The sequence below is a fragment of the Leptodactylus fuscus genome, chromosome 4 (genome assembly GCF_031893055.1).
Source record: "Leptodactylus fuscus isolate aLepFus1 chromosome 4, aLepFus1.hap2, whole genome shotgun sequence".
Classification (NCBI taxonomy): Eukaryota; Metazoa; Chordata; class Amphibia; order Anura; family Leptodactylidae; genus Leptodactylus; species Leptodactylus fuscus.
Window position 1 is genome coordinate 157,271,371 of NC_134268.1, and position 144,179 is coordinate 157,415,549.

Sequence of the window (144,179 nt, forward strand, 5' to 3'; positions counted from 1 at the left end):
GTATGGACTGGCCCTTAGAAGTAAAGACTGTTCTGTGACTGGCATGGTCAACAAATAGCTTTTATTTTAACAACTTAGATAGATAATTAGATAGATGAAAAGAACACAAAAGAAAATGTGGAAAAATAGCTTTACTTCTATAAAAGAAATCTTTCACAGACTCCTGTCCCATAAATGGTGATCATCAGTTTGATTTAGTAAGAGGGAGAAGAGAGGTAGTAATAAATGTAGTGCAGATACGTTGCAGAAAAACAGCTTTCTTTGTTGCAGATTTTGCTGCATTTTTTGAGCTAAAACCAGGAGTGGATTGAGCAGAAGGGAGACATATAAGAGCTTTCTTTATATTTTCTATTCCTTTTGTAGCCATTCTTGGCTTTGGCTCAAAAAATACAAAGTAAGGGCTAGTTCACACGTGGGCAAAGGGGAGGTTTTTGACAGCGGAATTCGCTTCAAAAACCTCTCCTTTAACATGGTGGTCTATGTAGACCACTAGCTTTTTTTTTCCTCCTAGCGTTTTCCGCCTGAAGAAGCGACATGACCTTTCTTCAGGCGGAAAACGCCTGAAGAATTGCATAGAAGTGAATGGGAGGCGAAAACCGCGCAGTAAAAAACCGCGCGGTTTTTTGCACAGAAAACCGCGCGGTTTTTTGCAAAAAACCGCGCGGTTTTCGCCTGCAGTTTCTATAGCACATATAGGAAAAAAAAACCCTAGCGAAAACCGCTAGCGAAAACCGCGTCAAAAACCACGTGGAATGCAAAAAACAGCGTCAAAAAAACTCCCCGAGGTTTTTTACCTCGCACAAATAAGCTAGGCGGTTTTCACGTGTGAACTGACCCTAAAATCTGCAACAATAAAAAAGCTGGGTTTCCACAACCTGGGGCCCTCCAGTGGTACAAAAATTAGTAGTAAAGGACCATGAATGTGTTCAAAAGAAAGGGCAATGCTCAACTCTCTGCGCCTGTTCTGTTACTTTCTGGGTACTTTTCCTGGTCCTTAACACACAGGAAATGCCAGCTTACTCAGTCACTGGCTGAGATGGCTCATTGCTGCGGCACATAAAAGGCCTAGCAGGCATTCCTATATGTACTGATGGGACCAGGAAGTAGAGACCAGCAGTGACACCGTAAGAAATAAATCAGGAGCGGCAGGGTATCATGAGATGAATATATATATATTTTTCCTATTCTCAGCCCCTTGCCGAGGATTTATTACCACTGTACATCTGTTAAGATTACTTGTGAAATATACTGGCTTTGATCATATTTTATTTCACATTAGAATAATGTATTATTTTGTAATGGGTAGGGGGTTGTTAGATGAACATCTTCGTAGTATACTTTATTCACCTATTTTACTTCTTTTCAGTAGAAATGAGGCTCTAAAGTTCTCCTTAGGCTGAGTTCACATGGAGTTTTTTGGTCAGGATTTTGGTCAGGAAAAACCACTTAGTAAAATTCGTGTGGCATTTTTTGGCAGGTTTTTTGAATGTGGCCATGCATTATCTTCTTAAAAACGCCACGCGGTTTTCCGCATCAAATTCTGTGTCCAAAAACAATGAACAACAATTACAAGTGGATTACATAGGACTGTATGGTGAAGCGTATTTTGGAGGAGGATTTTGAGGCAGATTCCACCTCAAAATCCTGACCAAAAAACTCAGTGTGAACTCAGCCTTAGGAACACTACAAGCATTATCAGAGAGATTCCATCATGTATTTGTTGCCCATAAAAACCAAAAGAAGTTTTCATTTAGACAGGTTATAGTGCACCTGTCTTTTCCATCATAACCTGGCCCCATCATGTGCAGTCATGGGGCAGAGAGCAGATTCAGCCTAGTCACTTTCCACTAGTTAACCACAGCCACCTTGGGCGTCAATCCACCCAGGATGCGTGGTCAGTAGAGATGACGAGTACTATTCGAAACGACCGTTTCGAATAGCACGCACCCTGAAGAATGAATGTAAGGCTGCGTACATTCATTCCTATGGGTGCATACTATTCGAAACGGGAGTTTCGAATAGTACTCGCTCATCTCTAGTGGCTAGCAAGTGGATATTGTGTCTAGGATGAAGCTGCTCCTGTCCAGGTTAATTTGTATGTAAATTGTTATACTTCAAAAACATAAATGCAATTTATTTCAACAGAAAGATTACTGCCCCATAACAATCTGCTCCATAATAGTGTATTGCCAGTAAGTTCACATGTAGCAATTGCCAAAGGTGAGGAGGTGTAGCTGTACCTTCAGGTTTATATCACCTCATACAGTGGGTCTGATGTAATACGAAATTGGAGATTCTCAGCTTTATGCTATGCACATGATTTCAGTTCTAGGATAAAAAAAATAAAATAAAAAGAGATCACAGAGTCAGGCAGGAATGTGATTTTTATGCACATCATGAGATGACTATCTTAGCTTTTATATGACACCAGACACTGCTGTACTAGGTGTATAAAACAGTAGCTAAAGCTATCTAAAGAAATTACCCTATTTCTACACATTTAATAACCCATTTAATCCAGTTTTTAGATTGTTGTAAACATGGCACACATTCATTTCTTGCGCCAAAGATGTGCTTACTTCTTTCAGTGCCCTGCTTGTTGCTTTTTACAAAAGAGGGTGGAGCAAAAGGGAGACGAACAAGGACCTCGGCCTGACAAAATTACTACAAATCAGGTCAAAAAAGTGTGTACGTGAAAACCTACGCCAGTAACGACTAGTGCAGATTTCAATTCTGGCACACCAGAGACTCTTATTAATACAGGAGTAGTTACTGCCAGTGGGTGAATGGATTAAAATTGGAGTACAAAAATTCCCCCCACTGTGTGTACATGACTGATTCACACTGGAAACATTGCTAGGTAGAACTTTAGAGCCTTTTCAAAAGGAAACCAAATAGGTTAAGAAAGTCTACTACAAAAATGTTCACCAAACACTACCTTACAAAATAGAAAAAAGTGAAACAATGGGTACACTTTAATGAATATTTTTTTGTTGAGTTCACTGACAGGTAAAGTTGCCTCCAGAAGTCTATAACCAGTTAGCTCTTCTTTTTTGTTGTATCTTCTGTTCTTGAAGAGGACGTGTGAAGCAATACCAATCCACACAGTGTAATTGAAATTCCGACCCACCAAAGCATGGCTCGAGATTCTCCAAACAGAACTTTGCCAAGGACAGCCTGTCAAAAATATTTTAGAGAAACATATCATATTCAATTCATAGGGCCAGATAGAACCCAAATATGGACAACCTCAATATTATTAAATCCCCAAGCTGTAGAGCATAACACAGTCAATTTATTTACCTAATAGTTCTATGCATCTTCCTACACCATTGTACATAAAGTACTGGCAAGTCAGAGCATGTATGTTTATGGGGAAAAATGTTTGGCTACCAGTTAAGGTGGTCATACACTCACCGGCCACTTTATTAGGTACACCATGCTAGTAACGGGTTGGACCCCCTTTTGCCTTCAGAACTGCCTCAATTCTTCGTGGCATAGATTCAACAAGGTGCTGGAAGCATTCCTCAGAGATTTTGGTCCATATTGACATGATGGCATCACACAGTTGCCGCAGATTTGTCGGCTGCACATCCATGATGCGAATCTCCCGTTCCACCACATCCCAAAGATGCTCTATTGGATTGAGATCTGGTGACTGTGGAGGCCATTGGAGTACAGTGAACTCATTGTCATGTTCAAGAAACCAGTCTGAGATGATTCCAGCTTTATGACATGGCGCATTATCCTGCTGAAAGTAGCCATCAGATGTTGGGTACATTGTGGTCATAAAGGGATGGACATGGTCAGCAACAATACTCAGGTAGGCTTTGGTGTTGCAACGATGCTCAATTGGTACCAAGGGGCCCAAAGAGTGCCAAGAAAATATTCCCCACACCATGACACCACCAGCCTGAACCGTTGATACAAGGCAGGATGGATCCATGTTTTCATGTTGTTGACGCCAAATTCTGACCCTACCATCCAAATGTCGCAGCAGAAATCGAGACTCATCAGACCAGGCAACGTTTTTCCAATCTTCAATTGTCCAATTTCGATGAGCTTGTGCAAATTGTAGCCTCAGTTTCCTGTTCTTAGCTGAAAGGAGTGGCACCCGGTGTGGTCTTCTGCTGCTGTAGCCCATCTGCCTCAAAGTTCGACGTACTGTGCGTTCAGAGATGCTCTTCTGGCTACCTTGGTTGTAACGGGTGGCTATTTGAGTCACTGTTGCCTTTCTATCAGCTCGAACCAGTCTGGCCATTCTCCTCTGACCTCTGGCATCAACAACGCATTTCCGCCCACAGAACTGCCGCTCACTGGATGTTTTTTCTTTTTCGGACCATTCTCTGTAAACCCTAGAGATGGTTGTGCGTGAAAATCCCAGTAGATCAGCAGTTTCTGAAATACTCAGACCAGCCCTTCTGGCACCCACAACCATGCCACGTTCAAAGGCACTCAAATCACCTTTCTTCCCCATACTGATGCTGGGTTTGAACTGCAGGAGATTGTCTTGACCATGTCTACATGCTTAAATGCACTGAGTTGCCGCCATGTGATTGGCTGATTAGAAATTAAGTGTTAACGAGCAGTTGGACAGGTGTACCTAATAAAGTGGCCGGTGAGTGTACATGTTAGTATAGACATGATCAAAGTGGACTTTAACCAAATACTCATTCATTAGCTAAAACCTAATGAATGATTATTTTGGCCCATTGAAGTTACCCTAGTTTGACAACACTAAGGGTCCGTTCACATGGAGGAAAATAGTGAGGAATTTGGTGTGGAATTTCAGCGCTGAAAAAAAAAGCCTCCCATTGACTTCGGTGGGTTCCTTTTTCTGCATTTATTTAATGTTTTACCTACAAAATCCTTTTTTTCCCCAATGAAGTTTTGACAGTCTTAATTTAATCTGCACCTTCTGAATACCCCCTTTGGTTGTATCACATAATGACAGCTCACCGGGCAAACATTTGTTTAATGGCTGAACCTACTTCTATCTAATGCAGACCTGGGCAAAGCCCGGCCCCCGGGCCATATCCGGCCCTCTGACTGATTCAGACCGGCCCGCACAGCTTGACTAGGGAGGCGTGTCTAGGGGGCGTGTCTTAGTGCCAGCAGGACGGTACAAGAAGATGGAGACACGTGGTGTGTGTCATAAGGTACTGAGAGATGTAAGGTGAGATGCAGGGGGGAGTGTGTGTGTGTGTGTGTGTGTCTATATGTGTGTGTGTCTATATGTGTCTGTCTGTATGTGTGTGTGTGTGTGTGTGTGTGTGTGTGTGTGTGTGTGTCTCAGTAACCTAGGGGCAGCGATGGAAGGGGAATGTTATACTAGGGAAGAGGAGATGGCAGATGGAGGAGGGACATAAAACTGGGGGAGAGATGGAGGGAGGACATGAAATGGGGCAAATAAAGGGGGATATGAAACTGAGGGAGAAATGGAGGGGGACATGAAACTGGGGGTAGATGAAGAGGACACTTAAACTGGGGGGACATTAAACTGGGAACAACTGGAAGGGACATTAAACCGTGGAGGAATCTGTAGGGGGACCTGTCTGCCTCTAGTTGCCCCCAGTTTAATATCACCCTCCAGCTACCCCTACGGTTCAATATCTGCTTCCAGCTTCCCGATTTTAATGTCCCCCTCTAGTTGCCCCCAGTTTCATGTCCCGCTCCAGCTGTCAATTTATTGCCCCCCTCCAACTACCCCCACTGTTTAATGTCTCCCTCCAGCTGTCCCAGCTTCATGTCCCCTCTAGTTTCCACCAGTTTAAACTGGGGCACCGGGAGAGGGACTTAATACTGTGGGGCAGTTGGAAGGGAACATTATAATGTGGGGACATATAATATACGGGTGACTGTAGGAGGATTATACTGTGTGGGGGCACATGGGAAGATGATTGGGAATGGGCGGAGTCAACATAGAAGTGGGTGGAGCTAAATTTGCCATGGCGCGGCCCTCTAGCATAGTTTCAATTTCTTATGCGGCCCCATGGGAAAATTAATTGCCCACCCTGATCTAATGTGTATGTTCTCCTTTATAATATCTGTACGGCTTAGTGTATAAAGTTTTTATGGCATACCAAATTTGACTGTTAAACTAAAAGAAGCTTTAGCAGGATTCTTTTATATTGTTTAATACTCACTGAAGACACAAAATTTGAAGCTGTGGTTGTTACAGTGGCGGCAGCTGATGATGAAGAATATCTTAAAGCTTTAGCAAAGAATGTCCACATGGCGGCATTACACAGGAACACCAGGCCAGCACAGCCCAGGCGGAGGATGAGGTGGACCTACAACCAGTACAGACAGGTGTTATAACTCATCGCAAGGTTTGCAGAATGGTGAAACATTAAGAAAATAAGGATTGAAAACTAAAATGGCGTTCATATTGTTCCGTTTAACAGTAGAGATGAGCGAGTAATATTCGAAAGTCCAGTTTCGAATAGCACGCACCCATAGGAATGAATGGACGTAGCCGGCAAGCAGGGGGTTAAGCGGCTGGCCGCCGGCAAAGTCTGCGTGCCCGCCGCTTCCATTCATTTCTATGGGTGCGTGCTATTCGAAACTGGACTTTCGAATAGTACTCGCTCATCTCTATTCAACAGTAGTCAACATAGGTGATACCTAAATAATTCATCCTTGGAAAATAAGCTTGAATTTCCCAGCCTATAACATTCCTGAAGAAGAAATGAACGTTTTAGGTCTCTCACACAGCACTTTTTTGAAAAATGTCACATTTTACATGGTGTTTTGCTTCGTAAAATTTGCTGTGGTATGGTACATGAAAGTCTGTGAATTTTTTGAGTTATTGATGACCTACTTTGAAGATGGGTTATCAATATCATAATCGGTGGTGGTCTGACACTAGTACCCTCACTGATCACCTGTTTGCAGAAACAGCAGTGTTTAGATGAGCACTGTGGACCGCACATAACACTGTACAATGTATAGGTTCTGGGGATAATATCACTCTGTAAGGAGAGAGCACCTTTACAGGCATATGGAGACTTACAAAGCCATTTTCACTCCACTGGGGGATTATGGGAAATATGCAATTTGTACAATGTTCTTCGTATCTGATCTGTGAGAGTCCCGACCCACTGCTCTGATATTGATGACCTAGTCCACCAATATGGAAGTCCCAGAAAAACCTTTGATGCAGAGACCACAAGTTGTGGTTTGGGTTGCAGATTTTGCGGTGTTGTTTTTGGAGCCAAAGCCAGAAGAGAAATATAAAGTCTTAATTTTTATTTCCCATCCTTTCTGGAGCCGCTCTTTGTTTTTGCTTAAAATAACACAGCAAAATCTGCAGCTTTTTAAAAAAAAACAAAAAAACCCACAACAGCTTTTCCGTAATATGTGGCCTCAACCTTAAACTGTATGTCCCATTTTATTTATTGATTTATTTTCTATTGTGTTGCTGGTTGCTTGGTGATCATTGTTGTAATATACTTAACCCTTTATGCTCTATTGCTTTGTGCAGCCTATAAGAGAGGCAGTGCTATTTTACAATGAACTGCAGTGCATTGTTTCAAGATCCCTAGCGGGTCTAAAAATGACAGTTATAAAAAGTAAAAAAAAAACCAAACAAACACATATTAAAGTAAATTTTAAAAAAACACATACACATTAGCTATCCCTTTTTTCAAAAAACTCCCAGTCTTCAAACTTCTAAAAATATTTTTCCCTTACAGGGAACATCATAGTGGGAATAAAAAAAAAAAATAAAAAATAAAATGAGCAGAACTGTTGTTTTTTTCACCTCTCATAAAAATTTGAATAAAATGCAATCAAAGCAATAGACATTACCCAGAATGGTATAAACAAACAGTACATCTGGTGCCACAAAAAATAGCCATGTACACAGAAATATAAAAAAGTTATGGGTGTCAGAATATGGTGACTACTTTATATACTTGTATATATAATTTTTAAGGGGTTAAAATGTAAAAAAACCCAAAAACCTATATAAAATTTGGTATTCCTGGAACTGTACCGACCTACAGAATTCAGACATGTCATTTTGACTGCAAAAGTGAACTCTGTAAAACTGAAGATGATAAAATTCCAGAACCAAATTAAATTTTTATCTCCTAAGATTGTGAACTTTGAGCACTATGCGCTCAAAAGATGATAAAATTCCAGCACCAAATGAAACTTTTATATATAACTTTTGTATATTTCGTTCCGGATTATGCTTCATACATGATTATATTATAATTTTCTCGTGTTTTATACCATGAATCCAATAGCGCAGCACACATTCAAAGTATTGCTAGTTTTTTCAGAAATTCATTCATTTCGCCTTCCATAAACATCTACCACATGACCTAACATGTGAAGCAATTCTACTTCCTGTTTATTAGAGATGAGCGAGTAGTACTCGATCGAGTAGGTATTCGATCGAATACTACGGTGTTCGAAATACTCGTACTCGATCAAGTACTACTAGCTGTTCGAAGTTAAGATTCGATGCAGAACCAGCGTTGATTGGCAGAATGCTATACATTACCAATCAACGCTGGTTCTTCTCCTACCTTTAGAAGTCTTCTCCTTGCAGCTTCCCCGCGGCGTCTTCTGGCTTTGCATTTACTCTGCCAGGCATCGGGCCTGGGCAGAGACGACTGCAAATGTCCGCTTGTAGTGCGGACATGTGCAGTCGGCTCTGCCCAGGCCCGATGCCTAGCAGAGTGAATTCAAGGCCGGAAGAGGATGCGGGGACGCTGCGCAGGGAGAAGACTTCTCGGAGGATCCAGCCCGACCCTCACTCATGGACTTGGTAAGTAGAATTTGATCGAATGTTGCCTACCCCTGAAACGAGCATTTCCCCCCATAGACTATAATGGGGTTCGAAACCCGTTCGAAAAGTCGCACAGTGTGCGGCTGTTCGAATCGGATTTCGAACCCCGAACATTTTAGTGTTCGCTCATCTCTACTGTTTATCACAGGAAGTGCTTTCTCTTTAGTTTACACCTGAAGGGATCTAAATGACGCGTACACCAGAAGATAGGGTAAGTGTAATATTATGGAATCTGTTTATGTGAGAACATAGAAATTTGTGGCGCTCTTATTGATATGCAATTCTTGGTTCATTGATTCATGTTCCTTCTTAGTATTTTCGGATTGGTCAGGTTTTATACTCTTTTTAATATGTATATTTGTGTTCTTTCATGTTTTGGTCTTATGATGTGGTATATACACACATGGATATGTATTTTTATTTTTAAATGTAGATTGTGAGCCCCACATAGAGCTCACAATGTACATTTTTCCCTATCAGTACGTCTTTGGAATATGGGATGGAAATCCATGCAAACACGGGAAGCACATACAAACTCCTTGCAGATGGTTTTTTGCCCTTGGCGGGATTTGAACACCAGGACTCCAGTGCTGCAAGGCTAACTACTGAGCCACCGTGTGGCCCCCTCCATGGATATGTATTTGATCATGGTTATTTATGATGTTTTTGTAATGGTTGTTGCTTTTCTTAATACGATATCATATGATAAAAATGGATATAGGGTTTGGTTTTAACTGGTGTGTACTGGAAACTGATCCTTATGAACATTGAAGATTAGATTTTATGAAAAAGGACTTTACATTTGGCGCTGAAATTTTATCATCTTTTGAATTCTTCCGGATTGTGTCTCTGGGTCCGAGGTTTTTGTTCCCAATAACCATTACACTATGGTTTCATTATAACATTGACCTCTTTGGGTGATTTTTCTTTTATTTAGCTGTAACTATGAAGCCGTAAGCAAGTCACGCAAATGCAGTTTTTCCCCCTATTCCACCCCATTCTGATTTTTTTTTTCCCTCCAGCTTCCCAGTACATCGTACAGAATATTAAATGGTACAAAGTACAATTTATCCCGCAAAAATGAAGCACTCATACGGGTCTGTCAACGGAAAAATAATGTAAAAGTTTTTGGAAGGCAGGAGTCAAAAATTAAAATTGAAAAATGGCTGTGTGGTGAAGGAAGGGTTAATGAACCTAACTTTCTATTATTGGAAAACAGGTGCTAAAATTCTCCCTAGCAACCTTCTAATCGACTTGTTACCAGGGAAAAATTCACATTTATGAGCATATAAAAGTAGATAGGTTCATTTATGTTCTTATGTAGATAAGATCATTTTTATGCCTCCCCCTTCTACCTGTATTTGTAGTGCTAGCTTTCTATGCGACTCTATTGTCACCTGTATTGTACATGCTATTTATCAGATGTAATTAGTATATACATATTTATTCACTATGTACCATCCATATACTTTGGTATTATCAGCATTGGCCTTACCGGTCTCATTTCCCCATTATTACATACATGTTTTCTATGTGATTTTAAAAATCATTAATCAATTTGTTTATTTTATTATAAGCGTGAGATTTTTTTTTGCAATCTTTAGTCTCTACGTCCCATACATGGTGATACAGTTGCTGTAGTTACAATATTGCTAGTGGAAACTTTACAGCAGGTTTTCTATCAACCTCTTCTTGCTGAAGACATTTTTTTTTTTTTTTTTTGAGACTCCCTGTCTTCCAATCGCCATAACTTTTTTTTTTATTTTTCCATTCAGAGAGCCATATGAGGGCTTTATTATTCTGTACAATGTACTGGGGTGGATTTAGAGAAAAGTGCCTTTGTGTGACCTTCTTATGAGCTTAATAGTTATGGCATTAGTTGTGCAGCCAAAATGACATGTCGCCTGTGTTCTATATTTTAATATGATTCTGGGGATACCAAATTTATATAGTTTTATTTATATTTAAACCCCTTATAAAAAAAAAATCCAAAACCTTCGCCGTATTCTGACACTCATAACTTTGACGTGTACGGGGATGCAGAATTTCAATAGGTCCGTACAAAAGGACCATATTTTTTCCAGATAAGCATCGAGCCATAGTATCAAGCACCAAAAATCAAGGCAGGTCCCAACTCCATTCCATTGTGACCACACTAAACACTGTAGGACAAGGACAAGCATATAACATATAATACAGGACTGCTGTCTGCAGCAGCTCCATACAGTGGTGAATGAAGAGAAGGAATCTGCGGCCATCCATAAGCCCTAATGCACCTGCTCCTATAGTGAGCGCCATATGTACCCAGAATTCAATTATAGAGGAAAGACATTCCTAGAGGAGTCAGTACATATAATAAGAGGGCGCATTTCAATTAACTTTATTTACAAGAACAAGCCTAGAACGTTTCCTCGGTATACACATTTTAGTATGAAAGCCTCGATGAATGGGGGTCTCTCAGCATTCACAAAGGATAGCACTGGGAGACTCCACGTCAGCTCAGCAGCCACTCACCCAGTCACAGACATCCGCCCGCTCCCCTACTGCAACTTCACAAAGGTTCCGCGTGTAATCCGCACCCAGGGCTAATTTAGCGGAGGAGGCGGACAGCGCCCCCAAGAGCCCGGCCGCCGCGCTACAACCCCAACTAGACCACATTGGAGTATGAAGTAAAACCTGCTTCCTGTTTTACCACGTGATCAAGTGACGGCACCGTACGCGTGCAGTGGATAAGGTATCGGCCATGTTAGGTAAGGGCAGCAGCCCACTTGTCACTGAGCATGAGTATGTGAGCTCATGGACATCACATGGTAGTAGATGGCTGTGACAGCCTCGTGTTGTGTCGGTCATTCCTTTATTATATTAGAAACAGATTTAATAGATGACTAAGGCTGAAACCCCACATTGCAGAAATGCAACTTTTTTTGTTGCAGATTTTGTTGCGTTTTTTGAACCAAAGCCAGGAGTGGATTGAGCAGAAGGGATAAGTGTAAGAACTTCCTGTATATCTTCCATTCCTTTTGTAGCCACTAATGACTTTGGTTTAAAAACACGCAACAAAATCTGCAACAAAAAAAGCTGCATTTCCGCAATGTGGGGCCTCAGCCTAAGGGTCACTTTTCAGTCCCCTCCACTATTCAAAAGCAGAAAGTTTAGCTTTTCAGTTCACCCATAAGAGAGAGAAACTGATATAGCAGTGGTGGTCACAATACCCCTGTTTATAGCCTGTGCCCACAGTATGCCAGCCTCAGCACCCTTAAAGAGGACCTTTCACCACTTTTGGGCACAGGCAGTTCTACATACTGCCAGAAAGCTGACAGTGCGCTGAATTCAGCGCACTGTCGGCTTTCCCGATCTGTGCCCGGTGTGAAGAGCTTACGGCCCGGTACCGTAGCTCTTCTATGGTCAGAAGGGCGTTTCTGACCATTAGCCAGGAACGTCCTTCTGCCTCGCGGCGCCTATCGCGCTGTGCTGTGGAGCGGGGAGGAACTCCCCCCTCCCTCTGCTCACACAGCTTGTCCGTAGACGAGCATTATCAGGAGCGGGAGGGGGCGTTCCTCCCGGCTCCACAGCACAGCGCGATTGGCGCCGCGAGGCAGAAGGACGTTCCTGGCTAATGGTCAGAAACGCCCTTCTGACTGTAAAGCGCTACGGTACCGGGACCGATAGCGCTTTACACCGGGCACAGATCAGGAAAGCCGACAGTGCGCTGAATTCAGCGCACTGTCAGCTTTCTGGCAGTATATAACACTGCCTGTGCCCAGATATGGTGAAAGGTCCTCTTTAAGTACCAACTAAAGCCCTCATACTAGCTTTGGTGTCAATGGGTAGAACATATCTGTTTTGCCCCTACAATTGCCCATTGCAGTGCCCTCATACCAGCTCCAGTAGTTTCCTACCTTCTATTCTGTGATGTTCTGATCACCAGTACTTGAAATTGGACTTCTCTCCTCCTGGGCTGGTGCAGAGCTGAGGGGGAGTGCGGAGTACCTGGTAGTGGTAGTAGTCTTTCTTGCAGGGCAGGTATTAATAGAGGGGATTGGAGTGTCCATTATGCTGGCACAGGAATGAGACTTATGGTTGCAGATAAACAGGACACGTAACTTTACTTGAACCAAAGCTGTAATGCCACCATCACCTTCCAGCAATGTGAGTGTAGGATGAGCTGGCAGATAGTAACTCCAAAACAGCCTGCAACTTATGTCTTCTTCCCCATCATCTAACATTCATCCACTTAAAGAGGACCTTTCACCATATCTGGGCACATGCAGTGTTATATACTGCCGGAAAGCTGACAGTGCGCTGAGTTCAGCACACTGTCGGCTTTCCCGATCTGTGCCCGGTGTGAAGAGCTTACGGTCCGGTACCGTAGCTCTTCTATGGTCAGAAGAGCGTTTCTGACCATTAGCCAGAGACGTCCTTCTGCCTCGCGGCGCCTATCACGCTGTGCTGTGGAGCCGGGAGGAACGCCCCCTCCCTCTCCTGATAATACTCGTCTATAGACGAGCACTACGAGCAGAGGGAGGGGGCGTTCCTCCCCGCTCCACAGCACAGCGTGATAGGCGCCGCGAGGCAGAAGGACGTCTCTGGCTAACTGTCAGAAACGCCCTTCTGACCATAGAAGAGCTACGGTACCGGACCGTAAGCTCTTCACACCGGGCACAGATCGGGAAAGCCGACAGTGCGCTGAATTCAGCGCACTGTCAGCTTTCCGGCAGTATATAACACTGCATGTGCCCAGATATGGTGAAAGGTCCTCTTTAAATAGCAATTACATGTAGAGCCCATAGACTATAATGGGTTCCATCTGGTTTCTGTTGAAAAAGTCCTTGCAGGACTTTTCTCTCCAGCAATTTTAAGTGGAATGTGAAACACAATCTCATATGGAGACTCAAATACTCGTGTGAAACTAATATAAGTCCCATTTAGAATTTACCAGGTGCTCTGCCCATACTATGACTTGGGCACGGTTAATGCTCTGAGGCATTTGTACTAGGAAAATATACATTTATCAACATAAACATTTTGCAGTGTCCAGTTGGATGATGCAACACTATGGCAGAAGTGGCACATATCAATGAGACAAGCCATGTAAAATAAGTAATGAATCTGTGAATAGAGGGAGGGTCTGTCAGTATTATTTACTAGGTAATAATTAGTCTGTCTATTGGAGTTGAAAATCACACAGGATCTGTTACAGAATATACTCCAGTGGCCCCCACATAGTATATCATGCTCCTTTACTTACCTGCACTCCTACGAAGAGCAGCTGGGTGGCCTCCTGTCACCACAGGCAGGCGCTAATGAATGATGTAATTGCGCCTGCGTCAGGGAAGAGGTACAAGCTTCTGTCAGACCCTGTGGACCCGCAGCCTCTGCTGACAACTTTCAGATGTATGTTCATTTGCACATAAGATGCACTGGATCGCTTGCTGGGGAATCTGGAACCGCTTTCCCATTAGAGAGTGATCCAAAAGTCTGGCTGGTGTGATGGCGTGCAACCACAGGAGTATCAGAGTGTAAACTCTGGTACATATAGTATAGGTTCACCACCACGGCACGGAGTACTGCACCAACATCCAGTCGCGGCTAGCCATTTTTTGTACCGGATTCTGAGACGTCAAAATCCAGTCCATAAAACCCCGTGTAAACTTACCCTAAACAGCATAGGTAACGCTAGACTGCTACAAGAGAGGTTTTACAAAACAAAACTGGAGCTTGATCTCAAGTGTAAGTCAATGTGTAACTATGAAACATATACAGAGGCTCATTTCTAACTGCTGCACAAGCGCCACATAAGTCAGTTTAAATTTTTGCACAAAAACTGTGCTAGGTTCTGCTCCCAAATTCCTCTTTCCTTTGTTGTGTTTTTTGGGGTCATTGGTGCAGTCTGCAAATTACAGCAGGCTCTGGGTATGGGGTTTCTTTAATAGGAATAGTAAAGACCACAAAGACACCTTGAGTTAGTAGATGCCCAGGGAATGGGTGAGGTCTCAAGTAAATAATATACTAAGACTCACTGTACACAACAAACAATATTTTTTATGCTCAAGTAAATAAGGTATTATATTCCAAGAAGCTGGCAATAATGCAATGTTTTCTCACACTACAAAGACATTTTGTTAGATTGAAATGTTGCATTGGTGTCTGATACACCCAGATTATAGGAATAGAATACCACATATTTATGAGCAAACATATCCTTTATATCTCCTTATGTATGCAGTAAATTGGAGTATATTAATGGATCAAAAAAAAGCTACAAAATAAACGTTTAAAACAAACAAAAATATGAATTTCATGCTGTTTCTGTAGTCTAAAAACTAACACAAATAAAATAGATTGTGAGGTAAAAGTAATGCCTTGTTCACATCTTCGTTCGGTATTCTGTTTGGGGTGTCCGCATGGGGACCCTCCAAACGCACTGGCAAGCGGTGTGCAGTGAAAGCACACAAAGCCAATATAGCCTATAATGGGGTCCGAGTGGTTTCCGCGCGAGTCCTGTGGACATGAAAGTAGATCATGAAGTACTTTTCTGTCCGCTTGTTCCATGCGGACACCGCACGGAAAGCACATGGACGCCATTATAGTCTATGGGATTTGTGTGCTTTTACGGCACACCTCTTGTCAATGCATTTGGTATTTCATTCCTCCCGAACGGATTACCAAATGCAGATGTGAACGAGGCATAAACATTTAGTTACATAAAGACTATGGACCCCCTGAAGATTTTTTTCATTTAAATGCATGCATTTTAAGGTGGTATGAAGGTGGTGCACACCATTGCAATACCTCTGCCCTGACTGCACTTGGGAGCCTAGCAAGAGCACATTGTTAGTAAAGTTGTGTATCATATATATCCTCATGTTGCAGATCCTACCATGGTCAGTGTTCTGGTAGTTTCTGGACGCTGTAATACAAGATTCCTTAGATGTTTGGTGCTAGCCCATGGTGTGAACCATGTCAGGCATTACCCCAGCTACCCAGGGTTGGCGATGGCTCAGTATTTAAAACACTTTTTGTGATAAGCCTGTTTTAGCGCTTTGATGATCTATTTATTTATTTTCATTGTCATATACCAAGGCCTAGAACGTTTATTATTTTCCAGTCAATGAAACTCTATTAGGGGATGGTTTTGCGGGACAAGTGGTAGTGTTTAATAGTGCTATTTTGGGCTTTAGAAGACCCCCGAGCACTGGAATCGCTACTGAGCTTACAGCTGCCACGTGGCCCATAACCCAGTAACCACAAGGTAACATTCATTACACAAGGGTGAATAACCTTCTTTGATCTCTTTTCTGATTTCCAGGGGCATAACTATAGGGGATACAACAGTAGTAGTCTATAACAGTTCCTGGGGGGGGGCCACAAAGATCCCTCTGCCACATAAATATACCACCTCTTATAATTGGGATAATGTAGGAATGGGGCCGTTACAAATGTTGCACTGGGGCCCAGAAGCTTCAAGTTACGCCTCCGACAGTCTCTCCGGCACATAAAATATGCAGCTCCAATCCGCAGTGATGAATTTCAGCCTGTTAGGAGAAGCTGACCAACCTTGGCTTTTCACTTCTTAAAAACATTACTCACCTGAATGTGCTCATACCAGAAACTCATACTGCTCATACTGTTTGCACAATGTCTCACCATACCAAAAACTAACATATGGTTTTATTCCTGGACATGATGTGTTTTTTTTTCCTCTTCAAGGAAGTGTTAAGAGGAAATCCAGTTTGTGGAACAAATACCAACCATAGATTGATGACGCAAATGACGAAAGATAGAAGTCCAACTTTATTTTGTGTACATGAGTATACTGGTAGATGTAGAAATAATTAAGAATTAAAGTCAAAAGAGAAACGTGATAGCACTTATAGAACAAAAGATAAGGAACAAAAACCTGATTTCTGTCCATATCTTCTCAGTGTGCAGTCTGAGGCAATCTCGGACTACACATTGAAATGTACTAGTCTGATTCAGGAAAATGGATCTGAATAGAACACAATAGAAATACATTTTTTCACAAAAGACAGAGTGTGTATGGGACCCATTAAAAATCAAGGGGTCCATAGACAGTCCAAGTCTAGGCTATCTCTTGGAGTGCACAAATGCCATACTAAGACAACACTTTTTTTTTTTTTTTTTAAATTAACCCAACAGGATACATTACAATTTAACAAAAGGGGCATAAATTGTTAAAAAAAATCTCCAGAACATTACTCATCTCCTAGATCCCCACCACTGCTGTTCTCAAGCTTACTGGGTCCCGGCCAGGCCAGTATTGTATTTCTTGGTGCTGTCTAGATGGACAAAATGCCTGGGAATCACTCATTGAAGCAGACCATCCATACTGCCATTGACTGGCTAAGTGGGCATTTCTTGTGTTTTAAGAAAGGACCCGAGCGGCAGAATGGCTGTGACAGGGAAACAGTGAGACGAGTAAGTTTTATATGGTTTTAACCAATTCTGTCCCTATGCTAAAACTTGTTTCTCTTCTACGAATTACAGAAAAAAAGGAGAAAAAAACAAAACACAGACAAGACAGACTCAGACATACATTACATGTATATTCTACAGAGAAAAAGACAATACATATTTACATTTTCACATTATATCCAATAGAAATGCCATTTTTAATCTTAGGGGGGAAAACTACATTGTAATAGAATTGTACAAAATGTGCAGTAGGAAAATAAGGCAAATATGTTATAATGTTATAAGATTTTTCTAAAGGTTATACAAACTTTTCAATAATATACCTCTGTACAATGTAAAGGGTACCTCCCATTTTATGGTCCTCTCTCAATAGCTGAAGAATTTATCTGTCTTTCATAAGATTTGGTTTGCGACAAAATACGGAGACATGATCCTCTGCTCCCCCATGTAAACCCTAAATAACCACCAATCTATAGTAAGGATTCTGATCCTTGGAGAGCTATATCAGCACCTCAGTGGGAGCCATACCAAGCCGAATTTGGATCAAACTTCCAGAATTCACAATTTATGCTTTTGTAAGAACACAAATTAAGGTAGTTTGCCACCAGAACCCAAGCATATCAACCCAGTCCACAGATTGATTCAGATGACCATGAACTATCCATTTTCCCCTTGAGAACGGATGCCTCCATTGCCAAAATATTGTTATTTTGTCAATTCGCAAATGAGCTTTTTTGGCACAATAGGGGCATTGCCTCTCTGGAGCAACAGCAATATCCTAATTGCTTCAAAGAGATCATTTACACATTGACAAAAACAGCAATATCTCTGTCACGGAGGCTCCAATTCACACAAGGAAAATAGTGTTTGATTCAGGTGCCCCAACCCTATCTATCTTGGTTGATATACTGTGTTCTGGTGGCAGACGTCCTTTAGAGGTTCTATAGCAATATATATATATATATATATATATATATATATATATATATATATATAGTACAAGGTATGCCTTAAAGCACCATACAAAATACAGAACTAATGTCACTTCCAAAGTAGCTATACTGGGCTTGATAAGAATGTGCTTGTGATTTACTGACACTATTAGAAAAATCAGACAGAAATATACATCATACTGGACTATGTAATTATATCTGTTTTTATAGAACTAGATTTCAATTAACTCTACACATTTCACCTAAAATTGCATTTTAATTGTTAGTGGATGTGCTTATCAGACATGCCATGCAAGCCTGGTGTACAGCTACCTAGGGTCACTATAAATGGGAAATGTATAGTATACAGATCCACTTAGCTTAAAGTAAGCCCTACCTCCCTAGGAAAGCCAGAGAAGGGACATTTCTCAGCTGAAATCTCATCTCATAATGATCAGTAATGGAGATCAGTACTATATAGTTTAGAGATGGTTTTGGCCTCTCTGATTAACATTCTTTGTTTAAAAATGTATAGTAGATTTAGAAGAATTCTATATGTCAGCTATAGGTGAACTGTACAAACATTGTGATACGTTACGGCTTGTCAAAAGCAGAGCTGGACAATTTAATGCATTACTGTAGGACCCGACTGGTTAGTATGTAGAAAGCGTCTCTGTCCACCTTTAAGAAATATCTTCTTTCATAAACAATATGAGCTGTTTGCGCTGAGTAAAACATTTTCTGCTCGCAATCGGTTAACTTCCTAAATAGAAAAGAAATAGATAAAATAAATATAAAATATATACACAGAAAAAGATCATAGACTGTAAAGGCTAAACAATGGTAGTTTTCCTGTAGGACAATGCAAGTTGGTAAGAAATGCTTGTACACAAAGTATCTGCTGTGGTACAGGCTTGGATGACAAAATGGCTGCGATAGTGTATAGTCTGTACTTTAGGAGAATTCAGAAAAGTTGCAGGACACCAAAGGAGCAGAGAATTCAGCAGAATGTAACAGCCTCTTTGTTCAAGCAATCGGTGAGGACCTCATCACCAGGACCACAACTATAAAAACTCAACATTTCTATGACAAAAATAAAACTGTTTAATATGGTATTGGACAACATCAATCTATCTAAATATGAAGCATGTTGCTTGACTACAGTGGTCTCGTTGACATCACCAGTATATCTCAGTGGCAGTGACTGGTAGCCCAGCACAGGCATGGAAGAACTAATGCAGAAATTGTGCACCTGAGGAAGCGCTTGTAGAGATCGAAATGCGTTGTGAAGTACATTTTGGTTCAATAAAGGTCATCCATTTTATCCATCATTTTGTCATGTGTAGACCAGAGAGCGCAGATTTCCATTTCCAGGTATCTCTTTCGGAACCCATTAACACTAGGTTTGTACTAGTGTTCAAGTCTCCGTAGGCGACTTCATCCCAGATTCTGCTTAAAGTCGGTGCAGAGAAAAGTCCTGCATGTTGGACTTCTCTCTGCACTGGTTGCAGTATAAACGGCAGAAACCAGGTTTCCAACGTGTAACAGCTTTCTTTTAAGCGGACAGAGTTTCTGTCTTTTAGGTCCCCATGCGGACACCAAGGATGGAAACCCAAACACTAGTGTGAACCTAGCGAAACAATCCTCGTCCATATCCTAGAAATTTTTTCTTCCATGTTTAAATTGATAGTTATGGATTTTTATTCTGCTGTTTATCAATTCTTTTTGTCGATTTTCACCACAGATTTCACCCTTTGGAGTGTATAGGATGAAATCTGCAACAATATTTTCACACTTTGTTGATGCACCTTAAGGGGAAGGCAATGCACTCTTTCTGCAAACTTTTGGCACGAACAGCTGAGTATTACATTTCCACATCCTGATCTGGACTTGCTATTTTGCACATTTTAGACAGTGACTATTATCTCATACCTCCACAAGTTTGTTGTTCTCCTTCTTAAGCTTCACTAGATACTGGATTTTCTGTTGTGGATTCTGGTGTCCAAGCAGCTTCCCATTTTCTTCTACCAGACATGCAATCTGCTTCCTTAACATTTCTGACTCCTGTTTAAAAGAAATTCTCTTAAGAGTCCTATAATGTAGGTTTATAACATTATACATAAATTCATACGGTTTTAGAGTCAGAAAAAAATAGCAGAATGCCATAAAATATCCACAGAGATACACTCCTAGTAAAATACGGTTTCAGCAATACTACATATTTCTCAATACCTTTAAAGGGGCTCTATCAGCAAAATCATGCTGATTGAATAGCCTTTAAAAAGGCTATTCAGGCACCATAAATGTTATATTAAACTACCCCCCTAGTTTTAAAATAAAACCCTAAAAAAGAATGTGATCTACTTACGGATCGTGCACGCTGGGCTGGGCATTCAGGGTGCGCAGTCTTCTCCATCCACGCCTCTTCTTCCTCCGATGTCCTCCGGTCCAGTCTTCCTCCGGCGCTCGCAAACTGACACTGATAAAAAAAAAAAAAATGGCCTGGGCGCCTGCGCAGTAGCTGTAGTAGAAGCCGCATGCTACTGCGCAGGCGCCCAGGCCATTTTTTTTTATATCAGTGTCAGTTCGCGAGCGCCGGAGGAGGATGGGACCCGAGGACATCGGAGGAAGAGGAGGCGTGGATGAAAAAGACGACACACCCTGAATGCCCGCCCGGCGTGCACGATCCGTAAGTAGATCACATTCTTTTTTAGGGTTTTATTTTAAAACGGGGGGTGGGGTAGTTTAATATAACATTTACGGTGCCTGAATAGCCTTTTTAAAGGCTATGCACACATATGTGGGGCTCTAGCAGCATGATTTTGCTGATAGAGCCCCTTTAAAGAAACATCTGAATATAGTGAACTAGATGAATTCTAAAAAAAACCCTGTACATTGTTCCCATTAGGTTGTGGGCATAAATGTCCTTTGAGATGCCCTTTGTAGCCACTTGTATCCTGTAACAAACATTTGCTTAATCCGAGTGTGGGAGAGACTTTCCTGAAGGATCTTTTCCCTTACAACTACATGGTTTATTGGACAATCTGGTCCGACTAATGCTGGATTAAAGAAATTCTCCTTTATATGTGATTTACACAAAATATTCTTGCCAATTACCTGCAACTTTTTCTCGGTCTCTTCATTTTTTGCCTCTAATAACGAACGAATTTCTTCTTTCTCCTGGAAGGCTTTGAACTCTAAAGCTCGTGTCCGTTCTATTTCTCTGTTCAGTTCTGTAATTGACTGTTCTTTATTTTTGAGCAGGATCCTTAGCTCTTCAAACCTATGGAAATATACACGAAAAAAAACCAAAACATTAGAAAAAATAAGCTCTAGTCACATGAACGATGTTCGTGGCCATTTGACAGCTGTCATAGGGCTGCGCTAAAACTTACAAGAATGGGGCTATTCACATGGCCTATTTTTGCATTCATATTTTTGCATATCCAGCCAAGTGTAGAGTTAAAGGGGTTGGCCACTTTCAGTTTACAAATTCATATTAATCTTTAGGCAAACAGAGATCTGTATTTCCAATATATGGGTCACATGGCAGAATCTGACAATGATAAAATAAGTGTCCTGTTCAATCTTGCCATGGATTCAGTTGCTTATTCAGCCATAGAGTCCATGGCTCTAATTCAGCATTCTGCTTCAGGGAACAGAAAATGAAGAGGAATCTGAGGCGGATGTCCACCTTAAATTCCTCTTTATTACCCAAAGTATGGACTACCCATAGAGGTACTATACTATTTGTGTCTATTAGGCTACACCCACATGAACGTGTGGATCTACAGTTCTCTGCGAAAATGTCTAAGATGAACAGAGCTCAAGAGTTTATTATTCATTTCTGAAAAAATAGTTTCGTAACTAGAGATACGCTTTAATAGCTGTTTAGTATGTACTTGTTTCTTCGCTGACAAAACAAATTTATTATTCATTTAAATTTATTATTCATTTCTGAAAAAATAGTTTCGTAACTAGAGATACGCTTTAATAGCTGTTTAGTATGTACTTGTTTCTTCGCTGACAAAACAAAAAATAAAAGCTATACAGTTTCTGCTTCTGCAGAAAAAACCTTTGACTTACTCTTTCTCCATCTTTAGAAGTTGCTCCAGTGTTTTGCCCTATATAAAATAAAAGGAAAAGGGTAGAATTCAAAATGTTTCTAAATGCGCACATACAGGCACAAACTTTGTCACGTTCAGTTATATTACTCATGTGCATGCGCAGTGGCAGAGCAGCGATGCAAACCTACTGTATGTGTAGGTGAGAAAATAACTTTCAATAACATACACTTTTTGAGATTATTCATTAACACAGTCACACTTCTATCACATTGTTATATTTAGGAAAGGTTATTTTTGAGAATTATTACATTAAGGATATCACTGGACATTTCTTATTTGTCACACACCGTGTCAGACTGGGACTTGGGCCCACGAGAAACTTTTGAACTAGGACACTCTGGACTCTGTGAGTAACCAGATGCTGCAAGATGGATTGGTGACTGAGAAGATGGGGCCCAGGGAGGAAGGCTACTACCTGACTCTGCACACAGATGTCATCTCAGCTATCAAGTTCTATCCTTAAAAGGGGTTTTCTGGTTTTATGTTCAGAATGCTAATCGATTATATAAATGAACAGTTGTACATCTTTCTAATACACATCAGGAGATGTTTATTAAACCTGTTAAGCCTCTGGCCCAACAGCGTCAGATATTCCATTCTTATGAAGTTCATAGTAGAATCAGCTTTATAAACCAAGAAGATAGTACAAATACCTTTTCCATCCGTTCAGAAACTTCTTTTTCAATCTCCTTCTTTAGTTCTAGCATGTCAGACTTTTTATCTTCATTGCTAGGGAGGTGAGCAGAAAAGTGTTAGAAATTTATGAAGACTTGATCAGTATAGCAGGCAAGACATTTCCTGCATTTATGCCTGACGTTATCTACATAAATCAACAACAGTCGTAAAAATATAAGCTCACTATCTAGCACAAACAATCTAGCAAGCCACCAATCTGTAGATTATTACAGAGCGGGTAATTAAATAATTAAGGCTGACTATAGAAAAAGATCACAAGGTCCTGCTAGTCTGCCCCTATATTATTATTTCCATTTTATCTAGGGATAGATATGAGTTTCATCTCAGGAATGCTTAAGAAAAAAACAAACAAAAAAAAGCACTATTATTCTTTGTCCATTTTAACAGACACACGTTCCCAACAGAAACCAAATAATCCATTTTTAAAGATATGTAAATCGGATTTACAGCCATTAAAAACTGATCAGTGGGTTGGGTCAAAAAAGAAAGACTAATGAAATTAATCAATTTTTTCATGGCACATTAAAAACGGATGACACTCAGCCATCAAAAACAGAACAATGAAGTAGAAGCAAAATTGCAATCAACGATGGACGTTCATGGCCATTTTTTTGTAGACTTTAGATCTATCAAAAATGGCAATATGTGAATAAGGCTTTAAAGGGTCAGACACTGACATATATAGGGTGGGTACCATCCAATAGAGGGTACTAGAAGCATAGCTAGCATGGCCTTGTTACGTCTACTTTGAACTCTCCATTAGAAGAAAAATTGTCCCCCAGCTCCCCAACAAAGGCGATAAGGAACGCCCCATCTGACAGTAGAAGGCTATGTTGGAGTACTGTCAGGGGGCATTTCTCACAGCGAAGACTCTGGGTTGTGAAAAATACCCTTCTGACAGTAGGGAGATATTTGTGCCGAAATTAACTGCACCGATATCTCCAACACCGGGGCACATACTGGGAAAGCAGACAGAGCGACAAATTCAGCTTCACTGACGGCTTTTCTAGCAGTATATAACACTACACATTCATGAGGACATGAAAAGCCCACTTTAATAAAGAAGTACATTTACATACAAGTGAGGAATCATACTCTACTGCCTCTCTATTCAATCAGATCCTTGTAGCTGAGGTTGGAGACTGGGGTTCAAAAACCTATCCAATGGATAGAGGATGTAGAGGGATTTTACAAGTTTAAAAAAAAAAGAAAAAAAAAAGTTATACACAAAGTACTTACCAAATAGTTTCTCCTGTTTTACTGTTCTCCAGTTGAAACTTTAAATCCTTGCATTGTCCTTGCAAGTTCTGGATTTCAAGGCGCAGATTTTCGGTTTCACATAACTGGGTCTGTATCGAGAATGATTATTATAGTAAGAAAGTAATCCTACTAATATTATAAATGTGAAAGTTTGTGTGTTTGGATGTTTGTGAGTTTGGATGTTTGTTCCTCAATCACGCTAAAACGCCTGGACGGATTTGCGTGCAATTTTCCACAAACATAGTTTTCCCTCAGGATTGAGTTGCAGGCTACTTTTGGTGCCACTAAACAACATGGCTTCCTAGTAGGAGACTCACAAAAGCAGGACTCCTAGCCCCAGCTATAGACTCACACACACTGCCTGGCATTTCCTGCCTCAACCTGCCTGCACACTCCTTACTGTCTCCTCAGGAGTAGCCCTCACTCTACTCACTCACATTTACATATAGCTTTCCACTATACATACACAATACAACACATCACATTGTAATTACATGTATCTCCTATCACTGCTGTATACAGTACCTGATACATATATACTCCTGTACACAGACTGTATATACTATATAATTACATGTATCTCCTATCACTGCTATATACAGTACCTGATACATATATACTCCTGTACACAGACTGTATATACTATATAATTACATGTATCTCCTATCACTGCTGTATACAGTACCTGATACATATATACTCCTGTACACAGACTGTATATACTATATAATTACATGTATCTCCTATCACTGCTGTATACAGTACCTGATACATATATACTCCTGTACACAGGCTGTATATACTATATAATTACATGCATCTCCTATCACTGCTATATACAGTACCTGATACATATACTCCTGTACACAGACTGTATATACTATATAATTACATGTATCTCCTATCACTGCTATATACAGTGCCTGATACATATATACTCCTGTACACAGGCTGTATATACTATATAATTACATGTATCTCCTATCACTGCTATATACAGTACCTGATACATATATACTCCTGTACACAGGCTGTATATACTATATAATTACATGTATCTCCTATCACTGCTATATACAGTACCTGATACATATATACTCCTGTACACAGGCTGTATATACTATATAATTACATGTGTCTCCTATCACTGCTATATACAGTACCTGATACCTATATACCCCTGTACACAGACTGTATATACTATATAATTACATGTATCTCCTATCACTGCTATATACAGTGCCTGATACATATATACTCCTGTACACAGGCTGTACATACTATATATTACATGTATTACCTATCACTGCTATATACAGTACCTGATACATATACTCCTGTACACAGACTGTATATACTATATAATTACATGTATCTCCTATCACTGCTATATACAGTGCCTGATACATATATACTCCTGTACACAGGCTGTATATACTATATAATTACATGTATCTCCTATCACTGCTATATACAGTACCTGATACATATATACTCCTGTACACAGGCTGTATATACTATATAATTACATGTATTACCTATCACTGCTATATACAGTACCTGATACATATATACTCCTGTACACAGTCTGTATATACTATATATTACATGTATCTCCTATCACTGCTATATACAGTACTGATACATATATACTCCTGTACACAGGCTGTATATACTATATATTACATGTATCTCCTATCACTGCTATATACAGTACCTGATACATATATACTCCTGTACACAGGCTGTATATACTATATATTACATGTATCTCCTAGCACTGCTATATACAGTACCTGATACATATATACTCCTGTACACAGGCTGTATATACTATATATTACATGTATCTCCTATCACTGCTATATACAGTACCTGATACATATATACTCCTGTACACAGGCTGTATATACTATATATTACATGTATCTCCTATCACTGCTATATACAGTACCTGATACATATATACTCCTGTACACAGGCTGTATATACTATATATTACATGTATCTCCTATCACTGCTATATACAGTACCTGATACATATATACTCCTGTACACAGGCTGTATAACACATCACATTGTCTGTATTACTACATACACAATATAACACATTTGCTAGCCCACCAAACTTTTTAAAGCACTTTTACAGTTTCACACGTCTGTGTCCGCCCAATTCTGAAATCACCGCAGACGAAGTCGCGGGTAAAAGCTAGTAAAACATAAGTCAGAGAGTAGGTCTGATTGAATGAATAACTGAAAAATAGTCTAATGTTAACCGACATGATTTGTTCACGTCTGTTATTTTGGTTTGGTTATTACAAGGTTATTTGTGAGGTTCCATCCGCAGTTTAGTTTGGACCGAACAAAAACTGCTATTATACTCCTCAGACCCCAGAGTATAATAAGTGGAGGCCTGGGGAGGTAAGTAAACATAAAATATAGTGTTACTCACCTGTCCAGGGTGTCCAGCAGTCTTCTGACTGACATCAGGAAATGTTGAGGCCTGTGATTGGGACTCAGGGGTCAGGTGGGCCACAGGCATTGCAACACTCCCCAATGTGAGGCAGAAGGCCTGAAGAGAAGAGGGAGCCTCACCAGAGCTCAGGAGAAGTAAGTTTGAGTCATATAAAATGCCGAATTAATTCCGATTTTCATTTAGAGCATAATGCCTTGGCCCTATAAGAGAGTATGACTTGCCTTAAGTCTGATTATTTCTTCATTTCTGGTCATTCGCTCCTCATTTAGCTCAGATACAAGTTGTTCCAAGATTGCATTTTTATTTGAAAGATGTGCCAGTTCAGACTCAGATTGGTTTCCCACTGGAGTCTTAGGAGTCTAGGAAGCAAAAAAGACATGATAGGAAGACTTACCAATGTATGGCAAGCAAAAAATTTGTAACATCGTTTTGTTTCATTGTCCGTGGTGTCATTTTACTTTTGTTTCTTTTTTCTGTTTACAGTATGATAAAAATAATTTTAAGGGAGTCTGTACCTGCAGATAGAATAGGTTACGGTCACCTTAAACTTGTGAACCGATGCCTCCGTTGCAGATATTTTGCAGTTTTTATCAATATATACATAAGCTCTTTGTAGCAGCAAGGAGATTGGCACCAATCAATAAAGTAGAGCATAACATACACATCAGACATTACTGTATTTTTTGGACTATAAGAGGCATCTGACTGTAAGATCCTCCCAACATTTTGAAAACAAAACAAAAAAATAGGAAAAAATATTTAAATGTCAATTAAATACTCCCTGGCAAAATTGTCTCACAGACACTAATTATATTACATATTATAATGATAATTTTTTTCTTAATTTTTTTTTAAACATTTTTACTTGATAAAGTTAAAGCAGAGATCCATTAATCACTCTTATATTGCTTCAGAAAAATCGCCTCTGACATGGCCTGACAAGACTGGAGGTCTTCCCAAAGTAATGTATCAGAACCCCCTGATGAGGAGTCACTTTTGTCTGTCAAACATCTTAGGCGGCGTTCACACTACTGTCGGTGTCCTACAGGTAGTGTCCGCTCAAAACCCTACATGTCGGGTTTTTCTGTCCGCTTGAGAAGTCGGACATCTTTACATGCGGACAGGGAAGGAAGGGTTCGGAGTGCAAAAGAACGCACCCGATGCCCATTTAAATAAATGACAGGTGTCACGGACACAGCTAGTGTCCGCTCCTAATGTCCGTGCCAGATTTTGAGCGGACACTACCTGTCGGACACCGACGGTAGTGTGAACACCCCTTAGATGCCAGTGTTGCAATTAATCACGGAATCTAAGGACACCTGCTTCAGTCCTACATACAAAAAGTGTTTTGGGTTTGTTGCACTTTAACAAAATGTATCAGTTTGGATTTAAGGAAACTCCTGAAAAACAAACAGTCATGTGCAATATATTGTAAAGTGAATATCTCCAGAAACTTTTGGAAAAAACCACCACATAAACTCTGTAACACTGGGTTCACACCAGCGCCTGAACTCAGTTTTCAGGTTTCTGTCTTCTGCATGCACCTGCCATGCCAAGTCCGGCCGTGAGCACCGGTGAGCGTTCTATGCGCTCCGTGGCGAAACAGGTTTGTTTTTTTTTTTTTTTTTTTTTTAAACTGAACACAGAGTACTGCATGTCTGACTCTGTGTCCGGTTTAAAAAAAATGGTTTCGCCGCGGGATTGAAACATGCCGGTAGGTTTCCGTCTCCGGCCCCTGTTTTGTGCTGGAACCGGAAACCTGCAGGAGTATGGGCGCAGATGTGAACGAGCCCTTAATTAGACTAGGTCTTCTTAAGAATGTTGTAATTTTTTGGCAATCTTTCGGTGTACAGGTGGATTTACAGATACGTACATAACTTACTAAGGATTCCAGGAACAGAATATGCAAATAAATCTTCCTTGATAAGGAAAAAGGAAAACCTGCTCTAGTGCCACCTTCTGGAAGTTACCTCCCTACAGATCAATACCTGGTTTTCCAGAAACCTAGAAGAAAAGCCTGGTTGTAAAGCCAAGCCAGAACATCATCTCCAAAAACAGAGAGACCCATCCACAAACAGCTATTTTGAGGTTCTTGCCACTCATAAGTACACTGCAGGGTACTGGCTGGCTGGGTAAGAAGTAATAGACATAGGTCAGGAGGAATACTATATCTCCTTAAGTAGAACGCCGTTTCTGGCCACCTTCAGTGTACAAAGGCTTAAGAGACCCTGATACAAGCCCTACTAAGGATTCTGGGAAAAGCATATGCAAATCATTGACAATGTTAATGACACTCAAGAGTGCCCTAATATAAAAGGAGTTTTTCCAGGCCAAATAGATTGTTAGCTTTAAAGGGGATCTATCATTGGGAAAAGTCATTTTTAGATAAGCACATCCTTGCATAGCCGTTAGAAAGGCTGTTCCACACCTACCTTTTGTATGTAAAACGCCTCAGTGGTTTTTGAATGAGACCGTTTTTATTCATATGCTAATTAGCTTCTTGGTGCACACCAGAAGTCTCATCGTGCACCCTCTGCCTATTCTTTCCTATGTATTTATACAGCACAGGCTGCTGCTGATGACTTCCTGCTTGCACACACAGGAGAGAATAGCAGAGACGAGTGCTGCTGGGAACTTCCTGTGCTGGCTGGAAGCTAATATGAATAAAGATGGGCTCATTCAAAAACCACTGAGGCGATTTACATACAAAAGGTAGGTGTCGGATAGCCTTTCTAAAGGCTATGCAAGTATGTACTTAGAGCCCCTTTAATTCCTATAGTATCAATAATAGGCACTAGGTAAAAAAACAAAACTTTGAAATACAAAAAAAAGCTTATTTATGATAAAACAAACAAACAAACAAAAACAAACAAAAGCCATAAATGTGCCTTTGCTTTCTAACACAGGATAATCTAAATCACCAGAATCATTTTTATAAGCTCTAGAAACTTACCTGAAGAAGCCTGGCAGGAGGGCTCTTGATGCTATGGTTTAGTTTAATTTCATCATCCATTCCCATTTCATTGTCTTGTTTTAACTTGAATAAAAATATTAAGAATAGAAAAACAGACAGAATATTGGACTAGGAATATATTAAAAAGGAGCAGTCATGTAAGGAAAAGTTACTCCCTATTCAAACCTATTGATCAGTGAGTGGTCTGACTACTGTGACCCCCTCAATCACGAGGGCTGGGGTGTTTTGTATCCCAGTTTGTATAGAAAAGGTGGTGGGAGATGTGCACCACTGCTCCATTCATTTAAACTGGAACCACCAGAGACAGCCAAGTGTTGGACTTTGGCTATACAGTAGAAATGAATGGAATGGCTGGCTTGATCCTTAGGTCTTCCTGCCATCAAGGTGGTTGTTGTAACACAACCTTTTTTTCAACTATGTTTTTCTTTAGTTGTGAATATAAAAACAGTGGTAACTACAATGACCCACCCAAGTCAAAGGGTAGCTCTTTAGTGTGAGATCTTAAAACTTTGTTTACTTAAAGTGTTCTTCCAGGTAAAAATTCTGTTCCTTAGCTTTAGCTCAATCAATTGACTTAGAAATTTGTTTATCATTTAAACTTCTACTTCTCCATCTGTGCAGCCCAAACCCCCTTCTCCACAGTATGCTGCTTGAGGGGACAACCATTGAACTGCGAACACTGACATTGTCACATTGCTGGTGGTGAAAACAAATAGCCCTGTTGTCAAGCTTATCTGCATTAACATTGGGGGGAACCTTTGGCAAACAATGAAGTTTCACTGAAGGAAGAGAAACCCCGGATAGGTGTATGATGTGACCCATTTTAATCTGTTACCAGATCTCTTTACAACAGAGCTACTTGGGACACTAAACCCATTGTGTTCCATTTGGGTAATTTAGTGTCCCAAATCTACCTGACATGTTCCCTTTTGTGTATCCTTGATGGGACTGGAAGACTACATGTGATAAGGAGATGTGATTTATCTATTTACTTTTAAAAAGCTTAAGTATCATATATTAAAATGTTAGTTAGGGTTTCATCACCTTTCCATCGGCTTCTATTTCCTCACCTTTACACAAAGAACATGGCTTCTGAGATGCATGTAAAACCTCCCCTCCTCCCCATAGTATTATAGGCACATTCTAAGAGTTACCTGGTTAGTTAGTTCAGCAATGATCTGCTCTTTTTTCAGCAGCTCCTCTTTTTGCTCTTTAAGCAAAGCCTCCTGCTTGTTAAGGTCTTCTGTTAACTTGCCAAGCTGTTCAGTTGCATGAATCAAGTCATCGCATAAAAGCTCCCTCTGTTGTTTAAAAGAAAGCCATGAATTTATTATTCTGCCTACAGTTCTATAAAAAGCCCCTAAACTATTGTGTGCCTGCAAAAAGCTTCACAAGCTAGCGGACAAGCAACCACTTTACAATAGAAAATTCTTAAGAAAGATGCACTCCTTTTCACACGGACATACCTCAACGTTATCAGCAGACTGCTTTCTTTCCAAGTCCTCCTTTAGCGTCTCAATTTCTTTTTCTTGCATTTCTAAAATTGCTTTGCTTTCTTCTTTCGCAGATAATGCAGAACTGTATTTGCTCTAAAAAACAAGTTATAACTTTACTTAGACCCACTGATGAGAGTGGGACGCTCTATTAAGACAATAGTTTTTTTTCCTGTAGGCTAAAAGTTTTTTTTTCTCCTTTCATAATATAGGACTAAGCTATAAAACAGTATTTTCAGCAAGATCGTACAAATAAACTGTGTGGTTCCAAAAAAGGAGGAATAAAAAAACAAAAAACAAAGCAGACGTACCTTTAGGTCTTCCAGCTCTTGTGTAAGAACATCTATAGACTCAGTTTTGTGCATAATTGCTGTTCTCAGTCCTTGAATTTGGTTCATAAGGTCTGTCATTATTTCCTAGAATTAAAATAGAAAAATAAAGATTTGCCAACAATATTGTTCCACATATAACAGGAGCCTATCATTTACTATATATGTACCATATAGCAACAACAGTAACCCAGACATTTAAATAAAGCAGGACATGTATTGTTTCAGATTCTACAGCAACAGCATATTAAAAAGATTGTGCAGGACTAGAAAACATGGCTGCTTTCTTCTTCTCTGGAAGGGACCTCATGTCCATTGGTCACATGGCAAAACTACAATTCACTGTCATTGAAATGAAAGGAACCAAGCTGCAGCAAGGCCAAGGGATCAATGGACATGAAGTCGCCTCCTGAGAATAAGAAAAAGCTGCCCTGTTTTCGAAGTCCTGCACAACGCCTTTAAGAGTCATTCAAGTTAATAGGAATTGTTACCAATCTAGTCAATAAACACCGAGTGATGGTGTATGGCCACTGGGGCCGTGCCTCCATTGGTAGACTGCAGCTAGAAGGAGCACTATACACCCTGACACAGTATATGGCATTAAAATAAATAGCTGAATGCTGTGATTTTGCTACAGAATGCATGCCAAAATCTGTGCCAAAAATATCTGCGAACACACCTAGTTCCTATACTTGTCCATCTAGTTTAAAGGAAGAGTAAAATTAACATTACACATTCTCTCAGGACAGAATCCATACATAAACTTATTCTGATATCTAAAAGGACAACTCATGTAAGTCTCTGTTCACACTGTCATAGTGGGGTTTATAACTGTTTAAGTGGTTCCTATAGTTGACTAATTAATTTTGCTGAAGTTGCAAGACTCCTGCTTCATATATGTATACAAAAAATGATGGAAACCCCAAAAGACCCCCCCCCCCATTAAAGGAGTTGTCCCATCTCAAGGATCCTATCTATACTGCTAGCGTGTGTGGATTTAAGAGTTTTCCTAAATACATTGCTTCAGCAAAACTGCTTTGTTTGTCTACTATCAGAGATTATTCACTTAATTGTTTACACCGTGTTTCCATAACCATGGACATGGGATGATCTTATCTCTCCGGCCAGGACAAGTGACGTAGCTCCCTGCTCTCAGGAGGGGAGGGGGAGCGGAGTGCTCATATTTCTGAGCTCTTTATCTCCCTCTTCCAGTTATCAGGTCAGTTAATTGAATTTTGCTGATAAGAGCTGAGCCAGGGAATCTGTTACTTCTGTATGTAACACAGACCTAAAACTGAGTTTATTGCAAGCTGACTCTTGTTCCTGTAGCATGTAAATTTGAGGATTCTCATGACCTATCAAATCCAGCTCTGCTACATCAGCTTCATATTGTGCATCTTTCAGTGATAGTGTGCTAATTTCTTTACAGTATATACTCAAGTATAAGCAGAGTTTTTCAGCACAGTTTTTGTGCTGAAAAAGTGCACCTCGGCTTATACTCGCGTCAATACAGTAATTGAAAAAGTCACATGACTGGTCCGTAGCAAAAGACATCTGTGGGAGGCCGCTGGAGCAGCGCTGCTGCCGATAGGTGAGTGGTGAGGTAGCGCTGTCTCCAGGACTGCCCCAAGATGTTTCCAGAGCATCTTCTCTGCCTTGGAAACATCCTAACACGGCCCTGGAGACAGCACTGCCTCACCACTCACCTATCGGCAGCAGCTGCTCCAGCGGCCTCCCACAGAAGTCTTTCACTGCGGACCAGTTCAATTACTACTCGACCATATGCAGCGGGCCTCCGCTCTAGTCCCGACCCCCTCCCCCGGCTACATCAAACGCTAGGTGACATGCCCACATTAGCTCAGGCGCACACCCGGCGTGTGTCTATGACGTCTTACTGCGTCTCAGCACAGGCAGCGTCATCGCACCCCCTACGCTGAGACGCAGGAGCAGCCACGGGAGAAGATGAGCAGTGGCAGCACAAGGCGAGAAGCGGCGGGAGCAGCAGCGCGAGGTCGGTAAGTATGAGAACTTTATGTTTGTTTGTTTTATAATAGGCTGCTACCTGCTGGAGTATCCCCAGCAGGCAGCGGCCTATTTACCAACCTCCCCGGACCTGCTCACTGCCGCCCCCGCTTCACCTTATACTATAGGCCGCGGAGGCCGGCAGTGAGTAGGCCCAAGCCCCGGCCGCGATCCCACTGACACTATTATTATACTCGGGGGTCTTTTCAGACTCCCAAGCATAATAATTGGAGCCCCAGGAGAGGTGAGAGAAAATAAACAGTTTTACTCACCTCTCCGGGATCCGATGTTAATCCTAGCCGGCTTAAGGCCTATATGGTAATATCCCAGACCTCACGTGGTCTGAGATATTACCATATAGGCCCAAAGCCTGTGGTAGTAGTAATAGCCTGTTACTGCTAGCACAGGCTTTGGGCCTATATGGTAACAGGCTGCTACTGCTACCATAAGGCTTTGGGCCTGTATGATAATGCCCCAGACGGCATTGTGAAACCCTGCCCACCAATTCACTGACAAAACCAGGAAATGATCAGAGCATACAGCATGCAAGTTGGTGAGTAAGCAAGTTGGGAATACCCCTTTAAGTGTAAATACAGCCTAACATATTTTAACAAAAAACTGTACTGCTATAAGATACCTTATCCGAAGAACATTTTTTCTCAAGTTCATGGATAGTCTCTCTGGAAGAGGTTAAATTGAGTTCTAGTGTTTGAAGATCTGCAACCTAAAAATCAGAAACATACTGTATTAGAATTGGATTTGATGTACTAGACAGAAAAAGTTTTTTCAATAGAAATGTGTAAAACATTCAATGCCGATAGAAGAAAGGGGCGAGTCGTACAATACCTGCAGCTCACACTTTGTCAGCAGCTCAGAACACTGCTTCTTCAGCTTGACATTCTCTTCCAGAAACTTCACAAGTTCTCTATAAACAGAATCATTGACAGTTATATTATGGTACATCCAAATACATTACCATAAAAGACTGGATAGAGTATATGGTGGCGGTAGATAAGTATTGTACAGTATCACATACTTTGATTGGTTCTCCTTATCCTCCTCCAGCTGACATTTCAGGTTTTGTCTGTGCTCCTTTTCAGTTTCCAAAAGATCCAGAAGATTCTGTTAAACATATAATACTTTTTTCATGACAGTAGGAATTTTATGCTTTGGCGAGTACTTACATGCATGCAGCTTACTAATATACAGTCATTAGCAATCTCCCCCCCCACACACACACTGTGAGTCCCCCGTGTTTGTAGTCTTCTCCTCAGGCAGCCCTTCCACTTCCGTCCATAAAGTGGTCAGTGATGAGGGGATATGTTTCATGCAATCCCATGGAATGACATTGTGATGCACTAGTTTCCTGGACACCTATGATCCATGCAAGTAGAGATGAAAGCTTGGTTGCAAGAACTTCATTTGCACTTGTGCAGGTCTTGCAAGTCCAGGATACCACCGCAAGTGAAGTATGATTTCTTACAGCATGTGCAGGTCATTCATTGAGATGCATGTTGCACATCTCTTGATCACCGGCTATTTTATGATATTTTCAGGTATTTTCAATTGTACAGACAAGGGGGCATGGCTTGCTTAGAAATCAATGCTGGAGAAATGGTCATATGATGGAGATTTTGATGGAAACGATAATGGAACGATAAAATTTGCAAGCATCGTAGGAGTGTGTTGCATGAAGATGAATATATGGCAAGTGATGTATAAAACCATACGAGTTCAGAGTATACAAGAAACGATCTTACGCTAAGTTCAGCTTTCAGCATTTCATTCTCTCTTTTGCTGTCAGAAAGCTCTTGTTTTAGTTGGTCAGTTTCAAATTTCATCACTTCCTCAAGGTTGTCATAAGCATCTTGGAGGGATCGCTTTTCCTCCAGCAATGTCTCACGTTCCAGCCTAGTGATTTTGGAAACATTCAGTAATCAGTAATATTAAATGCATAAAAATATAAAAGTCTCAAACAACAAGTAAAGGGGATATTCCCATCAACATAATTATTTTTAAATTTGTAGATCGTTAAAAGTTAAGCTTTTTTGCAAATACAAGAAATTAAACATTTTGCAGAGTTTTAAAGATTTTCTCTAAATATCTTGTGGTGACGGTCTGTTGTCTTGATCAGTTGCCAGTGGATACGACCATGAATGCAGGAACTTTCTAAGGTCAGAAAATCAGCCATGATCTACCGTATTTTTAGGACTATAAGACGCACTTTTTTACCCCCAAATTTGGGGGGAAAAGAAGGGTGCGTCTTATAGTCCGAATGTGGCGCCTGGCATCCGCTGTAATAGAGGCGGATGCCGGCAAGGGATAGACGCCGGGGCCTGAGACATTGCTGCGCTTCTCTGCCCTGCATGAAGCCAGCAGCAGGAGGAGTGATGCTATTCCGCTCCTCCGTCCCCCCGCCGCTGGCTTCATGCAGGGCAGAGGAGCGTAGCGATGTCTCAGGCCCCGGCACCTGTGCTGGCGTCTATCCCTCGCCGGCATCTGCCTCTCTAGTACAGCGGATGCCAGGTCAGTATCGGTGGCCCCCTTTTTCCCCGGGGCCGGTCCCCACCGGCCCCAATACCTGTGAAGTTGCAGGCCGGCTCCTGCGCGGCAATATCGCAGGAGCCTAATGAGGCTCCCAGGCCTGTCACTGCTGTATTAGTATTGCGGCTGGGTCTATGACCAGTCGTAATACTAATAGACAGAATGTCCCATAGACGGCAATACAGTTGTATTGCCGTCTATGGGACTTGCAATCAAGTGACCGCAGGTTCAAGCCCCCGGGGGGGGGGGGGGGAATAAAATAGTAAAAAAAAAAAAAAAAAAAAGCTTTAAAAATATATAATAAAAATATGAAATAAATAAAAGTTCTAAATCACCTCCTGTCCCTAGAATATATATAACAGTAGAAAATCATATCATAAACCACCGGGTTTTTTTTCAATACAAGGTGATCTAAGCAATAGATATTCCCCAAAATGGTATAACTAAAAAGTACTTCTGGCCCCGCAAAAAAAAAACACTATGCATCCCCGTACAGCTGCAGGGTCACCTGTCAATGTGGCCTTGCAGCTGTTGCAAAACTACAACTCCCATATATTAAATATTTTACCATTTTTTGCTTCAAATTTTTTTTCCCCTATTTTCCTCCTCTAAAACCTAGGTGCGTCTTATAGTCCGAAAAATACGGTACTTATTGTGGCCGGGATATTTTCTCATACATGTATTGCCCCTACCTAATAAACTCAGACACAATAAAAAAAACCATAAGGCCGGGTTCACACGATGTCTTTTGGCACGTAATGTGCCATGTAGACGCCGTGGGAGCTTTTGCGGGCCGTATACGCTCCCATTGTTTTCAATGGGAGCCGGTACCGTATACGCGGCGCTATTTTGCGGCCGTGATTTTGCGGCGGCCGCAAAATAGCGCCACGTATACGGTATCGGCTCCCATTGATAACAATGGGAGAGTATACGGCCCGCCAAATATCCCGCGGCGTCTACTTACCAAATGACGAGTCGCTGTGAACCCGGCCTAACTGGGTTCCTGAGAAGTCTCGGACCATAGAGAGTTTCTGCATTTGTGGTCGTATCCATGGCATCCGATCAGGGACTATCACCATTAAGATAGTTAGAGAAGATCTTTAAAACTCTGCAGAATGTTTAATTACTTATAGTTGCAAAAATGTTTAACTTAATTATCTTCAAATATAGATATGATTATGTACATGGGAATACCCCTATAAAGGTAAAGCCCCATGTTGTGGAAAAATATTTTATTGGTGCAGATTTTGCTGCAGTTTTTTGAACCAAAGTAAGGAGTGGATTTAGCAGAAGGGAGAAGTAAAAAGGTTCGCTATATATTTTGAATTTCTGTTGAACCACTCTTGGCTTTTGCTCAAATACCTGCAGCAGAGAAAAAAAACAAAAAACATTTTTCTGAAACGTGGGGCCTTAGAGATGCTAGTGGTCTGAATGCCAAAAGCAGTGTTTCAGGGAGCAGTAGGCCCACTTCCAGTGCACCAACAGCTACAATTGCATATGATTTCTCTGTAATTTGCTCTGTAACACAGTGGTGAATATTCTTAAGGGAGGTGAGACTCCCTTCAAGGCATAAAACAGGTCAAACCTTTAAAGAGGATATTTCACCATCTGGGGCATATGCGGTTTAATACACCGCTAGAAAGCCGACAGTGCGCTGAATTCAGCGCACTGTTGGCTTTCCTGTTCTGTGCCACTGGTGAAGAGCTATTGGTGCCGGTATCGTATATACATACATACACACAGACACATACACACACATACTAGCTTCGTATACAAGAATACAGAGAACATCTGGGAAAAAATATGTCTACAATATATTAATATTTAGATATTAATAAACTAAGCCATTGTAGTTTATGTATCTAATCATTTTCTAGATGGGAACATAATTCTTTGTGTATTTCAGTAAAAGATGCAAACATGGTCATAAATATATATTACAATCTTGCTAGATTTTACGTTTGTAGCTGAATAGCCACAGTTAATCTAAGGTCTAGTTTTACTTTCTGCTTGTGTGATACAATCACTGATCAATGACACAATTTGTTGTAAAGACTTCTAATAAAAGTGACAGAGAGGAAGCTCTATAATACCAATTCACAAGACAATACCTGACGTTATCTAGCTGCAGCTGAACATTGATGTGTCGGTCAGACAACTGGCTCATTTCTTTCTCTTGCCTTTCTTTGAACAAACTGTATTCAGTCTTTACTGCTCGAAGCTCACGGTCTGCAGATTGAAGAACCACTCGCAGGTCATGGACCTCGCTCTTTAACACTGTAAAAAAAAAAAAAAAAAAAACTTTACAATTAGAAAATTGAGCATAATAATGTGATATAAATTTAGGATTCATCATCGCTTGGTGGTAAACTTTACTAAGTGTACTGTAAAAATATATGGTGTCCGCAAAGGTGGCCATAGCTGTAGGAGGCAGACAGACTGTGAACACACCTACACAACAACTTACCATCCTCATTGCTCTTGAAGTCTTGTTTTTGTTTTTCAAAAACATGAATTTGCTCGAGATGCTCCTGCTGCTTAATGGTCCAAGTGGCCCTCTCTGACGTGAAGAGCTGTTGGGATATAAAAAATAAATAAATACACCAGATCAACATAACTTAAATAGACGAAAACATACAAGGACCCATGCTGTGGAAACACTGAGGTTTTTTTTTCTTGCATATTTTGCTGCGTTTTTTTTTTGCCAAAGTCAAGAGTGGCAAATGGAATAATGCTCAAAAAACTGCAACAAAATAATGCTGTGTTTCCAGTTTTTTGTTTTACTAAATAAAGCTGTAAGATCTGATCACTCAAATCCACCACCCCTTCTCCCTTGTATTTATTGTACTCTGACACGCTTATTGGTCTAGGTTTGTCTACTGATGCCTTTTTTTCCCTCACTGCTGCTGTAGGATGTATTGCGTCATCTTGTTCTGATCTTCATAAGCTTCAGAACATAAACTTCCCCACTAGTTATGGTGGAAAATCTATTTGGTTGGTGTGCATAGTTCCACATTCTCCTGTGCTTGCACCATACAAATAGGGCCACACTTGAATCAAATGGTGTATGGGGAGGGAGGTGGTGTGAGGGAGGGAGGGGGTGGGAAGTGAGGTGGGATGGAGCTAGTGTGGAAGCTACATACTAGGAAGCTGCACCAAGTAAACAAATGCAGAAGATGCCAGGAGCTTCCAGAAATCACTCAAAACAAAAGGTATTTGGGTGCATTTATTAAGCCATTAATAATACCAAGAAAGAGACATGGTCTATCAAGGAAGGGTGCTGTCTAAGTCACATCACCATACACCAAAACTTTTAAAGTCAGCTAATAAGTTGAGTAATGTTAGACTATAACATCCAACAATACATAAAATATACCACTATCCTAACTGGCACAGGATAGTTTAGGGACCCTACTACAGATTATGCATTGGGGCAAGGACCCTCAAGTTATACCCCATGCTTGTGTAATTTTCATATTTAGATTGCAAAAGATTCGTATGCGACATTCCACATGTGTAAGCATACAAAACAATTTGTCAAATTATACAACAGCAATGACATGTAAAACTAAGCCTACACTCTACCTCTTGCATTTGTGCTGAATGATGTTCTATCTTATCTAGCTGTTGCTGAAGCTTCAGGTTTTTACTCTCCTCTTCATCCAGCTTGGCTTGTAAATTTGTAACTTGCTCCTGAAAAACAGAGAAAAATTCTGCAATGATTAAGAGAAGCAAGAAGTGCTTGTGGACCAATCCTAGACAAAAACAAGCTTAGCAGTCTACAATAGTCATGAGTTGGCCAATCTCCTTATCTGACACCCACTTCTCCCCATCTTTAGGCCTCATTCACATTAGTGTTTTGCATCAGAGTCTGTGAACCAAATCCAAAGACTGGTAACTACATATAGATAAGGTAAAACAAAGATTAGAACCTGCTCTGTGTTTCTGACCCATTCACAGATTTGGTTTACAAACACTGCTGAAAATCACTGACCCAAACATGGCGTAAAGTCTTAGCAATAGCAGACCCTGTCTTATTTACTGAAAGGGCATAACCACTGTTCTAATGGTGACGGTCTATCATTAATATATGTCATCAATTTTAGATCTGCGGGGGTCCGACAACCGTGGGTCTGCAGATCAACCATTAAAACTTTTATTTAGAAATCTGTACTCTGCATACCTGCACCATCCTTAGCTCTTCTGCAATAGCTTCATAGGCTTGCTCGCTCATCTCTGGAGGGATGGGTTCATTAATAATATTGTCCAGATCATCCCTTGACTTGGGTGTATCCAGTAAGTCAGACTGCAAGACATCTGGGCTGAGACGTGGCACAAGTCGAGACCTCAGGTTGTAAGCCCTGGTGGGAGTCGTCATGTTCTGATAGACGATAATAAAACAAAAACATTATTTAAGAAATTGGACTAAGTGCCAGCCACACAAGTGTAACAAAGTGACTTGGATGGCAAACTGGGCCCTGGGCTGGGGACTTTTTGTAATCTATTCACCCTAGTAGGGCGTATGAAATGGGGCGGCCTAAAGCAGGCATTACTCTCTAGCTTCTCCAAGTACCTAAATAAGAAATTGTGCTAACAGTGGTAAAAGCCTCCAACGGGCAAGGTGGCCACTGGCTCTATGCTTAGAGGACGATCTTGTTAGATGAAGCTGTAAATCCCTTTGCCTATAAAATAAACCACAGATAAATTCTCACAGATCGCACAAAGGGAATCAATTTACTGAAAATCACAAAAAAGATCATACCCTTGGAAACTACTGAATAAGACGGATTGTGTTTTGCACCAATAAGGTGCTGGGCAAAGCATTGATACCCAGTTCCCACCCCCATCATCACAGAGCTCAAGTGCACTGCATTGCATAGATAAGGCTAGGGCTAAACTGCAACTTTCAAAGCTGCTGATGTTAATTGTTCGGTGACAGCTGCAGTCCAAAAGCTTTGCATGTCATTTAATGCATTTCATTATAAGCACCCCAAGTGTCCTGTGGATAGGGGTAACTCATGACCAGAATAACCCATAAAATAATTTTAGACTCCGTTCACACTACCCTGTGATTTGTCAGTGTACTAGCCATGTTTTTCACGGATAGTACATGGACCCATTTATTTCTATGGCTGCACATACACTTCTGTGTATGCGGTTGTGAGCCTGAGGCAAAACTTAGGACCAATCCTATACTTGACCATTTTATGACATGGGCTGACAGCACTGAATGGGGATGTGGAAGCACACGGATGTCATCAGTGCAACAGTATAAATTTATCATAGCAGATGCAGGTTTAGAATATGAAGGTGGGGGATTCAAGACGAAAGCTGTAAAGAAACTAAATTTCCATTTTCAAATGATCACTTTTACCTTTATTGTCTCTACATGCATTTTGTTCAGCTGGGACACTTCATTCCTCTTATGAGCCTGGAAGGCTTCCAAAATATTTTCAAGATGGCTGTTGGTTTTGTATAGAGACTGACGTTCTGCCTCTAGCTCAACTTCCTTCTTCCTACATAGAAACACAATTGGTTATGGTTATGTATTCGATCAAGTAGGTATTCGATCAAATACTACGGTATTCGAAATACTTGGAAAAAAAACTGAATACAGTCATTGGCTGGCTAAATCAGCATCAATAATAATAATAATAATAATGATACTGGGACTTAGGCGTGTTAGATGCCCCCAGACATGCTTCCCCTGCTCTCCCAATTGCATTTCAGAGGTGTTGGCATCATTTCCTGAGGTGTCATTGTGGATTGGTGACTACAATTCGTCGAATTTTGGTTTCCCTGAAACGAGCATGTTTTTCCCATAGACTATACTGGGATTCGATAGTCGAACGAATAGTCGAATATTGAGAGTCTACTCGAATCGAATTTCGAATATTTCACTACTTGCTCATCTCTAGTTATATTAATTGCACAGGAATGTAATGTGTTAATTTAGCTTTGGACTTTATAATAATATTAAAACTAAATCTATAAACATCAGGTAACTCACTAAAGCTACCAGGTCCCTGAAATGTCCCTTCCGGTTGGCATACTAAAGTTACCTCTACATAGATTAAAGCTTGGTATTTGTAAGCCCAAACCAGTGGGTCAAAAACACAGAATAGGTGCAAAGCATTCCATTATACCCAAGATCAGTGACTAAAGAACTGCCATGAGAATTAGGTCTTAACAACAGAATTAACAAAACTAAGATCCCCTCAGCATTTTAACTAACTTTGTCAGCTCCTTGAATTCCTCATATTCTTGTTTGGCAGTGGCCAGCTCACTTTGGAGTTGCAATACTTTCTCCTTTAACTTTTCTGTAGAAGCCAAATTATTGTCTGATGCGATTGGTGTGGAGTGCATTGGTCGGACTGGTGGAGGAAAGAAACAAATGTAATGTTGATGATAGTAGAAAATTGGAATGAGCATCTAGAAAAATACTAACACAATCTCCTTTGACTGCCAAAATTACGAATTCTTTTGTAAACAGCGAGTCTGTTTGGATAGTTGACTAGCACATGACATCCTAGGACATGTAGTACAGATAGATAATGCTGATACACAGTACGAGCGTAGCTGAATTATTTCATTTTTAAATGAGAACTGACCATAAAAAAAAAGCATAAAGCATAAAAAAACCCTGGAAGGCATCTTTGTCTCCTTTCATTTGCAAGTAAAGTCTTGCCCATGCATACTGTATACAGAGGCCCTGGTCAAAGGTTACAGTACTGGAGAGTATTTATGGGATGTTTATACTGATGACTTCTCCTTAAGTCTGACTGTTGTCCCTCTCACCCATCAGAATGGGTCGTGCCACTATGGAACAAGAACAGCTCTACATATTGTGTAATGGCGGTGAATAGTATGGCAGCTCTTTCCCATTGACTTGAATGAAAGAGATACTGTATACCATTTACAACCACTACACAATGTATGGAGCAGTGCCTTTTCAACAGAGTCAATAGCACCTTCAAATCAATGTACCAGGAGTCAAACTCCCGTTAATGTGATAATAGCTCATAGGAAAAGTGTCCTGGAAATGTATGAAAACAAAACTGCTAGCATATAGGAGTCTGTGCATATTTTCTATGAACTGAAAGGTATTTTTACCTCCAGTGTTCTTGACATCTGAAGACGCCTCCAAGAAAGCTCTCTCAAGATCTGCAATCATCTGACTGTTAATTTCTTGAGCTCGTTTTACAGACTGTAGACAGCGCAGACTTTTTATCTCCTCCCTGAGGCCATGATTCTCCAGTGCGTACTTTGCTACGCGGGGGTGGTGCTCAATCTGAAGTTTTGCACAGAACAAGGACAAATACAAAGATCAGAGAATTTTCAGCAAATTCGAAAAGAAAAAACAAGCCATGAAATGTTTCAGATTTGACTGTACCCAAAATAATTATGGCATGACCAGCCATCCATCTAACAGCAGGGACCTAACTCCTGCATGCTGGCAAAAATGTTATCTTCTGGCGGAAGTTCCTGCCACACATGACCGCAGAGGCCAATCAGCAGCCTCACCACCTGTGATGTCCTGTGTCTCTTCCTGGGGCTTCAAATGAGCCTCCACGGTCACGTAACTTCTGGGGCCAATCAGCATCTTCAGGATCTGGGATATCATAGCTTCAATTTGAGAAGACGCCAGAGGCATGATGGACTGTTGTCTTCATCCAACCTCATCCAATCTACTATGTAGCAGTGCCAGGCCGCTCTGGGAGGACCCCGGAAACAGGAGAGTTTCATTTTATTATTTTATTTTTTTCACATCCCCCTGCCTATTTTAAAAATAATTGTTTTTCCTAGACAACCTTTTTAAAGGAGACAAGCGGCGGTTTATTTCCCTCTCCCATTAAAACATTTTGGAAGCTAAAGACAGAACCACCAATACCTGTTCCTTTAAAACAAGGATTTCTTCCTTTATTTCTGCTATAATGTCCTCTTGTTCATTATTTGAAAACGAATTTCGGCCTTCCTTGTGAGCCTTCTCAAGTCGCGCAATATGATCTTCTCTGAATTTGACAATCATTTTGTTGGACTGGATAAACTTCTCTTTTTTATTACAGAGATCTTCAAGCTGAGCCACTTTTTGTAACAGAGCCTATAGATCAATTTATAAAAGAATAAAAAAAAAAAAAAAAAGTTTTTTCTTACGTCAAACAACATTTTGTAACATGCTTGAAGATATACAGATTTAGCAAGATAAGAGATACTAGCGACAGCACAATTCCTGAAATCATAAATTTGCTGTTTTTTTTCTGTAGTTTTACTGCACCCAACTTATAATCGATCCCTATGGCAGCACACCTGAACGATGCCTTAGGCTATAGCCTTCGTTCTTTACCACAGCAATAATGTACTTCACATATCTATGTTTAGTGAGCTAATTGACTTTAAGGCTAAGGCCTCCACCCCATGTGACGTCCTGCAGCAAAAAATAAAAGTGCTACGAGAAACCCCCCGGCGGCAACGCATCACTGTTCCTCCCACAGTGCTTAACACAGAAAGTTCGCAGAGGTTTCCGCAGATCGTGGTGCCCCGGGCCTAAAGGTCTACTTGAGACACTTCGTGGTTGAAATTAAAAAACTACAACTTTATTTTTACTCAGCTCTTGTGCAATAGTTCACTGAAGCAGAGGTGTATTTCCCTTGTTTCAGTGCAGAGCTACGCAAACTCCAGTAGCATCAGAGAGTTGTCCAGTGGGAATTTCTAGGTAAGTATTGCAACCATGGAATCCATAAGGACTTGTGGAGAGATTGTGCAATTGCTATATACACAGTGCTAGTGCCCCCCTTTAGGCCGGGTTTACACGGGGTATTTTGGACCGGAATTTGATGCGGAGGCCATCTCAGATTCCGGTCCAAAATACAAGTAGCCGTGACTAAATGCCAGTGCAGTGCACCGGCATCCAGTCACGGCACTCCGCTCCGAATTAGGCCCAAATGAACAGGCTTAAACGGCCTGAAATGAAGCGACATGCTCATTCTTTTTCCGGGAGCCGGAACAAACCGCTCCTGCAAAAGAGAACTGAACGGCTCCCACTGATTTCAATGGGAGACGTTTTTTGGTCAGGATTTTGAGACAGATTCCTCCTCAAAATCCTGACCAAAATACCCCGTGTGAACTCAGCCTTATAGTAATTGAAACGACCAAAACAACAACTGTCTTGCTATGAACAGGGACAATGTAATGGGCAATAAAATGTAATACCTCCTTTTTCATGGGCACAATCATGTGACCAAGCAAAGAGCTTTTTTCAAAAACTTTTATTTGAAACAAAATTTTCTTAATACCCGAAAAACACATATAAATGCCCCTGCTAAATAGGCTAGAAATACATAATGGTCAATCTCACCTTCTTTTCAGTGTCTGATTTCTCCAGAAGCATCATTGCTTCTAAAAAGTTATTCATATAAGCTGCAGAATTTTCATCAACCGACGGTGCTAGATAGAAGATATTTAATGTAAAGTGATTTATTAGTTTCATGTCTACACATAGCCAGAAACACAATTGCTGATCAGCAGGGGCGCTGGGAGCTTAACCCCTACTAATCATTAGGAAAACTCCTTTAACAAGTAAGTGTCTTAAATGTTTTTTTTATTGCATATTAATTATCTCAGCTGAATACAAAAAAAAAAAAAAAAAAAAAAAAAAAACAACCCCCTCCCCACACACATTTTGTAATAAATGATACGGCCAGGGCCTAAAGTAGGGTAAACGTGGCATTTTTTACTGCGCCATTGTACAGTTCCTGCAGAGTGGATGCGAGTCTGGCTAATCCCATCTACCAATTGCAGAAAAATATCTGCAGCAGATATGATGCGATTCCAAAAAACGTTGAGTTTTGTTGTAAATCGCAGTATGTCATTTATACCTAAATGCTGGCATTTTCCGTATAAGTATAATTTAAGCAGAAAATCAACAGAGGAAAACTAAATATATGAAAAAAGTGATTTAAAATACAATTAATATTATAAACATATTTAAATTCTACATCATCTTTCAATAGAAACCTATGTATTAAAAGTGCTCAGCTACTCCTGCTCTACAACAAGATGCCTGCAGATTGCGCTACCTTGTCCTGGAGAGAGCTTGCCTTTAAGATTAGACCACCATTGATTTCTTAGTAAGCTTCAGCCTTCTCAACAGAGCAGTGCAGCAGGAATGCTGAACAGACATTACATGTGGCAGGAGGTCTGCATGGATGAATATAACCAGCAACATTTCACGTCAACACCCAATGTTACACTTTTATAGATTTCTCTTCTGTTCATGCACTTAAAGAGGACCTTTCACCACCTGGGGCACATGCGGTGTATACACCGCTAGAAAGCAGACAGTGCGCTGAATTCGGCTTTCGCGTTGTGCGCCCCCACTGAAGAGCTATCGGTGCCAGTCCCATAGCTCCTCACTGTCAGAAGGGCGTTTCCAACAGTCAGTCAGGAACGCCCTTCCTCACAGCAGTGTCTATAGCACTGTACTGTCAGAGGGGGCATGGCTTACCACCCAGCGATGCGTACCTCCCCGCTCTCACAGTACAGCACTATAGACACTGCTGTGAGGAAGGTTGTTCCTGACTAACTGTCAGAAACACCCTTCTGACAGTAAAGAGCTATGGTACTGGCATCGATAGGTCTTCAGCGGGGGCACAGAACGTGAAAGCCGATAGTGCGCTAAATTCAGCACGCTGTCAGCTTTCTAGTGGTGTATTACACCGCATGTGCCACAGGAGGTGAAAGGTCCTCTTTAATATTAATTGACCAAAAAAAAAAAAAAAGTTTTATTAATTTCAGAATTCTTACTTTGCAGCATTTTTCCTCACACATGCCTATAACAGGTAGATTAAAAGTATGCTTCTGTGTCTGGTGTAGCAGAGTTTTGTACACCTCTGTTAACAACACATGCAGTTCTTCATGTACAGTGCGTGTGCAGTGAATCAAGATGTGGTATACTTCACCAAGCTCAATGTCAATGCATCCTAAGCCATAGTAATCACATTGCTGCATACACACCAAATGGAACAAAATTGTGGACAACGGAACAAGAGAAGGACTTGGGAATTCTGATTGCAAGCACGTTACGCAGCAGTACTCTGTGTCACAGTTAATACGCCTATAAAGCTTTTGTAAAATATTATCTAGAATAGGGAATTCAGTTTTGGGCTCTATATTCCGATAAGCATGTAGGAGAGCTTGAGGTGTTTCAAAGGAGGGCGGAAGAGGCTACAACGAACAGCTTGGAGAAGAGGACATCAATATATATATACAGCATCAGTAGAAAGAACTGGCACATAACTGATTCTGACCAATGTGTATACAAAGGACCAGGGGATGTTCTTTACTGGTGGAGGAAAGGAGGTTTAAGCATTTATATAGGAAGGGGTTCTTTATAGTTAGAGAATTAAAACTAAAAGGTAGTAATGGCAGATACCATATTGTCCTTTTATATAAGAAAAAAAAGAAAGAAAAAAAAGCTTGATAGTTTTTTTTAATGAAAATCTAAAATTGAGGGTTATAATTAATCCAACTGCAAATTACATGAAATCGATTTCTAGAGACGAGAGATTACTCCAGGGATTTATTCCGATGGCTAAATTTAGAGTTGAGAATGACAAATCCCCTAATGTGGTTTAATTGGGGCTTTGTCTTCCCCTGGATCGAAGCTGTATATAGGTTGAACTTTATGGATCTGCGTCTTTACTCAACCTTATTAAATTGGTTTTCTGGGCTAAAAAGATTGATGACCTATTTAAACAAATAGGACACTAATATCATGATTGGTAAGGTCTAACGCACGTGCCCCCCAATTAGCTTGTTCCCATCAGCTGACAACAGAGCAGGAAGCAGACAGCTCTGCTGTTTGTAGTGGCAGAACTGAGTCACTGCAGCTTAGGTCCCATTACAATGAACAGGAGCTGATCTGCAGTACCTGGAGTGGCCACTACACAGAAAAGAACCGTTTCCAGCTTCATTCTGTGTCTATCAGCTGATCAGAGTGTCAGACCCACAATGATCTAGTATTGATAAACTATCCTTAGAATAGATCAAAAAAAAAATTTTCCCTAGAAAACCCATGCAGCTATAAATACTGGGAGTCATGAGAAATGGGACCAAACAAAGCTAAGACTAGAGCTCCACTATCTCTGGAAGTGAATGGGGCAGATGTGTGCATGCATGACCTCTGGGCCAAACCAATGGGTTAGGGTTACTGTGATTTACAACCCCCTTACGCTGATCCGGAACGTTGTAGCAAGTTAAATTGCTCAATATGCTCCTAGTCAGATAAAAAGTTTTAAGTTACTGAATAAGTTTGAAAAATCATTAAAAAAAACTATATAATAAAAAATTGACTTAATTAAAAAGTCAAATAAAAATGTCAGTTCCTGGGAATCTGACATTTACCGCCGTGACAAATTATTTATGTAGTGACAGCTAGAAGCCATCATTACCATGCCAAGCACAATGTGAAGGTGAAGGAGTTAAGCAGGTAATAGGAAATGCTTTTGATTTCTCATCTCACCCCTGGCAATTGAAATATCCTGTGGCATCTGTCCGGAAAGGAGCTGAGAAAGCTGTTCCTTCAGCTTCTTCACCTCTGCTTGCAGCTGACTCACATTCCCCTGGGTGTCTTCATTAACTACAGCCTGGAGGTGGTAAATGACATGAAATTAGAATTAACTCTAGAAAAGAGCTGGACACAAATCTGGTGGAGGACGGACTAGCATTGCAGGCTACAACTAAACAAGGTTTGGGGTCTTTGAACTCGGCATGCCCTGGATGTTATTTGGGTCATATCAATTTGTCATATGTATCAACATATCAGAACTCACAAGGGTCCATTAAATTGTTGTAGGAGACATTTCTGCCAGGTTCTCAGCTGTGACACCCTAAACACCTTTATTTAGCCATTACAGACAACACAGTGACATTGATTTTTTTGACTTTTTAAATATAGCGATGGTATTATCAAGGTCCGATACACCAGAATAGACTGTTTGTTGAGATTTGTCCCGCAATGGCTGTTTCTAAGCAACCGTCAAAATGGATTAGTTCAATAATTCACATTAAAAAAAGAAACCGCCAAAATATTTTACAATCGTGATATGTTTCCCAGTGCGTAAACACAATGGGAAACTCAGAGTTGCTCTTTAACCATCCTGAGACATACAGATTACGGTATTATTATGCTAATGCCAATAACACCTTCCCGGTGGCAAAACACATTTGAAGGGAGTCAGAACCCAAACCCACAAAAAGTTAGGTTACAGTTGTTGAGATATCTTCTGTCAATATGCAAATGAGCTCTTTGGAGGAATGAGAGCAGTGTCATTGCGCCAAAAAGGAAATTGGCAACACCTTCATTGTTCCATAGGGCTCATTAGCATATTGACAAAAAAACAACAACAACAAAAAAAAAAAAACAAGATCTTGGCAATAGGGACACCAAAAGGGAAAACACTAATTCAGGTGACCATAATGTATACATGAGGGAGCTGGGATCTGGTGACAAACCTAGTATACTTTTAACACACACTCGCAATATCTCAACATGAAGTAAGTGAATTAGTTATTAAAATCATTATTTGCTCTATGCTGTAATAGTGTTACAAGGGGCTGTGTTGCTTACTTAAGTCTGCTTTGTTATTTACCAGACACAGTGCCACACTTTTGGTAGTGGCCATGTCTGGTATTGCAGCTTAGTTCCATTTTTTTGAGGAGATTGCACTGCAGTACCAAGTACAGCCAATATGGAGCTGACATAGCTGTTGGATGTAGGGTCGAGGTGCCCAGATTTGGACTTCTACAGATCTTATATAGCCAATGTAAACTGAATAATTTATTTAAAATGGTGGAATGTCTGGAAAACATAACTTTCTCTATTGTCTGATTATTTCTTTACTAATCCCCTTAACCCACTGGTGACATCTGCCATACATATATAAAAGAGGTGGGAGGGGGCAATATTGAGTGGTCTCAATATTAGTGAGCTCATTATTGTTCAATGGGTGCACATAGTGTTCTACTAATGCATTCGCCATTAGCAGCCACAGTTCAGATCACAGATTTTTAACCATTTAGATGCACTAGTCAATAGCAACCATGAAAAATTACATGGGGGAACGGTCTTACAATGGACCAACACCCCTGCAACATCATAACACTGTGGCGGATTAGTGTCATGGCAGCCAGGAGTCTACTGAAAACCCAGAGTCATGCCATGGTAGTAACATATTTTGCATCATGTACATTCCAAAAAAAGTTTAAGCTATTAAAAATAATTATTAAAAATAATTATAAAAATAAAAGTTTTGCATGTACAGTAAACGCTATAAAAAGCAAAACAATTATGACAATAGTCATTATGACATGAATTGTACAGACCCACAGATAGCAAGTTATTTTATTACACTGTAAAAACTAAAAAAAAAATCAAAAAAAAAAATCGCAAATTGCTTTTCAAAACCCCATTCAACCCCACAAATATTTTTTTTACGGATTTGCAATATATTGTATAAAAAAACTTTATGGTGCTATTAGAGAATACAAAAACGGACCTAGTGCCTACAAGGGTAAATCAACAAAATAACTTTATTGTACAAGGATACCTAATAAGTGTTCTCTACTGTACACAGCATTTATTTATTTTTAAAGAACTGCTATATTAATGACATATGAGCGCCACTTCCTATTACAACAGTGATATTGTGTCCATTGGTCACATGGCCATGTTGCAGCACAGTCCTAACTAAATGAATCAAGCAAAGCCTGAATTCAATGCATGGTGCTGTGCTTGGTAAGTAGTGACAGCACAGAGCAATTATTATCACAGTCCTGGACAATCCCTTTAAAAGAAGAAATGGCAGTATTATAACACAATTTTCAGATGAACATAACAGCAATGTCAAACACAAGTCACAAACTAAATGAATCTTTTGTTGAAATCAAAGTTGAAAAATAATAGAAGCTGAAACACTTTTTAAAGCTGAATGTGTTGGGTTAAAGGTATTGCATGCTTGGTCCTATACACCTGTGCAATGTGCTGCGTTACTGTTACCTTGTTCTTAATGAGCTTTGCCCTCTGGGCGAATTGAAGTGTCGATAAAGTTTCCCCAAAACTTTTGGATCCAGGATGAACATTTGCGATAATAAATGTTTTTGCATTCCCTCCAAGTGAGTCCTGTCAAATAAAAATTAGAATAAAAATATCTGCATATTTAATATACCGGTAGTTGTAAATGTTTTTTTTTTTTTTTTTTGGGGGGGGGGGGGGGGGGGAGTGTTGTAAACGGTCACCATTTTGAGCACTAGAAACTCTAGAGTTTTTTAGAAATTCATAGGCGATTAAACTATATGAGGTTGACTAAATAAAAAAAATTTAAGAGTCTTGTTAACACTCTGTGTCACAGAGTTCTTAAGCTTTATCTTTATATATAATATACACTCACCGACCACTTTATTAGGTACACCTGTCCAACTGCTCGTTAATACTTAATTTCTAATCAGCCAATCACATGGCGGCAACTCAGTGCATTTAGGCATGTAGACATGGTCAAGACAATCTCCTGCAGTTCAAACCGAGCATCAGTATGGGGAAGAAAGGTGATTTGAGTGCCTTTGAACGTGGCATGGTTGTTGGTGCCAGAAGGGCTGGTCTGAGTATTTCAGAAACTGCTGATCTACTGGGATTTTCACGCACAACCATCTCTAGGGTTTACAGAGAATGGTCCGAAAAAGAAAAAACATCCAGTGAGCGGCAGGTCTGTGGGCGGAAATGCGTTGTTGATGCCAGAGGTCAGAGGAGAATGGCCAGACTGGTTCGAGCTGATAGAAAGGCAACAGTGACTCAAATAGCCACCCGTTACAACCAAGGTAGCCAGAAGAGCATCTCTGAACGCACAGTACCTCGAACTTTGAGGCAGATGGGCTACAGCAGCAGAAGACCACACCGGGTGCCACTCCTTTCAGCTAAGAACAGGAAACGGAGGCTACAATTTGCACAAGCTCATCGAAATTGGACAATTGAAGATTGGAAATACGTTGCCTGGTCTGATGAGTCTCGATTTCTGCTGCGACATTCGGATGGTAGGGTCAGAATTTGGCGTCAACAACATGAAAGCATGGATCCATCCTGCCTTGTATCAACTGTTCAGGCTGGTGGTGGTGGTGTCATGGTGTGGGGAATATTTTCTTGGCACTCTTTGGGCCCCTTGGTACCAATTGAGCATCGTTGCAATGCCAAAGCCTACCTGAGTATTGTTGCTGACCATGTCCATCCCTTTATGACCACAATGTACCCAACATCTGATGGCTACTTTCAGCAGGATAATGCGCCATGTCATAAAGCTGGAATCATCTCAGACTGGTTTCTGTAACATGACAATGAGTTCACTGTACTCCAATGGCCTCCACAGTCACCAGATCTCAATCCAATAGAGCATCTTTGGGATGTGGTGGAACGGGAGATTCGCATCATGGATGTGCAGCCGACAAATCTGCGGCAACTGTGTGATGCCATCATGTCAATATGGACCAAAATCTCTGAGGAATGCTTCCAGCACCTTGTTGAATCTATGCCACGAAGAATTGAGGCAGTTCTGAAGGCAAAAGGGGTCCAACCCATTACTAGCATGGTGTACCTAATAAAGTGGCCGGTGAGTGTATATACATATATATATATAAATTATTATAGTAGGCTAGTTTGCATTAAGCCAGTAAATACTTACCCGCAGCAAGAATGTAAGCTTAGAGTCTCTGTAGCAGATATGCCTTTGTCTACCATTAGCCACGTCCACCAGAGCGGTTATCACTTGTCCCAGGCAGCTCAATGATCTGTTTATGCTGCCGGCTTCCTATGCAAAAAAATATACACATATAAAGTCAGTTAAAAGGATCCTGTCATTCACACACTATTTTTTCTAGGTACCATGTCGGAATAGTCTTAAGAAAGGCTATTTGTCTCCTACTTTTCGTTGTCTTCTGCACGCCGCCGTTCACCTACAGCTGCACATACAGCTGATAGAAGCAATCACTCACTAACTAGGAATCCTGTACTGGATTCCCCATTAATGAGAGAACAGGGTGACGGCGTGCAGCCTACAGAGATTGCTCTGAGTGCCTTCTCTGGCACGCGTGCCAAAGGTTCACCAACACGAGGCTATGATGTCCACGTAAGCAGATAGGTTTTCCGTCTTTCGGGTCCCCAAGCGGATGCTAATTTGAATCTAGTGTTAAATGTAATGTGAACAGAGACACACTCAGTTGCCTTTATTTTGGTCAGACAACAAAACCAAGAAGAAATCCAGCAGTCCAGGAGTGTCCCAACTATGTGGTTAAACTTAGTTTTTATTGTAGCCTGTACGATGGATTTTTCTGATTGATGGCTGTTTGTATACCACCTTCTTTTTTTTTAACGAAAACAATAAAAGCTAAGTTGTAACTGAATAGTTGGGACACTCCTGGGTGTCTTCTTGGTTCTGTTGTCTCTGTGATTTTGCCCTTAGCCAAGGGGTGCAGACCCGTACATCAGAGTCAAAATCCTGGACTTTTGATTTCATCATTAATGTGTGTTGGGCGGTGTCCATACATACCTACTTATTTTGGTTAGTAAACTGTTCTGTGAAGTAAAAAACTTTTGCCAACCTTAAGTCTGACTCCTTCTGTATGCGTGTCTTTCTGTCTCTCCGATCCTGCTAGATCTACAAGATTCAGTTGTGAAGATCTAATGTTAACAATCTCATTGATCTTTTCCATCGATTCAATAGTAACTGTGAATACAGCATGCGATCGAGAGGACTCCCTGTTCATTGAGGTTGAGGCTACACGTCTGTTTCTCCAACCGGTAGATAGAACCTAAAAAACATTGACTTTGTGTCATTAATAAGTACAATGTCATGTCATATAAAGCAGAGAACACACAGAACATAATCATGTTTCCTATGTAATCTACAAGAAAATTTATGAAGGGATATTTTTCTTTCATAGTCTTTATCAAAAGATTAGCTGATAGGTCATGTTACAATATCATGCGTTCAGTGAAAGAATTAGTAGTATGCATATTAGTTTACCATTTCTACTATCTGTATTTAAGAGTAAATTTATAAAGTTATCATTATTCCATTTTTTTTTCTTTTTATGACTTGGTAAAATTTTTGCAAACCTAAATTCCATTTTACAAACATATACAAAATGTCCTTCTTGACTGGATGTGATGACTTCACATTCATTCATGGCCGATGTGACTGTCTCGGCCTGAATGCAATGTGACCACTGAGCCATGAACATGTCGTCTTCACTTCGGTCAGGACTGGTGGAGCTGCCTGAGGGGCATTTGGCAAAGTGAGTTATAGTTATTGCTTTACCTTTTTAACAGCTCCCTGACAAGTTTCTAAAACTATTGGAAAACCCCTTTAGGCCAGGGCCTCATGGGACGTAAATGCTGCGATTTGCCCGCAGTGGAGACGCTGCGGGAAAAAATGCGGCGTTGTACAGTGCAGGCAAAGTGGATGGGATTCATGGGAACCCCATCCCCACTTTGCGGAAAAGATCACAGCGCGGACACGCTGCGATTTGCAAAGCCGTTGCGGCTTTGCAAATCACAGCATGTCAATTATATCTACGGAAATGCCGGCGGCTTTTCCGTAGATATAATGAGAAGAGAAAGTCTGCGGAGGAAAACTCCATGAACTTTCTGTTCAAAGCGCTGCGGAAAGAACTGCAATGCGATCACGCAGCGGTTCTTTCATCAGCGCTTTAGCGGTGCGATTACGGCCCGTGGGGCCTTAGCCTTAAGGTTAAGGCCTCACATTGCAGCCTTACTATGAGTGCGATCTTAGGTTCCACCAATTTCAAGTATAAAAGTTTTGTGTTTCACAACAAATTCATCCATTCACACTTTTTGCTTGCTATTCATTTAAGTTTGAAATCCCATTTAAATTCCATCCCATTTGTCTAAAACTGATCAATAAAACGTTGTTATAAACTAGAGCCTTTCAATTCACCATCACTAAAGTCTAGAATATAAATCAGCAACCTAACAGATTGCTACAGGCACCTGCTCAAAGTTTGTCGTAATTTTTTTTTTTTTTTAATCCCAAGTAAAACGTGCCTCTCTCACCTTCTAAACATACCTGATAAGCCTCTGCTGCTGAGGTCACAACCTGTTCTACAGCTCCCACAACAAAGACCCCCTTCTTGATATGTTCCCGGAGACAAAGGCCTGCCGATGCAGAGTCCAGCAAGTCAAATATCTGCTCATTGTAGATTTCAATAAAAGAGCATTTACACAAAAAGCTTTTTCCATCGCCAGCCTAAAAATATAATAAAACTTTTATAATACATTGTTTTTTACAGCATTTCTTGTAAGTCAAGCATATAAAATATCATCTTTGTTATTAAATAGACACACAATACTAATATTACACATAGAGACACAATATTAAGATTCTCCCCCCATCTCCCCCCCCCCTATTTTTTCCTGTTCCCCCTTTGGTGTCTGCATGCTTCTCTGTGTCTTTTTGTCTCCCCCTTCCCCCTCTTTTCTTTCTTTCGTCTGTTCTATTCTTCCTTACTTGTTTTGGAATTATGTGTTCATTTGCACAAATGTTATTACTTCTTTGTTTGCATTCTGTATTGTGCCTTTATTTTGTTTTATCATGAAAATTCAATAAAATCTATTAGACTTAATATTCTCTCTCATTTGGCCTATTAGGGCCTCTGCATGTCAGTGTAAGGATGGCCACTGGGGACCCCTTCTCAGATCCAAAGCAGAAATCCACTCTGTAAGAGGAGGCTTCAGTTGGAGCAGATCAAGTGGTTATCGTATAACATGGGTGGTGACTAATCTATGTCAGTATCTTCCCCGGATAGAAACATATAGTATCATAGTATACATGCCTTTTCTTTTTCCCGATTGATTAGAAAAAACAAATATTCAAAACTTCGAGGAATGACCCCTCTGAGGTTATGAGTAAAATTGTCCGAGTCAGATGGTCCTAAAAGAGAAAGACATACCTTTATTAATGAAAAAATAAAATAAAAATAAACCAGAGTGGAGTAGAGAGAAACACATCTGCGTAAAAGGATGCCACGGTTTAAAGGGGTGGCCGAGGACTTCACAATTAATGATCTATCCCTCCAAATGCTATTAATTTATGTAAAGATTATTGTAAAGTTAGTGCTCCTTAAAAAATGTTTTATTTCCCACAAAATAATTTCATAAAATAGTATGAACATTGACAACCATTATAGTTACAAAACTACTATATGGATTACGCACAAGGCACAACAACATGATGTTCTTACCTAGCATTGTAAATGTCTTCCCTGATCCAGTCTGACCACTAAAAGAGAAAAACACCACCACTTTGATGAATGTATTAGTAATGACAATTTTGGGCAACTTGACAAAAAATTAAGTAATCTCTAAAATAACTGTATACTACTAACTTTTCCTTATACCCTAGGTTCAATTGACATGACAGAGTCAGTGCACACAGCGCCTCCTGCTGTAGCAGTAGATTCTGTATGCGCCACCTTCTGGTGCATCCAATGTAGCACACTGCATTTTTTCTGGTACATTACTTGCTCAGTTTGTAATATATTACAGGTCATTGCAAATTGATTGAAAGTTATCTACTTTGTAATATTTTCTGAAGTCTATTAGAAAGCGCTCACGTACGGTGAGCGAGCAGCAGGACTCCTGGTATATAAACATTACTAGGAGCTGCGATGACCCCAAACAGTTGAATATAACAAAGTGAAAAACATCTTTAAGAATATCAATATATACAGAGAGAAGACTGTTGAATTTAAAACAAGCTTTTTCATGGCAAAATCCTTAAGTTTAAACCAGGTTAAAGAGATTTCCCAAGTCTTGGATACTAATGAGCTATCAAATGCGTAGCGGCTGTTTCAGACTAACCAAGTACATCCAACACAGAGAGAGGTCCACTTTCAACTTGACACGTTATCAATATGAAAAACCTAGAACCCCCCCCCCCCCTTTTAAATGGCCAACTGACATAGAAGACAGATTTCTAAGAGGGCATTCCAATTTTATCAAGTCATGGTATATAGCTAGAAAATGTGAGAAGCTAATGATAGGTTGGGATCTGCTGCTTGGAATGTCACTATGCAGGAAAAACTTAGGAGAAACCTTGCTAAGGCTAAAGCCTCACATTGCGGAAACGCAGCTTTTTTGTTGCAGATTTTGCTGCGATTTTTTGAACCAAAGCCAGAAGAGGATTGAGCTAAAGGTAGAAGTATAAGAGCTTCCTATATATTCCCCATTACTTCTGTAGCCATTCTTGGTATTGGCTCAAAAAAACGCAACAAAATCTGCAACAAAAAAAGCTGTGTTTCTCTCAGACAGCATGCTTTGCGAGAAGGGAACATCCTTTATTTATACAGACACGGTCAGGCTCACATCTCTGACATGTTGGAGGAAACCCCCGCAAACACAAGGAGATTACAGATGTCATCCTTGGTCAGATTCAAACCCAGAACAACAGTGCTGCAAGGCTACAGCACTAACCACTGAACCGAGCTGTCCATAACTTAGGACTATGTCAATAAATTGCTGTGGAATATGATAGCACTATATAAATAAAGTATAATAAATAACATGCTATACGAGTTGTACTATTGAAAAATGTAAAGGAAAACAAAATGATATCACCCCAGAAAAGCACAATTGAAGACTCTGGATTAAAAAGATGCAAGTATGATCACAAAACTAACATATGCCACAATGTCCAAAATCAGCAGCAGATTTTGTCCAGATTCTGCCTCCCATTGTATTCAATAAAAGGCAGTGATCACAGTAGGATGGGGAAAAAGGAAACTTCCTGCTTGTTCTTGCGCAGATTCTGCAAATTCACAAAGAAAGTCACAGTGGAATAGCCACTGCTCTGCTTTAGCATTCCACCCCGAGGCGGAAAATGATGGGGAATCTGAGGCAGATGACCACCTCAAATTCCTCTTTAATTTCCATAGTATAAACAAGCCCTTACTCATACTTGCATTGTGCAGAGGTACAACAATACTTGGTGTACTGTGCCTGTAACAAAATGAAAAACTGGTAACATCAAAGTGGTGTAGTACATTTGTGAGATTGTAACTTACTAAGCAAAGATGGTCCCATTGTAGCCATTCATACAGGACTCTACAATGTTCTTTCCCACACTTGAGAACACAGATTCCTGAAAGATGACAAACATTGACATTAAATGTCCAGTACTCCAGTGACTTTGGTATTGTAGCTTGAGGAATATTTACTGTCATATGAATAGAAAATATTGAATAAGAGGAACTTTGCAGCTTCTGTTTGACCATTTATAAAGAAGTTGGACTGTAGAGAAAAAGAGTCAGAGTTGGTGTTTTGGCTGTAAGGGTATGTTCACACGGCAGAATATGCATCCCGTTGCAGCATTCTGCTCCAAATTAGGCCTGAAGAATGGGCCTAATTGGGAGGAAGCCACGCCCTGCGGAAGAGTGAGCCACGGAATCCGCGGCAAGACAAGGCATCTTGCTTCTTTTTTCCGCTACTAGCTAGCAGAAAAAAAAGGCAAGCAGCTCCCATTGAAATCAATGGGAGCTGTTTCTGGAGGCGGATTCTGTGTCAAAATCCACTCCTAAAAACTCTGGGTGAACATACCCTAAGGCTCCACAGTCCTGGAGATTAACAGAAAGGTGCCTGTTTTTTTTTTTACTAGCATAACGTAAGCCTACATGAGAAGGTGCTGGAATAGGCTTCAGCAAAACCCTTAGTGCTCAGTTATCCTTATGAATTTCTATTATCTAGTTCCAATAGATACACTCAGCAACAGGTAACATGTTCCTGCTCCTTGAATTGAGGGCAATTTTCTGTGTGATATACCTTTAACAGAGCAAAACAATGAGAAGTAAGGATTGGTATGACCCATGACTTAAGAACATCCTGGGGAGGATAAAGTCTCTTCCTCTCTGTGTTAGTAGATCATAGTTGCTCTCTCCCTTAGGGAGCATTCACACTGCCGCTATTTTCCGCCCCAGGGTATTCGCTGTAAACGCCGGGGAAACTGGATAGCAGATGACTTGCGAGTGGTCGGCTTTAAAATCCATTCTTTTGAAAGTCCTACATGCAGAACTGTGTCCGCTGAAAAAAAAACGGTTTCCAGGCAGAGAGGCTGAAAACGCTCACAGGTGGTCACCTTTTAAAACCCATTCATTCCATTCCATTAAAGCCGACTGTTCGCAAGCCTTCTGCTGTCCGGTTTCCCTGGGGTTTACCATGGACGCCCCAGGGCAGACAGCAGTGTGAACGCCCCCTTACAGTAAGAGATAATGGTTAGGAGTCTGAGCTAGGATCTCTTGTTAGGCTTCCCAAGCAGGAAAAAGCCAGTCATCATGGTGTTGTTTAGTAAAATCCCTACCAATTTTGTGGATGTTGTGTGCAAGAAGAGACTATGAGACTGTTAGGGTATGCTCACACAGCAGAAAATGAAGAAGAATTTCTCTTCATTTTACACCGTTTGCATTTTCGTCGCGGCATCCCACTCGTGATTAAGCCCGAATGAATAGGCCTAGTCAGGAGGGAGTCTCGAGCAGCGGACCCAGAGGATGATTCAGCCGCGGAATCTGCAGCAAGAATGAGCAGGACGTTTCTTTTTCCGTCTCCTGCTGCAATCTCTGCTGCGCACTGAAAACAATGAGAGGCAGATTCCGGGGCAAAATACGGTACCAGTGATCTGTATATAAAGAGAATGCAGAAAAAACCCAGATCACAACCTCTCCGCACTTTGACATTTTTCATGACATCATGACGTTCCCTAGCAGCTGCCTGAGTGCATGACAAGTATTGCATCCTGAAGCTTATAGTGACGGGGAACTGATGATAAGTCAACACCACAAGAACTCAATAAGACCTTTTGTTATAGTGCTGTGGTGTAAACTATAAACTAAGACCATGACACAGATGTGGTCAGAGCCTAAGAATGCTATCCAGGACCCTCACCACACATGTTTAGAAGTACATCAACCACTAAATGCATTAACACTAGACTCTGTACTGACCTGAGTTGCATCCATATTTGCCACATGATCAAAAGTAAAAATTTTCGGCTCAGGTTTAGAATGTAGACGGATTGTTTTCGGAGTCAACACAGAGAGGCATAGTCCCTGATCCCCATCACCTCCAACCAGACTTCCATCCACAGGAGGCCGAATCCTCAGAAATACTTTGATGGCATCACCCTCAGGGCTGTTCAGTGAAGAAAAAAAAAAAAGTTGTGGTTACTGTTGGCATTGCTTTCCAGTATTTTTGCAGAGAAAGTAGTGGGCAGATAACTGCACCAGGGTTTCATGCGCGTCGTCAGATTGCCGATGTTGATCCTAAGAGGGCTAAATATTGAAATGTTAAGGCTACGTTTACACCTGTGTCTGAGGTTTTGTTAGGAGTTTCCATTGAAGATTTCATTACATTTGGTGAATAGAATAGTGAGGCATGCCTCACTCTTTTTGTCATAATAGCAGATCTCAGACCAGACCCTCAATGAACAGTATAATAAATCAAGGGGGCCTATTACGGGACAGCTTTAGCACTGCAATGAATGCTGTTTCCATTAATAATAAAAAGCATAAAAATACAAAAAGTTGTAACTAAATTTTTGCAAATTACACAATGGTATAGTTCAATATCATCAAGTTACCTTGGTAAAGACACAGTTACATCAAGTGGGTCACCTAAAAAAAATAAATAAATAATAATTATAAAAACATTTGGAACCAACTTTTTTTTTTAAATTATTTTTGCGTTAAAGAATTTCCATTTTCAAAATGCTCTTACCATGCTTTGCAAGTATTGTGAGAATTCAGTATCACACAGTAACTGTATATGTATCTACCTTTACATGTATGAACAGTGGAATTCAGTATACCTGTACCTATATAAGTAATGGGGGAATTTATCAAGACTGGCGTTCTATACACAAGTCCTAATCCATTTCTACTGAAGGCAGCCTATAATAGACGCAAATAGATTTTTACAATATACTGCAATATATCAGTATTGTAGTATATACCATAGTACTGGTGATCAGACCCCAAATGGAGACTAAATACAAAAGTGAAGAAAAAAAAAATAATAAAAGCATAACATTTCAAATCTCCCCCATTTCTCTAGATCACAAATAAAATAGACAAAAAACAAACAAATTAGGAATTCCACCTCTGAAAATGTCCAGAGTATAAACATGGCAATATTTATCCCATATGATGAACACTTCAGCAGGGGAGAAAAAAAAAAAAAAAAAAAACAACAATATGACCGAACTGCTATTCTTTCACCATTTGGTGACTTATTTATTTATTTTTTTTACATTTTTCAGTATTTTGGATTTCTATAAGCATATCACATTGTAACAATCTGGTATAGCTGTAATCATACTGACCTGCAGAATATAGGTAACACTTCATTTTGCTGCACAATGAATGCCATAAAAATAACACCCATAAGAAAACGGTGCAAATGAAGTTTTTTTTACCCCATTCTGTTTTCTGCCAGCTTTCTAATACATTGTAGATTCCTGACCTCAACAGTCCAGGCTGGAGACAACAGCGCAGAGGTGAACTTTACCTTACCACATCTGCCTAAATGTCTTGCATATCACTGTGCATTATTACATGTATGGCTCAGTAAATGTGTACCCATATATAACATGCATTATTACATGTATGGCTCAGTATATGTGTACCCATATATAACATATATTATTACATGCATGGCTCAGTATATGTGTACACATATATAACATACATTATTACATGTATGGCTCAGTATATGTGTACCCACACATGACATATATTATTACATACATGGCTCAGTATATGTGTACACATATATAACATGCATTATTACATGTATGGCTCAGTATATGTGTAGCCAATATATAACATTCATTATTACATGTATGGCTCAGTATATGTGTACTCATATATAACATTCATTATTACATGTATGGCTCAGTATATGTGTACTCATATATAACATTCATTATTACATGTATGGCTCAGTATATGTGTACTCATATATAACATTCATTATTACATGTATGGCTCAGTATATGTGTACCCATATATGACATACATTATTACATGTATGGCTCACTATATGTGTACCCATATATAACATACATTATTACATGTATGGCTCAGTATGTGTACCAATATATGACAGACATTATTTTATGTATGGCTAAGTATAGGTGTAAAGGTACCCATATATAACATACATTATTACATGTATGGCTTAGTGTATTTGTAACCATATATAACATACATTATTACATGCATGGCTCAGTATATGTGTATCCATATATGACATGCATTATTACATGTATAGCTCAGTATATGTGTACCCATATATAACATACATTATTACATGTATGGCTCAGTATGTGTACCAATATATGACAGACATTATTTTATGTATGGCTCAGTATAGGTGTAAAGGTACCCATATATAACATACATTATTACATGTATGGCTTAGTGTATGTGTACCCATATATAACATACATTATTACATGTATGGCTTAGTGTATGTGTACCCATATATAACATACATTATTACATGTATGGCTTAGTGTATGTGTACCCATATATAACATACATTACTACATGTATGGCTCAGTATATGTGTATCCATATATTACATGCATTATTACATGTATAGCTCAGTATATGTGTACCCATATATAACATACATTATTACATGTATGGCTCAGTATATGTGTACCCATATATAACATATATTACTACATGCATGGCTCAGTATATGTGTACACATATATAACATGCATTATTACATGTATGGCTCAGTATATGTGTAACCAATATATAACATTCATTATTACATGTATGGCTCAGTATATGTGTACTCATATACAGTATAACATTCATTATTACATGTATGGCTCAGTATATGTGTACCCATATATAACATATATTATTACATGCATGGCTCAGTATATGTGTACCCATATATAACATACATTATTACATGTATGGCTCAGTATGTGTACCAATATATGACAGACATTATTTTATGTATGGCTCGGTATAGGTGTAAAGGTACCCATATATAACATACATTATTACATGTATGGCTTAGTGTATGTGTAACCATATATAACATACATTATTACATGCATGGCTCAGTATATGTGTACCCAATATATGACATACATTATTACATGTATGGCTCAGTATATGTGTACCCATATATAACATACATTGTTACATGTATGACTCAGTATATGTGTATTACATGTGTAGACAGTAGAACCTAATATATATGTATTACATGTACAGACACTAGAGCTCGGCATGATCTGCTGTGTAAATACAAGGACTTCATATGCCCTCTCCATACAGGCAGTGACTGATCAGCAGACAGACAATGATAACATTACTGTCCATACCCTTGGTCCCCGGCGCCATCCTCTATATCCTCTTCCTTCTCTCCCGACTCTCTGTTATATGGTGATTCGCTCTTTTACTTCTTGTAGGTAAGAAAAAGATAATAAAACAAAATGGCGGAAACTTCAAATTTGGCGCTTTAAACTACGAAACCTTGGATAGCTATCACTAAGTCCCGCCTACTTGCGGAAACGTCCCATAGCCTGTGAGGCTCCGTCGGCCATGTTTGTGTAGCCCTCATACAATCCCGTGGACAGATAGTCAGTAGGTGGATTGTTCCTCCTGAGCCGCCGTCTGCTAGAGGTCGCTTGTTTAGAAACAGCGCAGTGAATTGTGGGAAGTCGCAGGAGAGGTATGTGAGTGTGTGCTGCGGGTGTCTACAGTCGTGTTGGAGGCTCATGGAGACGTCTTGTGTACAGGGGATTGTGCTCACTATGACAGGCTCCTTATAGCTGTAGTATTACATGCTGTGTAACCTACACGTGTGTGTGACGTGAGTGACTGGACATAGATTGGTGTAAATGGCTGATAATGTGGCGCATCTTTGTACCACAGCTGCACCACATACCCCGTTCTGCTCCTCCAGAGACCAGGGCAGGGGCGCCTCAGCCCCACATACTTAGTTTAGCTCACACTGGCATTGGTAAAACCAGAAATGCATGCCAGCTCATGACATAGATTTCTATTCTGGCACATGGGCGTGTCTCATGTATTAAGAGGCGGAGCTTCTTTATCATTCAGGCGCCCCTTCTGCTGGTCAAGGCCTTTTTTAAGACTGGCATACAAACTGACAGTTTTGGTACCTCAGGCAGCGAACACTACACCCCCTCCCCCGACACCTATGATATCAGTGACCATTGTCTTATATTGAATGCTTCCTCTGACTTTTGCTTTGGGGTATCCTGAGGTGTTTACCAGACCACAAGGGATATCGCCCATTCCTGATTGACTTGTAATGGGCTTCATTGGTTCTCATCACTTTGATGGGAAACATAAGGCCACAAGTAGCCCTGTCCTTCATCTGTTGTGCTGAAATGGCACCTTTACCACTTCCTCAAATGAAGGGATTGAGCTAAGGGTAGGTTCACACCTGTGCCGTTCTCCTTTCAGGGAGTCTGCCACCCACTCCGCTTGAGAAATGCAGGGAGATGGGGCAAGACGGTGGCTCAGTGGTTAGCACTGGAGTCCTGGGTTCGAATCCCGCAAGGAACAATATCTGCAAGGAGTTTGTATGTTCTCCCTGTGTTTGCATGGATTTCCTCCCATTCTACAAAAAGACATACTGATAGGAAAAAAAAATGTACATTGTGATCCCTATATGGGGCTCATAATCTACATTAAAAGAAAAAAAAAATGCGGGGAGAAAAGACCACATTTTTCAGACAGAAACTGGGTGGACCCCATTATTATAATCTATAGCGGATTGGTTTTTTGTGGATCCCGAAGAATGGAAAACCGAACACAGGTGTTAACCTAGCGTATTTCTGCACAGCGACTTTAGCTGCAAAGCCAGAAATCACAGTGTCATGCTGCGTTTGTTACAGCTAGTAGAGAATCTGAACTTATGACCCAAATATTGCTGCAACAATGTAGTTGTCAGAAATCTAAACCTGCTGTATTTATTCCACACTAAAGCCTGGTTCATATCTGCAGTCAGTATTCCGTTCAGGGAGTCCATACAGGGAACGCATTGACTAGTGGTGAGCTTATGAAAGCACATGGACAGACCCATAGACTGTCATGGGGTCCGTGTGTTTTCGGCGCGGTCTCCACAGGGGTCACTACTTTATTAACTACTTTCCTCTCCGCATGACTCATGCGGAAAATACTGATTATAGTCTATGGAGTCCGTGTGCTTTCATTGCTCACCGCTTGTCAGTGCGTTTGGTATTCCATTTGGGGGGGTCACCATGCGGACTCCTCGAACGGAATACCAAACGCAGATGTGAACCAGGCTTAAATATGACTACATTCATGTTTATAAAAGGAGTCTGTCAGCAGGGCGACACATATTAAAGCAACAAAACATCAAGATCACGATCTATTTCAGTGTGGAACATAGTACTTTTGATGAAAGGAGTGCTCCAGACTGCTCATTTGGACACATGGAGTGATCACAGCTAACTGTTATGGCCCTACCACAAGTAACCCACTGTCACCTACAATAGCCTCATAGTGGATGAGATGTTAACAGATCCATCCACATGCTGCAACTGGAATCCACAACACAAAAAAACCTGCTTCATGGGCTTTGAACAGTAGTCCCTGCTGGTGAGCTTCTGGAAAATCACCAGGTTTTTGCCTTGGTAATTTTCGTAGCAACATGGTGAATTTTTCTGAAAGAAATCCAGCGGGATACCCATAGTGTGTAGGCTCTATTTTAGATTGGTTTTACACATAAAGCTTTTTAATGCCATGGTTTTTAATGTGTGGGATGGGATGTTTGCAAAATAGAGTTGGTATGAAATCGATTTACATGCACTGTAACTTTATACTGCACAATTCTGCAAAATCTTCATGCCTTACAAGAGAATTTGTAGCAGATTTAGTGCAGAATTGCAGACTGTATGTGCTGTACATTATGAAGCAAACTGTGGATTTTACAATAAAGTATAGAGCAGAAATATAAATTAATTTGGGCCAATAATTCACACTGTGGTGTCGGTGGAATCCCATATACAGGTAGTCCTCAACTTACGACGTTGATCCGTTCTTACACGGTGTCGTAACCGAATTTCGACGTAAGTCGGAAACATACCATACAACGACGTGTAGGAACGGATCAACGTGATTTAGTGTGCAGCGGCTCGGAACCGAGGAAGACTTTACTATATACAGTACAGTCTTCCTCGGTGCACACTAAATCACGTACTGTACAGGGAGAGCTGGCAGCTTGCGTTTATGCAGGATTTTACTTTTTCTCATAGGAATGCATTGACCAGCGTTGATTGGCCAGTGTACAGCATTCGGCCAATCACTGCTGGCCAGGAGGCAGAGTCTAATATTGGACCACAATGGAGACTGCTGTGGTCCGATCTTAGACTTCACCTCCTCACAGACGAGCCTCCGGCAGAACCATCGTTGATTGGCCGAATGTTGTACACTGGCCAATCAACGCTGGTCAATTCATTCCTATGAGAAAAAGTAAGCTCCCTTGTAACAGCAAGCTGCCAGCTGTCCCGACTAGCAAGGATGAGCCTGCTGCAGAACCAGCGTTGATTTGCCGCAGGCTCGTTCTTGCTAGTCGGGAGTGCTGGCAGCTTTCTGTTACGAGGGAGCTTTACTTTTTAGCTCATCTCTAGTCGTAACCACAAAACGTTGTAACCTGAGGTCTACCTGTATACTCAAAAACTATGCCAATAGGCAAATTCCATGACAATTATACATAAAAATATATAATTTTATTGAAAAAAGTTATCTAAAAACTGTTACATACATAAAAGAGGGAACAGTATATCCACAATAATTACAATTTGATACATGCAGGAAATGTTTAGTAAAATCCAGTTTCTTAGGAGGTCAGGTAACATATCTGAATAAAGGTATAAAGGAACACATACCACTGCACCAACAATTTATAATACAGAATAATAGTAACCCGATAAGAGTATCAGTGAGACAATATAGAATAGGAAGGTGCAGGGAAAGGTTCACAAAAAAACCCTATGTAACATGATCATATTAAACCCAAACATGCACAGATGTCCTATAGAAAACACCTTACCATGTGTGGACACGCGTTTCGCCAATGTGTCAGGGGGTGTGACACATATAGCTGGCCTTGTGGGGACAATGCACATATTTGTTGTTCTAATTTAACACTACATCATGATGAAATGCCTTTCAGCCATGAGTAAAAGAAACCAAGTATCCTATGTGAAGCCAACAGAGCCGTCTTTCCTGAAAAAGTTTAAGAAGGATGTTGGCTACAAAGAAGGTCCAACCGTGGACACCAAGGTATGCATTTTTCCTCTACAATGGCACCAGCACGAGGATTTCCAAGCTGCCAGGGACAGGAATCATCACGTGAAGTCTTAAAAATGTCTATCCTCTACCATTACTCCAGTTGTTGCCAAATCTAAAGCACCATGGAATTAATGGTGCTATATAAATAAATAATAATAATAATACACATATGGAAGTCTTCCTGCCAGTGCGCAGCGGTATCTGTACAGCCTGCTCTCTTCCTAGCACCCTAGTCTGTAGTCATGCCTCACCTGCTCATTCAGCATAAGCCCACATCCCTGCAGCTATTACTCTAAGGTTAGATTTATGCTACTGGCACAATGGGGGGATTTATTATTATTGTTAATCACTCCTTGGTGTAAGATAGTTGCATATCAGTGAATTGCAACTTAAATAGTCACAAGTGATGGTTTTCACTGACCTCACCACTTTTGTCCCATGATAAGATCGGACCTGGGGGGCACTGGAGCATCTTGGAACGGTGAGTGATTTCCCCCCCCCCCACACACTGCCCCTGGCCTATTTAAAACCTGAATGGGTTGTCCACTTTTTCTGGACACCCTCTCTTTAAAGTTTTCCTTATTAACAGATACAAATAGATGTACTCTTTTTCTTTAATGTTTAAGGTCCCTTTCTTTCTGCATACCACTGTTTTTAGATAGTTACAGACTGCGGTCTTATTTTTTTTCTGTCTAAATATAAAGAACAAAAAACAGACAGATGGGATTTTACATATTTTAATTTCTAGAATGTGAATAATTACAGATGCAAATTTGAAGTTCTCTGTTTGTATGTGGCGATAAGGAAAGCTTTATTTGTCCATCGTTCTTCTTGTCAGATTTATCTCAGTGACTGATACTGGATATTAAATCTGGTGTAACTTTTCGGTTCACACGTCTGAAAATGAAGAGAAATTTGAGGCGGACATGAAATGCATTACTGTATAAAGTATTGATAAGCTTTAGGTTAGGACTACACAGCGATTTTGACGGTCACTCCCATAGTGTGACCAAATATCGCCAGGTCAACATGTGACCCCTTCACTGAAGTTAGTGAATGGAGTTGCATTGCTATTGAAAGGAAGCTGCGACTTCTACTTGCAAAAAGGCAAAGATTGTGTACCATGTTTAGAGATGGTTATAGGATCCTCAGGGTGGCAGTGTAACTCCATTCACTAACATTAATTAAGGAGTTGGAGGGTGAACCAGTGATCTTTGGTTGTATATCAGGAGTTCCAGCCAAAATTACCATGTAGCCATAGCCTAAGGCTTATTATTACATTATACAGTATCGCTGTAAATGGTACAATTACAAAATACAAATTATCCTGCAAAAAAAAACAAAAAAAAACAAGTCCTCATATGGCTACATTGACTGAAATTTAAAAAAGTTATGGCCCTTGGAATCTCAGTAAGCCCGGTCACTAGTTCCTTAAACTTAAAGTGCTTGTCCAGTATCTGCCTTTTAATGTCTTAGAAGAGAATGCCCATGTCTCTGGAAGCCTCTGGTGGTTGGGAATATCAGAAACAGGCATGTGTGGCTATGCTTAGCTTCCAGAGGGAAATGGCAGTACAGCACACTAAGCTATAGCTTCCACTGTTACAGAAACAGAGTAACATAGATGTGTTCTGCTGGCTGGGACTTGACCAACTGAGATGGGACTACTCCTTTAAATATACATATAATTAAAGCACAATTGTTTTGTTTCTTACATGATATAAGCTTTATTTCTTAGAAAAAGGTGTCAGAAAAAGGAAAGTAAATATTTAGTGTACTCTAATGTTATATACTGTTTCACCCCCTGCAGCGACAGAATGTTCCAGTAATGGCAGATGACAGTGACGGTAGTGATAAGGAGGATGAACTGCCCCAGGTTGTGGTACTTAAGAAGGGCGATCTGTCCGAAGAGGAGGTTATGAACATTAAACAGCAAATCAAAAGCTCAAAAGGTTTGTAAATGATCTCTTTTGCTTGGAGAAGTGCAATTGTGTAAACTAGGTGAAATTTACCATGGTGACTAACCCCCAGATGGGTGCATTTCAGACATCTCTAGTTTTAGACCAATTTTTCTCTGACTAGCAGGACAAGGCTTAAAGAGGTATTCCCATCTCAAGGATCCTATCGATACTGTTAGCTTACATAAATTCGAAAGGTTTCCTAGTTACATTGCTTTAGCAATGCTGCTTTGCTTGCCTGCATTGTTAGTTTATTCTTCCTGTTGTTTACAAATTGTTTCCTTGGTGCACTGCCTGTATCTGACAAGAGGGGATGATTAGTCAGTGCTCTAAGACAAGAGGGGATGATTAGTCAGTGCTCTCTGGAGGCGGAGGTTCTCTTCCTGCTCTGCAGTCAGGACAATCAGGTCAGCTAATGTAAGATAAGCTTATCTCTTACAAAGATACCGCTGAGTTAATTTTCTGCAGAAGCATGGTAAGTGTTCTGTACAAACCTGTGTAATATAATATACACTTACTGTGCACAGTATTTGATCTGCATTTATATTAGATTTCTAGTAATCAGAATTAATAATTAGAGATGAGCGAGTACTGTTCGGATCAGCCGATCCGAACAGCACACTCGCATAGAAATGAATGGACATAGCCGACACGCGGGGGGTTAAGCGGCCGGCCGCCGTCAAAGCGGAAGTACCAGGTGCATCCATTCATTTCTATGGAGCGTGCTGTTCGGATCAGCTGATCCGAACAGTACTCGCTCATCTCTATTAATAATCTCTCATAGCAAATTCTATATTTATTATAATACCGTATTTTACGGACTATAAGGCACACTGGACTATAAGCCGCATTGCCCATGAGCGCCTTATAGTCCGTCTCGGTTCATATATAAAGCGCACCGGACTATAAGCCGCAGTCCGGTGCGCATTATATGTTATTGAAAGCGGCGGCAGGCAGACTTTGCCAGCGGCCGCTTAACCCCCCGCGTGCCAGCCGCTTCTATTGGAAGTGCTCGGCAGGCGAGGAGGGGCTCTATCAGCAAAATCATGCTGATAGAGCCCAACCGTAATGTTGTGAAACTTACCGAGCGGTGCAGGGTGGGCGGGCATTCAGGCCTCCTCTTCCTCCGATGTTCCGTCCTCTTCCTCCGCCGCTCGCTGATAATGGCCTGGGCGCATGCGCAGTAGTAGAAGCATTATGATATTGCGCATGCGCACAGGCCATTAGTTCGCGAGCGCCGGAGGAAGTGGTCAGGACATCGGAGGAAGAGGAGGCCTGAATGCCCGCCCGCCCTGCACCACTCGGTAAGTTTCACGTTCTGTTTCAGCGTGACAGCAGGGCTGCCGGACACTTCCCATTCATTTCTATGGGAGCCGGCATGCGAGCGCTCCCCATAGAAATGAGTGGACTGCTTTTTTCCATTCATTTCTATGGGGAGCGCTCGCATGCCGGCTCCCATAGAAATGAATGGGAAGTGTCTGTCCATTCATTTCTGTGGGGAGCGCTCGCATGCCGGCTCCCATAGAAATGAATAGGAAGTGTCCGGCAGCCCTGCTGTAACGCCGGCGTGTACGGCTGTGATACATGCCGGCGTTCCGTAGTGTGAATGCACCCTTACGGTGCCTTTTATGTATGTATGGAAGCGGCACGCAGACTTTGCCGCCGCTTCCATCCATATATAAGGCGCACCGGACTATAAGCCGCACTTACGATTTCTGAGGAAATCGTAGGTTTTTATGTGCGCCTTATAGTCCGGAAAATACGGTAGTTCATATTGTTCTGTTCATCAAACAGTCAAAACCTATCCCACAGCTTATTGAAGAATACAGAACATAGAAGAAGAGTCGGCAGGCAAAGCTGCCGAGACAGGGAGATGGGAAAACCCCCTTTAATGGCATTGTTTAGGATTAATAAAGTACATACAGTCAGGAGTAGACAGCTTTAAAATAAATATGCATTTATACTTTCTTGCATTCTCCCCTATGTTTCTGAACTGAGCTGGCTGTCAGCTTTGTATACAGAGTGGCAACATTGACGTCACATTGACAAGACCGCTGCAGCCAAACATCGCTCTTAGTAGTATACAACTGAAAGCGTTGTTTGGCTGCAGTGGTCTCAATGATGTAAGTCCCAATGGGAGCTTTCTAAAATATAAATTTTATAAAGCTGGATAATAACCCCATTAAGACTAGTTCACACGGGGGCATGGAGGCGGATTTTGACAGCGGATTTCGCCTCAAAATTCACCTCCATACAATGGTGGTCTATGGAGACCACTGGCGTTCTTTTTTCCGCTATCGGCATGTTTCTGCCCATTCATTTGAGCTGACTCCGGAGGGGGAAACCGCGACGGTCGTGGCAGGCGGGTTTTGACCCGAGAGTGTCGCGGCTCCCCGCGCCACTCCTGGTGCCAAAATCCCGCCACCTGCCCCCGTGTGAACTAGCCCTTAACCTACAGATAAGGTATCATAAACATAAAGTTCCACATATGCTACAACTGGAGTGAAAGGAAAGAGGGAAACATAATGGATGTAAGAAGGCACTGAGTTCACTATGACTTATTTCCGTAACAGTGGTGCCACCAGCCACCCATTGTACAGAATTCTGCAGTAGTTTTTGTAGCAGTGATTTTGCAGTGGAAATGCTGATGATTTTCCCTGCAGACATTCAACAGCATTTTTGCTGTGTGTAGCCTTACCCGGTGACAATGATCGGCTTGTGCATATGCCCTATAGCATATTCTAGCAGTATACTTTCACTTCTGAAGTATCAAAATTGGTTTGCAGTAAAGCACAGAACTGTATCATGGATGGATAATAATCCTCCTAGAGTTAGTACGTTGTTGTTTTTTTATGCTTTAGTGTCACTGTAAAATCTTTTTCAGTTGTTATGTATTTTAGCATGAGCTTCATTATTTCTACAGATGAGGAACCAGCCCCTCTGGACGGAAAAATTTTGTTTAAAAAGCCAGCAAAACGTTCCACTGGTGACAAGTTCACAGGTATAAATGCATCCTCCAGCAAGAAAAACAAGCATGAAGAAAGCAAAGAGTCAACGTCTGTTAAATCTAGCCAAAAACAAGTGCGGAATACCAGTTTACTGTCTTTTGATGAGGAGGATGAAGATTAGCTCATAAATGAAAGATCACTGGACATTTCGATGTTATTTAAGAACAGTTTTGAAAATAGTGTCAGAGATTTATGAAAACGTTCTTTAAAACTAACAGTTTGCAGCCAACAGCGCAGCTTTTATATTTTTAAGGGTGTCTCTAGTCACCAGCATATCGACCCGGCCCAATGAGGACGATGTTGTTCAAAGGCCTGACTTGCATATTGATAAAGACAGCGCTATCTCTGCAACAGGGGCATCGATTCATAAGGAGAAAATCACCATTTGATTCGTATGACCCTAACTTTTTTATCTGCAGAGCTTCATTGATTTGCTGGATTTTGGTGCCAAAATGCCTCAAATACTATACTATAAAAATGAAACCTCATCTGCTCTCGGCAACAAAGACTTTAGTTTTAATTTCATAAATCTACTGAATTGTTCGAACAATTATGTATTGAACTATATTTTCCTGACTTTATCATTATTTTTTTTATATTGAATGATACCATTTCCTTTCCTCCATGGTTAATAGTGTGCTTTGTATATAAAACTGGGTGTTGTCCCACTTAAGGTGTAAGTAGAATAAAAATACTTTTAAAATTAATTTATGTATTGGTAACAAGGAAGAAAAACCTCTTATTTCAAATGCAATGTATGTATTGCTGTACTAGATTAAATATAAATATAAAACTGATGCTTTACCAATTCTGAAACATGAATAAACCCTAATATTTATAGGGGTTCTCATCTTGTAAAGTGACAGTATAAAACTTGTGTTGCGTCATTTAAGTGATGGCATGTCCTAAAAATGCCCCATCATTTTACAAGTTTACAAGATAGATTTAACCGCAATAACCATAGTATCTGATGTAACTCCCATCCTTTATATAAACACCATAAGAATCATGGGTGTCAGGCTCCCTTCAATATAGGGTAGTTGGCCCATGATGCCCAAACTGTCCGTTTGGGCACCATGGGCCACCTACCCTATATTGAGGGGACTTTAATCACACTTCTACGGTCTATTCCGTCCAGTGTATCTAGATATGGGTTTGTCTACCTAAATCTGGCACAACCATTTACCCTTAGAACTGCCTACCACCTCCACCTATCAAATTTACTGGATTGGGAGGGTTAATTTGCTTAAAATAACCTTATTACCAAAAATCCTCAAAGATCTTATTAATTTCAGGCCCTCCTACTCAAAGTTCTAGGACATATCCTGCGGATGTTACAGACCACGTCACTTCGCCGTGCACACTCCACCTTCTATAGACACAAATTGAAAGGAAGCCTTGGAGTCCCCAGTGGCATAAAATATTGTCAAGCAGCCCAAACTGCTCAATTATCCCTCTTCCATTTAATGGAAGACCCCACCACCCTATCTAGCTTACCTTGGAAGCTATTGACATAGCCTCATTGTCAATAGATTGCCTTCTATGGCTTCCCCTGAAATGTCTGAAATCCTATGCCAGACATTCTTTCAGATTTGGGACTCTGTAAAATATTCAGAACAACTTATTTACCCTCTCTTATCTCTACTATCCCTCACAAAAAACCCTATGTTTTTTGAAATGAGGCCTATCTGGTTTCCACCATTAAAGGCCTGACTAACACATGCCATCTCCTTTTATTTTCGGCTGTTTCTTCTTTCATGACTCTACAAACTCTCTATAACCTTCCCACATTAAAACAATATGACGCCCTACCATTAGGCTCACTAGTTTTTGCATTTGGTACCATCATGGTAGGAGAGTGATTTAACAAATATATTCCAAACTTGTGCTATTGTGCCCAACTGTCCTATGTTCCTATATGGGAAGCAGACTCCACCCTATCTGACGAACAGATTTGAGAGGTGTCATGCCAGAGTACCCAAAACACACTCCTGTTAGAAACCTTGAGGGCTAGTATACACGGGCACAGAGAGGTCGGATTATGGCGCGGAATCCTCGGCATAATCCGCCCCCTCACATTGGTGGTCTATGCCCACCTCGCGGCAGTATCCTCCAAAGTCGGCCCATTCATTTGAGCCTACTCCAGAGGGGGAAACCGTGACAGTCGTGGAAGGTGTATTTTGGTACGAGAGTGACGCGGCTCCCCGCGCCATTCTCGATGCCAAAATCCACCCTTCCGCTCCCCATGTGAACAGGTCCTAAAGGTACTATTCTAGTGGTATCTTATACCCAGCAGAATAGCCCATATAGTTCTTACCTATCCATGTAATTGTGGAAATATATATATATAGGGGGAGCCCCTCCACAGGCAATGTGCTCCATAGATGGCGGTTCTAACCTAAAGTAAAAAAAAGACTGGTTAACAGTTTACCATCATTTTACTGGGATTAACATACGCTAAGACTTGAATAAATGCATTGAAGACGAGCTTCAAGAGTCACTCAACTGATCTCATACTTAATAACACCTAAGCAAACCATAGTCTGTGATTGAAAGAAGTCCTCTGTAGACTTTGCTGAAGTGAAGGAAACACTGGATTGGTATATGATAGTGGTACTGGTTGGGCAGCACACCTGTGGGGGATGGGTGCAGGTTCTGTGTACGGCTAACCACCTCCTTACTATTACATAAAGGAAATAGTTGAACAGCCCTCCAAACTAGTATGCTTCTAAAGGATTTATACAGACCACACCGGTTTCATGCACATAATTCATGCAGATGCTTTCAATGCAACATTTAAGGTTTACTTAAACCCTTCATCAGGCATTAATTGTCTTCAATAAGGAGTGAGATAATCTAACTAAGCAGTCCAATTTATCATATGGAATAGACGGGTATCGTGTAGGGTTGCTTTCAGACAGCCCTTCAGTAGGGTGGTCTTCCCTGTGTCTGTCACACAGAGAAAACCATCCTAGCTTGTGGAGTGACCCACTGCTAAGACTGCTGGTATGATGATCTGAGGAGCAATCCCATATGTCAGTCAGTCACCCTTAGTAGTGATGCGAAGTACACTTACAGGGCAGTAATATGTACAGGACATTCTGTGGCCACGTGTTACCGCTCGTTTTTTGTTTTTTTATTAATTAGGATAATGCTCACAGCAAGGGTTTTCCAGAAATGTTTCCGTCAGATTGCAACACTTTTTTTTTACCTGCTCGCTTGCCAGATTAAGTGTTTATAGGACTAGCTGCAATAACAGCTTTGACGTTCTATGAGTTTCTGCAGGTCCAGCTATGGGCAAATGTCCCATATGAATAACATACAGAATCTGATTATAGAGGTGGTCCCGCAGGGTATTAGCAGTGGTCTAATAAGACACTTATAGGCACTAGTGCAATCTTCTATGCAAGAGGTTCATACACTAAACTAGCTGTTGATTGGCTATATAGCTGGCTGACGCAGAAGCTTTACAAAGGGCTCATTCCTGTAGCCCTGCTCCATCCTGCAACTATACGGTGGGTGGCCGGGTGCAGGATAGCTGTTTGGCAAAAAAAAAACAAAACAGCAGCCACATGTTATCTGTGCTGGAACCGGTATTTACACAATGTGGGAGAACATATGGAGACAAATAAGCAAAACAACAAACTAATTTTCTTTTCCTGAATTTTTTATCTGAGAATTGAGGCTGGTGTATCAGTTAGGCTAGGGCTACACAAGGACTTTGACAATGACTTCAATGACATGACCAAACCTCACTGTGTGGCCCTCCAACTTACAACTCCGAGTTGCGATTTAACCTAAAGGATTTTGCAACTTATACTAGGTGCACACCTACATTTGGGTTTTCCATTCATTGGATATGCTTGGTGACCCTACAAACAAAACCTAATCCACTTAAAAAAGCAGTTACCTGTGGTCACCATAAACTATAATGGGGTCTGTGGGGTTTCCTGCTTATAGGACTTTTCTCTCCACATTTTTTAGGCAAATGCGAGTGTGGAAACCCTGAATGTAGATCAGGCGCAGGAGTGAACCTACCCTGAGGCTTCTAGTTGCGACTAGTAGTTGTGGTTTGCAGCATACATTGGGTGAATTATTGTGATTCCTTTCACTTACATTAGTGAAGGAGTTGTAGGGTGACATGGTGATCTTTGACTGTACTGCTGGAGTCGTAGCCATGTAGCTTATAGTGGAAGTCACATACTTGGACTTTTATATACAGTAGGTGCTGAAGTGACAGAGGTTGATCATCATCATGCTCTTTATAAGGAATTGTTTGGACTGGGATGGATATGAGAGACAATGATGGGTTGCTATTGACCATCTTGATAAACGTTATTTATACTGGAAATAGTGGCTGCAAATACAGTATAACTGTGCTGTGTGGCACTCTTAGGGTGCATGCACACTGAGTAACGCCGGGCGTGTATGAGAGCCGTACACGCCGGCATTACAGCAGACTGCCGAACACTTCCCATTCACTTCAATGGGAGCGCTCGTAACAGCAGCGTTTACGAGCGCTCCCATTGAAGTGAATGGGAAGTGTTCGGCAGCCCTGCTGTAACGCCGGCGTGTACGGCTCTCATACACGCCCGGCGTTACGTAGTGTGCATGCACCCTTAGGGTATGTTCTCACAGAGTTTTTTTGCAGGTGGATTTTGTCGTAAAATGGCTCCTATTGACGTCAATGGGAGCCACTCGCTTTTTTCCCACTAGCTAGTAGTGTAAACAAGAAGCAAGATGGCCTATCTTGCCACGGTTTCTGCGGCTGATTCAGCCACAACGTCCGTGGCTCGAGACACGCTCCTGTTTAGGCTCATTCATTCAGGCCTAATCAGGAGCTAGATGCTGCGACGGAATGCTGATGTTGCGTTGGCATCCCGTCGCAGCTAGCCGTGCGGAATGTTCACAAGGTGGAAAAGGTTTCCGCGATCTTTTCCTCCGTGTGAACATGCCCTTACATGCTGCTGGGATTTGTGTAGTAATATGGATATCTTTTCCATTATATTACTGGACGTTGTGGATTTAGATCAATTACTCTTAGGTAGGATTCACACTACTGTTGGTGTCCACACAGAAGGAGTACGTTAAAAAAAAAATAAAACGGACACCTATCATAACAGACACAAACGGGCAGTAACTGATTGCTATTAGCTACTGTCCGTTGCCCATAGACCTCAATGTTAAAAAAAACAAAACAGACACTTGCTGTCCGTTTTTTCAAACAGACAGAAAAGTTCTGCATGTAGAATTTTTTTGTCCGCTTGAAAAAACAGACATGGTTGCAAATGGACACTAAAGGACATCAGATAAAATCCCATTGAAATGAATGGAAATTGTAACGGCTAGTGTCCGTAGCTAAAATCTTGGAACGGACCGTAGCTACGGACACTGCTGTCGGACACCAACGGTAGTGTGAACATAGTGTGTAATAGCTGCTGCAGGATAACTGTCCTTAGTGACATCTCCTTATCAGTCCCCATGTAATAGTGACTACACAAGTCAGGAGATTTAACCCTTTTACTGAATTCTTGTAGAAGACACTTTCCAAATCAACTGCAAAGGCAGTGAAAAGGTTAATCCAGCTAACGTGTCTGGATGTCATTATAAGGAGTGACAAGAGTGGAAGAAATCGACAATCTCCTTGCACCCAGACCTGTTTTATCTGACGCCTGACACAAAGCTGCTCCTGTAGTCAAAGCCTGAACGTGGGAGGAGCCTGCTGGCAGCATCTTCTCTGATAACTCTGGAAAGGAAGAAAAAACTTTCTCCTCCCTCCATTTCCCCCCAAGGCATCACTAGCAAAGCCCCAGAGGAAGACAAGATTAATCAATCAACCCTTGGAGGCATATCTGTTCTCCTGTCTGTAGCTGCTAGTAATGATATAAGGTGCTCTGTGACCAGTGACTGACAGCGGTATAGAGCACGCCAACTACAGACAGAAGTGCTGCTACTGCTGGGCTCATGGTGGTGGCAGCATGGGCGCCTTCCACCTCTGGACTCGGTCATGGCAGCAGCCTCTGCAACCACAATCCTTACTCCGTTATTACTTGAGCCTACTTTCAATTGAACAATTTTTCTTGATACACTTTGCCTTTCACTTACATATATCATCATTACATTTAACACACAGAACGTTTTATTCGATTCCGACAATTGGTCAGTTATTTGTTTTTTTTTGTCAATGAATGTATATACTTATAGTCGCTTAGATTATATAGATAGAACTGCCCCCAGCTGGTAGATCTAGTACAGTCATCATCTGCCCATGTGATCCTATGCTGATGCTTCGTAGGATTCATAGCAGAGCAAAGAGAGGATGCCATAATAATAATGTCTAATCAGATGCTGAGAACAAGCTGGATCGGAGGGATATGAGGACAATATATAGGAAAGAAGCATCGAGACTGACATCTAATCAGGTGAGGGGCGCAGGGGTGGAAAAAAAGGGATTTTCGTGGGGTGCGTCTAAGTTTTTGGACCACTCAACGTGCATATTTCGAACATGCAGTCAACAAACACCTAACTAGTCCGATTATTTGATCTGTGTTATCTTCAGCATACCTTATGCACCAAGTAAAGCCCTTGATTGTCAGCATCATGTGTGTGTGAGACCTGCTTTTAAAAAAAATCATACAGTACCACGGTTCTCCGGTGCCTCTCAGTGCGGTTTTATTTTTTTTTTCACCTCCCCCCAGCTTATAAAAAAATAATAATAGCCTGGACAATCTCTTTAAGCCCCAACTTTTTTGCAATTGTACATGGAGTTTGCTAAACTTAAAATATCTACAGTCGGCACAGTAGAGATACAGTATATCAATCTTTTCTGTATACTTTTCCTTTATCTTAATTTCACTCCTTCAACTGAAAAAACTGACTCAAAAACTAAATGTGAGCCCATAAATTCCACCAAAGCAAGAGCGTTCTTTGCAGCTCCCCTTCTGGCCAGCAGAGTAGGATTAGGTTGCCTAATACTGTATATGGAGAGGCGTTGTCTAGACCATAGTATCAAGCTTAATGTGTATGCATGAGTGATGCTACATATGCATTTCTCATCTTATTTGACATTGAGCATATCATTGACCAGTTTCCACTAGTCTCGGTGGAATCAAACACAAAGTTTGAAATGCAAAAGTAGAGTAAATTGGGTCAAGACAAATGGGATTAAATAAGATTTATTTTAGATCTGTGGTGGTTACGTTCCCTTGCACTAAACATTTGACTTAAATTTTTCAATATGATGGAGGTGCATATTATATAGTATGAGAGAAACCTCAATCCCTTGAGTGTCTATAGAATGAGATGTACAGCATTTCAACTAAATAACTAATATTTCTTTGACTAAATATTCTTACACCGCTATTAATAGATTTGCCTTCTTTCCCTATTGTATTGTGTAGGAGAAGATCTAGCTTCTTTATAATTAATGATACAAAGAAAATGAGATTGTAAGGTCTATCGGGGCAACGAATAATGTGCATGGACTTACTTTAGAGAAATATATATAAAGGGATAATATTACCAATGGAGATTTTGGTTTTCACTTGATCATTGTCTCTCATCGTTTTCTTCTGTGGACGGCCTTTGTTGCAAACAAAAAAATGAAAGCTGATAGTAGGGGTGCACCTTGATGTCATAGGAGCCCCGATAGGTTTCTGGCCACACACTAGGACATTAGGAATCTCCCCTTGCCCCTGTAGGCATAGACTTACAAGGAACCATTCATGATACTGATGATCTAGGTTTATGGTTTTGGTTAGGATTGGTGGAGGTAAATAGGAGCACAGCTGGTAGAGCCAATGTACAATGAACTGAGAATTCTGCTTCTGGCTCTGTCCCCTGTGTAGGCGCAGACAGCGGAAGCTGCTGGGAACAACTATCCAGTACGGGGGTCCTGGTGTCAACCCCCCATTGATCTGATACAGATGACCTAACCTTAGGATAGGTCATCTGTATTAACAGTCCCCATCTAGGATAAAAAAATTGAGTATTGGTGGTTGTTAAGGTGGTTTAAGGCCTAGTCTATGAACCTGATATTAGTATTGTCACACTATGTAATGTTCATTGCATATAGTTAATATAATAATATTAATTAATGCATATAATTAATGTAATATTTTAGATTATTTGATTTAATTAAAATCTGTTTCTTAAAAAAAAACAAAAAACCCTGCTTTTCAAGCTATCAAGGAGTTGAATTTCCCATATGACACGTTGTATGCCTGTCACACTATTTTGCTGTGTTTTTTATTTTACATCATCTCATCTGGGGCTTTTAGGTTGAAATTAGCAGTAGGCAATCTAATCTATATTGCCTATTTTCCTTCTCCATTCAGAAGGCTTCTTTTCCTGCTGTTTGTCTGGTCCTGCTCTTTTGTTCCTGTTGATAGCTTAGTCTTGCTTCCCCCTCTTCACGTTTCCCTGCATGCTGAGCTTATTTTTACACTCCACAGTTTAGCAGCTTTGTAATTGGAACATTCTCCAAATAATACCATATGATCGATAGGAAAGCAGCGGGGTGGAGGACCACGAGTGTCTGTATTGCATCCTACACTGTCATGTGATGGCAAGCACAAACCTCTCCTCTCTGTTAAGGGGGCAGCAGGGTAGAGGCATAAAGTGTTTTTTTTATGGATATAATTCACAAAGATTTTTCAGATATTTAATCCTTCTTTTTGAATATGGTTATGCTAACAATTTATGATGTTTGGTAATGGTAACATGACCTTATTGTGAAAATCTACAGTCGCTGCTGTGAACACTGAGTTACAGAGGACATGATTACTATGAAAGCTAACGCCTCTATTTTAATGTAGGAAGCAGGTAATTCAGGATCACGCAGAAGGAGTTTTTATCAGCTCACCTCTTCCCAATCCCTGTACAATTACCTCTGCACATGACACAGAGCATGCCCACAACACTCATTGTTTTGCCTATTTAGTGACTGCGCCCATAATTATTAGGTACAAGGTTGTCTATTTATCTACCGTACAACAAAAGTCAATGCCTGTTTATCTGTATGATGGGACTTTTATATGCCGTTGTATGCTCGTAATGAAATATTTAACACGATTAATTCATTATATTGCTACACCACAATGTAGCAAGCCTGTACTCATTCATATGATAAAGGATAAGCTATGGTTAACCCAGATCGGATGATCTCACAACAATAGATCCCATCTTAGTAAGCCATGCTATTAACATAAGCAATATATACACAAATCAATTTTTATGGATCATGTACTAGTTGATTGATCCTTATGAAAGGATGAATAATCAACTTGTTGTTGATAGTTATTGATCTTTTTTTTTGCTATTATTGTTATAGAATTGGCGACCCAAACAATTACCACAATTACTGTTTGCTACTAGCTATACTTTACATCAAGAAAATGGTTGTATTGATAGAATAAATATATGGTGCTGCTGTTAAACAGATACCACATTTTAGACGTTGATAAGGCATTTGTCAGACATTGTGGAGTCTGCCAGTGATGTCAGAAACTAGGCATGATTTCCAGAATCAAGTATTATTGGTCATTTTTTTTTTCTTAAAAAAGATATTCTGGTCAAAAGCGTTTATCACCCATTAACGGAATAGGTGATAGATGTTACACTGGTGGGAGTCCAAAGGAAGATTCAATGGAGCGATGGGTGAACGAGCACAATGCTACTCTATTCAAAGTCTATGACAATAACAGAAAAAAACAAGCCCAGGCCCGGTTCACATCTGCGTTTGGTATTCAGTTTGGGGAGTCCGCTTGGAAACTCCCCGAACGGAATACCAAACACATTAGAAAGCAGTGAGCAATGAAACCACACAGACCCTATAGACTACAATGGATCTGTGTGTTTTCCACGCGATGTCCGCACGAATCATATGGAGAGAAAAGTGCTGCTTGAAGTACTTTTCTCTCCACATGATTCGTGCGGAAAACACACAGACCCCATTATAGCCTATGGAATCCCTGTGGTTTCATTGCTCACCAATTTTTAATGTGTTTGATATTCCGTTCGGGGGTCCCCAAGCGGACTCTCTGAACGGAATACTGAACACAGATGTGAACCAGGCCTAAGTGCTTGGCAGTTTTCATTAGCACCTTATAGACTTTGAACACAGTATACATGCTCAACTGCTGCAACACTTGAACTCTTTCTAGCCATAATTTTGGGACTGTGTCCTCTGTAAGGGCAGGTTCACATGGGGGAAACCTTTTCCGCCGTGTGATTTCATCGCATCCCGTCGCGGCATTCCGCTCCTGATTAGACCCGAATTAATGGGCCTAATCGGGAGTGAGTCTGCTTCGCGGACGCTGCAGCTGAGTTAGCCACGGAATCCGCAGGAAGATAGAACATATCACTTCTTTTTTCAGCTAGCTGAAAAAAATTGCTAGTGTGGAAATAAAGCGAGTGGCTCCCATTGAAATGAATGCGAGCCTTTTTTGCAGACGGATTTTGAGGCGGATTCCCCATTAAAATCCGCCTGCAAAAAACTCAGTGTGAGCAGTCCCTTATAGGTCCCAGTGGGACCCCACCAATCTATCATTTATAATCTATGTAGTAAATAGGTGATACATTCTTCTCCTTTAAATTAAATAGAACTGTAGGAAAGTCCACAGGTTAATGTTCCTTATGATAACTTATAAATGGTAATGGCTGCAAACAATGGATATAGTTAAAAAGGAGCCACAGACAAACCAACAAGTCTAGAATTGGACCAAAGCACAGAAAGTATAACAGTGTAATTGTAGGAAAAAAATCTTATTATTTTTAATTAGGTTAAAAAACCGCCCATTGATTTCAACTTGTTACGCGCGTTAAACAGAACCACTTGAAGTCAATGGGATTCTGTTTTGCAGCGCTGATTCTTACACCAGTTATCGTGCCAGAATCAGAGCCGCGTTACTCTGTGTGAATACCCCCTTACATTTAACTTTTCACTCTACTAGCTTCTCTCAATATTTTGAGCATATTTAATCTGCAACATGACAATGAACTGAGATAGATAGTCAATTCCTTCATCATCAGCAAAAAAAGGAGCTAGAAGATCTCTATTTATGTCAGAATGAACATAGGGGTGGACTTATGGGACTATGAGAGGGAGTCTGAAATCAAGACAGTGGTGTAGTATTCAGAATTAAAGGGAACCTGTCACATAGAAAGTGCCATGCAATCTGTAGACATCATGGAGGCGATCAGGCACATAGTCTTATCAGTGATTGACTGCTGGCCCTTTATTATTGTGCAGAGATATCTGTAAATCACTGATAGGACCGCCTACTTGACTTTTCAGTATAGACAAAGCAAAGATTTCAATGGATAAATGACAGGTAATACTGAATCTTTTCCTACAAACCTATATATCAATCTGCTGTTTTTCTCCTGCTCTATAACTTGCACACTGAAGACTGGATTGCAGTTTCCATGTAGCAGGTTCTTCTTAAAGAAAACTAGTAAGTTTTATTATATTACATTTGGCGAACAAACACAATCTATTTATAAAATCTATTTATCCTGCAAGCAGCACTTTTCTCTCCGCATGTTTCGTGCGGAAACCGAGCAGAAACCACACAGACCCCATAAAAGTCTATGGGGTCCACGGATTTCCTTAGGTAAACTCTTTTTTATGCATTGTGGGGAACCACTCAGGTAGATGCTTGTAGCAGTGCAGGAAACAGAGACACAGACACTGGATGGCACACAGGTTCAGGCTTTATTCACATGTAACGCATACACTGCTTTTGCAAAGCCACAGGATAAACAAAACAAAATCCTTTTCGGCTGAGAAAACTAACTTAAACGTAGGAAACTTTTCCCTGACTGTACAGGAGACTGGCTACCAGTCTCCCACCTTGGCAATAACAATGGGTGGCACAGTACCTGCTTTGGAGGTCCGGTCTGGACAGTTCAACTCTGTCAGTGTGGTGGCACCCTGCTAGTCTTCACACTCAGACTATGTCAGGCCTTGATTACCCAGCTGACCTTCCTGGTGTGAATCTTTACCATACACCCTTTACCTGCCTGGCTGGGACATACCCTGTTTCCCTGAAAATAAGACACCCCCCCTTCACCTTCTGGATCACATACAACCGGCAGTCATGCCGGCACTCCACTAATTGTTCCCCACTTTGTTTGCCGAATGTTCCCCGCTCCAGCCGCTGCATAAAACATCCCCCGAAAATAAGAAAGGTCATATATTTCGTTAGATAATTAATTATAAGAACATTTCTTATTTTCGGGGAAACAGGGTACCTGTCTTCCCAGACCACACCTTTCACTCTCTCACAGCATATAGATGTGAATCGGGCCTAAATAGAAAGAAGCAAATATATATATATATATATATATATATATATATATATATATATATATATATATTTTTTTTTAAAGTCCCTGGATAACTCTTTAAGAAGTAAAGGATGATGTTTTATCTAGTGTTGAGTCAGTGCTGTCATATAGTTTTCTTCACTGCTGAAGATTTTGCAATTGGTCGTGTTTCACTGTACATTACTACTACATTTTTGGACTAAGACCTGGGTGGTGTAGTGAGTTTCTTTCTATAAAGTTAGGCCTGCATATCTTTAGAGTAGAAGTGACTGCCATCCTGGAGCAGTTCTTGAATGGGACCAAGCTACAAATAGGCCATATGATATGATGCTATGGGCCTGCTGTGACAGCTGTGGCTCCTCTGATCAGCAGGGTTACATATTACATTTAAAGAGCTATAGTGCTGTACTGAAACAATATTGCAGTATTTTTGTTGCCTTGTAACAATATTGCAATATTGCTTTGTATGACGTTCATATTACAGTAGCCTGCACTTTACAAGCTACTGTATATGAAAAGCTCATTTTGATGGGCGCCATGGGCCAACTGGAAAAAAAAAATATATAAACTTTTCAGTATCCATAATTTATTCAAAGGTATGTTCCGGGTAGTGTTTCAGGAGAAATGTGTTGTATTTTTGTATAAACTGAGTGTTACTCTGGGATTTAATGTCTTACAGTTTTTGAGGTACAAATCTAATTCCTAATGAAGGATCACATACGGCTAAATCTAGTAGCTATTGAAATGAACACTAATAAAGTATAGACAGATATTATTAGGAAAATTAGATTCTGTGGTGATGTAAATGTGCTACAGTATAACACAGTGGTAGGTCTAGTTCAGGCCTAAATATGGAATCTAAAAAGCATTAGTGTTACCGCTATATGAAGCCAACGATAATTTCCCCAGAATTTATTGTAAATAATGGATGTAAAAGATATCCTGTGATATTTCTTGTGTTCAGTCCATGTTTGGTCCCATTCTGCCCAGTAGATAAGTGTGTATGTGCTGTAAATAGAAGCAAAATCAGGTGCCAAGTATAGGCTTTCATTTGCCCGTATATATCAGTCTAGTTTATAGACAGAATGGAGCACTCCTGTCAGCAGTTCATTTTATGATATATATATTATGGTGTATTTTTACATTTCTCTAGGAACAGATCAATTCACAAGTGAGCCTGAAGGAGGCAGTAGGGGACCGTTGAAAAACCGCCCATAAGGCCTGAAACTGATTAGCTATAAAATAAGAGTTTCTTGCTGCAGACGTCACTGCAGCAGGGGAAATATGACTGTCTGTATTTGTTTTTAAATGGATTATATCTTACTTTTCTTTATGAAGGATGCTAACATCTGGTATTCAAAGAAAATAATCACTCCGGACTATCGGCTTGGGCACCGACTCGCATTAAATTTATCTTGCCTGCAAAATACCTTACCTCTCCTCTTTCTCTCTGCCTCCTCCCATCCCCACTCTCTCTTTTCTGACCTTTTATCTCAGCAGGGGGCCTGACTAGAAAGAAGCTTCTGGTAACTCAGTGTGTTTTTCATTAGATTTTTAAAGCCGAGAGTTGCATGCGGCATTTTTTTTCCTTCTACATATCTATACCAGCACCTGCTGCTTAGGTTTTATTTAATTTGAAATGCACAAAGCTCTGGAAAGAAATATCTGCAGATTTTCTTAACCGTTTCCATCCCTTGTCCTAGCAATAATGGGATTCCAAAAAGTTTCTTGTGTTTATGTTTCAACCTATTCTTTTTACATGTAGGCTGTCAGGCTCTATCCCCAAATGTCATAATGTAATTTTGTGGCTGGAATCAGCAGCTGGTGCATGTTCCCTCCTACTAACCCAATTAACCGGTCCCATTTGGTGTGTCGGCGGAAAGCTATTCCAGGACAAATTTGACTGTAAGAAATTAATACAAGACCAAAAGACTTTAGTGATTTGAGCTATAGGCCCACAGAATATATTTTGGAACGATACTGTGTTTGCACATTTGTGACGCTTCCCCAGTTATAAAACAGATGTTCTTTTATTTCCGTGCTCTCACTTTTGGAGAAGAACCTGCTGTTCTGTACCCTGATTGCAAGTATCATTATACGTTTCCGTCAGATCTTTCAGCTTAGCCATCAGTACATTGAAAAACAAATTCTATCAACACCATCTAAGCCAGCAACATAGGATACCTTGTCCTTTACACCAGCAAATTTCACATTGCATGAAATGCTGACCTCTTATTTTTTTAACAATAAGATTTATATATATATATATATATATATATATATATATATATATATATATATATATATATATATTGTATTGTGTGTATATACAGCAGAAAAATATAATGAAATATACTGTATATGTGTATAGGACCACATATAGATGTGTAAGCGCTTCCTGAAGGACACTGTTATGTTATTATTTCTCCATTACATTGGTAAGGTGATTATAGACATAATTTTCTATAAAGATTGAAATAATTTTCCATTGCAAGGAATGGACACTTGAAAGCCTTAACAAAAGAAATAGCCTGTAAAAATTATATATACTGTACATCTTCACTATTACATCTCCACCTACAGTATATTGTTATTTCTCAATATATGGCTTTTAAGTGGTTTACTGACCAGGACAAGGCCATGACGACCTATTGTTCTCTTTCTTAAAAAGAAGAATGGCTGCCATTATTAAAGGATTGAATGTCTGTTATTATGGTGCAAGGTGCACACATCTCATGGAAATACACATTTGTCTGTTGTCATTGTGTATCCTATTTGCTGTCCTTTGTAAATGTACATATACATTAAATGATGATACCATAAAATATTAAGCTTGAATGGTAGACTCACCTCTGCTGTATCTGTATAGTGGCAAATACTGCATATTTAGATTTGGACGTATTACTGTTTCATGTATTAGGTGCAAGCCAGTATACAGACAGTATATGGAGGAATTCACTTTGTCACCACACACATTTGCTACTGTAGTAAAAGGTGTATATGTATAATGGATTTCATTTTAATATCACTGGTTAAGTTTCAGTATTCAGATTGCAATGTGTGCATTTGAAATATCAGAAACTTCCATCCTGAATTATATGTTTAGACAATTCTTTGTGTCTTTGGGAGTAAATAATCATAGAAGTGTGAATACACTATAAGGCCGGGGCCCCACGTGCCGGAACGCCACAGGAAAAATCACGGCGTTTTACAGTATCTGCAAAGTGGATGGGATTCATGCGAATCCCATGACCACCTTGCGTTTCAAACCGCAGCGCAGACATGCTGCGAATTCCAAAACCATCACGGTTTTGGAAATCGCAGCATGTCAATTATATCTACGGAAACACCGGCGGCTTTCCTCTAGATATAATGGTAACAGAAAGTCCTCGGAGGAAAACTCCGTGAACTTTCTGTTCAAAGCGCTGTGGGAAGAACTGTGATGCGTTCCCACCACGTTTTTTTCCGCAGAGCTGTAGCGCTGTATATCGTCCCATGAGGCATTAGCCTAACAGTCTATAGGAAGACCATTCTCCAGAGACCCTGGAGTGGAAAAGGATATACACAGAAAGTATTACATATGACCTTCAACAGAATGGCAGAGATTTCATTTTATCCTTTGCCCTCTGCTGACCTTGTCCCAGTCTACACAGCAAAGCTGACAAGTAAGCTGTAGAAAACATTAAAGGAAACCTGTCAGCCCCATTTAACCATTGAAACTGCTATTATTAATTCACAGGTTGCCTCATGATGTCTTCTAGGCTGCTTTTATAATGCCGCTCTGATACCACAATCCATATAAAAAGAACTTTTATTCAATATGCTAATGAGTTCTTATTGGATCAAGGGACGGGAGCTAACAGCAGAAGTCAAGCTCTCCATGCCCCTATCCTGGCTCATCTGCTCTGCCTGTTTGCTGGGTAGAGGTGGTAATAAAAATAGGCATAACAACATCTTTTAGAGCGGAGGGGCTGGAGTCAGGGCATGACGATCTTAACTTTTGGCATTAGCCCTTCACTCGCTCAATCCAAAAGAATGAATTAGTATAGTTAACAACATTTATTTTTATATCAATTTCTGCATTAGAATAGAGTTATAGAGACAGCACAGGGGATCTCATCAGACAACTTGTAAGGTAAAAATTTCAGTCTGAATGGCAAAATGGAGCTGACAGGTTCCCTTTAAATGGAGGCCTATTATAACTGCTCTAGTGGGTAAACAATATATTTATAGTAAAAACCTTATTTAAATGTTATTTCCTAATGATATATTCATTTTAATGAGATGGTAGTAGATCAGTCTCAACGTAGGAGGTTATTATGTCAGGCTCCATCACTTCATATACGGTAGACTAACAGGTTATAGTATAACGCAATACATTGAATGAATACGCATAATCTGTCTCATAGTTTATTATATATTTCTATTAATAGTAATATCATATTGTGATATACTGTGTTTCCACTGCCTGGTAAACAACATGTACTGTACTGCAGTTTTCTACATTTGGAAAAAATAAGATGTAATTGGTGTCCATGAGGAGGGCTCATGACCATGTTATAGCTTTGTAAAACTCCTTGACATGTACAGAATTAATATAGAGATAAAAATCTAAAAATGGAAAGCACCTTATGGGGTGATATGGATGAAAAGAAGAAGACTGATTCTGGATAGCAACTGCTTGGCTGTTCACCTTGCAGGGTTGTATGAACCTACAACAAAATTAACATGTCAGGATCAGTACTGAATACTCCAAGGTATTGCCTTCTGGTATTGACGGAATACATTTCAGCAAAGAGGCAGAGAAGAGAAGAAAAAGTACCTGGAAATTGCTCCCTTTCAATGAATTTGACTTATGTAGTCAAAGAACACTTATTAGATTTTTTTTTATCTCAAATGTAACACGTATTGGGATGTAATACCCTTTTTTTTAAAACCAGGGAAGTTTATTATTATTATTATTATTATTATTATTATTGTTTATTTATATAGCACCATTAATTCCATGGTGCTTTATATTTGGGGGTTACATACAGTACACAAAATATACAGGTAGATATAATACTAACAATGACCGAGTGGCACAGTGGGTTAGAAGGCCCTGCCCGTGAGGGCTTACAGTCTATGAGGGAAGAGGGATAGAGACAGAAGGAGAGGGGGAGACTGTACAGATGGCGGTGCGGTGATAGCGTTATTGGAGGTTGTAGACCTTCCTGAATAGGTGAGTCTTCAGGGCCTTCCTGAAGCTTGTGATTGTGGGGGTCAGTCTTATGTGTCTTGGTAAGGAGTTCCAGAGTATGGGAGATGCACGGGATAAATCTTGGAGACGGTTGTGTGAGGAACAGATGAGAGCGGAGCGGAGTAGGAGGTCATTGAAGGATCTGAGGTTATGTGTGGGCAGGTAGCGGGAGATTAGTTCGGAGATATATGGAAGGGACAGGTTGTGGATCGCTTTGTATGTTAACGTTGTACAAGTTTATAAAGTAAGTTCATAAAGAACGTATGAATATTGCACATATTTATAATTGCAATGCCTCTGGGCATTGCCAGTAAAAAAAAACATTATGGGTTAAAGGTTAAATTAATAATCGACATAAATCTAAAATAATATAAACGTAGAATCATTTAAGATATCTAGAAAACATAAGGGTATGGTCACACGGCGGAAAATTAAGAAGAATTCCTCTTCATTTTCTGTCGCCGGCATTTACGCCGCAGTCTAGCCATGTCGGGATTCCGTTGCAGTGCATGGGTATTCCGTTGCGGCATTCTGCCACTGATTAGATCTGGATGAATGGGTCTAATCAACAGAGAGTCTCGAGCTGTGGACATTGTGGTGGAATCCACGGCAAGATCAAGCAGGACACTTCTCTTTTCCTTGTCCTGCTGCAATATCTGTCTCTCATTGAAAACAATGGAAGGCGGATTCCAGAAGGAATCTGTTCTGGATTTGGGGGCAAAATCTACGCCCAAATCCATGGCAATTTCTTCTGTTTGAACACAGCCTAAAAAATGATAAAAGATGAAAAATAATGTTATTGTAAAAATAGTGAGTTATGTATATTAATCTCATATGCAGCCACTGCTTCTGAGAAATGGCAGCTTAGTACCTGCAATAATATGGGAAACAGTCTAACTGCAACGATATAGAGAAAAACTGAATGTTATACTTCAAGGATAAAGGTCAGAGATATGCAAACATATAGCAAAACAAAAACATCCATATATCTGTAAACTTAGGTAAGAAATTTCTAATAAAATATTAAAATGAAACGCATAAATCTATGTGCTGGTCAGATGTTTTCCAGTGCTTTGTGCCAATGCCTGTATCTCATGATGCCGTACATTTAATAATAATAATACATAATAGTTTTATATAGCGCCAACATACTGTATTCTGCAGCACTGTAAAATCTTACAGTTCATGTACAGACAAAATTAGAAAATTGATGTATTTCAGAGCAATACATCAATTCACTCAATAGGAGTGAATACCTGGCTTGTGAGAGTTTACAATCTGTGAGGTGGAAGGTGTGAGACGACAGGTAGAAATACTTGTTAAAAAAACTAGTTTTCTTATTACATATAGATTGGGTGAATGCTACTCTGCATAAGGAGTAGGAGCATGCTGCCTGTCCATAACCAATCCAGACTATGTGAGTGGTATTGTTCCGCTGTTTGGTTTTTGAACAGACATTGGCAGGAGCTGCCCGCTTGTCTTTATGCCACTCAACTACTGTCAACGAGTGAGTGTTTTTTCCTGACATCCCCATACTTTTTTTCTTTTAACTGGTCAGAATGTCTTATGATTGTTGGGGTATTCTCAGCCTGTGCGTCCTCATTCACTTACCCAACCCTAACCGCTCTCCACTCCTCTCCCACCACACTATGGGCACAAAGATTACACTTAGATGGAGGGATAATGTATGGGTGGCAGAAGTTAAATAGAGAAGGGTTAGTATGGAGTGTCTAAGTGCAGAAGTGTTAGACTAGGAAATGTTATAGACCTGCCTGAAGAGATGTGCTTTTAGGAAGGTTTGAAGATGTGAAACTTGGGTGTTAATCCAAGGGATTGTCTAGGATACATCTCTTTTATTATAGCTTAACAGATCTGTCAAGTGATGGCTAGATATTTGTTCTGAGAAGTAATTCAACTCACAATTGTGGGTTAAAGCAATCTATGAACTGGCATAGATTTAGCCAAGGTATACAGGCTACTGAATGATGTGCACCTACTTCATAATGAAGCATGCAAAAACTAGACCTGGTAATATACCCCCCCCCATTGGGTTTAACAAAACCAGAGTCATATTATGGCCCATGAAGTCAATGAGATCCTATAATACTTGTTTAGCACTGGCTTTATATAGAACTTTTTAATGTATTCCATTCCAGTTCTTGAAGTTAGTGTATTGGAAGTAGAAAAAATGGGCAAACATCTATGTAACTATGACAAACGGTCAAATTGTGATGACTAGTCAATGTGGATCAGAACCTCTCCAATATGTCAGTTGTTGTGAAGTGTTCCTAGTATTCATTGGTTAGTAGCTAATAGAAGTGGTCAAAGTCAGCACAACCTGGCAACGGGGTCATGCACTCCCAAGGCTCACTGATCTGTGTGTGGGGAGCAAAGATAACCTCAAAGAAGATAAAAAAGTTAATCAAAAGCTACCAGTACAGAATCTTGCAGCTTGCTAGATATGGGGCTGTATAGTTACAGACAGGCCAGAATTCCAATGCTGATCTCTACCCACCATAGAATAGAAACTACCTACATGAACTGAATCACATTTGTTACACCACATGATCAGCTTTGTGTGTATATGCTCACGTTCATGGCTTATCTCGAGCAGAGAGGGTACTAGCATGCACTATAAGGCAAGGCAAGTCAAGGAAGACGGTGTGGTGTTCTGGGAGATGCTCTGCTTTTAAACTTTGGATCGTGGGATACATGTAGATATTGCTTTGACACGTACCACTTTCCTAAGCATTGCTACAGACGAAGTACACCCCTCTATGGTAATGGTATTCTATAATGTCAGAAGCCTTTTTCAGTAGGATGATGTGTTCTGCCATTCTGCAAAAATAATGTTTGGGAATGGTTTGAGGAGCATGACATAGAGTTCAAGGTGTTGACTTCTTGGCCTCTCAATTTCCTGAAACTGATTAATCATTTGTGGGATATTGTGGATAAACAAACCAGATAACACAAGACACCTTTGAAGACCTTGCATAGTCCATGCTTTGTCCATGAGGTGCGTCAAAGCTGTTATTGTGATACAAGGGGGTACTTACTCAATATTGGGCATGTGGTTTAATGTTATAGATAATTGATTTAAGTCAGTATAACTTGAAATAAACTGCTATTTTCTATTTGAATTTCTACAATGAAAACATTGTATTTATTTTGTAAGGTTTATTGATAGATATAGATATCAGTAGTGTCCCTCCATATTGTATCAACTTACCACTTGCTCTTAATTTGTTTTCTGTGTCTGGAATATCTTGTCTTCTTTTCTTCCCTTTCTTACACTTTAAGCAAAGCAGTATGAAGATTTGACAGAAACCTCAACTAATGGGTAAGGTGGATACAAGTTTTTCTGTTCAGAATAAATGTACTTAGAAGAAAAGCCACTGGAAAGGTGCTGTCAGTCAACTGCAATCTATGGAGTATAATGAAACCCTTCCTCAGATTTCAAAGGATTCTTGTTCGTCATGTTTGCAGCTGTATTCTTCTAGTCAAAATTAAAAAATGGTCATTTTTGAGTCTTAAGACATTCAGATATATTTTGAAACCTTAAAAATTCACACATTGACATTTAAGATTTGGGGTTTACCCTCATTTTCATTGATAGGTTGCTTAAATACATACAGTACTGTACAAAAGATTAAGGAAGAAGTGGAAGAAATGCTGCAGAGTAAGAATGTTTTCAAAAACAGAAGTGTTAATAGTTTATTTTTTTTAATTAACAACATTCTGTGAATGAACAAAAGAGAAATCTAAATCACATCAGTATTTGGTGTGACCACCCTTTGCCTTCAAAGCAGCATCAATTCTTCTAGGTGCACTTGAGTTTTGAACAAACTTTGTACTGTCTAAAAGTATGAATACCATTCATAGTTTTAGACTTATTGATAAATCTGTTATAGAGACTATCCCATTTCTATATAGACTATTGTCATCCAGCCCCATAGCACAGGTAATTAATTACCTGTGAGCTCAGAGACGGGGAGGGGTAGTGACCCAGGAGGCTGAAAGTCGCTTTGTCAATTCTTGCGACTTGGCTGAAACCCCTAGGTTCATCAACTCCAATAACCCAGAACAGTTAAGTAAATTACCAATCCCTCAGCCAACCCTTTTAATGGAATGAAATTAGATGGACATCCAGTGATATACAACTGACCTTTCTGCACAGCATAAATAACCCAAAAATGAACCCTGGAAACCTGCAACATAAAAAGCTGCATTTCTGCAACACGGGGCCTTAGCCTTGATAAGATTTTGAGACAGAAAAAGCCTCAAAATCGTCCCCCCAAAATATCATGTGAACATACCCTTAACCCTTTCATTGCCAAGGATCTCTGGAAAGTTTGCACCTCCGGGAGCCGGAGTTTTTTTTCACAGGTTTGAGATGGACAAATCAAACCTAAATTGCAACATTAAAAAATCAACCCCCCCCCATGCCTATCTATTTTTTTATTTTTTTCAAGTAGACACCTGCAGCATTGTCAGAATGTCACTTGGTACTGTATACGTACAGGCACCTTTCATCCAATATTGATTTAAAGTGAATGTTTTATTTTAAAAAAATGCAAATAAATGTATACAGTTGGTAAAAGTGGAACCCAAACAATAAATTAAATGCACCAAACCTCCTAAAAATAAGAGTTCAACATGTGCAGAGTTTATACATATCACTAAAGCCTAAACCGCAAGCACGTATCTTCAGAAAATTAGCAGAACTGGAAGGATTAAAAATCTACTTTGAAGCTGGAAATGTTAAAAAAGTATCATCTTATAAAATGTAGGGATTATACATTGTAGAAAGCAAGTGAACCCCTAAACCATATATATTTTTTGAAAATAAACAACCTGAAGATTACATATGTCTCAATGGGTTATCAATAGCCACATCCACCTTCATGCAACTCTGTGACAAACACAAATATTTTTTTGAAATGCACTAAAACACATATTTGCACCTAAACCTCATGTTAAATCTCACATTCATAATAAAAATACATTTAAAATAATAGCTTAAGGTGTAGACAATGTATATATACACTATATGTACCGCAAACATCAACTACAACAAGACCTCGGACTCCCCAAAAAACTGATACAAAAGATACTGCACCTAGCAAACTGTGACTGTGACACCAAAAACTAACTTTTTGGAGATTGCACAGTATACTGTATATAAAAACTAGAGATGAGCGAACAGTAAAATGTTCGAGGTTCGATATTCGTTTCGAGTAGCCCCTCAATATTCGACTACTCGAATCGAATATCGAACCCTATTATAGTCTATGGGGTTAAAATGCTCGTTTCAGGGGTAGGCAACATTCGATCAAATTATACTTACCAAGTCCACGAGTGAGGGTCGGGCTGGATCCTCCGAAAAGTCTTCTCCTTGCAGCGTCCCTGCGGCATCTTCCGGCTCTTCATTCACTCTGCCAGGCATTAGGCCTGGGCAGAGCCGACTGCGCATGCCCGCACTATAAGCGATGCCTGGCAGAGTGAATTCAGAGCCGGAAGACGCCGTGGGAAAGCTGCACGGAGAAGACTTCTAAAGTTAGGAGAAGAACCAGCGTTGATTGGCCGACTGTATCGAACTTTTACATTCGAATAGCGAGTGGTACTCGATCAAGTACGAGTATTTCGAATACCATAGTATTCGATCGAATACCTACTTGATCGAGTACTACTCGCCCATCTCTAATAAAAACACAATTTAATAATTCATATATACAACCACCTTCATGTAACTTTTCAGCAAACAGAGATTGCAAGCAAAAACTGCACAAAAATTCTAATTCGCGACTAAAGTGCGGCTCAAGCAATCCCTTTCTGCAAACAAAATGTACCAAAATGTTCCAAAAAACTGCAATATGTGAGGAGTTCATACATATGAAACATATATATATTTCCAGGGGCGGGTATTAAAGAAACGACAAAATCGCAGAAATGCGCCAACCCATTTTGTGCATGCAAATTAAATAGTTACATAAAATATTATTTTCTATCCCCCATAAAAATTTTTGAGACCTATGCGTTCATCTCTAGTGATAATTGTTATTACTATTATTATAGCGTGTAACTGATATAGCTAGAGGCGTATTTTACTGTAGAAAGCTCAGGAATAGACAGTACAGGGACTAGGTGAAATGTAAACTTTATTTGTGACTTTATGTATGTGATGTGTAAGTGTTTGGTGCAACTTTTTTTGGCGCTGTGACCTGGACAATGGTAAATGTCTGGGTGACAGGGCCAATAAACTTCCTGGTTATGTTCAGAGGGTATTACATAAGAAAACCCCTCTAGTAAAGCTCAGGGGGAAATTACATTACCTGTTTGTGACAATCAGAGCGCAAATGTATAGTATGCGCTCTGATTGATAGGAGAGGAGGTAATAGGGACAGAAAGGGTACCCTTTTTGTCTCTAACTACAAATTTATAGGTACCACTAACCCAGTGTGTCTGAGTGGGGGTAATAGGGACAGAAATCCCTGCTACCCCGCCCCTCGTGGGGTCACAGACAGGTTATGCACAGAGATGACACAGAGCTGTCTGTAGGGGTCCTCCTCCCCCCTCCCCTTCCTATTACAGTTCACAAGATGTTCCCCAAGACAGGAGGGGGGGACAATTTAGAGTCCTGTATCTGAGGACTCATTTGGGCGATGAGGATAATTTTAGATTCATTTTAAAGATGAGAATCTCATATTTAAAATGATGCCATAATAGCCCTTACAGATACGGTGCGAATCACTGTTAAAAACACTGTTGGGAACTGAGATCTTCAATGGGATCTCAATGACGAATAGCATTTTCAACAGCGAATCGCTTCGGCACTGTAAGGGTTACCATGAAGACCTTGGTATTATTTTAAAAATGAGATTCTCATCTTTAAAATTAATCTAAAATTATCATCATAGCCCAAACGAGTCCAGAGATATCAGCATTAGAAGTAAGGGTATAATAGCTATGTCCTTGGCTAGAGAAGTGTCACTCTGGGAGGATGTAGAGCTACATCCTTGACAAGGAAATGGTTAAAGGGGACAGGGCTGATAGCTGCAATTTTTTGGCAGGCACACAATTTAAGGATTACAGTTTATGTCAGTAACACAGCTTAATGGTTACGTTTTCTGGCAGGTACACAGCTTAATGGTACAGCCTCTTAATGGACTTGGCAGTTGCAGTTCTGTGGAGGACACACAGTTAAGTAGCAACATTCCATGGTGAATACACAGCTTAATGGTTATAGTGTATATTTGGCTCATAACTTAATGTTTGCAATCTTTTGGTTTTAAAGGGAAACTTCAAATCAAAGAAAGAAAGAAGGATTTATTAGTACAAGTTGATGACCCGGTTCAACACACTCCAAGAGGGGTTGAATCTGTCACATGGTTTTATGACCTTTTACAGGAATCATCACTGATCAAAAGCAGCCATGAAAGACCACTCTTTGAGATGATAAGGACCTTGTGAACTGATTAATTGTTTCTATTCCGACTTGTAGTATAACATAGAGGGATCTGCAACACTTGTTCAATAAATTTTAAAATCCAATGATTTTATTCATGTCTTCTTCTTTAAAAAATCCACAATAAACACTCCATAAAGATAGGAAAAAACATACACCAAGGATAGTTGGACAGGACAATGTAAAAACCGCTGTCAGTAACGCATAACTGTAGCTGACGTGTTTCGGAACCAACTTGGTTCCTTAATCATAGCTCTTGTACGTGTTTGCTGGATGAGCGGTTTTTACATTGTCCTGTCCAACTATCCTTGGTGTATGTTTTTTCCTATCTTTATGGAGTGTTTATTGTGGATTTTTTAAAGAAGAGGACATGAATAAAATCATTGGATTTTAAAATTTATTGAACAAGTGTTGCAGATCCCTCTATGTTATACTACAAGTCGGAATAGAAATCACCTTGGTCCTCAGTCCCGGAGGCATTGGATGGTGCACCTTGTTCATTTGGAAAGGGTGAGCAATATTGGACTTTTCTTTTTTGTTATTGAAATTGATTAATTGTTTACTTGTATGTACCAATGACCATCCACCCACCTAACATTCTATTCTTATGTGCCTCTTTGTACATAAATATGCATCCATCAGAATTTGTTTTTATACTATACTTGAGGAAAGGGTCAGAGTTATCCCAAAAGCTTGTAATCTATCATCTTTATTAGTTAGCCATTAAAAAAGGTATCAACTACTGAAGACGCTCAAGTTTTTTGTTTTTTATATATGAAGGTGTTTAGGGATAATAGCTATAAGATTGCATGGAAGGTGGAAATTAATCAATGGAATATATAGTAAATAACCATTTGTATGTACATGACATCTATAGGTCATGTGATTTTACTAATATCTAAAGAACTTTAATTAGTGGGAAAAGCCCTTTAAGTGGTAAACAGACAGGCACAGTACTTAACAGAATCTTCTACTTAGGCAAAAATATAATGGTTAGAAACAGGTTAAGCCCCAACCCCCAACAATGCCATTTTTTGTTTATGCATTTTCCTTTTTTTTTTTTTTATCCCCGCCTTCCAAAATTCATAATTCATTTTTTAAAATGTACATTGATGGAGCTGCACAAGGACTTATTTTTTGTGAGACAAATCACACTTCCTAATAGTAACATTTAATAGTCTCTTTCGATGTACTGAGAACCTGGAAAAAAATTCAGAATGTGTTGTAAATAGAATAAACATTTTCTTATGGATTTTGTTTTTACAGCATTCAGTGTACGGTAAAATTGACATGTTACCTATATTCAGTAGTAGGTCGGTACAATCCTAGTGATGCCAATTTTTTTTTAGTTTTTGTTATGTTTTAATACTCAAAACTGAAAAACACAAAAATGTATTTGAGTTGTCATATTTTGACATCCGCAACTTTTTTTTTTATAGAGTATTTCTGTTTTTGGAGCTGTCTAGGGCATCTTTATTTTTTCAGAGCAAGTTGTTTTTATCCCATTTTGTTGAATGTCTTACGTTTCGATCGATTTTTTTTTTCTGCTAGTGTTCATCATATGGAATAATTATATTTCTATTTTAATAAATTGAGGATTTACAGACATAAAGATTACTAATGTGTTAATGATTGTAAGCAGGAGCTAACAATCACATGTGGGGAAGAGATTAAATATTAAGAAATTCTCAGCCATAAGCTGTTCATAAGTGGAAGACACTTGGATATTGGATGCAATGGCCAGGTAAGTGCTTGGCATTCCATCTGGTTTAGGAAACCCATATTCAAATTAACAATTACAAAATTGTAACTTAGGGTAGGTTCACACCTGTGCCAGTCTCCACTTTACCCAATCCAGTGGGTTTCCATCTTCTGCCCCAAGAAACTGGACAGGGGACGGAAACCTGGCAGTCAGTTTTCAAACCCTTTCACTTGAATGGGTATGCAAAGTGAAAGGCCGTGTGCGTCTTCTGCCTCTCTGCGGCAAAACTGTTTTTTTTTTACCGGACATTCAAGTCTCAATAACAGACACAAGTCTCAATGATGAACCATTACAAAGAGTGTCTCTGACTGCAGAAAACCCATCCTATCTATGCATTACACGGATCTGCAGTAGCACTGCAGTGGAAATCGACACTTGATTCTCCCCACAGATTATACAGCTAATCACTGTTAATGACCATATTCATCCTGTATACAATACATTGTTAAGTATACAACACATTTTGGAAAAAAAGGTGAAGTTTTGTAGAAACCGAAGCACATCCAACAGTAACATATTTTCCTTTATCCACAAGATATAGAGTGAGAGTAATTATTATGACATTTCAACATGATAAATGAGTCTTCTATGTGGTTCAATATTTTATTGCCTACATCCCATGATGTTTCTGAATGTGAGTAAAGGAAGGCAGTGAAATGATTCAGGATGAAGTAAAATACATTTCTTTTCCAGATAAAACATATGGCATATAATAAAAATAATATATTATTGAGCCTTTACCTTATAGGGCTTAACATTCTGGTAGAATTAGATAAGATAGCTTTAGATGTTTCCAAGAAGCTTAATTAATAGTGGAATAGACTAAACTGACATCATATATACATAGCAGGTATAACTTCAAACATTTCCTTATCATAGCGATTTATAGAAAAAGATTCTAACAAATCCAAGCTTTATGACTACTGTCACCATTTTATTGTGCTTGAAAAAGGGATTTAATCCTATATGCAGAAAAAAGCTGAACAAAGTCTTGTCTTGTCACACAAGTGGGACTTGGTTAGGGACAGTTTAAAGACAACTAGTGTTCTGTCATATGCCACGCAAGGGGGCAAATTTATTAATACATTCAGAAATTAGGAGACCATAAACCTAGACAAGGCATGCAGAAGATGTGCCAATTTTATCACAGTACTACAACATACTACACCTTTCTTTTACTCACTCCAATCCTTGGTTTACTTAGTTCAGACCTGTTTTGGCGCCAAATATTTTCAGTTCAGAAAATGTAGTTGTGGCAGGAGACAGTCACTGTCCCAAATACTGCTGTAACAAATTGCTTAGTATTCTGTAATGGCCTAACCCTAGAGTAGTCATCCTAAATGGTGACCACCCCAACTAGGACTTGTCCCTAGAGTACTTGACCTTAATCTGTCTCTTAGGCTAAGGCCTACATAGCGAAAACCAGCTAAAAAATGCTGAGGAAATAAAACACTGTAGAAATGCATTGCGTTTTTTTCAACAACGTTTTTCATTGTGTTTTTGATTAATGTTATCTATGAATTTCCTTCCCTTATTAAATCTATACCACCCATGCAGAAAATTAAATTGTTCAGGGGCCTTAAAGGGATTCTATCATTGGAATACTCTTTTTAAACTAAATACACATAGGAATAGCCTTAATTTCTTAAGGCTAGTCTTCTCTTACCTTTATTATTCTGATCCGCACTGCCATTCCTGAGAAATATCTTCTTTATTAGAGATGAGCGAACAGTGTTCTATCGAACTCATGTTCGATCGGATATTAGGCTGTTCGGCATGTTCGAATCGAATCGAACACCGCGTGGTAAAGTGCGCCATTACTCGATTCCCCTCCCACCTTCCCTGGCGCCTTTTTTGCTCCAATAACAGCGCAGGGTAGGTGGGACAGGAACTACGACACCGGTGACGTTGAAAAAAGTAGGCAAAACCCATTGGCTGCCGAAAACATGTGACCTCTAATTTAAAAGAACAGCGACGCCCAGCTTCGCGTCATTCTGAGCTTGCAATTCACCGAGGACGGAGGTTTCCGTCCAGCTAGCTAGGGCTTAGATTCTGGGTAGGCAGGGACAGGCTAGGATACGAAGGAGAAGACAACCAACAGCTCTTGTAAGAGCTAAATTCCAGGGAGAAGCTTGTCAGTGTAACGTGGCACTGACGGGCTCAATCGCCGCAACCCAGCTTTCCCAGGATCCTGAATGGAATACACTGTCAGTGTATTCCCGTATACCCGATATATACCCCGATACCCGTTCCAACGGTGTGCCCCCCCACCTTCACCCCAGAAATACCCTGCAAGTCCCCTAGCAATAGAATTGGGGCTATATACACCCACAATTTTTACTACTGGTATACAGTGCCATTGTCTGACTGGGAATTCAAAGAATATATTGGGAATACAAATACCCTCATTTCTTGCTACTGCCATATAGTGCCAGTGTCTGACTGGGAATTCAAAGAATATATTGGGGTTACGTGCACCCACAATTTTTACTACTGGTATACAGTGCCATTGTCTGACTGGGAATTCAAAGAATATATTGGGAATACAAATACCCTCATTTCTTGCTACTGCCATATAGTGCCAGTTTCTGACTGGTAATTCAAAGAATATATTGGGGTTACGTGCACCCACAATTTTTACTACTGGTATACAGTGCCATTGTCTGACTGGGAATTCAAAGAATATATTGGGAATACAAATACCCTCATTTCTTGCTACTGCCATATAGTGCCAGTGTCTGACTGGGAATTCAAAGAATATATTGGGGTTACGTGCACCCACAATTTTTACTACTGGTATACAGTGCCATTGTCTGACTGGGAATTCAAAGAATATATTGGGAATACAAATACCCTCATTTCTTGCTACTGCCATATAGTGCCAGTGTCTGACTGGGAATTCAAAGAATATATTGGGGTTACGTGCACCCACAATTTTTACTACTGGTATACAGTGCCATTGTCTGACTGGGAATTCAAAGAATATATTGGGAATACAAATACCCTCATTTCTTGCTACTGCCATATAGTGCCAGTGTCTGACTGGTAATTCAAAGAATATATTGGGGTTACGTGCACCCACAATTTTTACTACTGGTATACAGTGCCATTGTCTGACTGGGAATTCAAAGAATATATTGGGAATACAAATACCCTCATTTCTTGCTACTGCCATATAGTGCCAGTGTCTGACTGGGAATTCAAAGAATATATTGGGGTTACGTGCACCCACAATTTTTACTACTGGTATACAGTGCCATTGTCTGACTGGGAATTCAAAGAATATATTGGGGTTATAAATACCCTCATTTCTTGCTACTGCCATATAGTGCCAGTTTCTGACTGGTAATTCAAAGAATATATTGGGGTTACGTGCACCCACAATTTTTACTACTGGTATACAGTGCCATTGTCTGACTGGGAATTCAAAGAGTATATTGGGAATACAAATACCCTCATTTCTTGCTACTGCCATATAGTGCCAGTTTCTGACTGGTAATTCAAAGAATATATTGGGGTTACGTGCACCCACAATTTTTACTACTGGTATACAGTGCCATTGTCTGACTGGGAATTCAAAGAATATATTGGGGTTATAAATACCCTCATTTCTTGCTACTGCCATATAGTGCCAGTTTCTGACTGGTAATTCAAAGAATATATTGGGGTTACGTGCACCCACAATTTTTACTACTGGTATACAGTGCCATTGTTTGACTGGGAATTCAAAGAGTATATTGGGAATACAAATACCCTCATTTCTTGCTACTGCCATATAGTGCCAGTTTCTGACTGGGAATTCAAAGAATATATTGGGGTTACGTGCACCCACAATTTTTACTACTGGTATACAGTGCCATTGTCTGACTGGGAATTCAAAGAATATATTGGGGTTATAAATACCCTCATTTCTTGCTACTGCCATATAGTGCCAGTTTCTGACTGGTAATTCAAAGAATATATTGGGGTTACGTGCACCCACAATTTTTACTACTGGTATACAGTGCCATTGTCTGACTGGGAATTCAAAGAGTATATTGGGAATACAAATACCCTCATTTCTTGCTACTGCCATATAGTGCCAGTTTCTGACTGGGAATTCAAAGAATATATTGGGGTTACGTGCACCCACAATTTTTACTACTGGTATACAGTGCCATTGTCTGACTGGGAATTCAAAGAATATATTGGGGTTATAAATACCCTCATTTCTTGCTACTGCCATATAGTGCCAGTTTCTGACTGGTAATTCAAAGAATATATTGGGGTTACGTGCACCCACAATTTTTACTACTGGTATACAGTGCCATTGTCTGACTGGGAATTCAAAGAGTATATTGGGAATACAAATACCCTCATTTCTTGCTACTGCCATATAGTGCCAGTTTCTGACTGGGAATTCAAAGAATATATTGGGGTTACGTGCACCCACAATTTTTACTACTGGTATACAGTGCCATTGTCTGACTGGGAATTCAAAGAATATATTGGGGTTATAAATACCCTCATTTCTTGCTACTGCCATATAGTGCCAGTTTCTGACTGGTAATTCAAAGAATATATTGGGGTTACGTGCACCCACAATTTTTACTACTGGTATACAGTGCCATTGTCTGACTGGGAATTCAAAGAGTATATTGGGAATACAAATACCCTCATTTCTTGCTACTGCCATATAGTGCCAGTTTCTGACTGGGAATTCAAAGAATATATTGGGGTTACGTGCACCCACAATTTTTACTACTGGTATACAGTGCCATTGTCTGACTGGGAATTCAAAGAGTATATTGGGAATACAAATACCCTCCTTTCTTGCTACTGCCATATAGTGCCAGTGTCTGACTGGGAATTCAAAGAATATATTGGGGTTACGTGCACCCACAATTTTTACTACTGGTATACAGTGCCAATTTCTAACTAGGAATTCAAAATGCGCAAGGCTCCCGGAAAGGGATGTGGACGAGGCCGTGGGCGAGGTCGGGGGAATGGTTCTGGGGAGCAAGGTAGCAGTGAAGCCACAGGGCGTCCCGTGCCTACTCCTGTGGGGCAGCAAGCATTGCGCCACTCCACAGTGCCAGGGTTGCTTGCCACATTAACTAAACTGCAGGGTACAAACCTTAGTAGGCCCGAGAACCAGGAACAGGTCTTGCAATGGCTGTCAGAGAACGCTTACAGCACATTGTCCAGCAGCCAGTCAGACTCTGCCTCCTCTCCTCCTATTACCCAACAGTCTTGTCTTCCTTCCTCCCAAAATTCCGAAGCTTTACAGAACAATAACCCAAACTGTCCCTGCTCCCCAGAGCTGTTCTCCGCTCCTTTCATTGTCCCTCAACCTGCCTCTCCACGTCACGATTCCACGAACCTAACAGAGGAGCATCTGTGTCCAGATGCTCAAACACTAGAGTCTCCTCCATCTCCGTTCGATTTGGTGGTGGATGACCAGCAACCCACCCTCATCGACGATGATGTGACGCAGTTGCCGTCAGGGCATCCAGTTGACCGGCGCATTGTGCGGGAGGAGGAGATGAGACAGGAGTTGGAAGAGGAAGTGGTGGATGATGAGGACACTGACCCGACCTGGACAGGGGGGATGTCAAGCGGGGAAAGTAGTGTGGATGTTGAGGCAGGTGCAGCACCAAAAAGGGTAGCTAGAGGCAGAGGCAGAGGTCAGCAGCTTAGGCGAAGCCAGGCCACACCCGGAATCTCCCAAGATGTTCCAGTTCGTACCCAGCCCCGAAAAACTCCCACCTCGAGGGCACGTTTCTCGAAGGTGTGGAGTTTTTTCAAGGAATGCGCCGAGGACAGATATAGTGTTGTCTGCACAATTTGCCTCTCGAAATTGATTAGGGGCTCTGAGAAGAGCAACCTGTCCACCACTTCAATGCGCCGTCATTTGGAATCCAAGCACTGGAATCAGTGGCAGGCAGCAATGGCAGGACAAAGGCCGCCTGCCGTTCACGCCACTGCCACTGCCTCTGCCACTGCCTCTGCCACTGCCACTGCTGACTGTGCTGGCGATGCACTCCAGAGGACGAGCCAGGACACCACTTCATCTGCCTCCGCCACTTTGTTGACTTCTACCTCATCCTCCCCTGGTCCTGTCTTATCTCCTTCTCCTGCACCATCAAAGGCACCATCAGGCGTTTCTTTACAACAACCCACCATCTCTCAGACATTGGAGCGGCGGCAGAAATACACTGCTAACCACCCACACGCGCAAGCCTTGAACGCCAACATCGCTAAACTGCTGGCCCAGGAGATGTTGGCGTTCCGGCTTGTTGAAACTCCCGCCTTCCTGGACCTGATGGCAACTGCGGCACCTCGCTATGCCGTCCCTAGCCATCACTACTTCTCCCGGTGTGCCGTCCCCGCCTTGCACCAGCACGTGTCACTCAACATCAGGCGGGCCCTTAGTTCCGCGCTTTGCACAAAGGTCCACTTGACCACCGACGCGTGGACAAGTGCATGCGGACAGGGACGCTACATTTCACTGACGGCACACTGGGTGAATGTAGTTGAGGCTGGGACTGCTTCCCAAACTGGCCCGGTGTACCTCGTCTCCCCGCCTAACATTCCTGGCAGGGACACGAGAAGAACACCCCCCTCCTCCTCCTCCTCTACCGCCTCCTCCTCCGCCACCGCCTCCTCCTCCGCCACCGCCTCCTCCTCCGCTGTTAGATTGACCCCAGCTACGAGTTGGAAACGTTGCAGCACTGGCGTTGGTAGACGTCAGCAGGCTGTGCTGAAGCTGATCAGCTTGGGGGACAGACAGCACACTGCCTCCGAGGTGAGGGATGCCCTCCTCGATGAGACGGCAATATGGTTTGAGCCGCTGCACCTGGGCCCAGGCATGGTCGTTTGTGATAACGGCCGGAACCTGGTAGCAGCTCTGGAGCTTGCCGGACTCCAACATGTTCCATGCCTGGCCCACGTCTTCAACCTAGTGGTGCAACGTTTCCTAAAGAGCTACCCCAATGTTCCAGAGCTACTGGTGAAAGTGCGGCGCATGTGCGCCCACTTTCGCAAGTCGACAGTAGCCGCTGCTAGCTTAAAATCTCTCCAGCAACGCCTGCATGTGCCACAACACCGGCTTTTGTGCGACGTCCCCACACGCTGAAACTCAACGTTTCAGATGTTGAATAGAGTGGTTGAGCAGCAGAGACCTTTGATGGAATACCAGCTACAAAACCCTAGGGTGCCACAAAGTCAGCTGCCTCAGTTTCACATCCATGAGTGGCCATGGATGAGAGACCTTTGTGACATCCTACGGGTCTTTGAGGAGTCCACAAGGAGGGTGAGCTCTGAGGATGCGATGGTGAGCCTTACAATCCCGCTCTTGTGTGTTCTGAGAGAATCCCTGATTGACATCAGGGATAACTCAGATCACACAGAGGAGTTAGGGATAGCATCCGATCCGTCACAGCTGGAGAGTAGGTCCACACATCTGTCCGCTTCACTGCGTTTAATGGAGGAGGAGGAGGAGGAGGAGGAGGAAGAAGAGTTGTCCGATGATGTGATGGTGATACAGGAGGCTTCCGGACAACTTCGAATCGTCCCATTGTTGCAGCGCGGATGGGTAGACATGGAGGATGAGGAGGAAATGGAGATTGAACTTTCCGGTGGGGCCAGAGGAGTCATGCCAACTAACACTGTGGCAGACATGGCTGAGTTCATGTTGGGGTGCTTTACAACCGACAAGCGTATTGTCAAAATCATGGAGGACAACCAGTACTGGATCTTTGCTATCCTTGACCCCCGGTATAAAAACAACATCTCGTCTTTTATTCCGGTAGAGGGGAGGGCCAATCGCATCAATGCTTGCCACAGGCAATTGGTGCAGAATATGATGGAGATGTTTCCAGCATGTGACGTTGGCGGCAGGGAGGGCAGTTCCTCCAGTAGGCAACCAAGTTCTCACCGGTCCACACAAACGAGGGGCACACTGTCTAAGGTCTGGGACACCTTGATGGCACCCCCTCGCCAAAGTGCCGCCACGGAGGGTCCTAGTGTCACCAGGCGTGAGAAGTATAGGCGCATGTTGCGGGAATACCTTTCCGACCACAGCCCTGTCCTCTCCGACCCCTCTGCGCCCTACACGTATTGGGTGTCGAAGTTGGACCTGTGGCTTGAACTTGCCCTATATGCCTTGGAGGTGCTGTCCTGTCCTGCCGCCAGCGTCCTATCTGAGAGGGTGTTCAGTGCAGCCGGTGGCATCATCACTGACAAGCGCACCCGTCTGTCAGCTGAGAGTGCCGACCGGCTCACTTTGATAAAAATGAACCACCACTGGATAGAGCCTTCATTTTTGTGCCCACCTGTGTAAAGCACCCCAACATGAAACTCCATGTCTGTACTCAACCTCTCCAATTCCTCCGCATCCTCATACTCATCCACCATAAGCGTTGCACAATTCTGCTAATACTAGGCTCCCTCCAACATGATTTCCCCCAACTCTGCTGGTTAGAGGCTCCCTCCACCCTGATTTCCACCAACTCTGCTGGTTAGAGGCTCCCTCCACCCTGCTTTCCCACAACTCTGCTGGTTAGAGGCTCCTTCCACCATGAATTTGCCCAAACTGGGCTGGTTAGAGGCTCCCTCCACCATGAATTGGTCCAAACTGGGCTGGTTAGAGGCTCCCTCCACCATTAATTGGTCCAAACTGGGCTGGTTAGAGGCTCCCTCCACCATGAATTTGCCCAAACTGGGCTGTTTAGAGGCTCCCTCCACCATGAATTTGCCCAAACTGGGCTGTTTAGAGGCTCCCTCCACCATGAATTGGTCCAAACTGGGTTTTTTAGAGGCTCCCTCCACCATGAATTGGTCCAAACTGGGCTGGTTAGAGGCTCCCTCCACCATGAATTTGCCCAAACTGGGCTGTTTAGAGGCTCCCTCCACCATGAATTTGCCCAAACTGGGCTGGTTAGAGGCTCCCTCCACCATGAATTGGTCCAAACGGGTTTTTAGAGGCTCCCTTCACCATGAATTGGTCCAAACTTGGCTGTTTAGAGGCTCCCTCCACCATGAATTGGTCCAAACTGGGGTGGTTAGAGGCTCCCTCCACCATTAATTGGTCCAAACTGGGCTGGTTAGAGGCTCCCTCCACCATTAATTGGTCCAAACTGGGCTGGTTAGAGGCTCCCTCCACCATTAATTGGTCCAAACTGGGCTGGTTAGAGGCTCCCTCCACCATGAATTTGCCCAAACTGGGCTGTTTAGAGGCTCCCTCCACCATGAATTTGCCCAAACTGGGCTGGTTAGAGGCTCCCTCCACCATGAATTGGTCCAAACTGGGGTTTTTAGAGGCTCCCTCCACCATGAATTGGTCCAAACTGGGGTGGTTAGAGGCTCCCTCCACCATTAATTGGTCCAAACTGGGCTGGTTAGAGGCTCCCTCCACCATTAATTGGTCCAAACTGGGCTGGTTAGAGGCTCCCTCCACCATGAATTTCCCAAAACATGGCTGTTTAGAGGCTCCCTCCACCATTAATTGGTCCAAACTGGGCTGGTTAGAGGCTCCCTCCACCATTAATTGGTCCAAACTGGGCTGGTTAGAGGCTCCCTCCACCATGAATTTGCCCAAACTGGGCTGTTTAGAGGCTCCCTCCACCATGAATTTGCCCAAACTGGGCTGGTTAGAGGCTCCCTCCACCATGAATTGGTCCAAACTGGGGTTTTTAGAGGCTCCCTCCACCATGAATTGGTCCAAACTTGGCTGTTTAGAGGCTCCCTCCACCATGAATTGGTCCAAACTGGGGTGGTTAGAGGCTCCCTCCACCATTAATTGGTCCAAACTGGGCTGGTTAGAGGCTCCCTCCACCATTAATTGGTCCAAACTGGGCTGGTTAGAGGCTCCCTCCACCATTAATTGGTCCAAACTGGGCTGGTTAGAGGCTCCCTCCACCATTAATTGGTCCAAACTGGGCTGGTTAGAGGCTCCCTCCACCATTAATTGGTCCAAACTGGGCTGGTTAGAGGCTCCCTCCACCATGAATTTGCCCAAACTGGGCTGTTTAGAGGCTCCCTCCACCATGAATTTGCCCAAACTGGGCTGGTTAGAGGCTCCCTCCACCATGAATTGGTCCAAACGGGTTTTTAGAGGCTCCCTTCACCATGAATTGGTCCAAACTTGGCTGTTTAGAGGCTCCCTCCACCATGAATTGGTCCAAACTGGGTTTTTTAGAGGCTCCCTCCACCATGAATTTGCCCAAACTGGGCTGTTTAGAGGCTCCCTCCACCATGAATTTGCCCAAACTGGGCTGGTTAGAGGCTCCCTCCACCATGAATTGGTCCAAACTGGGGTTTTTAGAGGCTCCCTCCACCATGAATTGGTCCAAACTTGGCTGTTTAGAGGCTCCCTCCACCATGAATTGGTCCAAACTGGGGAGGTTAGAGGCTCCCTCCACCATTAATTGGTCCAAACTGGGCTGGTTAGAGGCTCCCTCCACCATTAATTGGTCCAAACTGGGCTGGTTAGAGGCTCCCTCCACCATGAATTGGTCCAAACTGGGTTTTTTAGAGGCTCCCTCCACCATGAATTTGCCCAAACTGGGCTGTTTAGAGGCTCCCTCCACCATGAATTGGTCCAAACTGGGCTGGTTAGAGGCTCCCTCCACCATGAATTTCCCAAAACTTGGCTGTTTAGAGGCTCCCTCCACCATTAATTGGTCCAAACTGGGCTGATTAGAGGCTCCCTCCACCATGAATTGGTCCAAACTGGGGTTTTTAGAGGCTCCCTCCACCATGAATTGGTCCAAACTTGGCTGTTTAGAGGCTCCCTCCACCATGAATTGGTCCAAACTGGGGTGGTTAGAGGCTCCCTCCACCATTAATTGGTCCAAACTGGGCTGGTTAGAGGCTCCCTCCACCATTAATTGGTCCAAACTGGGCTGGTTAGAGGCTCCCTCCACCATGAATTTGCCCAAACTGGGCTGTTTAGAGGCTCCCTCCACCATGAATTTGCCCAAACTGGGCTGGTTAGAGGCTCCCTCCACCATGAATTGGTCCAAACGGGTTTTTAGAGGCTCCCTTCACCATGAATTGGTCCAAACTTGGCTGTTTAGAGGCTCCCTCCACCATGAATTGGTCCAAACTGGGGTGGTTAGAGGCTCCCTCCACCATTAATTGGTCCAAACTGGGCTGGTTAGAGGCTCCCTCCACCATTAATTGGTCCAAACTGGGCTGGTTAGAGGCTCCCTCCACCATGAATTGGTCCAAACTGGGGTTTTTAGAGGCTCCCTCCACCATGAATTGGTCCAAACTTGGCTGTTTAGAGGCTCCCTCCACCATTAATTGGTCCAAACTGGGCTGGTTAGAGGCTCCCTCCACCATGAATTGGTCCAAACTGGGTTTTTTAGAGGCTCCCTCCACCATGAATTTGCCCAAACTGGGCTGTTTAGAGGCTCCCTCCACCATGAATTGGTCCAAACTGGGTTTTTTAGAGGCTCCCTCCACCATGAATTGGTCCAAACTGGGCTGGTTAGAGGCTCCCTCCACCATGAATTGGTCCAAACTGGGGTGGTTAGAGGCTCCCTCCACCATTAATTGGTCCAAACTGGGCTGGTTAGAGGCTCCCTCCACCATTAATTGGTCCAAACTGGGCTGGTTAGAGGCTCCCTCCACCATTAATTGGTCCAAACTGGGCTGGTTAGAGGCTCCCTCCACCATGAATTTGCCCAAACTGGGCTGTTTAGAGGCTCCCTCCACCATGAATTTGCCCAAACTGGGCTGGTTAGAGGCTCCCTCCACCATGAATTGGTCCAAACTGGGGTTTTTAGAGGCTCCCTCCACCATGAATTGGTCCAAACTTGGCTGTTTAGAGGCTCCCTCCACCATTAATTGGTCCAAACTGGGCTGGTTAGAGGCTCCCTCCACCATGAATTGGTCCAAACTGGGTTTTTTAGAGGCTCCCTCCACCATGAATTTGCCCAAACTGGGCTGTTTAGAGGCTCCCTCCACCATGAATTGGTCCAAACTGGGGTGGTTAGAGGCTCCCTCCACCATTAATTGGTCCAAACTGGGCTGGTTAGAGGCTCCCTCCACCATTAATTGGTCCAAACTGGGCTGGTTAGAGGCTCCCTCCACCATGAATTTGCCCAAACTGGGCTGGTTAGAGGCTCCCTCCACCATGAATTGGTCCAAACTGGGTTTTTTAGAGGCTCCCTCCACCATGAATTTGCCCAAACTGGGCTGGTTAGAGGCTCCCTCCACCATGAATTGGTCCAAACTGGGGTTTTTAGAGGCTCCCTCCACCATGAATTTGCCCAAACTCTGCTGGTTAGAGGCTCAATCCACCCTGATTTTCAAAACAAATGTTGGTGCCAACCTCAACTTACTACAAGGGCCAAATTCACTGCTGGTGACAAGCTCTCCTCACTGCAAGTGCCAAATACACATGTTTCAAGGTGTTTTCCTACTGTCAGAGAGGTGGTATTGAGTGTGTAAAGTGTGTAGTTGTTAGGCTGTGATGTTGGGGTAATAGAGGGTCTTTGGTGTGTTAGATGCCCCCAGACATGCTTCCCCTGCTGTCCCAGTGTCATTCCAGAGGTGTTGGCATCATTTCCTGGGGTGTCATAGTGGACTTGGTGACCCTCCAGACACGGATTTGGGTTTCCCCCTTAACGAGTATCTGTTCCCCATAGACTATAATGGGGTTCGAAACCCGTTCGAACACACGAACATTGAGCGGCTGTTCGAATCGAATTTCGAACCTCGAACATTTTAGTGTTCGCTCATCTCTATTCTTTATTACTTATGTAAATGAATTTTCTAGCAGGACTGGGGGCATCCCCTGCACTTAAACAGCACTGGGGATGTCTCCAGTGCTGCTTGAAAACTCCTCCAGCAACGATCTCTGTCTTCTTCTCCGCTTCTGCCTCTTTTCTTGCGCGCCTCTTCTTTTCATGTGCGGACTGCACATGCAGAACAGGAGAAGCCACAGGAAAATGGCTGACTGCGCCAACTATGCCTTTCTTAAGGATATTCCTAGGTGTATTTAGTTTAAAAAGGGATTCTAATGATAAAATCCCTATTATACCTGCAACCAGTGCAATCACTGATTGCGAGCATTAGTGCCAGGTACCCACTTTAAAATATCCACTTAAAATATCCACTTTAAAATACAGAGAAGAGCTGCCAGCTATGGAACTGAACATCCCCTATATTTAAATACCACTGCATGCACTGTATTATTACAATAGATATCAGGAATAGGTTATTGTAATTTAGTTTGTGCTTATTCACTGGATAGCTTTGATAATGTTAGAAACTGAAACACAAAGATTTTTCATTCTGTACATTTTAGAGTTTCAACTTTCTGGCATAACAGTTGCACAATTTGGAACAAAATAATTTTTGCCGGATTTTATTCATTTGTGCCCCTTACTTCACGTGTCCAGAAAGTGAGCATGTTGAGGGGATATTGGCATGGTCCCACAATTTAACAAATTTCCTATAATTTATGCCATAAACTGGTTTAAATTATACCTTAACTCCAACTCCTTACCCAGGCGCAGAGGAAATCAAGATTGATGTAAGGAAAGTCTTCCCCAAAGTATACTAAAGAGCTGTATATATGTCAATTTTCAATTATTATACATTGATTACAATTAGAAACATGCATTCAGAATACCCTTTTAATATATTGTTTAATGTATGGATGAGTTCTATGTTAACGTTTAACCCCTTAAGGACCAGGCCATTTTTTGGTTTCGCATTTTCGTTTTTCCCTCCTCACATTTCAAGAGCCATAACTTTTTCATTTTTCAGTTCACAGAGTCACATGATAGCTTATTGTTTGCGGGACAAATTGTACTTTGTAATGGCACCATTCAATATGCTGTGCAATGTACTGGGAAGCTGGAAAAAAATTCAGAATGAGGCGCAATTGGAGAAAAAATGCATTTGCGCCATTTTCTTATGGGTTTAATTTTTACAGCATTCACTGTTTGGTACAAATGTCATGTTACCTGTGTTCTACGTGTCAGTACAAACGCGGTGATACCAAATTTATATAGTATTTGAAATTTTTTGATACTTTTAAAAAAAATGATAAACTTTGCAAAATAGAAAAAAAAATTTGTGTCATCATGTTCTAACACCTGTAACTTTTTCATATTTCCATGTATGGAGCTGGTTGTGGTGTCTTTTTATGCGGGACAAGATGACTTTTCTATTGATACCATTTGGGGAAAGATCCGATGGTTTGATCACTTTTTATTCAATTTTTTATAGGAGGCAAAGTGTTGAAAAAAACACTTTTTGGCTGTTTTTATTTTTTTTGCCGCTACGCCGTTTGCAGTACGGGATAAATGTTTTAATATTCTAATAGTTCAGGCATTTTGGAGCGCAGGGATACCTAATATGTTTATGTTTAATGTTCTTTAATTACTTTTATAGCTGATCTAGGGAAAGGGGGGTGATTTGAACTTTTATATTTTTTTTATTTTTTTAATACTTTTAAAAACTTTTTTTTTCTTCTTTTACATTTATGATCAGACCCCTTAGGTACCTTGAAACCTAGGGAGTCTGATCGCTCATACTATTCACTGCAATACTACAGTATTGCAGTGAATAGGAAAATCGCAGCACTTCTATTAGACGATGCCTCTGGCATCGTCTAATAGATCTAGTGCAGAGACAAGCCTGGAAGCCTTCAATAGGCTTCCGGCTGTCATAGCAACCGATCACCGCCCTCTTGTGACGTTCAGGAGGGCGGCGATCGGCAAAACATGGCGGCGCCCATGCCGCTGGCGCCGTTTACACACTGCGGTCACGTTTGACCGCAGTGTGTAAAGGGTTAACAGCAGCGATCGGCTCGGGCACTGACCGCTGCTGTTAGTGGCAGGTCCTGGCTGTATTATACAGCCGGCATCTGCCGTGTATGGAGCGAGCTCAGCGTGTGAGCTCGCTCCATACATCCCCATGCGACCCATGACGTACAGTTACGTCAAGGGTCGCTAAGGGGTTAATATATAGTTGGATACAACATTGAAAACCAGAAGCATTTCTTCCTAAGCCCTTATTTAAATTTACGTATGATGATACATTCCTTTAGGAAAAAAAAAAAAAACAAAAAAAAACTTTATTCTCAGCACTGGCTGCTTTGTAATGAGCAAAGTCAATGACAAGAATCAGTGTTAGGGCAAGGAGATTGCCAATAAAATATAGCATCATTTAAGTCTTTTAAAAAACAATAAAATCTATGAGGCAAATGAAAAACTAATGTGCAGTCTTGAAAAATACTGGCTGGCCATGCCTTGAATGAAGAGTAGAAAATTTTATCCTCAAAGGCGATTCTTTGTGACACTATAGAGAGATTCAATAGGCAGAGATTTAGGAATGTGCATGTGGCGTATGATATCATTTAACCCCTTCATGACCATACCAAACACACTGACCACCCGACGGCTGTAAATCTGCAGTTGTAAATTGAGTTTCACGAAACAGATGACACAACTTGCTGTATGACAGTCTTCACATGACAGTTCCAATAAATATTACAGCACAAATCTACAAATTTACAACTAATAGCATCAAATTTATCTTTTTACAATTTGAAATTATCATTATTAGTATTGCATATATGTCATATTGAATGATATCACTACTTAGAGTGTGGTAATTGAATATAATTAAGATATATGTATTGTGCATAATAATTCTTTATTCTTTATTCACATTGTTATGTTACTTCCATAGTACTAAAAGAATACTTGGGCAGAATTGTGTCATCCACAAAAGCTTCAGGGTTCTTGTACTTTTGATTTTTTTCAGTAAGGACAAAAGTGTCCTGTGGGTTAGGGCCCCTTCACACGGATTTTACGCTCCATGTATTCTGTACATTTTACATGTGTAAAAATACACGTGTAAAATGTAGTTAGCCATTGAGTTCAATGGCATGTTTGTATAATGCGCGTCTTTTTGCGTGCATGCAAAAAGACGCCCATTATACGAACATGCCATTGAACTCAATGGCTAACTACATTTTACATGTGTATTTTTACACGTGTAAAATGAAAAAAATGATCGGAGCGTCTACAGAATATACGGAGCGTAAACTCCGTGTGAAGGGGCCCTTAGAGTTGTCCAAGTTAGTACAATTTGAGTCTGCAAAGATATGGTGAAAGGCAGATAGGAGGAGTATACTATAAAAGAAAGAAAATGTCTTTCTCTTACTTTAAGGCTAGAAAACCCACTTTCCATCCACCATGGAAGGTTGTGAGTAATTCTAGTGTTACATGAAGGATGTAGGATTTCTAGGAATTGTCACCAAAGCTATAAAACTTTTCACACTTCGTACTCAATGTGGACTTTTTGGTAATTCAGTCCTATTGTCTATTTTGTTTTATGATATAAATTTATTTCTCTAGCAATGTAAGTATTAGAGCTGCTGACTAAGCTAGTTTGAAGCCTAACGAGACCTAAAGGCCCCTCAGCAAAAGAAGATTGCAAAGGACACATGATAAACGGAGAACCTATCACTGTTTGCATTGAAGCCTAGGGCCTTCGAGATACGCCACTTAACAGAAGGTCCAACTATGCCCCTACTTAGAGTTGCTTTAAGAACCTGTTCTGTTCATTGTAAAAAAGATCTGAAAATTTATTTGATCCGTCTCTTCAGTCTTGTCATATCAACTCAGGAATGATGAAAAAGCATGGACTGTTCCACACAAGTTCTCCACAGGATAGGACACAAATTGTTACTGTTACTGTCGGTGATTATATAGTGCCTATTACAGTTATAAATAACAGTGCAGCCTCCCTGCTTACATAGGAGAATATATAGAGAAAGATGATCACAACTACCTTCTAGCAGGCAGATATGGTACTGGTTCTAGCTGCCCACGTGATGCAGTATTGAGACATCATGGGATTGATAGCAGAGCACAGAAAAGATAAATCTGAAAATCATATGGGGTCTCATTAAAAGCAGACAGGATGCTGAACTGCAATGAAATGGTCCAGAATCTCAGTTTAGCTACTGTTGCTTTAAAGTTATTATGCTGACCTGGACTTCTGAAGTATTCAGAGTTTTCTTAGGCTTACCCAATTAGAAATTGAGGAGGTATATTTAAACCCACTTCTTTCTCAGCCATGTGGCTGGAATTTATTTGTAACTAGTGAGTTTGATCATGTGTAACTACCTAATAACTATCTACTTAAGTAACTAACAAACTAATAACTGGGAATCCTCTTGTCTTCTTACTTTAGCTCCAATATTACCTCTTGGAACTGACTTTTATTTAAACCAGCTTACTATGTAAGCGGCCACAAGAAAATGGCCGCGGGCATGCGCAGTCGGCTCTGCCCAAGGCCCGATGGAAGAGCCGACTGCGCATGCCTAGAAGTTTGAAACTCAAGATGGAAGAAGACGCAGAAAGAGGCATTCTAGACGAAGATAAAGGCATCGCTGGACATTTCTCTCTCAGCATTGGAAATGCCCCCAGTGCTGTTTGAGCACTGTGGACCGCCCCCAGTGCTATCAGAGAACTCATTTGCATACAGAAGAAAACCAGGATTTCTACTGAACAGCAGTGTGGAGAAGACATCTAAAGGTAGGAGAAGAATATCCTTTCTTAAGGCTATTCCTACGTGTTAGGAATAAAATGGGATACCAATGATTGGATCCCTTTAACCTCTTGCTCCCATAGACTTTATACATCAGAGGGTGGTCCCTCTCTTGTTCTGAAAGGATGTACTGGCAAGTCCTTGCAATTTTAAGCAGCTGCAAAAGGGGACATGGGGACACAATGTAAAAAATGACAAAAAAATAAATGAAAGAAATAGAAAAGTAAGCAATAAAAATTAAAGTAAAATGATTTTTAAAAAGTTACAAAAAACACACACCCACATCACACATACCCATCCACAATACAAGATAAGAATTTCTGTAATGGAGTAATTTGAATCTATACCTGAAAAGCGTATAATAGCGATTTATTCAACCAATATGTAAGGATATATAAACTAGTTAGTAATGTCTTCAAGAGCCTCATTGTGTTCTATCGGAGCAAGAGTGTCTAGTCTATACATCCAATACATTTCCCTTTCTGAGAAGTTTGAATTGATTATTAACATCTAAATAGATTTGATCAATTGGGGTAATAGTAAAACCCTTAAAATTACTGCCGTATGTCTTGAAATGCTATGCTTCTGATAACTATTGTTTAATTGGTGTTTGTTTTGTCTTTGACGCAAATGGTTGTACGAGCCACGCGCTATAGTCCGCCTGCAAATTCTAATATGTAAATAATAAAGGATAAAGAGCAATCTAAACGCCTTTTGATTGGAAATATTTCTCCTGTGGCCCGATTTTTAACATTAGTAATGTGGTGTTTTATGCTAAGACAACATTTACATCTATTATGACCACATCTAAAACTGCCCCTAAGGGTATTTGAGGTTTTTCTCAATAGACTACTTTTTAACACTTTCTTCTGTTTTTTTTGTTGTTTACTTTTGTAGTATAAGAAAGAGGACTTGTCTGAAAAGCAGAAAGCATGACGGAAGATAGCTGCCATCATGGTTTTTTTTGGGTTTTTTTTTACATGGGAGTGAATACAGATAGGCCCCAGATGAAGGCGACTCCATCTGCATCTGTCATTTAAAGTGTGTTGCCCTCATCCTGTCATGGGTAAGAGCAATGCAAATTAAATTATAGTAGTGTGACCATTGACAGTCTTGACACAGTATATAAAAATAACTCTATTGTTTCTGTAAAAGAAATTGGGGATACCACATAGATAGATAGATAAATAGATAGATAGTTGGCCAAAAGTATTGGCACCCCTGCAATTCTGTCAGAAAATGATAGCAAGCATAAACTCTTTGGTATTAATATCTTCATTTATTTTGCTTGCAATGAAAAAACACAAAAGAGAATGAAAAAAAAGTCAAATCATTGATCATTTTACACAAAACTCCAAAAATGGGCCGGACAAAAGTATTGGCACCCTCAGCCTAATACTTGGTAGCACAACCTTTAGACAAAATAACTGCGAACAACCGCTTCCGGTAACCATCAATGAGTTTCTTACAATGCTCTGCTGGAATTTTAGACCATTCTTCTTTGGCAAACTGCTCCAGGTCCCTGAGATGTGAAGGGGGCCTTCTCCAAACTGCCATTTTGAGATCTCTCCCCCACATTTGTTCTATGGGATTCAGGTCTGGACTCATTGCTGGCCACTTTAGAAGTCTCCAGTGCTTTCTCTCAAACCATTTTCTAGTGCTTTTTGAAGTGTGTTTTGGGTCATTGTCCTGCTGGAAGACCCAGGACCTCTGAGGGAGACCCAGCTTTCTCACACTGGGCCCTACATTATGCTGCAAAATTTGTTGGTAGTTTTCAGACTTCATAATGCCATGCACACGGTCAAGCAGTCCAGTGCCAGAGGCAGCAAAGCAACCCCAAAACATCAGGGAACCTCCGCCATGTTTGACTGTAGGGACCGTGTTCTTTTCTTTGAAGGCCTCTTTTTTTTTTTCTGTAAACTCTATGTTGATGGCTTTTCCCAAAAAGCTCTACTTTTCTCTCATCTGACCAGAGAACATTCTTCTCAAACGTTTTTGGCTTTCTCAGGTAGCTTTTGGCAAACTCCAGCCTGGCTTTTTTATGTCTCTGGGTAAGAAGTGGGGTCTTCCTGGGTATCCTACCATACAGTCCCTTTTCATTCAGACGCCGATGGATAGTACAGGTTGACACTGTTGTACCCTCGGACTGCAGGGCAGCTTGAACTTGTTTGGATGTTAGTCGAGGTTCTTTATCCACCATCCGCACAATCTTGCGTTTAAATCTCTCATCAATTTTTCTTTTCCGTCCACATCTAGGGAGGTTAGTCACAGTGCCATGGGCTTTAAACTTCTTGATGACACTGCGCACGGTAGACACAGGAATATGCAGATCTTTGGAGATGGACTTATAGCCTTGAGATTGCTCATGCTTCCTCAGAATTTTGCTTCTCTAGTCCTCAGACAGTTCTTTGGTCTTCTTTCTTTTCTCCATGCTCAATGTGGTACACACAAGGACACAAGACAGAGGTTGAGTCAACTTTAATCCATTTCAACTGGCTGCAAGTGTGATTTAGTTATTGTCACCACCTGTTAGGTGCCTCAGGTAAGTAACAGGTGCTGTTAATTACACAAATTAGAGAAGCATCACATGATTTTTCAAACAGTGCCAATACTTTTGTCCACCCCCTTTTTTATGTTTGGTGTGGAATTATATCCAATATGGCTTTTTGACAATTCTTTTTGTGGTTTTTCATTGAAGACAAATTAGATGAAGATAATAATACCAAAGAATATGTGATTGCAATCATTTTCTGGAAGAATATTAGTATTATCTGACAGAATTGCAGGGGTGACAATACTTTTGGCCAACACTGTAGATACTAAGATAAACATTCCTGTTTTGCAGTTCTATTCCTTTTGAATTTATGTACTGCTAATAATAGGGAGCTGTTATACTATAATTTTATATTGTCATAAAAATAGACTACTTACATCAGCGGTTCCATACTCTGCCAGTCTCACTACATTACTGCCAACTATGTCATAAGTGTTAGCATTTAAAAAATTATAAGCATCTTTCCCAAGTACAAACTGACAACAGATTTTTTATGTACTGCACCTTCATCCCTAAAGTATTATTTTTCGCTGTAAGTGGAAATTATTATCACAAAAATGTTGTAGTCATATTTATTAACACAGTATTAGGTAACATCTTGAAATGTCTATCTGATATCATTCCCAAAATGTACAGATTTGCTCATTTTGCATAATAATTAATGTCATTTAAAGAGATTTCCACGTTATGGATATTGATGACCTATATTCAGGATAGCTGATATGGAATCCAGGCACTCAATTTAGAAATTTTATTATGATGCAATCCAAAAAAGTCATATGATAATGCTTTCGGTCCTTAGAGGACCTTCATCAGACCAGATTGCTGTTGAAATAGTAGATTAGGAAGGATGGAGAAAATGGAAGAAAGCAGTAATCCTGTTAAGAAAATTATGTCAATCCATGATGGATTCATTCAGTTGTATGCAAGGGGGTAACAGAGAGAATGAAGCTGGAAGCACAACTCTATTCTCTGTGTAGTGGCTAAGCTGGGTTGTTGGAGCTTAGCTCCCGTTCAAGTGAATAGCAGGTGGACCAGAGTAACTAAGTGTGGCCATAGTTAAACAGCAAGTGGACTCCCACTGATCCGATAAAGGTGACCTATCCTGAAAAAGGGCCATCAATATTCACTGGTCCAGTGGCAGAGCCTTAAATTCCTTTGGAGAGAGGAAGCTTTCATAAACTTCTCAGGCCCAAATTCTCTAGTACGACAACTTTGTCCAGCAGGAGACATGGGAAGAATATGCAAATCTGTCTCCCAAGATGTAAACAGGGAGACAGTGCCTCTGTTTGCTGCCCTCTATAGCAAGCAACCCTGAACAACATGCCCGACTTCCCAGAAGCCTTTGCTGCATGATGCGAGGTTATAACCAAATCAGTTTCTCAGCTACGGACGGCACCATTTCTGTTTCTTTGGACGTCATCAGTGCAGCATAGAGAGAACTGATTTGGTTTAAGAGAGAGGCTGTGAGACCAGATTGTGGGGATAACGTCACTCCTTAGGGAGAGACCACCTGCTATAGAGGGCAGCAAACAGAGGCACTGTCTCCCTGTCTCAAAAATAAATAGATGAATAAATAATAAATAAATAGATGAATTAAATAGATTGATGAATCCAAACAAATGCAGAGATAATTTAGTAAAATGTACACTGTATAGGATTCAGCCAATCAACGCTGGTTCTGCAGGAGGGTTGCTGCAATACTATGCTGCGGGTCTATCATTCTCCCCGCACCATGTCCTACTCCTTCCACTTTGCTTTTAGGGCCGGTTCTCCTTAGCGCTTGCCTCCTGTCCAGAAGGAGTCTGCAGGAGAACCCCCCCCCCAAATGGAATATCAGCGCAACTACAAGCGCTGGACAGTTAAGCACACGGACCCCATAGCATATAATGGGCTCTGTGTGCTTGCTGCGCACTGCCCGCATGAATCATTCGCGGCAAGTACACGGAGCCCATTATATGCTATGGGGTCCGCGTGCTTAACTGTCCAGTGCTTGCAGTCGGAGTCTAAGATCGGACCACAATGAAGACTGCTGAGGTCCGATCTTAGACTCTGCCTCGTCACAGACGAGCCTCTAGCAGAGCCAGCGTTGATTGGCCGAATGCTGTACACTGTATATTGGCATTCGGCCAATCAACGCTGGTCAATGCATTCCTATGAGAAAAAGTCAGCTATCGCATAACCTCAAGCTGCCATCTCTCCGGACTAGCTCATTTAATAGAGCATGTGATTTTGGACACAAATGCCCTTTATTTAACAATGTTGTAGTTTTATGCCTGAAAATCTCTATAAGTTTCCTGCCACTAGGTGTCTCCCTTGGAGTTAATTTGCTGTTCACTTCCTGTTACTAGGGAACTTCCATTCATAAAAATATATAGGGTGAGGGAGAGGGAAAAACACAGCCCACTTACATCGGGTAATGAAGTGATATTAAACACTCACATCCTTCCTGTAGAAAAAGTGGTGCACGGATGGAGCTCCTTGGTCTGGAGCGCTTACACAGCAAGGATACTTGAAGATAGAAATCCAGCAACCAGCAGCTTCATAAAATCTTGTTTTTATTGATTAATCCAATTTAAAAATTACTAATGAATCCAAAACTTCCATTCATAGTTCAAACTGTGAAACAAGATGTGTTCACAATGAGTGGAAAAGTCGATTCTCTCTTCACACAGTGAATGAAGAATGGAGGGGCTAATTTTCCTCCACACATATCTGCAACAGTTCTCCCTGCTTGCACATTGGACTGAGAGCATCTTACAGCTTACAAATGTAGGAAAGTTCTACTGTGTACTTGTATCTACTTCTGACTACTTCTAGACAGCAAACAATTTTCCTGATTTCTTATTCTCTGTCAGGATTCTATTTAGCTGCATGATGCCCTGTATGCGCAGTTCCCAATGTCCCTGAATCACCTATGTTTTGAAGACTTTGGCGTTTCTCATGTATTTATTTCCTATTTTATAGTTACTTATGGCAGGATTACATGTAAAACCAGTAGCGATAGTAGTAATACATAGTGGCAAGTGAAGAACGCAGTTAGGATTCATTAATAGGCAAACAGTCAAGGATTCCAGTTAGTACAACAGGACTGCTAGAAATGTATCCTCCCTGTCCAGACAGTGTTTTGTAATTTTAACATGATATAGAAGAATAAAAGTTGTGTTTTATTCACTCTTGCGTTGGCTGGATCCACTTCTCACTTTGGTATTTTGTTAGGATGACATACTGTATTTTGGATATATTGACAATTTGCTTGAATATATACAACTTGTTATTACTATTTTTGTTATTATGTGCACATTTTTATGTTTTGATATGCTTTATACTTAGTAGCGTCTGAAGAACGCCACTCTGGCTGAAAACATTTACATATCTCTACTCTTTTTTGATGTATTGTTTGACATATCCTTTCCTTTGCACTGAATTGGTGATAAGTAAAGGAACTATTATTTAATTTAAAATTGGAGTTTTGAAGTCTCTATTATTACTACATTGATGGGTTGGGACCCTACTTCATCTCCCTTGAAGATTTGTTGTATCTTAAGTGCTGAACCCCAACACCTACCAAAGCATCCTAGATGGCTCCTCGCCAACTTCATTGGGCAGCGACAATTGTACCAAGTTGCTGCTCTGCAGTTAGAACAAAGAACATATTGTCCCTGTATGGCACTTTTCCATAATCTGGTGGTTTGCCGCTTTATTAAGCTGTATAGTCACTTAAAAGAGATGCTTCTCATGGCTGGAAAGGTCTCTGTGCATTTTAGCCATTCTTATGTCACAAAAACACTTCGCTCACTTTGCAGCTACAAAATAGTCTGCCTTTTCACTGTAACATGCCGACTCGGTGGAACTCCATCTTAAATATGCTGGAGTATCTGTGTGAGCAACAGAAGGTGGTAAACGATTACTACATGTAGCAAACCACTTGGACACTGTGTTATTTCTAGATATGTAATTGAAATATCCTGAGGGAAGTGTGTTGGCTTCTCAAGCCCTTTGAAGAGGCCACCAAATTTGTCACCAGGAAAACTGAAGCATCAGTGATGAGATCACTCTATTGTATATCTTAAAGGAAATATTTACATTTAAGCAAGGCAGAAAGGAAAAGGAGAAACAGTTTCCATCTCTTCATCGACGACATTGCCTTGGGTTGATGTAGGAGGAAAATGGTCAGGGTTATTATGGTGGAGGTACACCATAAACAAGAAGAGGAGGGGAGAAACTCTCACTTGAGTGTAGAGGGAGCCCTTATTATGTCACACACTCAGCCAGGGCAGGAGGCTGACCTAGTTATTCCAAGATGATGATGAGTTATTCCAAGAGGATGCACAATTTTCTTTGAAAAAGCAGTTTTTATGCAAATTCGGCAATGGATTCATGTTAGAGCCAAGAAACCTAAGGCACATGTGCAGGAATGTGCAAGGAATAGGCTATCAATCAAGTATAAAGTTTCAAACCTGGAGACAGGGACTCCACAGTACTTCATCCTCAATTTCATATTTCTAAATACTGCTTTTTCAAGGAAATGGTCCATCTATTGAACCATCTAAAGGCATGATGGTGCTCAGTATATTCTCCCTTAGAGTGCACTAGGACTAGTTTAAAAACTAAGTTTCCTGGTGACAGGGATCGCTCCATGCTATGCAAGTATAACTTTGATGTATGACACTATGCTAGGTACACATCCATCATTTACATGTTACATAGTTACATAGTTGATGAGGTTGGATAAAGACCTTAGTCCATCAAGTCCAACCTATAACCCTACAATCCCTACAGTGTTGATCCGGGGAAAGGCAAAATAGGTGACTGCACATTATAATATAGTATTAGGAATATGAATAATATAGGCTATAAATGTTAATTGATGGAAGAGCTACAGTATATGTAACATAGAGAAAAAGTAGAATATAGAAGTTTTTTAATGGTATAAAAACAAAGACATTTCCAGGGGCAAAGAATACATTTCTAAAACTAGTGTTTCCCCTAGAGTTAGCTTCTATGGAGCATCTACACCGAGAATCATAACTGATCTATGGACAGCTGTTTGAAAATATCAGGACTACTCAATACTAGCCATTTTATGTACTACACCATACTGGAGAATTCAAAGGATTATTATAAGAGTGCAAAGACTTCTTGTGCACTAAGTATTCATGCCAGTGTCCCTTGGCGATGCATCACAGACTGATTGATAGCTGCCCTCACTTAAGGCTTCACAGCGACATTTTCCATATTTACACTCGCCACATTTATTTCTTTAGGGTGTGTACAAAAAATAAAAATAGAGCAAATATAAAGACAACAATTCAAATACTGTGCATAGAGGAATACAAGGCACAAGAAAGCCTACAATACAGCCTAGTGGAAAGACCTCTGTGTTCACAGGCATCTGTTTAAGTGCTGATTGACAGATTAATCTCTTCTGTAGAGAAAGACTTTTTCAGCCGGTCTCACCTTCTGCTGAAGCCTTTGCCTCCTTGACAAACGCACACACAAAATTTTGTGGAGAGCTTTATTGCTAGTCTAACAAGAAAAGACAGTTGAGATTCATTCACTGAACCATGGTAAAAGCATTGAAGGGAAAGAGTGACTATGCCCTAAAATGATACCACATTTTAGGAGATGAGACAATTAACGCCCTTGAAAGTTTCTATGTGTTAACGCTGATGCCTAATCCAATAAAATATATCAAAGTGTTAGAATAATCTGTTTCTTTCCCTTAGGCAATACTACTTGAAACCATCACCTTATCTTTCTTTTGTTAAATATCTCGTGTCTATGGGAAAAAATACATAAACAGAATCTAAGACCTCCTTAATTTTTTATGTATTGAGCTGATATAATTTCACTTTTAATGTATTTCTTCCATGCGCAAGCACTCTTCATTTTGTCCGGTGAGCACGACAAGCTTTAATCGGTTAACAGAGCCATTGCATTATATATTGTGGCTCTATTGGCAGAGCTGTGTACATGTTATTAGACAGCAGCCTTATCTCTGAATGCATGCTTTCAGCACAATACATCCTCTTGTCAGTGGGTTTAATCCTAGATTGCTACTTCATAGCATGCGCCATCTCTTACTGCAGACAAATATATTCAGATAGCTGCCATGATTACATTATACAACACCACATATTTGATGTGTTACCTTATGTGACTTATTGGTTATAATATTACACAAGACTAGGGTTCATATAATTAGGCCACGTGGGCATACATGACCAGAAATGAACTTGGTCCATGTAAACCAACACGTGCTATTGAACAATGTAACAGAACAGATAGAGAATAATCTTGAATGTAAGTTTCAGGAACTTTGTAGAAGGATCCAGATGTCTTACAAAGTAGAATTTACATAATTTCCTTGCTATCCTCTTAGCATTTGGAAGCGGTATATCTTCAATTACAAAATTACAAGTCTTTCCTACTAAGTTTTTAAGCTCACTACAATTCCGTGCCCAGATTTCATTTGGCATCAAGCATTCTGGCAAAGGCAGTTTAGTAGCACACAGATTCTGTATTAGCAATGAACACTATGTGGCTCTATGGTGACAAAAGCATCACTTGCCAATGGAAATATGTTCAGCTGAAAATGTATCAGCATACTTTAGAAATGTTCTTGTAGACTACTGCAGGTATTCAATCTTATTGAATTTTTCCAATGATAATACATTATTTTCCATATGATGTGTCTAAGTTATAAAAGTGGAGGATATAATAATGAATATTTTTTGTTTTGCTGCATGGTGGACATGAAAGTTGTGCACTTGTACCGGAGCCCAGTATTATCTGCTATCACCTTAATACTCCCCCATCACTAATATGCCTTAACTTTGGGAGAGGATTTATGAAAATGGTGTCAAGGTGCTGGTGCCAGTGTCTTTGATCAGAGACAGTTCTGATCATGACAATTACGTCTCAGATGATGTAGTTGTATCTGAAAGACTGTTTTACTTTCACTTTCGGTTTTCAGGACTGATTTGGTTGCCATGGTAGCTGGCAGTCTTCTGAAGACTCCCAGACTTGCCAGTGCTATGGCACCTTAGAGCAATTAATATAGCCGAGTCTCCATAGACTGCAATATAGTATTACAATTTATAGTATGAAATTAACCCATAAGAAAATGGCTCAACTTCTGTTTTTTCAGTTCCATTCGATTTTTCTCTAGTTTCCCTATACATCACGCAAAATATTAAATGATACTATTGTGAAATACAGTTTGTCCTGAAAAAAATCAAACCTCCAAATATGCATTTTGGAAGATGCAGAGTAAGGTTAAAAAACATTAAAGACAAAAATTGCCTTGGTCTTGAAAGTGTTGAAGGGTTTGGACACTTTCAGACCAATATTGAGAAACGAATGTTATTGTTTGTATAATAAAAAGCTATAAAATTTTCTTATATACTTTCTATATCAATTCCTCATGATTTTCTAGATTTTTTTTTTTTTATTGAATGTAGATTGTGAGCTGTGTATGTCTTTGTAGAATGGGAGGAAATCCACACAAACACGGGGAGAACATACAAACTCCTTGTAGATGTTGTTCCTGACAGGATATGAACCCAGGGCTCCAGCGCTGTCAGGCTGCAGTGCTAACCACCGAGCCACCGTGTGGCCCCTCATTTCACTAGATCTTTGCTTGTTGCATTCATTCTGTCACTTCTAATGGGTACAGTTCTGACCATTAGGTGGAGAAGTTAGCTTGCTTAAATCTCTATACATCAATTTTTTATATTTGACTTTTAAATATTACAGAAATTGAAGTCACAAAAATTATCACAATCTCACCCCTGTGAGTGGATGGCATAGAAAGTGGAATAACCTCTCAGGACAGCAAAACTGACTTTAAAAATAACCCCTATCATAAATCTGCTTCTCTGTTCTTTTTGTGATTATTACTCTTTAAATCTGATATTATTATTATTATTATTATTATTATTATTTGTCAGTTATTCACACAATATAAAATGAAGTAATGGGAAAAGAAACAGCTTAAAAATTGATAAGACAGGTGGCAAATGTACAAAATTCACCACAGTGATAGACACCGTGTGATAGATTTGATGCTTTTTGATAGACATGTTACCCCTCGTTCTCTCACATCTGCGTTCGGTAATCCGTTAAGGGAGTCTGCATGGGGAACCCCCGAACGGACTATCGAACACATTTGCAAGCGCTGTGCAGTGAAAGCACACGGACTCCATAGACTGTAATGGGGTCTGTGTGCTTGCCACGAGATCTCCACATGAATCATGTGGAGAGGAAAGTAGATTGTGAACTACTTTCCTGTCCACATGTTCTGTGCGGAGATCTCGCAGCAAGCACATGGACCCCATTACAGTCTATGGGGTATGTATGCTTTCACTGTAACACCGCTTGCCAGTGCGTTTGCTATTCTGTTCGGGGGGGGGGGGGGGGGGGGTCCACATGCAGACTCTCTCGAACGGAATGCCAAAGCAGATGTGAATGAGGGGTTAGACACTTTTCTATTCTTTCCACTATCTTGGATAACTTTTGCAAATCTCTACAAACCCCAACTCTTTACATCGTTCAATAAGTGCTGCTCCATTGATCCTAGTTCAGTTGGAATTTTTTCCTCTAGCCCCTATCATTATTGCTGAAACTAGAGAAAAGGATGTATACTAATTCTTTTTTTGCAAATTGAGTACAAATTCTGACAAACTCAGCTTAGTAAATCTCTCCCTTTCTGTTTGTATGAATGCATAACTAAATGGTGTACATTGTTCAATCATTTGAGAAAGTATGGCTCCACATTTCTAATAGTCACAGGTTAAAATACAAGTCCACCTTTACTGAGATTTGCAAAATGTTTAAAGGGATCCTATCACTCAGACACAATTTTTTCTAAGTACCATGTCGGAATAGCCTTAAGAAAGGCTATTCGTCTCCTACCTTTAATCGTCTTCTCTGCGCCGCTGTTTGCCTACAATCCCGTTTTTTTCTCGGTATGCAAATTAGCTCTCTCACAGCACTGGGGGCGGGCCCCAGCACTCAAACAGCACTGGGGGCGTCCCCAATGCTGTGAGAGAACTTTCTCCAGAGCCGCCTCCATCTTCGTCAGCAGCGTTCTCTTCAGCCTCTTCTTCCGGCAATGGCTTGTAATTTCTAGGCCCCAGACATTAGGCAGAGCAGACTGCCCATGCCCACATACCACAAGAACATGGCCGCTTGCACATTATTGTAAGCGGCCATTTTCTTGTGGCCTGTGGGCATGCGCAGTCTGCTCTGCCCAAGGCCCGAGGCCTAGAAGTTACAAGCCACCGCCGGAAGAAGAGGCTGAAGAGGACGTTGCTGACAAAGATGGAGGCGGCACTGGAGAAATTTTTGTAATAATATTTTATATGTAAATGTTACGCTCCACAAAATGGCAAAAACTGAAAACTTTAGCTCTTCCCACAAAAACTAAGATCTCACACAATTCAGTTAATTAAGTTATAAGTCTGGGAAAGTGGTGATGCAAAAAAAATTATCACAAAAAGGGTTTTACTTTACAAAAGTAGTAAAACAAAAAATAATATACTAGTCAATAATAATATTGTATAATGATATTGAACAAGCAACTAGATTTATCAGGTTAAGCTGTAATGTGGTTGGTGCAACATTTATAGAATAAAAAGACAAAATTGAAGATTTTTGTTTTTTTATTTCTTCTCTGAAATAGTTAATACAAGTTAGCCTTCATACAGTTACGTTGATGGGAAAATAAAAGCATTAAAGCTCTTTGGTATGTTGATGTAAGAATGCAAGAAATGGTTTGGTCACTAAAACCCAAAAGAGGCTAGTCACTAAAATGCACAGTATTCATTCTATATGTAAATGGACTATAAAAATGTTGTTAAAGGAGTTTTCTCATTAAGGCTGGGTTCACACGAGGGTTTTTGGGCCGGATTTTGACGCGGAATCAGCTTCCAATTGAATTCAATGGCTCCCTTTTTCCACGAGTAGTTTGTTCCCGCTCATGATAAAAAAGAAGCGACATGCCCGTTCATGCCCATTCATCCGGGCAGTGTGCAGCAAGCACACGGAGCCCATTATAGTCTATGGGGTCCGTGTGCTTTGATAGCACATCGCTTGCAATTGCGATTTTATTCCGTCCGGAGGTGCCCATGCAGACTCCTACCAGACAGAATACGAGCGCTAGTGTAACGCAACCCCTAGCTTCCTCTAGTACTAACAATTAATCATTGGGGGGGGGGGGGGTGTTAGATTCCATACCCATGATGATCAGCTGACTGACTGTCAGGATGGCTCCATTTCTAAAAGAAGTTGACATTATAAAAAAACCCTCTTTATATGATTAAATGGTTTGCTTTCCATTGCCCAATAACTGGAAATTGGTCGCCATCATACTTGGCCATATTCCAAGCTTCTCTTTGCCTTGAAGAGCTCCTTCTGACACATTCTGTATAACTTTCATATTGAATTTCATTAAAGAGAAAACAAAACTGAAATCATTTCCTACAAATTAGCAGAAGAAAATAAAAATAGCAACAGTATACCAACTAACCCCCCCCCCAAAAAAAAAATTGTCTTTGTTTTCCAAATGAATACAGATATTTTGATAAAATAAACATATTGTGTAATTGACCTACTAAACTGCAATTTTTTTTTTGTCTTTTATAGAAGCTCCAAGGAAACAAGCAAATGATACAAATAATAAAATAGCTGTTACCATAGAAATTATATGTATTTCTCTCTTAATTGGACTATAAGCACAATTTCATGAAGAACTAACATATAAAGAGAATATTTGGTAAAAAAAATAATAGACATGGGGGAAATCTATGAAACTGTCTAGCAGAAAAACTCTCATTATTGCCCATTGCAACCAATCACAGAACACCTTTCATTTCTTATAATGTTCTTAGAAAATTGGAGCTGAACTGTGATATACTGCAATGGACAACAAGGCAGTTTTTATTTTTGACAGTTTTCTATATCTCCCCTATTGTTTTTATAGCACAGAATAAATATGAACATTGTTCGGAGAATATCTAAGGACTGTATTTTTAACTAACTAGTTAGTGACCTGAGCTGTGCTAATAACGGTTTAAAAGGGACTTTTTATGTATTCAGATTAAATTGGCACATGGACTTAGAACCTTATATTAGCCATTTTTTTCTTTAAAAAGTGGTTTTGTCTGAAATAATATTTCAATCTTTTTGGCATGAACCATTTGCTTTGTGCCATGCAGCAAGTTTTTGGATTCTATTCAAGACTTTGACATTGTCTTTTGTAAACATTCTACTTATTCAACACAATGCTGGAAGTTTATTGCACATTGAATTCACTGGCTCATGAAAGGCAGCACAAAATAATGGCACCTAAGCTATACCACGGACATGAATCTTTCAGCTCCATGGAAATGACCTAATAGCAGAATGATGTCGTAAAGGTAACCTATTGCTAGAAAATTACCTATTGTTTGAGGTCTGTATGCTAACATTTTTGATATTTTTTCAATTGTCCAAATTATTATGTATTGATAAAATCCTAAAATATTCCACTTTTTACACTGCATCTATCTATCTATCTATCTATCTATCTATCTATCTATCTATCTATCCATCTATTATCTATCCATCTATCTATCCATCCATCTATTATCAATCTATCTATCTATCTATCTATCTATCTATCTATCTATCTATCTATCTATCTATCTATCTATCTATCTATCCATCCATCCATCCATCTATCTATCTATCAATCTATCTATCTATCTATCTATCTATCTATCTATCTATCTATCTATCTATCTATCCATCTATTAATCTGTTTATTTGATCTATCTATCTATATCTATCTCCTATCTATCTATCTATCTATCTATCTATCTATCTTTCCATCCATCCATCCATCCATCCATTATCTATCTATCTATCTATCTATCTATCTATGAGCTCTAAGTATATAACACAGGTTTCACCAGAGACAATTGGTGATGCCCACAGCTATCTTATGCTTTGCATAGTGATCATTGCACTGATGCAGAGCATGCCCACAAAATTCTGTAGAAATCATTGAATGCTTTTCTGATGAAGCTTTTAAAGTTAAAGCATTGTCGGTTTAGGTGTGCCTAAGACTTACCATTACAAAGAATTCTGAGAGCCTACTGTATATCTACATGTAAATATTACCTGACCTTTGGCCCACAGTTGTCCTTGTCTCAGACCGTTTCTGCTGTGGGGGTTCTGGCAGTAGTCTGCTAGCTGGTCCATGCCTTCAGCTAGGACCCTTTTAAGGGTATATTCACACTGAGTTTTTTGTAGGTGGATTTTGACGCCGAATCCACCTGCAAAAAAGGCTCCCATTCATTTTAATGGGAACCCCTTGCTTTTTTTCCCGCTCGCGTCTTTTTTCAGTTAGCCCTATCTTGCCATGGATTCCGTGGCTGAGTCAGCTGCGGCATCCGCAGCTTGAGACTCACTCCCGATTAGTTGACAGAGAAAATGCAAACAGCGGCACCACTTTTTTTTAGGAAAAATTGACCAGAAGTATGCGGCAATCTCAATAGCAAATAAACGCCTTTCTCAACCCAAACACATTATGGGGAGTAACACTGGGTAAAAAACGCTCCAGTGACTACATGGCTGGGTGCTCTCTGTTATATAATAGAAGAAAGTCCAAAAGTATGCAAAAACGTAGAAAGAAAGCAGGGCACTCACCAACCAGCAGATAAAACTTGACAAAATTTTATTTCATTCCTTTAAAAAACAATGTGGCACTCACATACGGGATTAGATATAGATGAAACAAGGTATAGCAGAAGCGACGATCGTTCGTGCATATTGCACTTCATCAGGCTCCTGATTAGGCCCATTCATTTGAGCCTATTCAGGAGTAAGATGCTGCACTGCATCGACATGTCGTCATAGCTAGCCATGCCGAGAATTCACACGGCGGAAAAGGTTTCCGCCGTGTGAACACACCTTAACTCTGTATGCTAGGATGCATGCTCACACTGCAGCAAACCTCAGGCAGCAGAAAGAAACTGCAAGATGACTGGTGATTGGGTCTTCTCATTGGCATTGAAAAGACAGGGCCCAGGATGTCTTGATGTTTCAGCCACACAATGATGCTGCATAAAAAAAAACACTGGGTATATTGTTAAATAGTATCTATTTTATTACAGTATTTGCAACATAGGCTGAAAGAGATTCTGTATACTGGTTATCTGTATGTATTAGCCAAATAAAAAATGTAATCCAACAGTGTTGATTAAATGGCCTACTTTTATTAAAGTCAGTGTTTTTATTAAAAAAAAATACAAAAGGTTTTATGGCTACAACTCACCAACAATACTTTGGAGGCTTCAGGGTGCACGATCCAACTTTGGGACTAATCAAAGCCATATGGGTATGCAAATGAAGTAGAAAGGATCCATGCCTTCCTGGCTCCATAAAATGTAACTTTATTCCAAAATCATCGTAAAAAAGAGAGTGATTACAAAAGTGGAAAGGTAAGAAAAAAACATAACAAAAGAATAGTGATTAAAACCAACGACTGACACATTTCGGGACTATAAGTCCCTTTATCATAGCATCTTATGCGGTATTCTGTGAACACCGCATAAGATGCTATGATTAAGGGACTTATAGTCCCGAAATGCGTCAGTCGTTGGTTTTAATCACTATTCTTTTGTTATGTTTTTTTCTTACCTTTCCACTTTTGTAATCACTCTCTTTTTTACAATGATTTTGGAATAAAAGTTAAATTTTATGGAGCCAGGAAGTCATGGATCCTTTCTACTCAGTGTTTTTATGCCTCCAACTCTCCACTCTTTTTATGGGCAGCATATAATATCCTCCTTTACTGAGCTGTTAGTCCACCTTGTTATACCAGACAGAAATGATGCTACTTCCTGAGACAATGAAAGCATTCATGTTTTTGAGTCCTGCAAAACCCCTTTAAATCAGCATTTGCCATTTGAAATTATATCTGTAACTTCAGAATACAGGTAAAATTGAATACTCTCAAAGGATACTCAAATTGAATCTCTTGAAGACTGAACTACTGCTGTTTCCACCATCTAATAGATCTGTCCCTGATATCTTCATTGCAGTCTCTGGCCTTACCATAACTCTTAGGCAGCATGCCCACTTCCTCAGGTTTAGGTTTGACTCAGACCTTTCCTTCACCCCCCATATCAAATCACTCAAATGCTCATGTCACCTCCATCTCAAAAACATCTCCAGAATACGCCCTTTCCTTACCAGAGATCCATTAAAGACACTTATTGTCGCTCTGATTCACTCTCGCCTTGAATACTGTAACTCCTTACTAATCAGTCTTCCCCTTACTAAACTATTTACTTATTACTAAACTAAACTACTTACTAAACTAAACACAATCTATTATGAATACAGTGGCCAGGCTCATGTATCAGTCTATTGCTTCAGCAATGCCTCCGGTCTGTGTCAGTCACTACATTGGCTGCCTATTCATTACAGAATAAAATATAAACTTATCACCCTCATCCGCTCCATAATGCTGCACCTCCCTACAGTTCCTCCCTCATCTCTGTCTTCCGCCCAACCCGTGCTCTTCATTCACTCAATGAGCTAAGACTAACATCCTCTATTATCAGAACCTCCCACGCTTGTATACAAGACTTCTCCCGAGTTGCACCACTTCTCTGGAATGCTCTATCCCGGTCAATCAGATTAACTCCCAATTTCTACAGCTTCATATGCAAACTAAAGACACATCTTTTTAGACAGGCCTATCACAAATCCTAATGTAAACCCTTCTGTACTGTAATTAGAATCCCTACAATGAACCCTCCTCTGTCCCAGCTCCCACATTACCCCACAGTATAGGATTCCATTTCAGACTAACTTTATATGTCCAGGCGCCATATGCACATTAAAGGACATGGCTCATACAGCTTTATTATGTGTAATGAGAGTAATCTCTATTACAAAATTGTCTAACCTCTGCATAAGCAATGCCGCCCCTGCTACCTCTTGTGTCACCCCCTCTACCTCATAGATTGTAAGCTCTTGCGAGCAGGGCCCTCAGTCCCATTGTGTGAAGTGACTATTTCTTTGTAATGTATCTTTTTTGTCTCTACTTGAACCCTACAATTTGTACAGTGCTGTGGAATATGTTGGCGCTATAAAAAATAAAATATAGTATTATTATTAATAATAATAATGATGATACTTATAATAAAAATATATATTGGAAGTAAACAGATTCTCTAATGCTATGTATGAAATGTCAGACACCAATAAATCTTTGAACTAGACTTATGGGGGGGAATTGTAGCTGTAAAGGACAACATTCTGACTGTGATATACGTCATTGTGGCTGTTATGGAAGTCATTTTGCTGGTGGATAGTTCTAGTTGTAATGGGGGCATTGTGACTCCTGTATTCTCATTGTGACTTCTATATACTGATTGTGACTGCTGTATGCTTTATTACTGGCTGCAATAAGGGACACTGAAAGCAACAGGGTGAACTGTATGTGATGTAAAAGTTTGGAGTCAATGATGCCTGGGTGTAAAATTCTGCAGAGACACATCATATCTTCAAGAAGCCTTCATGCTCTGTACAGGTGTTAAAAAAAGGTAAAATTAACATTTACAATTTGAGAAGAAATCTGTGTCATTGATTTTAATTGTTTGTTCTCAAGACTGAGATTACCCATTTGCTGATGCTAGGTTCACACTAGCGTTTGGCCTTCCATTTTTCAGGCCGCTTTGGGGACCGGAATCCTAATCCACTTAAAAAGCAGTTACCAGCAGAAACTGGACTATGATGAAGTCGGCCGAGTTTCTGCCTGGTTTCCGCACCGAAAAATGCGGAGAGAAAAGTCTTGCTTGCAGGACTTTTCTCTCCTCATTTTTCAAGCAGATTCGGGGTTGGAATCCCCAGATGGAGGTCTAACGCTGGTGTGAATCCAACACATATTTTTTTATATTTGTGAGATATATTTTCACCATGACACAACCATATCTCTGTAGCCTTAGCACCATTTCCAGCAAACTGTTATGGTATGATCATAGTCTAGCAATGACTTTATTTAGCAGTTTCTTCCTACAGCCTAGACCCTGGTAACTATTCATTATTAGAGATGAGCGAACAGTAAAATGTTCGAGATTCGATATTTGTTTCGAGTAGCCCCTCAATATTCGACTACTCGAATCGACTATCGAACCCCATTATAGTCTATGGGGGGAAAATGCTCGTTTCAGGGGTAGGCAACGTTCGATGAAATTATACTTACCAAGTCCACAAGTGAGGGTCAGGCTGGATCCTCTGAGAAGTCTTCTCCGTGCAGCGTTCCCGTGGCGTCTTCCAGCTCTGAATTCACTCTGCCAGGCATCGGGCCTGGGCAGAGCCGACTGCGCATGTCCACACTACAAGCGGGCATGCGCAGTTGGCTCTGCCCAGGCCCGATGCCTGGCAGAGTGAATTCAGAGCCGAAAGACGCCGCGGGGAAGCTGCACGGAGAAGACTTCTAAAGGTAGGAGCATTCGGCCAATCAATGCTGGTTCTGCATCAAACTTTTCCATTCAAATAGCGAGTGGTACTCGATCGAGTACGAGTATTTCGAATACCGTAGTATTTGATCGAATATCTACTCGATCGAGTACTACTCGCTCATCTCTATTCATTATCTAAGTATTGTACTTGTTGGGTAGTATTCACTAAGCTTCCACTATTGCATTGCAAACTCGTAACAGGAACCCAATAGAATTTTAATTCTTGAATACTACAATATAAGAGAAGCAAAGTGTGCAAAGTTTTCTTTTAGATCTTGTTCTTATGAAATACTATAGAGGAATCTTATTTGTATAATCTTCTATAGTATCTCGTTTAAATATAAAGATATGTCTTCTTCACTTTGCAATGTGCCATGGTCAGAAATAAGAGCAAATTATTATTCAAGCTGTTTGTCTAAAAATGCGTATTCTGCAATCTATAATCGTACTGTGTATATAGACCTTCATGTTATCAGTTTTTCATCGTTTGTAGCACGGAGGTGAATGTGAACAATACACAACACTTCCTTACAGCTATGACCTAAGATCTTGGGGGGGGGGGGGGGGAGGGAAACCACATAAACATATATTATTTAAAACCTAATATAAAAATGATAAAACATAAAGTATAGAGTCCCTTTAAAGTTTATGACATTGTATTTATTGCTAGATAGTATCATTAATATTTAGATGTAAAACACTTAGTATTCTCATGTGCTAATGAATAGAGATGAGCGAACACTAAAATGTTCGAGGTTCGAAATTCGATTCGAACAGCCGCTCAATGTTCGTGTGTTCGAACGGGTTTCGAACCCCATTATAGTCTATGGGGAACAGATACTCGTTAAGGGGGAAACCCAAATTCGTGTCTGGAGGGTCACCAAGTCCACTATGACACCCCAGGAAATGATACCAACACCCTGGAATGACACTGGGACAGCAGGGGAAGCATGTCTGGGGGCATAAAAGTCACTTTATTTCATGGAAATCCCTGTCAGTTTGCGATTTTCGCAAGCTAACTTTTCCCCATAGAAATGCATTGGCCAGTGCTGATTGGCCAGAGTACGGAACTCGACCAATCAGCGCTGGCTCTGCTGGAGGAGGCGGAGTCTAAGATAGCTCCACACCAGTCTCCATTCAGGTCCGACCTTAGACTCCGCCTCCTCCGGCAGAGCCAGCGCTGATTGGCCGAAGGCTGGCCAATGCATTCCTATGCGAATGCAGACTTAGCAGTGCTGAGTCAGTTTTGCTCAACTACACATCTGATGCACACTCGGCACTGCTACATCAGATGTAGCAATCTGATGTAGCAGAGCCGAGGGTGCACTAGAACCCCTGTGCAAACTCAGTTCACGCTAATAGAATGCATTGGCCAGAGCTGATTGGCCAATGCATTCTATTAGCCCGATGAAGTAGAGCTGAATGTGTGTGCTAAGCACACACATTCAGCACTGCTTCATCAAGCCAATACAATGCATTAGCCAGTGCTGATTGGCCAGAGTACGGAATTCGGCCAATCAGCGCTGGCCAATGCATTCTATTAGCCCGATGAAGTAGAGCTGAATGTGTGTGCTAAGCACACACATTCAGCACTGCTTCATCAAGCCAATACAATGCATTAGCCAGTGCTGATTGGCCAGAGTACGGAATTCGGCCAATCAGCGCTGGCTCTGCTGGAGGAGGCGGAGTCTAAGATCGCTCCACACCAGTCTCCATTCAGGTCCGACCTTAGACTCCGCCTCCTCCGGCAGAGCCAGCGCTGATTGGCCGAAGGCTGGCCAATGCATTCCTATGCGAATGCAGACTTAGCAGTGCTGAGTCAGTTTTGCTCAACTACACATCTGATGCACACTCGGCACTGCTACATCAGATGTAGCAATCTGATGTAGCAGAGCCGAGGGTGCACTAGAACCCCTGTGCAAACTCAGTTCACGCTAATAGAATGCATTGGCCAGCGCTGATTGGCCAATGCATTCTATTAGCCCGATGAAGTAGAGCTGAATGTGTGTGCTAAGCACACACATTCAGCACTGCTTCATCAAGCCAATACAATGCATTAGCCAGTGCTGATTGGCCAGAGTACGGAATTCGGCCAATCAGCGCTGGCCAATGCATTCTATTAGCCCGATGAAGTAGAGCTGAATGTGTGTGCTAAGCACACACATTCAGCACTGCTTCATCAAGCCAATACAATGCATTAGCCAGTGCTGATTGGCCAGAGTACGGAATTCGGCCAATCAGCGCTGGCTCTGCTGGAGGAGGCGGAGTCTAAGATCGCTCCACACCAGTCTCCATTCAGGTCCGACCTTAGACTCCGCCTCCTCCGGCAGAGCCAGCGCTGATTGGCCGAAGGCTGGCCAATGCATTCCTATGCGAATGCAGACTTAGCAGTGCTGAGTCAGTTTTGCTCAACTACACATCTGATGCACACTCGGCACTGCTACATCAGATGTAGCAATCTGATGTAGCAGAGCCGAGGGTGCACTAGAACCCCTGTGCAAACTCAGTTCACGCTAATAGAATGCATTGGCCAGCGCTGATTGGCCAATGCATTCTATTAGCCCGATGAAGTAGAGCTGAATGTGTGTGCTAAGCACACACATTCAGCACTGCTTCATCAAGCCAATACAATGCATTAGCCAGTGCTGATTGGCCAGAGTACGGAATTCGGCCAATCAGCGCTGGCCAATGCATTCTATTAGCCCGATGAAGTAGAGCTGAATGTGTGTGCTAAGCACACACATTCAGCACTGCTTCATCAAGCCAATACAATGCATTAGCCAGTGCTGATTGGCCAGAGTACGGAATTCGGCCAATCAGCGCTGGCTCTGCTGGAGGAGGCGGAGTCTAAGGTCGGACCTGAATGGAGACTGGTGTGGAGCGATCTTAGACTCCGCCTCCTCCAGCAGAGCCAGCGCTGATTGGCCGAATTCCGTACTCTGGCCAATCAGCACTGGCTAATGCATTGTATTGGCGTGATGAAGCAGTGCTGAATGTGTGTGCTTAGCACACACATTCAGCTCTACTTCATCGGGCTAATAGAATGCATTGGCCAGCGCTGATTGGCCGAATTCCGTACTCTGGCCAATCAGTGCTGGCCAATGCATTCTATTAGCTTGATGAAGCAGAGTGTGCACAAGGGTTCAAGCGCACCCTCGGCTCTGATGTAGCAGAGCCGAGGCTGCACAAGGGTTCAAGCGCACCCTCGGCTCTGATGTAGGAGAGCCGAGGGTGCACTTGAACCCTTGTGCAGCCTCGGCTCTGCTACATCAGAGCCGAGGGTGCGCTTGAACCCTTGTGCACACTCTGCTTCATCAAGCTAATAGAATGCATTGGCCAGCGCTGATTGGCCAATGTATTCTATTAGCCTGATGAAGTAGAGCTGAATGTGTGTGCTAAGCACACACATTCAGCTCTACTTCATCGGGCTAATAGAATGCATTGGCCAGCGCTGATTGGCCAGAGTACGGAACTCGACCAATCAGCGCTGGCTCTGCTGGAGGAGGCGGAGTCTAAGATCGCTCCACACCAGTCTCCATTCAGGTCCGACCTTAGACTCCGCCTCCTCCAGCAGAGCCAGCGCTGATTGGCCGAATTCCGTACTCTGGCCAATCAGCACTGGCTAATGCATTGTATTGGCGTGATGAAGCAGTGCTGAATGTGTGTGCTTAGCACACACATTCAGCTCTACTTCATCGGGCTAATAGAATGCATTGGCCAATCAGCGCTGGCCAATGCATTCTATTAGCGTGAACTGAGTTTGCACAGGGGTTCTAGTGCACCCTCGGCTCTGCTACATCAGATTGCTACATCTGATGTAGCAGTGCCGAGTGTGCATCAGATGTGTAGTTGAGCAAAACTGACTCAGCACTGCTAAGTCTCTGCATTCGCATAGGAATGCATTGGCCAGCCTTCGGCCAATCAGCGCTGGCTCTGCCGGAGGAGGCGGAGTCTAAGGTCGGACCTGAATGGAGACTGGTGTGGAGCGATCTTAGACTCCGCCTCCTCCAGCAGAGCCAGCGCTGATTGGTCGAGTTCCGTACTCTGGCCAATCAGCGCTGGCCAATGCATTCTATTAGCCCGATGAAGTAGAGCTGAATGTGTGTGCTTAGCACACACATTCAGCTCTACTTCATCAGGCTAATAGAATACATTGGCCAATCAGCGCTGGCCAATGCATTCTATTAGCTTGATGAAGCAGAGTGTGCACAAGGGTTCAAGCGCACCCTCGGCTCTGATGTAGCAGAGCTGAGGGTGCACAAGGGTTCAAGTGCACCCTCGGCTCTCCTACATCAGAGCCGAGGGTGCGCTTGAACCCTTGTGCAGCCTCGGCTCTGCTACATCAGAGCCGAGGGTGCGCTTGAACCCTTGTGCACACTCTGCTTCATCAAGCTAATAGAATGCATTGGCCAGCACTGATTGGCCAGAGTACGGAATTCGGCCAATCAGCGCTGGCCAATGCATCCCTATGGGAAAAAGTTTATCTCACAAAAATCACAATTACACACCCGATAGAGCCCCAAAAAGTTATTTTTAATAACATTCCCCCCTAAATAAAGGTTATCCCTAGCTATCCCTGCCTGTACAGCTATCCCTGTCTCATAGTCACAAAGTTCACATTCTCATATGACCTGGATTTGAAATCCACTATTCGTCTAAAATGGAGGTCACCTGATTTCGGCAGCCAATGACTTTTTCCAATTTTTTTCAATGCCCCCAGTGTCGTAGTTCCTGTCCCACCTCCCCTGCGCTGTTATTGGTGCAAAAAAGGCGCCAGGGAAGGTGGGAGGGGAATCGAATTTTGGCGCACTTTACCACGTGGTGTTCGATTCGATTCGAACATGGCGAACACCCTGATATCCGATCGAACATGTGTTCGATAGAACACTGTTCGCTCATCTCTACTAATGAAGTCAATACTAGTCTACTGTACTCCTTTCCTTCAAATTATCAGTATTGACTGCATCCGTCCTGGAGGATTAGGAAAATCTCAAGAGTAAAGCTAAGCTCCAAACCAAAGCTTGTGTTTTAAACCATATGCTACAATGTGACTGAATGATTAAAGAGGACCTTCTCTGCTTTTATTGTTACCAGTTTCCTAACATAATTGTGGATAGGGGAGGGGTAGAGCGGGTCATAATGCTCTTTCGGAACCAGGGCCAGAGTTTTGGATTCCCCAAACACACCGAGACATCGGTGTTATCATTATAACATATAATAATCAATAATAGTACCCAGACATAGTACATGATAACATAATAAAACAAGTGAGCTCAATTGACTTGGTCACTGACCTGTTGGTCTATGAGATGTGCCCATTGTATTAAGTGTATTTTGGATATTTAAGGTTGTATGCGAGGGTACTGGGTGTTCTGTAAGAATTTTCAATGGTGTTGTGTTGTTGAGGATTATCTTGTTTAGTTATTATTTTTCCTTTAAGTCTCCCTCTAACTTTTTGTTATGTCCTTTTGTCCTAAAAATCCTCTTATGTTTAAAGATGATGCCCTATTGCCCCTGTATAAATACCCTTTATGTAATGAAATGTTGTATCATGCCACCTCTGTCTTTTTCCTCTTCTCTATCCTATAAAAAAGGCCCTAATCTGTTTTTAGCATGATTTGTCAGGGCTAATGTAGGTGGATTTTAAGATTCTGGGGGGGGGGCAGGGATTATTGTTAATGAATGTATTATTGCGTTCTGATATATGCTGACACCATATACACTAAAGATGGGTAAAAGGGTCCGATATATTTAAAGGGAATGTCCAACTCTTGGTTTTATAGGGGTAATCAAACCTTTCCTTTCAGATACGGCGCCACTGTCAGGTCGGGATTGATAATATATTATTGATCTTGGAGGACAAAAAAAAGCAGGGAAATCTAAGGGACCTGCAGGAGGATACAGCTAAGATTTTTTTTTTACCATTTTATAAAGCTTGAAATACATTTTTAAGTGTCAGAGAACCCCTTTAATATGAAGATATAACAATATAGGACTTGGATTTGTCTTGTCGATAACTCATCACTGGCTTGTCATACATAATTTCAATGCATTTACAAGTAATCTATGAAATATGTATTTTTACTTGCGTTAAGTTGTTGCTTTTTTATGCTTGAGAAGGTTTAGTGTACCCTAATACTATAAAACAGTAACAAGCATGGTAGTCCAGAGACGCTGTAGCCTTTCTTATTATGTCAGCCATACACTGGTCTATGGTAATGTCATGAACATATTCATAGCACCTATGGTGTATTGTATACATGCTTAGATTTAGTGATTATTTTGTATAACTTTTAGTTATGCTTTGTGATAGACACATACTGCCTGCTATAGTTTAACACAAACTTTATACTTTTGATATGTTTGAAGCACTGGTAGAGATTGGATGTTTTTTTTTTTTTTTACAAGATCTTTTTTAGCACCAAGCTTTTATCTGAGTTAGTTTTGCTCACTGCTGAGGTTTTTCGGCTTATAGAGCCATTCCTATTGTGATCACTCAGTTGGGGGTCAGTGTCATGTGACTCCTCTTCTTCTATAATACAAATGAAAACACAGTGTGAGATAGTGAGCTGATTCCTTCAATGTTGAAAATGCACGTAATTCCTGCATTTAAAACATGTTGTAAATGGCACAAATATGAAATTTTAAGCTGTGCCCTGGTACACAGTGTTGAGAAGGAGGCTGTGATGCCGGCTGGTGGAGGTACTTTTCTCACTTCTTTCTGCTGTTCACCTACACTTGGAGTATTAAGGGGATCAGTGGGAAATTGCTGGTTACTTTAGATTTCAGAATAATTGTTATCTCCTCTTTGTCAGCTACGCTGTAAACATGGAGACCTGCTGTATATGGGTTTTGCGCCAGCCCCTGGGTGTATTTGTTTGTGGGCCACTGTTTGCATCTGCAGGTACAAATTAGAAACAGTTTGATGTAATGACATGGTATTGTCATGTTGTCCTGGCTGGAGTATGGTATTGGTGAGATTTAGCCAGTCACTGCTCTTTTCAGTTGTGTGTATACTTGCAGGGAATAATGTCAATTATTCCCTGTCCCCAAGTGTTAGGATTAGTAGAAACTTTGAAGGACATATACATTTACTTACTATGCTATGTAATATATATATATATATATATATATATATATATATGTGTGTGTGTGTGTGTGTGTGTGTGTGTGTGTGTATATATATATATACATATATATATATATATATATAAAATAAAAAACAGATTGCAAGTAGCACTGCACTTGTGACTCTCATATACCACTGATGATCTCATATAATACTTTGTTCGTTACCTCTGATGGCCTTTAATTGCTGCAATGGCCTTTATTATGGAAAGCCATATCAGCCCCAATAACACTTTTATTTCATGTTAAATTGTAGTGTTGTCAATTTTGCATCACTTTCTGTATATTTCTTTACATTCTTTAGTTATATAGATATTTTATTTTTTATATCATCTTGTTTTACGATTCATCTCCTGTTTTTATACAATTAAATTGTCAAAATTTATATATGACGTTCAAAAATGTATGTATGTCTGGTGACGCTTCTGCTTACAAGTGTTTTCCATGCCTAGTTCATAGGGTTAATAACGTCAGCTCCATTGTTTAACTTTCCAATATTTTAAGTATTTTATATCATCATGACTTTTGTTTCAGTGTCAGATACTGTTATGAAACAATGTGTCATTCCACCTATACAATATCAATATATTAGCATTTAGTTCTATACTTGTATCCTTTCACTATTATTAAACTGATAAATGCAAATAGTCTAAAATAAATAAAATAATTTTTTTTTCTTAATTGTATCCTTCTCTACTTTCACATGAGTACTTAAAATTCTAATATACATAATTGATCCCAGGGTAACAAGTATTTGTCAAACCTAAGGATTAAAAGTATATGCATTTCTCAAGGCAGAGACTATGAAACCGTCATTGTGAACGCAACATAAATTTAGACATCACTCAGATCACCGGTATTCTTGTTGTAACTGCTTCTATAATTGTAAACACATTCCTGCACTTTTTGGATACAAATGACGCCCTTATCTGGCTTTATAAAACCAGACTGATTTAATGTGCGGTCATTTAATGCAGACGACCTGTCGATAAAACGCATATTCTTGCTTTAGGCAACTAAACTGACCTCTGTGGCTTAAGGACGTAAAAGGGTTTTGTAATGTATATTACTTAGGAGAAGATTGAGGCCATTACTAACAATGAGGTAACCATTATCACTTAACTTTAAAAGGAGAT

General features: G+C 40.8%; 3 protein-coding genes across 3 annotated transcripts; 1 reads left to right on the top strand and 2 right to left on the bottom strand.

Moving 5' to 3' along the window:
• Positions 1-777: 777 nt before the first annotated feature.
• Positions 778-11,483, bottom strand: TMEM42 (transmembrane protein 42). Its single transcript, XM_075272232.1, has 3 exons — positions 11,318-11,483; positions 6,147-6,293; positions 778-3,177 (listed from the first exon to the last, which is right to left on the bottom strand). Exons 1-3 carry the CDS (start codon positions 11,459-11,461, stop codon positions 3,040-3,042), a joined length of 429 nt encoding a protein of 142 aa, XP_075128333.1. The 5' UTR covers positions 11,462-11,483; the 3' UTR covers positions 778-3,039.
• A 7,329-nt stretch (positions 11,484-18,812) lies between these two features.
• Positions 18,813-63,589, bottom strand: KIF15 (kinesin family member 15). The gene is made up of 35 exons (XM_075271266.1): positions 63,551-63,589; positions 60,779-60,812; positions 60,144-60,330; positions 58,215-58,291; positions 56,394-56,431; positions 55,986-56,083; positions 55,220-55,399; positions 53,733-53,942; positions 52,817-52,942; positions 51,148-51,270; positions 48,613-48,736; positions 45,448-45,536; positions 43,984-44,193; positions 43,206-43,383; positions 42,328-42,466; positions 41,467-41,608; positions 40,276-40,473; positions 39,678-39,785; positions 38,560-38,665; positions 38,204-38,369; positions 35,309-35,459; positions 34,585-34,670; positions 34,395-34,473; positions 34,186-34,272; positions 31,509-31,613; positions 31,171-31,293; positions 30,859-31,005; positions 29,684-29,767; positions 26,952-27,089; positions 24,234-24,343; positions 22,952-23,027; positions 22,258-22,295; positions 21,289-21,454; positions 20,104-20,235; positions 18,813-18,934 (listed from the first exon to the last, which is right to left on the bottom strand). The coding sequence occupies exons 1-35, from the start codon at positions 63,567-63,569 to the stop codon at positions 18,872-18,874; spliced, it is 4,137 nt and encodes a 1,378-aa protein (XP_075127367.1). The 5' UTR covers positions 63,570-63,589; the 3' UTR covers positions 18,813-18,871.
• A 248-nt stretch (positions 63,590-63,837) lies between these two features.
• On the top strand, positions 63,838-73,260 carry KIAA1143 (KIAA1143 ortholog). The gene is made up of 4 exons (XM_075272233.1): positions 63,838-63,900; positions 67,396-67,505; positions 69,322-69,463; positions 72,393-73,260. The coding sequence occupies exons 2-4, from the start codon at positions 67,398-67,400 to the stop codon at positions 72,596-72,598; spliced, it is 456 nt and encodes a 151-aa protein (XP_075128334.1). The 5' UTR covers positions 63,838-63,900; positions 67,396-67,397; the 3' UTR covers positions 72,599-73,260.
• The last annotated feature ends 70,919 nt before the right edge of the window (positions 73,261-144,179 follow it).

What these genes read in the sequence shown, in the direction of transcription:
- KIAA1143 (XM_075272233.1), top strand. Translation starts at nt 67,398, where the DNA reads ATGAGTAAAAGAAACCAAGTATCCTATGTGAAGCCAACAGAGCCGTCT. An exon ending in GTCCAACCGTGGACACCAAG is followed by an intron (nt 67,506 to 69,321) that starts GTATGCATTTTT and finishes CACCCCCTGCAG; the next exon opens with CGACAGAATGTTCCAGTAAT. An exon ending in GCAAATCAAAAGCTCAAAAG is followed by an intron (nt 69,464 to 72,392) that starts GTTTGTAAATGA and finishes TTATTTCTACAG; the next exon opens with ATGAGGAACCAGCCCCTCTG.
- TMEM42 (XM_075272232.1), bottom strand. Translation starts at nt 11,461, where the DNA reads ATGTGGTCTAGTTGGGGTTGTAGCGCGGCGGCCGGGCTCTTGGGGGCG. An exon ending in GGGCGGATGTCTGTGACTGG is followed by an intron (nt 6,294 to 11,317) that starts GTGAGTGGCTGC and finishes TACTGGTTGTAG; the next exon opens with GTCCACCTCATCCTCCGCCT. An exon ending in CTTCAAATTTTGTGTCTTCA is followed by an intron (nt 3,178 to 6,146) that starts GTGAGTATTAAA and finishes TATTTTTGACAG; the next exon opens with GCTGTCCTTGGCAAAGTTCT.
- KIF15 (XM_075271266.1), bottom strand. An exon ending in CAGCAGCAGAGGCTTATCAG is followed by an intron (nt 53,943 to 55,219) that starts GTATGTTTAGAA and finishes AATGTTTTTTAG; the next exon opens with GTTCTATCTACCGGTTGGAG. An exon ending in AGTCTGCTGATAACGTTGAG is followed by an intron (nt 31,006 to 31,170) that starts GTATGTCCGTGT and finishes TTTAAACAACAG; the next exon opens with AGGGAGCTTTTATGCGATGA.